This window comes from Epargyreus clarus, unplaced genomic scaffold, assembly GCF_041222505.1.
Source record: "Epargyreus clarus isolate Ecla_fem2 unplaced genomic scaffold, WU_Ecla_fem_2.2 ptg000035l, whole genome shotgun sequence".
NCBI classification, from domain to species: Eukaryota; Metazoa; Arthropoda; class Insecta; order Lepidoptera; family Hesperiidae; genus Epargyreus; species Epargyreus clarus.
In genome coordinates, this window is record NW_027332240.1 from 5220683 (window position 1) to 5330047 (window position 109365).

The 109365-nt window shown below is 36.0% G+C and overlaps 1 protein-coding gene across 1 annotated transcript; it reads left to right on the forward strand.

Annotated features, from left to right (window-relative positions):
* Nucleotides 1–11751: 11751 nt before the first annotated feature.
* On the forward strand, nucleotides 11752–100537 carry LOC140756374 (uncharacterized). The gene is made up of 41 exons (XM_073091848.1): nucleotides 11752–11824; nucleotides 46652–46754; nucleotides 50333–50394; nucleotides 51887–51991; nucleotides 52757–52919; nucleotides 58969–59016; nucleotides 59641–59721; nucleotides 60433–60555; nucleotides 60919–61050; nucleotides 61312–61374; nucleotides 61774–61951; nucleotides 62314–62447; nucleotides 62898–63037; nucleotides 64091–64194; nucleotides 64782–64906; nucleotides 65329–65441; nucleotides 65821–65958; nucleotides 66690–66789; nucleotides 66982–67082; nucleotides 67843–68010; nucleotides 68441–68533; nucleotides 69316–69324; nucleotides 75800–75980; nucleotides 80712–80928; nucleotides 82234–82319; nucleotides 82847–82998; nucleotides 83371–83479; nucleotides 84252–84418; nucleotides 85949–86076; nucleotides 86984–87087; nucleotides 87553–87644; nucleotides 87902–87940; nucleotides 88591–88703; nucleotides 89416–89596; nucleotides 90143–90243; nucleotides 92630–92718; nucleotides 93434–93496; nucleotides 93787–93882; nucleotides 96888–96944; nucleotides 98029–98111; nucleotides 99811–100537. Exons 2-41 carry the CDS (start codon nucleotides 46691–46693, stop codon nucleotides 99862–99864), a joined length of 4356 nt encoding a protein of 1451 aa, XP_072947949.1. The 5' UTR covers nucleotides 11752–11824; nucleotides 46652–46690; the 3' UTR covers nucleotides 99865–100537.
* Nucleotides 100538–109365: the final 8828 nt, after the last annotated feature.

Sequence of the window (109365 nt, forward strand, 5' to 3'; positions counted from 1 at the left end):
CTAAGTAATTAATAACTATGTGCCTACCTAAAATAACCTAAGCAATTAATTTGACTTTGAGTTAGAGAGTAGGTAAACTCATTAATATTTTTTTGATTTGGTAAAGAGGAAGTCTTTGTGCAGGCTGGGTGAGCATCTCTTCGGAACGGTGGAGCTATCTACTTAGTTTGAAGCTTACTAGTTGTATAGAAAACATCAAAAGCGTGGTTCAGAATGTGCGTGGTGCCATCTGTTGTCAAGTTGCGGAAAGTCACTTAAAATATTTCGTAGTTATAAGAAATTGACCTCTTACTGACCCCGTATTTTGTAATCTATGACTTAAAAACTAGACGTAACGCTATTCCATAATAATTTAAATTTCGATCTTTTTATTTTTTAAAAAGCACTAACCCCATTATACGTTTAATTAGAAATAGGTATGTGAAGTACAATTTGATATAGTCCTCGCCAAACTGCTCGATCGCTCTGAAGTTGTTGCGAGCAGGTAGTCATACAATTTGCTATGGCGACGCGATTCATTTCTATATTCAGAGCGGACTAGCAGTTTTACACGGACTATAACTAATTCATTTTTTTCATCTTATGTATTTTTTGTATTTTAAAAGGCCATGACACTTTAGGGAGTCACAACAAAGTGGTTGAGAAACACTGCCGCAGTTTACAAGAAACCGCTTAGTAATCTGCCCGTCATCAGCCTAATTTGATCGTCTCGACTCCATTACCCGGCCAATTAAAATTACCGTCACATTGCACCTGTTGATTGCGGTGCATATTGCAACGGAGAATGTCAGGGTTACCAGTAAGGTAGCCATCATATAAAACTTCTAAAGGATAATAAAAATCTCGGATATTTTGGGAGACATTGAGATTTTTTTCACACAATTATAGATGGTAGAATCTTCTGCAGTTGAGTCCGGCACCACCACCGGCATACCTGTTTTTGCCTAATAATAGCAGTGTTAAGCGCTGCTATTAGGCGTGTTTTGGTTAGAAGGGTGTGGTAAGGGAGATATACTTTTCCGAGGCGTTTCAGCTTAGTCCTCAGGACTGGGGCGGATTGCTGCATGCTAGTATGCTACTCCTATATTCGTTATCGTCCGTTACTGTCCCACTGCTAGGCACTGGTCTCCTCTCAGGGTGAAGGGTTTAGGCTACTTGACCGCCTAAGTGCGGATATACTATTACTGCCTTATCTATGCTTGATTGCGCTCAAAAAACCCATTTTATGATGAAATTTTGTTGTTATTGCTAAACTTTACTCTTGACTACAAAAAAATTCTAGGCTTTTACTAACATGCTTTACCCGTATACTCAGTATGAAATTTAATTATTTATATTTTGAACGTATGTCACCTTACAGCCAGGTATCCAGGAATTCTGGAGGAATGGAAGCCCTAATCGTAAGGCAGCAGGTCAATTAGAATATATTTATATATATATAAATACATACGATATACTAACCTCACCTAACCTAAGTACGTTTGGTAGTTAGAATATGATAGCATGTCATCCACATTATTTCGAAATTACAGGAGTGGCGCGTAGCGATACTAAGTTGTGCTAAGACTTTAAAATCCAATCTACTTTCCTTTTTCTTATATACTTAAGACTGATTATAGTTTAAAAACTAAAAATCACGCTAGAATCGTAAAGAGTCGTTAATCCTGACGATCCATATGAGAAAAAAATAGAATTGGAAAAAAATATTAAAATCATGTATTGTAATCGGTTCTTGATAAGTATTAAAAATTTTAAATTAATCGGACCTTACAAAGTGGGTAAAAATCTAGTTCCAAGATTCCGTTACGTACTTACAGGTCGAGCTAATAAAAGCGTGGTAAAAAGCAAACGAGCTCGCAGTATATCTGATGGTGTGTGGTCATTGCCCATTACATCAAAGTTATGTGATTAACTCCGTTTAGAAAAAGTTTTACATGAAGTCGATCACATCACCCACACGGCCACACGAGCAGAGGGTCCCGGGTTCGATCCCCGGCTAGACAGATATCTAAATTATAGATTTCTGTTTCTGGGTCTCGGTGTTTGTGTATTTGTCTATATGTGTGTCCATGGCACCCACGACACAGGGAATCCTAGTGTGGGGCTGTGAGTGTAGAAAGCGTAAAATAAAGAAAACGTAAACCATATACGTTGCAGCTCCTAATGACTGACATGACCCTTTTAATGTGAGTCAGTTGACATGAATCCATTCGCCGAAAGGCAAGGATACCGAACTGCATACAAGGATGCAGTAGCCACTTAAGGTTCATCACAAAAACATACTTATAAGTAGAATGGAGATTACGGAAGGTCTCGAGATATTTGTGTAGATTAAATATCTGTCATTATCTGTTGAGTAAAAATAATTCAAAATTAATTAAATAACGCCTGCCCATTTTCAACAAAACGTGCTAATATTCAAAATTATCGCCCAAAAATTCCCCCTCCCCCCACGCCACAACACTCCAGCCAAATAAAGAGCATTGTCTTACAAAAATTCCTCCCTTCAATATTTAAATCGATTTCCATACATATAATAAAAATCTAATAAATGAACCACCGATGAATAACTGGATAGACTCTTAATAGGTAAAGCTTATACGCCGAGACTTTGAGCTTGGCGCAGTAAGGAACAGAAGCCTGCATGCTGATTGATTTAAACTGCATTTTCAATTTATTTACAACTTAACTTCCAACTAAATGCATTTTTTGACAAGCGGTATCGCATAAACAACGTAACCAATAATATACCTAGGCCTAGTTTCACTTTACAAAATTAGTTCTACCAAAAAATATTATATACTAGTTTTTGCCCGCGACATCGCCCGCGTTTAAAAGAAAATAATATGACATACAAACATACATAAAACTGAAAATTCGTACCTTCATTGGAACGACAGTGGCGCCATTTGGCGAAAATTGGTGGTACTAACCCCGGAAACTACGTTGTCTCATGGACAACAACTTTGCTAAAGATCATCACTTGATCAAATGCATAATTTAAGATTAAATCCTTACTAATATCGATTAAAATAATCGATTTTATTGGTTCAAAAGATCGTTTCTCCGATTAATCGATCTTAGATCGCCATCCCTAGTTCCCGTGGGATTTTCGGGATAAATACTATCCTGTCCTTTTTCGGGTCTCAGACTCATCATCATCATCAACCCATTACTGTCCCACTGCTGGGCACGGGTCTCCTCTCATAATGAGAAGGATTAGGCCATAGTCCACCGCGCTGGCCAAGTGCGCATTGGTAGACTTCACATACCTTTAAGATTTTTTTTATATATCTCTTAGGTATGCAGGTTTCCTCACGATGTTTTCCTTCACCGTTTAGCAAGTGATAATTAATTTCTAATACGCACTTAACTTTGAAAAATCAGATGTGCGTGCCTGGGATTTGAACCTCGGACCTCTCGATCGAGAGGCCGAGTTTCTTAACCACTAGGCTATCACTGCTTTCCTATTTATAATATTAGTAAGGATTCGGAGTCTATTTATTGACTTTCTCCTAGCATTGAGCAGTCCTCCAATGAAGATCCCTGGACTGAATTTAAAACCTTGAGGCGCTATATCTGCCATTCTTCACGCTATCGCAACGCGCGTGAAGCACCTTAAACAACGGCCATTTTGATAGGCGGAGCGGAAGCGGAAAGGACGGAACCTTTTTTTAATTAGGGCTCAACTGGTATGTCTCCTTTACCCACCCACACCCTTACAACTTCTAGTTGTTCTACTTAATAACAGCAGCGCTTAACACTGCTGAGTAGAAATAGAAATTGGTGTGACGGTAGAGCCACAGGAGTTGAACCACAAAGTATACATTAATATCCCACGCCGGCTAGGATTCTTCTCTCAATGAGAATATGAAAGATTAGATTTTAGACTAGTTCAGATTTAGACCATATTCATACGGATTATTAAGTGGGATTGATAGACTTCATACACCTTATACTAAGAAAACTTATAATACGTATTAAGCTGTTTAAAATGAGGTTTTATTATTTGTACTGTGTGAATATTCTTGTTTCGTGGCAAATGGGCATTTAGTTTAAGACTTATTTAAAAAAAAATACATTTTAATTTTAACAAAAAAATAAATTAAAATACCTATTATATTTATTTACGTGGATGAATTGTAATAAAAAATATACTTACGTAATTTTTTATTTGGCCCACAAACAAGTACATAAAATCATTGAGGTATAACTATTAACCAATATAAATGCTTAAGTCGTTATGTTTCATGCAAAGTGAACAGTGCCCGTTTGTGTTAAATGTTGGTAATAGTTGCCATGCCAAGCAAAACAAATTGAAAAGCAAAACCGCTCCCGCTCCGCTCATCACCAAACACACAACGTATCAAAAATTCCGATCGCCTATCGCATCCCATCGATATTACGGGCATCCGCGAAACCGACACCCCACGAGACAACTATTTCATAAGACGTATAATTGGAATAGCCGAGCCGGGTCAACCCGCACCTAAGCTGGTGTGGGGTAAAGGCACTTGTTAACGCCTGAGCCTTTGTAGAATCGAAGTCCGATTTTACAAGACTTTATTTGAATTGCAGTGAGTAAACATGAGTTTATACTTGCAGCTCAACTTAAATTTAGTTATATTTAATTAATTGATCTAAGTTTTATAGCTCTTTGTATTATTGTTTATGTAACTTTGATGATATTATTGAGCTGCTCCAATATATTTGAGCTAATCTAATTTTAAGATGTATAATTGGGATAGCCAGGCCGGGTCAACCCACACCTAAGCTGGTGGGGGGTAAAGGCACTTGTTATTGCCTGAGCCTTCGTAGATTCGAAGTCTGTACCCTTACCATGAGTTTTCAAAACTTCCCACCATTTTACGTTACGTTTACTCAATCCATTACTCTGTTCCGTTTGCTTCAGTAGACTGAGTAAATGTAACAATAAGTGCTCAAGTCTTTTTGTCTGCCTCAGATGTTCGCAAAAAAGAGAGACAAAACATAAAGCGCCATTTTGTCAATTTAGACATTTAATGTTACGTTACTGACACTTTAGTTTTGATACAATTCGCTAAGGGCGCTGATTGGAAATTATATGGGCAAATACGTAAACAAATACCAAAACAGTCATATTTGTAAAAACGTAAAAACTCATGGTAAGGGTACTGCTTTTACAACACTTTATTTGAATTGCAGTGAGTAAATTTGCAGCTGAATTTTTAATAATTTGAGCTGAAATTTTAGTACTTACGTAACTTTTATGATATTATTCAGATTCTTTAGTAATAATTTAATTGAGCTAATCTGATGATAAGACGTATAATTGGAATAGCCGAAGCCGGGTCAAATCACACATAAGCTGGTGTGGGGTAAAGGCACTTGTTTATGCCTTATAAGCCTGTGTAGAATCGAAGTCTGATTTTACAAGACTTTATATGAGACTTTATATGAATTGCAGATTTTTCTAATACTCATGTAACTTTGATGATATTATTAAGTTGCTCTAGTAATAATTTGCATGGCATTTAATGGCAGTGATAGCCTAGTGATTAAGAAACTCGGACTCTTGATCGAGGGGTCCGAGGTTCAAATCCCAGGCTCCATCAACCTCTGATTTTTCAAAGTTATGTGCGTATTAGAAATTAATTATCACTTCCTAAACGGCGAAGGAAAATATCGTGAGGAAATATCCTGCATACCTGAGAGATTTATTAAAAAAAACAAAAAAATCTCAGAGGTATGAGAAGTCTACCAATACGCACTTGTCCAGCGCGGTAGACTATGGCCTAATCCTTCTCATTCTGAGAGGAGACCCGTGCCCAGCAGTGGGACGATAATGGGTTGATGATGATGAGTAATAATTTATTTTAGCTGATAAGATGATAAGATGTATAATGCTATTCCTAGCATGAATTTCCGCACCGGATGCAATTAACTACCTATTTTGCCGTTTTTAGAAAACCAACCCCTAAGGTAGTAAAATATTGACAGAAAGTTCATTTGAAAAACCATAACTTTTTAAGCAAACACTACGAAATACTTTATTTGGCGCTCCACATTAAAATATTGAAACGCCTATTTTACCATTTTTGAAAATTCTTCTCCGGCCTTAGCGCAGGTGCATTGTTGATTTTTTAATTATATTACTTGTTTGGAATACACATCTCATGTAATTACAAATTCCGTTGGCTTGATTAGGTAAAATGTAATAACTTAATAACTAAGTACATTTATTACGAACACACATACCTAATATGTACATATTTGTATGTGACGATTATCGAATATATGCGACGATTATCATCATTAGCAAAAATCCGTGAAAAGATTAGCCTAAACGAATGTCAGCCACGGCACTGTCAGGGTGTGATGAATTACACTCGAATTTGGTCGCAATGTCACCGACATGTGCTGTCGTTGACGGAGAAAAAGATAGACTGCTAACGAAATTAATAAACTTGGAAATACGGTGAAGGCGATAGAACCCTCTGTGGTTCGTCGCCGCAGGCACCGTCACATGTTTTTCGGCATAGTAACAGTATTCAGCGCTGCTGTGTTCCGGCTTAAGAGATGTGGTAGTCCGTAATGGAAACAAATATTTGAGGCCGACTTGAGGTAGGAATGTAATATCATATGGGGTTGATTACAGATGTCCATGGGGGGTGGTAGCTACTTACAATCTGGTGGTCTGCAGGCTCGTTTGCTACTGCTATATTATAAAAAAAAAATATGCCATTGAACAATTTCCTATCAGCCTCTTCCAGGTTCAAAGCGAGTAATAGATTAAATATAGAAAATAGGCAACTTCATCCTGCAAAATTAATTATTAACTACTTTACATATGGATACGGTAAATCTCGCTTCGTATTGCTTTACAGACGTATGTTGTTTGGAGTCTAAATGTTTCCTTCGTAGACGTCAGACATCAACACTTGAATGAACAGCGTTTTAAAGGTTAGACCACCTAGTCAGCAATTCGAAAATATGTTATCAGTTCAAATTTTAGGCGTAAAAATCGTTCAAAATCAAGGTTACTAAAACACCGCGTATTTTAAACTCTTTTAGTTATAAACATTAGTTTATTTGCATCAATAGTTTAAAGTTTCTAGAACTCTTTGTTTTACTTAAAGGTGGTAGAACCCTCTGTGGTTCGACTCCGGCGCCACCACGCCGCACATATTTTTGGCTAGTAAGAGCAGTGTTAAGCGCTGCTGCTTGCTTGTGTGTGGTTTAACTTATTCCTTAGGAGTATATGTAGCAGGGCATATGTTGTAAACCACAAGTATGTAGGAATCTAATCTTATCTGCGGTTGATTACAGATGTCCATGGGCGGCAGTAGCCACTTACCATCTATTCGACTGCATGCTCGTTCGCTATTCATACTATAAATATATAAATGTACGAGTATGTATGCCATTGTAGGTTTTTCTATCACCTTCCTCCAAGTTTAAACCCACAATCATCCTTTAGTCGTAATAATTTAGCGAAAACAAAGGGAACAGCACTCAGCAATGAAATTCTATAGAGATCATTCTTAACAAATTATTATAACGATTAAATTCGGAATCTTATCTTTATAGGCCTATCATTTATCTACTTGAATACGGTATTATTCATATTGGGTATTAAATAGCTTGCTGGAATTAAGTTTTACCATTTTTAGGTCTTAGGTATCTTAGATATCTTAGGTTCGCAAACTGCTACTCCGCTCTGAAGTTGCTGAGCAGGTGTAGTCATACAATTTGCTATGGCGACGCGATTCATTTCTATATTCAGAGCGGACTAGCAGTTTTATAGGACTATACGAGTATAACTTTGGCGACCCGCGCCGGAGCGGTCACCATACCGGTCTCATGCGCAGAGGGTCCCGGATTCGATCCCCGGCTAGACAGATATCTACATGATGAATTTAGATTTCTGATTCTAGGTCTGGGTGTTTGTGTATTTGTATGTATGGATGAATGAATTTTACTTTAATTAGTAATTATCTATAGCAATACCAGCAGATGGACTGCATGCTCGTCTGCTACTCCTAATTAAAATAATCTAAGATCAGGGCCGATGTGTTATTAATATAAATATTTACATAAACATTGTTTAAAAAGAGGCTTCAAGGCTAAAGGATACCTTCTCATATGGAGTACGGATATAGAAAATTCAATATTTTTGGATACATTGGATGGATTTGGATACATGGATACATTACACGGTTGAAAGGATTTACTTGCGTAGAGAAATTAAAATGTATCGGCAGCAATAACCCTTTGTAATATTATTCTTTTATACTGAACCGTAATCGTTCTTGTTAATAATAAGGTAATATAGAAAACATCTAGACTAATAAACTATTTAGTATTTACGCTATTCCAATAAAATTTGTTTTTAAAAACCATAATAACCATAGGTTGTGTGGAAACTAAGTTAGGAGTAGGAGAAAAATACTAAAATATTTTTTTTTCTGCGTCATTTCATACTGTTTTCTTTAGTTCTTTCGCGTACATTTAAAAATAATACAAGGTAATTTAAATTAAATCCAATTCAATTCATTTATTGCAAGATAATATGGAATACATATGTGAAATACATAATTTCTGTACTCCTATCCTAAACCAAATGTTCAAGAGATAGAGTCGTGTAGTAGACGGACAGATAGACCGACAGCGGGGGCTTAGTAATAGGGTATAGTCCCCGCCAAACTGCTAGTCCGCTCTGAAGCGAGCGTTGTTGCGAGCAGGTGTTGTCATACAATTTGCTATGGCGACGCAATTCATTTCTATATTCAGAGCAGACTAGGAATTTTATGAACTATACCCAAAGGGTCAAAATGATACCCATAAAATGGACATACCTTTTTTATTTTTTTTAATGAAGGGGAAACCTTCAAAAGGTACCTGACGACGTGGGAGCGACGTCGAGTTATGTGGGATTTTTACCGCACTAAAACCCCCCCGGTGGCCGTCCTCATCGCTTGTTGGAGAACTCCGGGATCTCTGACGGAACGCAACCGGAGTCCTCCAAGCGCGATGCCTCGATCGCGCTCTGCCCTGGGGGAATAGTTTTCGCTCCTCCCACCCCATCTGGTGTTCACGACGGTATGCGACCACACATACCGCCGTCCCTCCCGGGGTCGCTTACTGGACGGTTCGAGCTCCCACTCTTGCCGCCCGCAACCCCGGAAGCCCCCTTTTAGTTGCCTCTTACGACAGGCAAGGGATACCGTAGCCCTATTCTAGTCCGGGAACTACAGGGACAAAAAATGGATGTACCTACTGTACAACGCGCGCGGCGCCGCGAAGTAAATCTCGTAGTAACAACCAACAAAGCCGCAGCAAAAGCTTGTTCATGTATAAATGTGTACTTACCCATCCTTCTTAAACGTCTCAACGCTGTCTGCAGGAACAATACATCACTGAGTGCACTATACTCGTAAACGGTAAGTACGGTTTTATGACAGCCTTGCTAAACGATACAGACAGACGTGATGCAGATTATCTATATGTATGTACAAGTTAATAAAACTGAAGTGTTAAATTACCGTTTTATAAGCTCACAATCTTTAATTCTACAGAATTTACGATCTCCGCCACGGGGTCTGAGACGCAGAGGTTTCCGGGTTCGATCTCTGATCATAGACCCTCTTTTTTTGTTTACGAGGGGGAAACCTACAAAAGGTACCCGACGGCGTTGGAGTGAAGATGGGTTATGTGGTACTTTTACCGCACTAAAACCCCCCCGGTGACCATCCTCGCTACCTAAAAGGACTCCGGGATCTCCAAAGGAACGCAACCGGGATCCTCTAAGCGCGTTGCCCCGTCGGGTGCCCAGATGATCATGAAGCTCGCCACTCCTTGTGGAGCGTACGACGGTATGCGACCACACGTACCGTTCTTCCCAGGGTCGCTAGGCACTTAGAGCTAGACAATTTCTACGTATTGAAATTATTAAGTTTCAATCTTATGTAGGCAAAAATTGGATGGATTTAATATTAATAACGTGCATTTAAATGTCAAGGAATGCATTGATATTTCAATACCATGAAAATACACAAAAACTTTTATTTTATCTTTCTCTCTCTCCCTCTGTGGTATATCCTAAGTAAATCAATTTCTAAGATAGTTTTATAAAATAAAAACTTTATACGGGGCAAGCACTATGAAAAAAATAACTGAAATTTATTTTAAAACAGACAAAATTTCTGAATTTTGAAATTGAATTAGTTGGTACTGATAGTTGGTAGTGGTTGGTGTGGTAAGGGAGACAGACTTTTCCGAGGCGTTCCAGCTTAGTCCTCAGGGGTAGCGGCGCATCTGTGGCCGACGTCAGGTAGGAATATCTAATCCTATCTGGGTTGATTACAGATGTCAATGGGCGGCAGTAGCCACTTACCATCAGGTGGACTGTATGCTCGTCTGCTACCCCTAAAAAATACTAAATGCAAGGCACTATGCTTACAGCGTCATTATTTTTACACATTGCTACACGACCTACGAGCTACACGCCTACGAATTCTACACGTGGATGTGTAAACTTCGTAGCATTCAGTCAGTTCTACGAATCGTGCATATTTCGTAAATTAATCAAAGTGCTTTGCTTGGTAACTGATGAATCTTTCAAATAGTATTTATTATTCAAAATAGTGGTCAAGCCTAGTCGTTAAGTGGTTAACTTGGCCTCTTGATCGAGGGGTCCGAGGTTCAAATCCCAGGCTGCTCCCAATCGCACCTCTGATTTTTCAAAGTAATGTGTGTATTAGAAATTAATTATCATTTGCTTGCGGTAAAGGAAAACATAATGAAGAAAACTACACCTCCCTAAGAAATCTTAAAAAAATATATTTCAAAGGTATGTGTAGTACCAATTCGCACGTGGCCAGCGCGGTGGACTATGGCCTAATCCATTCTGAGAGAACACCCGTGCCCAGCAGTGGGACAGTAAACGGTTGATAATGATTTAAAATAAAATTGTAAGTAGTAATGTCAATGTAATTAATAAGTTAATTACACGACTTGTTGGAAAGGTTAAGATCCTTTCTGTTGAAGTAGAATTATTCGTATTGGTCAAAAACTAAAAGTGCTTATAGAAATCAAAATATTTAGTTACATTTAGGTACCTATCATGACGATCTATTTGACTAGACAACGTAATGAAAAGCGTGCACCTGAAAATGCAATGTAATTAATAGTTTTTACAAACTGTCTGCTAAACTATTTTTTTCAATATCCTTTCATCATCATCATCATCATCAACCCATTACTGTCCCAGCGCTGGGCTCAGGTCTCCTCTCATAAGAAGGATTAGGCCATAATCCACCGCGCTGGCCAAGTGCGTATTGGTAGACTTCACATACCTTTGAGATATTTTTTGTTTAAATCCCTCAGGTATGCAGGTTTCCTCACGATGTTTTCCTTCACCGTTTAGCAATTAATTTCTAATACGCACATAACTTGCCTTTCATTTCTTTTAATTCATTGATTTCCTTTCCACATACATTTATCTACATAAATATTCCACATGTAGTATTCTTGTGAACTATTTCCATTATCCATACGTATCAATCCATCAATATATAAAATGTTATTTTTCTTAACCTTAAAGCCAGCTACAAATCCAATCACTGAAAATCAAAAGCGCGTGATAATTAAATTCTAATGACGTAAAACGGTGCAATACCATTCCGATGGAACGTTGAAACCTGACATGCACCTAGTATACAGAACCCTTTACGAGCATGCAGTGAGAGGATCCCGCCAGTCGTTCCTAACCCGCGGTGGAGGTCGCACGCCACCATTGCTGCTCTCCTGCTACGTGAGAACTTCGACTTCGAGATTATGGAAGGTAAGTTTTAGTTTTTGGTTAATTATTTTGGATTAACGTTTGTTTCACGCGCTTTGAGAATTTTCTGTAAGATTTTTAATTTATAAATATGTACTTGGTAAACCTAGTATACGAAAGTCTAAAGGTTTCTCATTATACTAGGAGATCCAGGTCTAGCAGTAGAGTTACTGTTAATGTCTTAATTAAAGAAATATTTTCGTTTATATTGTCCCTCAAACAACATTCATTTGGTTAATTAAAAATCCCAGGCATTTTAATTAAACAAAGAAATTTATTTTGTAATTTCCTACATTTTCTACCTGTAATTATTTACGCACGTAGATTAAATTATAAAATTTATAAATCTGTAATAGGTACGTAATAAAATAACTAATATTTCTTTCAAAATACAGTATGGCCTCTAGATTTTTTTAATTGGAGGGGTATAAACATACTTTTAAAATTATCAATTACTCATGATAATTTAAATTAATTATCATGAGTAATTGATAATTTTAAACTGATTGATTAAATTATCAATTGAATCAATCAGTTGTTTAAACTTTAAAAGCTCGAAGTATTCCGCGCTCATTTCCGACATGCTATACTCCTGAAGTCCACAATAATTAAATCTATCGTCAGTTAATAATGTAAAAAATAAAAAATAAAACTTAAGCAGACTAAATGAAATAAGAATTGTTTATGTCACTTTAGTTAATTTGGATATTTCCGTTTTCTTTACAAAGGTGGTAAAATAAACAATTGATATATGTACAGTATGATCATAATGACTGAAAATTATGATGCGTTATATCTTTATTATGGCACATTACGACTGGAGTTCGTATTACAGCTATAAAATAGGGAAAAAATAAATAAGTAACATTTTGAATATCTTAAAAAAAACAATTCAAGGATTCTTTCTGCTAAAAATTGAGGGTTTAATAGGTAAATAAGTAAGCCACTTAAGATCCCGAATATCACGTATGTAAGTTCTGCATAAAGTCATTTATGAAATGCGGGTATGCCATGCGGCCATGCATAGCATGAGGTAACATGCTATGCATGGCGGTACATCGCCGCCCTCAAACGAATAATTCCTTTGAAGTGGCTGACAATATGCGCATTTATGCTAAATTAATTCACAAATATGCAAGCTCTGCTTTTGAAAGTTTCACACAATACTTAAAGGTCGTAGAACCCTCTAAGGTTTGACTCCAGCGGTACCACCGCCACACCTATCTCTGCCTCGTAACAGCAGTGTTAAGCGCTGATGTGTTCTGGTTTGAAGGGTGTGGCAAGAAAGACATACTTTTACGAGGCATTCCAGTTTTGCCCTTAGGGGTAGTGCCGTACCTGTGGCCGACCTCGAGTAGAAATCTAATCCTATCTGGGGTTGATTACAGATGTTCATAGGCGGCAGTAGCTAACTAGCTACCTACCATCAGGCGGTACATGCTCGTCTGCTAGTCTTATATTATAAAAAAGATATGTTTTACCTCTGAAAAGTTATAAGTTTTTTATTAAACTGAAAAAGCTCACATCACAGCGTACAGTTCCTATAAGTTGTATTTATTGTCCTTGGACATCTAAATCTTACCTGTAAACATTAAATAATATCTTTCCTATTTTAACACCGAAAATAGCCGCCGATAAACCTGATATCACGTATCGGTAAAATCGTGTGTACAGGGAAAATAAACAAGTGACTTTAAAGGTTAAGTTCATAGAAAGCGCACCCAATAAAGCCATAAAGCCCAGTTGCGTTTGGCGGTCCGCGGGAAACGCGCGCGTCATACTTCGTTAAAGAAGTAATAAAACGTATGATTACTAAACTTTGATAGTAACGTGTTTAAGTATCATATTTAACATTATTTTTGGTAAATAATTGCATTAATTTCCGTTAAACCAACAACGAAAATCAGAATATTCGAAGGTAAGATTTTTATTGCAATTAATTGGTTTGGTTTTACAAGCTTTTGTTGTTGTGTAAAATAGTTTAAGAACTATATTTTAAAGGTTTCTTACGTTTATACGCTGTTACAATCTACATTTGTTAAATACAAGTATTTAAAATCATTTCATTAAAAAAGGGCCCAGTAAAAGGTAAGAAAATTACAATAATTTAATATTATTTTGTTTGCATGCTTAATATATTTAAGTTTTAAATGTAAATCATAGATTAGTAAAGATTACTCACTCCTAACAAGAAAATGTACCCAGTTTTGAGATTTTAAATAGTTGCGTAAAAAATTGTTGCCACCTCTCCGTGCTAAAATATGTCCCTAAAATATTTGAATTAATTATTTATTTATTACGTAAATTACGCAGTATTAGTTATTTATTCGTAAATTTTCTCTAAAAATGTTTTTATTTTTCAAGAATTCAAAAAAAGAACTTAAAAATCTCAATTTCAAGGCGGCGAAGTATCTTTACTAATCTAATAAGAAATTGTTACGTGATATTTTATTCAGTACTTTTTTTTAAACTTGCTGTTGTTTTTGACCACCGAAAAAATTGAAATGTAGAGAGGCAAAAGTCTTATTGCAATTAATTCGATCTACAAGTTTTTGTTGCGCAATTCGTTTTGTTAAGACTGTCATCGTTGATTCCAAAGATTAAGTATAAGTATGTATTTTATTTTGAGAATACACTTTGTGTTTAAAAGTGGTATATTTTTATCGGACGCTTTACGGGGCTCTACCAACGTGTCTTCGCGTTCTTTTTTATACTGTGTTAGATATTTTTGGAAAAAATTGATTTAATTTTGGTAATTTCGCTCTTGGCCAGCGAGGTGGACTATGGTTAAAACTACCACTTTATTAGGAGGCCTGTGACTCCCAATGGAGAGCATTCGGTTGACAACCACCCTAATAGAATTGTTAAATTAGTAACGATTATTTTTCGATTTTAAAATTGTTACAATGTAACTATTTTTACAATTATTACAATGTAAAAAAATAAACTCAATACGGACTTGGCCAGCGCGGTAGACTATGGCCTAATCCTTCTCATTCTGAGAGGGGACCCGTACCCAACAGTGGGACAGTAATGGGTTGATGATGATGATGAACTATTTTTGCCATTATGGGTCTCTAATACTGTTAAACTTGGATTTCGTAAGTATAGTAAAACTAAATAATTAATTTAAAAAATCAAAAACCCGACTGCACCAAAAAGGCTGAAGTAAAATTTCCAAAAGCAGTGAAATAGGCATTTCATTATTTTTATCCAGAAAGCCAAATACAAAGTTTCATAGTAGGTGTCTGCTTCAAAAACAAAAGATGTTCAAACAATATTATCCTATTTTATCCTCGTAGTGTTCATTTACGCTAATAAAGAACCTATGTGTAAAATTCCAGCACGCTTAAGTTCAGCGGTTTCCCTTTGCGTTGATCTCTGGCACAGCAACTCACTCATTTAGTCAGACAGTCATCTCGATGTGTATATACAAGTATATATGTACTAGCTGACCCGGCAAACGTTGTGTTGCCATATAAATAAAAAAATGTTAAGGATGAACAACCCTTATCACTTAGGTGTAAAAAAAAATAGATAGTGGCCGATTCCTAGACCTACTGAATATGTATATAAAAATTGCCGAAAATCGGTGAAGCCGTTTCGGAGGAGTACGGTAACTAACACGAGAATTTTATATATAAGATATATTATATAATGTGTGTGTAATCTCCTCTTAATTTCCTTTATTTTGGCACCCTACTCGACAGGTTTGGTTAACTTTTTTAAAACGTGTTACTATTTCGCGAAAAAAATCACTATTTACGGTCTATAAAATATATAACTTCAGTAAATCAAAGTTTCGGTCATTATTTTACCTCGTTAGAGGTAGCATTTCATTATTTTTATCCAACAAGCCTGATACAAAATTTCATAGAGTTTGCTTCAAAATTGACGATTGTTCAAATTAATTTTTAACCCTTATTTTACCCTCTACGGGGTTGATTTTTCGGAGGGGGATAAATACGTGCGTCCTTGTTCCTATCCAGAAAGCCAAATACAAAATTTTATAGTAGTTGCTTCAAAATTAAAGGATTTCAAAAAAACTGTTTTCCCCTATTTTACCCTCTTAAGGGTAGAATTTCCAAAAGGCCTTTCTTAGTACTTATTCAAGCTATATAGAGAACCTGTGTGCAAAATTTCAGAACTGTAAGGTCCTTGGTTTAGGCTGTACTTTGATTTCTGAAAAATGAAAAAGTCATTTAGTTAGTCAGTCAGTCAGTCACCTTACTGTTTTATATATATACAAATATGTTTTTATAATCTCCGTTTAATTTCCTTTCAATTGATACCCTACTCGATAGGTTCGGTTAACTTTTTTTTTAAATGTGTTACTATTTCGCGCCAAAAATCCGCCATTTTGATTTTTTTTTACTAACACCTATCTAAGGACACTCGGGTCATTGAGACAAATATAGTGATACCTTAACTGTTGAAATTCATCCAGCCGTTTGTTAGATCGGATCAAATAAAGAAAGACAAACATACAAGATACGCGCGAAAAACATAACCCTTCCTTGGCAGTCGGGTAATAAACATAAATAATATTCACTAGATTAGGCAAAGCAATTCGGCGTAGTCTACCTGTCTCTACTTTATTTCCCAAAAGGCTAAGATGAACTAGAAGCAAGAAGTTAAGTCGTTGTTGTTCATTAGGGACGATTAAAACCAATTTTGTCGGGTGTTCAACTTTAAATGTCGTCTCAGAATACTTTGTGGTTTTTAGTACTAAAAACAAAGGTAGTTTAAAGGTGGTAGAACCCTTTGTGGTTCGACTCCGGCGGCACCACCACTACGCCTAGGTATTTCTGCCTCGTATCAGCAATGTTAAAAGCTGCTGTCTTCTGGTGTGAAGGGTGTGGTAAGGAACATACTTTTCTGAGGCGTTCCAGCTTAGTCCTTAGGGATAGCGGTGCATCTGTGGCTGATCAGGTAGGAATATCTTATCCTCTCGTCTGCTACTTTATAAAAAAAAGTAATATACAATACAATACAGTTTTTAAATACAATTAAAGACTATTTAAACTACTACAATAAATACTATTTTTTATAAATAAAATTAATGAGCCAAATCGCTGTCCTGAGGAAGTATACCCAAGATGCTAGCAGCATTACAAGTATACAAGTAAATATTTCTTTTTTTAGTTTTCGAATCATCAACATATTATTGTCTCATTGCTGGACACGGGTCTCATCTTAGACCAGATGCCCCGGTGACAGCCTAGTAATTGAATCTCCCTCGATCAAAGAGACCGAGGTTCAAAACCCAGGCACGCACATCTGATTTTTCAAAGTTAAGTACGTATTAGAAATTAATTATCACTTGTGACAACCTTATCTTTGGAAAAAAAACGATCTCAAAAGTATGTGAAGTCTACAAATATACACTTGGCCATCGCGGTGGACTATGGCCTAATCCTTCTCATTCTGAGTGGGAATATAATGAATTGACTATTACTGCTTATTTCTGAAAATTTTGATATAAAACCACTTACTACTAATTGTATATTTCGATAACAATAATATTGTACAATTTCGTAAATTGTTTTATGCAACCAAATATGGTTTGATTCTATTCATTACTTCGAAAATCAATTTTAGACAGATCTGTCTAACAAAAAAGAGCTTTGCTTTGTTTTATTGTTTCAGTAAAGCCTATTTCAATTGTTTACGATATAAATGATCTTTTCGGTGGCGTTGAATGAAACATGCTTCGAACTTGACTAGATACAGGCCAGTGTTTCTCAAAATATAGCTCCAAGTATCCCTATTCAAAACAAAATGGTGAACCTTTAAAAATTGACGATTGATAAAATAAGACAAGATTTTTATTAAAATACAGATAATATATTTAATCTAAGTAGGAGTTATTTCTTGTACGCAAAAATAGGTTCTAAAAGTTTCGATTGATTTTTATTTTATTTCAGTTCAGAGATAGGTCGTTTTATTTCAGTTCTGAAGGTGGTAGAACTCTTTGTGGTTCGACTCAGGCGGCACCACCGCTACACCTATTTCTGCTTAATAACAGCAGTGTTAGGCGCTGCTGTGTTCTGGTTTGAAAGGTGTGGTAAGGGAGACAGACTTTGTCGAGGCGTTCCAGCTTAGTTCTCAGGGGTAGCGGCGCTTTTGTGGCGAACCTCAGGTAGGAATATCTAATCCTATCTGGGATTGATTACAGATGTCCATGGTCGGCAGTAGCCACATACCATCAGGTGGACTGTATGCTCGTCTGCTACTCCTATATTATAAAAAAAATTAAAGGTAAACAATCAGCAATAGTCATTACATATTTTTTGATGCGTGCATTTACGACTAACTGACGTACCCCAATGTACGCGTACCCAACTTTGAGAAACTCTGATATTGACAAACGATGTACAGGTCAGAAATCAGTAGTACGAGTCCTTAATTTTGTTAAAAAATAAAAGATAAAAAAGACAACTTATCTTTACTGCTGTTTAAATGTTCATCAAAGATGGTGTAATACCAAAAAATATTATATCCCAAACATTTATATTATATAAATGATGATATACATAGATCACATTAAAAAAAAGCAAAAACACGATTTAAGTAGAGTTCTTACATCCCTACTTTATCATCAGAATCCCATAAATATAATAAAATTCAGATTCACCGAAAACAAATAGATCCCGAAGTATTCAAAAGTGTAACCTTAAAGTCTTAACTTATTATTATTAAAAATACCTGTTTTTTTAAATATGGCCCATGTTATTCAAACACTTTAGACTAATCCAACGACACCTCATATTTTAAAACATGACATGCATACATATGCAAGAAAAACATTACACTCCAAAGTTTGACCAAACTTTATCTTGTTTGTAATTAAATAAATAAGAAAACAACTCATGTTTCCATTAAAACATTAATGAAGATAAATAGCTAATAATTCTCATTAAAAACCATAGTATCAGTTTAAAAGCACTTAGCAATAAATTGTTTGTCGGAACTCGGATATTAGATTCATCTTAAGTAATGCGAGGAGAGTGCAGCCTTATTGAGTTGACTGCAACCATCTTTATCTTAATTATATCTTAAGGCCACGAGCCCAAGTATTGAGAATCTTAACATAAATATCTTATATATTTTTCTTATAATATAGAAGTAGCAGACGACCCGATGGTAAGTGGGCTACTGCCGTGGATATCTATAATCAACCCCAGATACGATTAGATATACATACCTGAGGTCGGCCACAGATGCCCCGCTACCCCTGAGGACTAAACTGGAACGTCTCGGAAAAGAACGTCTCCCTTACCACACCCTTCAAACCAGACTACAGCAGCGCTTAACTCTGCTGTTATGAGGCAGCGGTTAGCGGTCGCTGTAGCGGTCGGTAGCTGTTAGCGGTGGTGCCGCCGAAGTCGAACCACAAAGGGTTCTACTGCCTGTAAACTACCTTTGTTTTTAGTACTGAAAACCACAAAGCATTCTCAGGCTACATCAAAGTTGAACCCGACAAAGTTGGTTTTAACCTCCTGGGATCTTTCGTCATATATATATTACATAGAAAAGAAAAAAATGTAACAGCACCATCTGTCAATATTTACGAGATCTTTTAGTTTTATTCAATAGATAACATGTTGGTCCACCATTTAAAACTGTGATTAGCTGATAGGATGATACTATTTTATTGCATTGTGAATTTTAACCAAACGATGGCGTCACGGTCGGAAACAAGTAGTAAGTGAATTTGAGATTTTTGTTCAAATATCGATGTTTTTATAAAAAATATGTATTTTTATCGTTTATAATAAATCATTTTTACTAAATATGAGTCTGCAATGCTTGTAGGTTACATTAAAAATTATGAAATATCGGATGAAAGTTTTATGTCATACTGGTACCACATGAGTTCCCAATTACTACTGTGAATGAAAGAGTCCCAGTGTAATACTCATATGACATAAACATTTTTCTTTCTCGAACTTCATATTTTAATGTTATTCTTGTTTGTTATTACGAGCTTACGCAGTTACGAAATATCCGCTATGCTAGACGAATTTGGGTGAATCGGCAGTCCGCAAAATTTGCGAAATACTTATATCAGATTAACATTTTTATTGTGTTCATTATTTCACTAATACAAAATTGGAAGACTTTTTGAAAGGAGGTTTTCATATAACGATAACTATTCAACTAAAACAGATTTGCAAAGACCTGCGAGTTTTCTAATGAAAAAAGCGACGGGAATATCGAAATCATTAGCTAGGATAAATAGTTCTCACATGGTGGTTGGACAACAAACACACTGGACTGTGTCATTACACTGAATCTGACAGTAATTCGAGTTCGATTGGCAGTTCGAAGACGAAGACATATTAATAGAAGGCTAAAATAAAACCCATGTCAACTGAAAGTTTCCGTTATCATAAAGTACATAATTTAGTCCATTACTCCAACGTTCCAAATAAATGCAGAAAACCAAAATACAGCAACTACAAGAGCATATTGTATTAAATGCAATATATATTTCAATAAAACATAATTGTTTCTTATAATTCAACAAAAAAAAAAATTTTTTATTCACTAATTTATACTTTTTGTAACCATATTTTGTGTTCAGTTATCAATTGTGTCATAATAAGAACGTACCGCAAATTTATTAAATAGTTATTATTTTTACTTTAAAAAAATATTTATATAATCTGTGTACTGTGACTTTATAACGGAACATATTTTAAGTTTATTTGATGACTGTGATATATGTTAGAAAAAAATATACAAGACAACAGACAGTTAAGTTTACTGCTGAATGTGATTGTGAGAATCATTTTTTTAAATTGAGTGTGACTGTTTAAAATTATAGATTAAGATATAATTGTACACAACACAGACAGTATTTTTTTACAATACATTTCTCATATTACCAAAATTTTACATTAATATATATGATTAATGTTCTATGTCATATATATATGACACAAATAATAGTTGTAATTGGGAACTCACGTGTTATATATATGACATTGAGAAAATCCATATTTTCCGACTTACATTTTTTGTTATATTTTTTCCTGTAATTCTGTTACCTATTGTATTGGTCAGGATAAATTTAATTCAAATTCCTAACAACTTTTTTTCCTGGGTCCCAGGAGGTTAATCATCCCTAATGAACAACGACTTAACTTCTTGTATCTAGTTCATCTTAGCCTTCTGGGAAATTAAGTAGAGACAGATAGACTACGCCGAATTGCTTTGCCTAATCTAGTGAAGATTATTTACGTTTACTTAGTTTTACTATACATACGCGAAATAACCAAGTTCGAAAGTCGAAATAACGAAGTCGAAGAACCACAAAGGGTTCTACCACCTTTAAATTATTATAATAAAACTCATTGCAGGACATCTGGCAATAATTATCAATTTAAAACAAATAACTACATTGGAATATGTTCACTAATCACTAGTTTTGAAGTTGATGGTTCTGATACACAGACTTTAAATATAAATGTCGATATACACAGTCCTCTTTATTACAGTACTTTATTATTTGACGACCCGCGTGGCGGAGCGGTCACCATACAGGTCTGACGCGCAAAGGGTTCGATCCCCGGCCAGACAGATACCTTTTTATTTTTTTTCTGTTTTTGTTCAAGAGGGGGAAACCTTCAAAAGGTACCCGGCGCCGTGGGAGCGATGCAGGGTTATGTGGGATTTTTACCGCACTAAAACCCCCCCGGTGGCCGTCCTCAGCGCTGCGTTGAGGACTCCGGGATCTCCAAAGGAACTCAACCGGAGTCCTCTTAGCGCGTTGCCCCGTCGGGCTCTGCCCAGGTGAGCTTGACGCTCGCCACACCATCTGGTGTGTACGACGGTATGCGACCACACATACCGCCGCCCTCCCCGGGGTCGCTTACCGAGCGGTTCGAGCTCCCACACTTACCGCCCGCAGCCCCGGAAGCCCCCTTTTAGTCGCCTCTTACGACAGGCAGGGGATACCGTAGCCCTATTCTGGTCCCGAAACTACAGGGACAGGCCAGACAGATACCTAAATGATGAATTTAGATTTCTGTTTCTGGGTCTGGGTGTTTGTGTGTTCGTCTGGGTGTGTGTGGCACCCACGACACAGGGTTGTAGAAAGCGTTTGTTTGTTTGTTTCTTTATTACAGGGCTTTAAAAAGTAATTATTGAATTGTAAAGTTTTTGCTTATAGAAAAACCTTTTTTACTTAATAATAACAATACGTATAGCAGTGTACCATGGTTCTGGAAGCAATGTGTCACTTAAAATAAGTTTAACTGCAAAACAGTTTACATTTAAATATTTTTATAGTGTTCGTTATAACTAGAGTTAAAATGTTTTCTTTCATCGTTAAGGAAACATGCAGTAGCACATTATACTATACTTACTTTATCAGTATATAAAAAAATGCAACAGTTATTAGTAACACAGTTGGTTGACATCAACGATTTCTTCATTTGATTGCACAGTCGATCTCAGTATCCGCAGCATTTCCGTAGCGCTGCTACGATCGTAGATTGGCTACGTGGGCAGAATTCCCTGCCTGCCTGAATACCTGCATTATCATTCAATACTAAATTTGACATTTGTGTTTGTAGGCTAATTTTATTCAAAATTAAATATACATTTTTATTCAAAGACGAGCTTTTGCCCGCGGCTTCGCTCGCGTTGCGTAGTAATATTTTCATCCCCTATTTTATCCCCTTGGGGGTAGAATTGACCTAATTCTTTATTAGCGGATGCCTACGTCATAACATCTACCTGCATGCCAAATTTCAGCCCGATCCGTCCAGTGGTTTGGGCTGTGCGTTGATAGATCACTATGTCAGTCAGTGACCTTTGAGTTATATATATTTAGACTTATAAAGTTATACATACTCCGTAAAAAATCATGTGTCTATTACGGTTTAAGAGATAGAGCCCTGTGACAGACGGATAGACAGACAGCGGAAGCTTAGCAATAGGGTTCCGTTTATTTCTGTTTTTACCCTTTGGGTACTGAACTCTAAACACATATTAAAATCGTACATGCTCATGTTTCAAAGAGTTGTACGTTTAAAAGGCAAATGTCCTAACTGCATATATATTCATGCACTAGCGTGTATGCTCCTAATAGCTTTGATGATAACGGTTGAAGGCAACGAGTTTATCTTTGAAGTTGAAAGGGGTTCATATCACTGTGAAATGTATCTAATTCAATGTATTCTTTTACTATGCAAGCTAACCAAGAATGGCTACTTGTGCATTTTTCGTATAGACGTCGTTAACCGATTACTTGGCAAAGATGGTTCTACTCCAGCGGCACCACCACCACATCTATTTCTACCTAATAACAGCAGTGTTAAAAGCTGCTGTGTTATGGTCTGAAGGGTTTGGTAAGGGAGACATACTTTTCCGAGGCGTTCCAACTTAGACCTCAGGGGTAGTAGTGAATCTGTGGCCGACCTCAGGTAGGAATCTAATCCTATCTGGGGTTGATTACAGTTGTCCATAGGCGGCAGTACCACTTACCATCAGGTGGACTGCATGCTCCTCTGCTACTCCTATTATTAAAAAGGCAACTGATGGGCATGGGCCTCTTGAAGTATCTCCTCTAAGGAGCTTAGGTTATTGTCCACCGCGGTGGCCCAATGCGAATGAGCGCACTTCGCCCTTGAAAACTTTTTCATTTTATAACAGGCATAAAGACGCAGGATTACTAACATAAGCGTTCAGCAGTGCTTAATGCAACAGCCTAACTAATTACTAGCGATTTGATTTTCACCTCTTAGGGTTGCGAGGATCGAATCTATCTTTTTTCTTCGAAGTTAATTACGAATTAGAAATTTATTATCACCACTTGCGTTAATAGTAAAGTAAAACATCGTGAGGAAACCAACACGCTTAAAGTTATTTAAAAAACAATCTCAAATGTGTATAAAGCCTACAAATACGTCAGCCGGCGCGGAGGACTATGACCAAACTCTCTCACCCTTAGAGGAGACTGATGCCCAGCTGTGGGACTGTAACGGGTTGAAGAGAGCACATATCACATTCTAATTAGACCTGATAGTGTGCTTGTCAAACTGTGCAATTACCGCCAAGAACACAGTATCAGTAGTAAGGAGTTATTTGCATACACCTTACCCTTGACTCTGTTAGGGACCCGTCACATAGAGTGACTTAAAGCGAAAAGAAAGTGAAATCAGTACCCTTACCATGAGTTTTTACGTTTTGACAAATATGACTATTTTGGTATTTGTTTACGTATTTGCCCATACAATTTCCAAACAGCACCCCTAGCGGATTATATCATAACTTGGTAATTGTATGGGCCAATACGTAAACAAATACGAAAAGAGTCATATTTGTCGAAACGTAAAAACTCATGGTAAGGGTACTGCTCTGATTTTTTCCTAACTTTATGACAAATACCGTTTAAGATCAATAAAAGATAAAAAACTATCATAGGTACATACAAAAATACCACCTGATTTTTGATACAAAAAAAAACATACAAATAAGACCACATTTATAATCATCGGCTTTTTTGAGTTTTGATTATTTTTGGAGTTTAATGGAAGTAGTACCGAGTGTGCAAGCTGTTTTTAGTTGGCATCTAAATCAAATAAAACCTTATAGCAATGGAGGTCTACTAAACTGATTGTTTATAAATAATTTAAGATTATTTTAATTGATATCTGTATTTTTTTTTTCTTCAAGACCCGCGTGGCAGAGCGATCAACTTTCCGGTCTAAAGGGTTGCGGGTTCGATCCCCGGCTAGTCAAATATCTGAATGATGAATTTATTTCTGATGTGGGACACGGATGACAACCCATACTAAAAGTATAGACTCTACCATCTTAGATTAGCGATTATTCTTACCCTCGCTTCTCGCGGACGGTACAACATATGCCTTAAACGTGTGACGTTTAATTAAGAGTTCTTCAGACGAATGACTGGGTGATTAACGGATTAAATGACTAGATAGAGTCGCGAAGGGCGGGCGGGACTCATTGCCGTGCATTTGTTGTAACTTTCGCATTTGCATCGTGTTTTGTAGTGGCGGTTAAATTATTTGTTGTATGTTTTTAATTATCATTTGTACATTACGGACTTTAATATAGTGATCTAATAATTGAAATTTAAACAGTGATAACTTTGTGGTTGAGATTCGGCCTCTCGATCGGGGGCCAGAGGTTCGAATCCCAGACACGTACCTCTGACTTTTCAAATTTATATGCCTGTTACAAATTAATTATCAGTTATGTTAACAGTGAAGAAAACATAGTGAACAAAACCTGCACATCTGAGAGACCTGTAAAAAATCTTAAAGGTGTGTGAAGTCTACCAATACGCACATGAACAACGGAGTGGACTACCGCCCAATTCTTGTCATTCTAAAGGGAGACACGAGCAGTGGAACCGTATTAAGTTGACGACTACAACAGATAATATACTCTTACAAATCATTTAATATATGAGGTCCAATTCAGCTAACAAACTGTAATGTGATTCGATGTTAGTCCGTAAATAAAAGGCGTGTTGTCCGTACGATGCATCTTTTATGACTGTCCTCAATCTTAAAATGCATACACACTAAAATGTCTAGCACACAATACACAGTACTAAACAAACTAACAAAAACAATATAAATATAACTCGTAAACATTAAAGTGACTAAAAGCCAGAGTAATCGTACATGCCGTGAAGGGATCGTACATTAGCTCCACAAAGAAGTTTAATCTTGACGTGCGTCTAGTTACTTGAGCTGTCTTTTGTCGCTACACTACACTTCACTACAACTACAAACTACCACTACAATCTGTACGTCAAGGTTAGTTTTGATGCAACGTTTTTAGGGTTTCGTACCCAAAGGGTAAGATCGGAACCCTATTACTAAGACTCCGCTGTCGGTCCGTCTGTCCGTCTGTCACAGGACTCTATCTCTGGAACCGTAATAGATAGACACTTGGATTTTTTTACAGAGAATGTATTACGGTGGCCGCAACAACAACAAATACTTAAAATAAAAAAAATAAAAACGTTGAATATACAAAGGGATTCCCATACAACAAACTGGTATTTATTGATATTTTTCGAACTAAATGTTGAATCGTTATAGGTAGACAGTTCATATTTTCACAATGTATGTACTTCAATGGCTGCTATAATAAAAAATACTAAAAATCAAAAAATATATATTTGTGGTACGGAACCCTCCGCGATCAACTTGCACTTAGCCAATTATTTTTGTTAATTTCATATTATTTACTAGCTTTTGCTTGCGAATTCGTCAGCGTGATAACTTTAATGGTAGAGGCAACTTATTACTTGTCCTCCGCACAAGTCCTCTTTTTTAAACATAAAAAATACATTAACAAACATTAGGACAAACAAATTCATTTTGTATAATAACGAAATTGGAATCTTACAGTACATAATAGTTATAAGGTATTTTGTACCTATAAAATTAAATGTTTTATTAACATTTAACGGCCATCGTCTGAACGCGACTGACATGTCAAAGGACCGATAAATGAGATCGTAAAAGAAATTGTGGTCTCATTGACGGAAATTAAAACCGTCGGTCGGAAATTGAATCGTTTTAAACTGTAAACAAATTGTTTATTGCCGGTGCATGATCTGAAGGGCTGGTAGGGCTCGTAAATTTTTGAAGGGCACTTTTTTATACATTTATTTTGCTTGTTTTTTTTTCAAAAATATTCTAGTAAGTATTCTAATTATCCTTGTGTGTATGGTATCTTGCTACATTCATGACCCGACTACGTTTCATTATTTATATTTACAGAATTTTCCTTAAATGGAATTGAGAAATGACATATTGTTTATGAACTGATAAAAACTAAAAGAACCGATAAATTAGATCGTAATAGAAATTGTGGTCTCCTTAACTGAAATTAAAACTCCGTCGGAAATTAACTGAGTTTAAACTTTAAACAAACTATTTATTGCCGTAACATTTGCCGTTGCATTTGAGGCTGTCACAAGCATTTGGAGGCCACATGGTGCTACACTTATGTATTTTGTTTATTTCACAGGCCTATTAAGTGTATATTACTTGTAGGAATGCGATATAAAGTATATGCTTGGTAATTTATATTTTGGGGCAAATATACATATTTGTGCCCATTTCTAGTTGTTAGTTTTCTCAAACGATTCTCTGATTATGTTAGATACCGTCGAGAAATTAATATTACCTGATGATGTGTTATCAAAGGACCGATAAATGAGATCGTAAAAGAAATTGTGATCTCATTGACGGATATTAAACCTCCGTCTGAAATTGAGTGGTTTTAAACTGTAAACAAACTGTTTATTGCCGGTCTACGAACGGCAAGGCGCTGGGGAAGCTGTCACAAAAATTTTAAGGACACGTGTGTGTTGCCTACGTAATAAGTCTGTTTACGTCCGTCAGTAGTTTAAAGTTCTATTTGATTGATTTTCAAGTTTTATTATAGGCTAATATTAGTCAAACTATTACAATTGGATTTTCAGGTAATTATGTGCAAATAATTTCATGAGTTTTGTCAGACAATTATGAGGAAAGGTTGTAAGAATGTTTTATTTTATTTATTTCCTTAAAGAGTTGCCCAATGACATATTTTAAGAGCGCTGATAAACATAAAAAGAAGTAAATTATATCATGAAACTAATTATGTTCTCACTGACGGAAATTAAAACTTATCTGAAATTGAGTTGGCTTAAACTGTAAACAAACTGTTTATTGCCGGTGCACGAGCGGCAAAGCGCTGGGGAAGCTGTCACAAACATTTGAAGGTCACGTGTTACTACACGTGTGTGTTGTCTACGTAATAAGAACGTTTACGTTTATCAATAGTTTAGAGTTTGATTTTGGAGTTTTGTTATAGACTTATACATAGTCAAAATATTACAATAAGATTTTCAGGTACTTATCGTGTAAGTAATTTTATGAGATTGAAGGACAATTATTAGGAAATACTGAAAGATTTTTTTATTATACTTATTCTCCTAAAGCAGGTGAATAATGACATATTTTATAAGCACTGTTAAAAAAACGTAAATGATATCATGAAACAAATTAAAGTCTCATTGACGGAAATTAAAGCTCCGTCTGAAATTGAGTGGTTTTAAACTGTAAACAAACTGTTTATTGCCGGTGCACGAGCGGCAAAGCGCCGGGGAAGCTGTCACAAACATTTGAAGGCCACGTGATGCTACACACTTATTTATTGTGCTTTCTTATGTTTGTATAATGTTTATCGGTGGAGAAATGGCACTATTTGCATAAAAACAAGTGTTTATGATACTGATTAACAGATAATTTCTAATATAGGGTCGAATCTACACACCTTTTACCATACCATGATTTGCATTAATCTTATATGGTCTGTGTGATATTACATAATTTATATCGCAAAGCACTTTTTTTACTCACGGAAACATAAAATCACTTTTTGGGATAAAACTGAGTAGTAATATACACGATTGTTTCTAGCATGGAAAATTAATTTAAAATTAAAATCATGATCAAAGTAAGCAAACGTTACTTACTGATTAATTTCTTTGGTAGAGCAAAAGTATTTAAAAATTATTGTGTCCTAAAAATGGGAAGAAATGAGTTAATCAGAGGCTATGCTAGGCGAAACGTTGGATTGATTGATTATTTATAATAGGCGCTATTCAGTAGCGAAGCGTAATTATCGAGAAGTATAACAGTTTTTAAGTTATTAGAACTTATAACCTTATAGCTTCTCTTTTTAACACGCTTTTATTAGCTTGGGTTGTATGTATGTATGTATGTATGTACGTAACAGTAACGGAACCTTTGAACCCGATTTCTATCCACTTTGAACGTTAAGTTTAATTCAAAATTTTGAAAAAATATCAAAAACCGATGACAATACACGATTTTAATAATTTTGTACCATTGTCCTTATCAACATCCCCAGGGTTAACGATTTTCGAGGCGAGAGAAAGCGCCTTAGGGAAAGTTCAGGCAAAGTTACTAGATTGATTTTTAGTTTTGAAAAATAATAATGTTATTTCCCTATAACTCAAATGTACTGAAACATATCTATAATGCCATCTTGTAGAATGATTTTTAGGATTCCGTACTCAAAGGATAAAACGAAACCCTCCGCTGTCTGTTCGTTAGTCACAGGGCTTTATCTCTTAAACCGTAATAGATAGACACTTGATTTTTTACAGACGATGCATAATGATGGTCGCTATAACAACAAATACTAAAAATTAATAAAATAAATATAGTTAAAAGTAAATAAATATAGTTAGTTAGTAGTATATTTTATTTTTTATGTTATTACTAGTTTTTGCCCGCGGCTTCGCCCGCGTTTAAAAGAAAATAATATAACATACTAACATACATAAAACTGAAAATTCGTCCCTTCAACTTTGCATAAGATCATCACTTGATCAAATTCATAGTTTACGACTCAATCCTTACTAATGTGATTCAAATAATCGATATTTTGGGTCCAAAAGATCGATTTTCCGATGAATCGATCTTAGATCGCCATCCCTAGTTCCCGTAGGATTTTCGGGATAAGAACTATCCTATGTTCTTTCTCGGGTCTCAGACTATCTTCGTACAAAAATTTCATTAAAATCGGTTCAGTGGTTTAGGCGTGAAGAAGAGACAACCAGACAGACAGACAGACAGACAGACAGAGTTACTTTTGGATTTATAATATTAGTAAGGATTAGGATAAGGATTTAGAGCAATAGCGAAGTTACATTCACTTACAGCAGACTACTAACTAACTAACTAAACTAAAACGCTTTCTACACTCACAGCCCCACATTAGGATGTCGTGGTGGGTGCTATGGACACACACAGAGACAAATACACAAACACCCAGACCCAGAAACAGAAATCTAAATTCATCATTTAGAAATCTGTCTGGCCGGGGATCGAACCCGGGACCCTCTGCGTGTCAGACCGGCATGGTGACCGCTCCGCCACGCGGGTCGTCAAAATACTTTTACTAGCTTTTGCAGAATACTTTTAGTACCTTTAATTAAGTAATTCAAGCATCATAATTTATTTGCAAACCTTGACTTCTAAACTCGTAGTTCACTCTGTATAGTTGATAGCTTTATGTCGTCAACATAATTATTAAAACAATGTTTGGACACTAACACATTACTTTGTATGTTATGATTTTTGTCACGGAATTTTAACACGCGAACTTTCAAAGCTCAAGCTAAGTTCTAAGCTAAGTATAGTTCTAAGTTAAATAGTAAGTACATAAAGAAGTTTTTTTGTAATATTAAAATAGCAACGGGCATGCACTCCACCTGTTGGTAAGTAGCAATTGCAGCACTTGGACATGTGCTATTGACCCAAGGTAAGATTAGATTCCTACCTGACGTCGGACACAGATGCACCGCTATTCTTGAGGACTAAGCAGGAAAGTCTCAGAAAAGTATCTCCCTAACACCACCCGTCAAACCAAAACGCAGCGCTGAACTCTGCTGTTGTTAGGCAGAAATAGGAGTGGCGGTGGTGCCGTCGACATCGAATGACACAGGATTCTTGCTCCTTCAAAATCTTCTGCCATGGGACATGGAAGAATCAAAGTAAAACTCTGATATTCCTATATAAACCTCTTGTACACTATATAAGGTTAAGTTATATCAATGCATCTTTGATAAACGCTTAGCAATTTTAATGGATTAAAAAAATTTAAGTCTAAGAAAGTAGATAAGTATAAGCTCTAAAGCGGATTCCGCTTCTCTATAAACGCACCTACTTAATCCACGTCATTGATTTTAAATAGGACTAAAGAAGATATTTTAATTAAAGTAATAAAAAGATGACTTTGTCTTTTTCTCTCAGGATCGTGGAAATTAATTCCGCTACCTCCTATGCTAATATCTTAAATCTGAGAATTATTATCTATCCGTACTATTAAATAGGTATGAGTTTCAGTTTGTCTTAAACTTTTGACTGAATAAATGAGTGTAGACGTTATACCGGTATACTCCTGCCTTATAACAGAAGTATATAACATAACAGTTAAGCGCCGCTAATGTTCTACTTTGATAGTGGTGGTAGAACTATCTGTGGTTCGACTCCGGCGGCACCACCGCCACACCTATTTCAGCTTAATAACAGCAGTGTTAGGCGCTGCTGTGTTCTGGTTTAATGGGTGTGTTAAATGAGACATACGAGGCATTTCAGCTTTCGTCCTTAAGGATAGTGCATCTGTGGCCGACATCAGGTAGGATTCTAAACTTATCTGACTTGATTACAGATGTCCATGGGCGGCATTAGCCACTTACTATCACGTGGGCCAAATCGGATGCTAAGTGACTACTGCCGCCCATGGACATCTGTAATCAACCCCAGAAAAGAACACCGAGATTTCTGGGACTCAAATGCAAACGGGATTATGGGATTCTGAGATCCCGGAAAATCCTCTAAAACTCTAAAAGATCCTATTTAATTTACTTTTTTATTTTTGATATTTGTTGTTATTCGGCGAAGTAAAACACTTAAAAAATCGAGTGTCGATTACAAGCCAAGGGAGTAAAGTCGGGTTAGTAGACTAGTATAGATACAATAGTAAACACGCTTTGTTGAATGCGACAATCTGCCCTTTGTTCCAAACCAGCCGCTTCTCAGAGATAAGCAGAGCTGAGTTGTGGGCTAAATTATGTCTTTAATTAAATAGCCCTTAATTTCCATTTTCAATTTAATTTATTTAGGAAATACCACATTTTATGTTTATTTATACCTTTTAGTATATAAGAAAGAAGAAAGAAAGAAGAAACAACTTTATTACGTAATGCATTGTACACACACATGACAACGAAAATTATCTTAATTAATTACAAAATAGTGGGATATGGGTAAATCGAAAACTTAAGATACATAATAGTAACACAAACGAATAAAAAAAGAAAAAAATACAACAGTTAAATAGATGCGTTCCTGCATGTATACATTGCTTGTATGTATACATTGCATACGGAAAAGGCACTCATTCAGCATTGAGGCCATGTTGTGTTGCACCACGGCGCTGATTTTCAGTGAGCCCACAGAGTGACTCACGGATATATAAAGATCATTTCTTGATTTTTAAGATTTCCCAAAGGAAAAAAGTTATCTACTATCTAGTTAATAGATTAAGAAGTGCCGTACTTAAATAAATTTATGAAAACGAAATATGGACCCGAATGCTGTTCAATACTTAACCAAACAATATATCACAGTCTAATAGTCAGATAAACGCTTTCTACACTCACAGCCCCACAAAAGGATTCCCTGTGTCGTGGGTGCCATGGACACACACATAGACAAATACACAAACACCCAGACCCAGGAACAGATATCTAAATTCATCATTTAGATATTTGTCTGGCCGGGGATTGAACCCGGGACCCTTTGCGCGTCAGACCGGTATAGTGACCGCTCCGCCACGCGGGTCGTCATCTATCCTTGTCTCGTTATATATAGTTACGAAATGATATACTTAAGTATAGCGTTAGCATATACAGGATGAATCTCCATAATGTGCACATATTGAAACAGGCACAATTAAATCGCATTTTGTCGACAAAAAAAAAAAAAGATTTTTTTATTTTTATTTTTTTTTTGTCGACAAAATGCGATTTAATTTTGCCTGTTTCAATATGTGCACATTATGGAGATTCACCCTGTATAGATAAGATTAGAGTCTTAAGGTTAGCCACAGACACGTTGCTACTTTTGAGTACCTAAATAGGACCGTGTGGGATAAGTGTATGTTTCTTACCGCATCCTTAAAACCAGAACACGGCAGTGGTTAGCACTGTTGTCATTAGTCAGAATGAAGTGTGGCGGTGGTGCTTTCGGATTCGAACCAGGGGCTCTGCCAGTTTGAAAATGGTTGTTTAATTATTAATTTAATAAGATTATCTGTGTGGAGTATATGCTCTACTGTCTGTATTAGTAGGTAGCCTTTATGGTTTTAGGATTTTTAAATGTTCACGATCGGATGAAGGAATCGGAAGGTGTAATGAGGTCCTTTGCTATCCAAATGGTAATCCGATACCTAAAATGGTGCGGTTTTAACGATGGAATGTGGGAAATGGCAGTTGTCAGGAGAGATTCGTCTAGATAGATATTTTCGGGATAACTTGTCATAAATCAATAAAATGTACATACAAAGCCTAGATTACCACAAGACAATATGTATTACTTAAAAGTGGATTTCTTCTGGGTTCTAATATGGCAGAAATGTAGGGCAACAATGTTAGGTAATTCTGAGGGGCTTTTTAAGTACTTAGGTGTTAAGAAAATACAATATTTAATTTTATAGCATAGAACATAGTACTATCATAGATTATTATGATTTCCAAAAAAAGTTAAGGTATGCGTTAAAGGCTTAAGATTTAAGATCATTCAGGTAATCTTTAGAATTCATTACTCTAAACTCTTTCCTCAGCTATTAAATGAACATTAGAAAAGTTTATCACATAATCAAGTGTAGGAGAGCGTGCTTATCACAGCAATTAGCAACATTTGGCACATCGTAGTGCCTTATCGACTTCACACCAAGAGCGGGTGAATTTAGCTTCCCTGATAATGTAAGGTTGTCACTTTTCTTTTGAGTAAAGTTGGAAATTATATTTTACTAGTTTTTGCCCGCGGCTTCGCCCGCGTTTTAAAGAAATAATATGACATACATAAAACGGAAAATTTGTTCCTGCATTGGAATGACAGTGGTGCCATCTGTCGAAAATTGGTCTTACCAACTCCCAAACCCTCGTGGGCTCTTGTACAACAACTTTGCTAAAGATCATCACTTGATCAAATGTAAAGTTTACGATTCAATCCTTACTAATATCGATTAAAATAATCGATTTTTTTGGTCCAAAAGATCGATTTTCCGATTAATCGATCTTAGATCGCCATCCTTAGTTGCCGTGGGACTACCGGGATAAAAACTATCCTATGTCCTTTCTCGGGTCTCAGACTATCTTTGTACAAAATTTCATTAAAATCGGTTCAGTGCTTTAGGCGCGAAGAAAAGACAGACAGACAGACAGAGTTACTTTCGGATTTATAATATTAGTAAGGATGTTCATGTGATAAAATAGGTAGTCGGATTCTTTGTGGTTCGACATGGCACGGCACACTTTCTGCGTAATAACAGCAGTGTTAAGCGCTGCTGCGTTCTGGTTTGAAGGGTGTAAGGGAGACATACTTTTCCGAAACATTCCAGCTTAGTCCTCAGAAGTAGTGGCGCAGCTGTGGCTAAGCTCAAGTAGGAGTTTAATTTTATCTGCGGTTGATTAGGCGGCAGTAGCCGGTTACCATCAGGTGGACTAATTGCTCGTCTGCTATTGATGTTATAAAAAACCTTTGTGGTTCGTCCATCTTTGTGTCCACGGCTACACACATTTCTGCCTAATAACAACAGTGTTGGGTCAGCACCCTTACCATAAGTTTTTACGTTTTGACAAATATGACTGTTTTGGTATTGTTTACGTATTTGCCCATACAAATTCCAATCAGCGCATCTAGCGGATTGTATCAGAACTATAGTGTCAGTAATGTAACATTAAATATCTATATTGACAAAATAGCGCTTATGTATGGTCTCTCTTTTTTGCGAACATGTGAGGCAGATAAAAAGGCTTGAGCAGCTACTTATTGTTACGTTTACTCAGTCTACTGAAGCAAACGTAACAGAATATTGGATTGAGTAAACGTAACGTAAAATTGTGGGATGTATTGAAAACTCATGGTAAGGGTACAGGTGGCAACGCACCTGTGCGCGATCTTAGGTGCGACTCCTGTCTTATTCTCCGATTTCTAAACCAATTTAAATTTTTAATTCAACACAGTACGCTCGTACACTCAATTTGAGAAAAAGCAACAGAAAAATACACTTGAAGTAACATTTATTGATATGTTCATTTAAATTCGTTCTTCATACAACCCTACATACCATGCGGTTGGCTACGAAGTTATCGGTGGGAGACGCGTGAGTAAATTAGCACCACAGTACATTAAGCACGGGACATCCCTATCGTAGCTTAGGGATGTTCCGTTAGTGCTATTTTGTGGTTTAGAGTACATTTCGACGGTCCCTATATATGTGCTTTCAAACTTGAGTAGTTTTTAGTGGCATTTATTTATTTATATGTAACATTTGTTGTATTAATCATACAAAATTTGTTTACAGTACATAGGTATATTATAACTATACTTATTTATTTATTTATTTATTCTTCTTATACCTAGAATATGGTACAAAGGCAGACTTAATGCTATGAGCTACCAGTCAACCTTTGTTGACCAAAACCATTGATCAACCAAACCAAATATGTAAACTAAATAATATATTCAACATAATAATAATAATGTATATTGTACGTATATATGTATATATAAACGGTAACAAAATAAACACATAATTGCATATTTAGTACAAAATAAATGAAACAAATTTTAAAATATATACTTAAGTGTCTATATATTATAAAAATCATAATAATAAATACTGAGCATTACAATAAGTATTGGAATATTACGTTTATTATATAGTTTATTAAATATTTGTAATAATAAGCCCTATTTACAATGTTTGATTAAGACGCAAATATTTCGAAATTATGTATTGTTCAAAAATCTTTATATGCAACTTAATAATATGTGACTCGAGAAATTAAACTGTCAATAACTCCGTCAATTCAGCCAAAAGCTTTGATTTGCTAATAATGCTTTGAAAATTGCTAAGAAAAGTAAGCGCCTGTCGTGCAATAATAGCATTGTTACTTTTTAGATTTAATAATAATTAATAATTAAAGCGAAATATTTTATCGGCAACTAGCTGACTTGGCAAACGTTGTGTTCCCATATAAATAAAAAAATGTTAAGGGTGAACAACCCTTATCACTTAGGGGTATGAAAAATAGTGATTCTCAGACCTACTGAATGTACAAATAAAATTTGGTGAAAATCGGTAAAGCCATTTCGTAGGAGTACGGTAACTAACATTGTGACTCGAGAATTTATATATAAGATCTATTGAAGAGAATTATCCCAATTAATCACGTTTAAAAATATTGACTATTTTTCTCGATAACCTATTTCAAATACTAGAATATATGTGGTCTTTTCGTATTTTGTATGACGGCCTTTTTACGGACTTCACAAGGGTTAGAGGTTATCTATTCTTCGTTTTCGTCGAACATTGTAAAAAAAAACTTAGTTTTTATGTCGGTTAGCACAATGGTCCCCCTGTGGTTGTACCCTTAGCCGCTGGTCGGGACAAAAATGTACCCAGTTTTGAGAATTGAAATAGTTGCGTAAAAAAGTTTTGTCCACGTCTCCGCGCTAAAAAGTCCCTAAAATATTCGAAATAATAATTAATTTATCATGTAAATTACGCAGTATTACTTATTTATTCGTAAATTTTCTTTAAAAATGTTTTTATTTGTCAAGATTTCAAATAAAGAACTTACTAATAAGCCGTTTGTGGCTTCATTCAATTACAAGGCGGCGAAGTATCTTTACTAATGTATGCCCATAAACGACGCTACTAAGTACACATGTAGAGTTCTAAATCGCCAAGAGTCCTTATATCCCATTTAATATTGAATTGGTTGTTCATATGTGGATATATAATGATTATTTAATTCATATTAACCATTTGTAATTTCTAATTACACATTTAAAAAATACTTCGTATAAAAAATGTCCGATTGCGAAAATTTGTCTGTTTTAAATAAGTGTTTGCTACTTTTTAAAAGAAAAATAGTATTTTTAAACTATTACAAAAGAACTGGAAAATGATGAAAAAGTAGCACACACATAATATTTATTTATTGTCAACGACTCTATATAATATGATCCAAAACTTATTTTTCTTTTATATTTTATTCGCCGACGTATTATTAAACAAAATAGTAGTAAAGTACAAAATAGTTTTTTTTTAATTCTTAACAAATAAAAACATTTTTAGAGAAAATTTACGAATAAATAACTAATACTGCGTAATTTACAATTACAATGTACAATTTACATAATAAATAAATAATTATTTCAAATATTTAAGGGACATTTTAACACGGAGACGTGGCAAAACTTTTTTACGCAACTATTTCAATTCTCAAAACTGAGTACATTTTCTTGTTAGGAGTGAGTAAACTTTACTAATCTATGTGCATACCAAATTATTTTTCTTTATTATGTATAGTCGTGTAAATTATACCTTGATAATTATGTTATTATAGAGCGGATAACTCTATGGAACATAATGAATTGACAATATATAACGAAGTTATTCAAACATGTACATAATACGCATTAAGAGCAGCGGAATATATTTTTAAAGTCGATTATAAATTAGGGCAACAGATAAGTGACATGATAAATAATTTTTAGTAACTCTATGTCAAACTCTACTAATTAATAATAATATATTAATACTTATCGGTTATACACACAAGTGTCAATTCAGACAGATTAAAATATAGTACTAAAATTGCTTAGGCTTTCAAATTCGAATTCAAATTTCGAATCTTCAATACACCATTTAAAAATATTAGATAACCAATTAAAGGTCATTGCACTCTTGAATTACTAATTCTTTATTATGATTACAAATACATATTTTTAACACAAATTTTGTAACACAGGACATACTACTTATAGAGAGAATGTTACGGGCGTTATGTAAAGAAGTTTATAACTTCCGTAACTAGATGGCGCTGTATGGAAAGCGGAATCACGCTAACGATATGTTGTTATAAAAACTATAAGAGCGTGGTTATTTACTTGTAGGACAAACATACATACATACATTATTTTTTAGAAACGGGTTTAGCCGTGCCTCTAGCGTGGTCTAAGCCGTTTGAAATGAATTTGACGTAGGGAATAGGAAGGTGCTTGGCACTGCTTGGCAATTCTTTCCGAAAATATTCTTAAGTCGATTCGAAATTCGAATATTTTGAATCGATTTATTTCAAATTCGTAAAAATCGATTTTCTAGGATGAAATTCACTAAATTGATCATTACTTAAAAAACGTATTTTCATCAAATAAATCGATTAGGTAAAAATCCGAACAATTATTGATTGAAAATAGATTAAAACTGAATTTAATATAAGTTGGTGAAAAAAAGTTATCAATGAACTCCGAAATATGACGTCAAAAATAACTTCGTCATGAAATTTGCTTTTAAATTACAATAGGGCTTTGCCATAAACTCATTATTAAAATAATAATTAAAACAATCGAATTGTTAAAAATAATTGATCTACTCAAAAAATAGTTATAAGTATTGTTAAAATCGACTTTTACAAAAATAATCGATTACCATAAAAATCGATTATTTTTTCATATAGCCCTTGCCGCAAACTGCACAGATTCTTTAACTTACAAATACAAAATTTTGGTTTTATAAAAAGCTAAACTATAATACAAACCAAGTCAAATGCTCTATCCACACATTTAAATTTATTACGGTTTGGAAAACGTGCCGACACGGCAATATACTTAAATTCATGTAACTTACTACTTACTATTATTTGCCGCTCAGAGAATGCATTCCTGATAAGTCGTAAGTAACTTTGAAGTGGCGTCTAAATTACAATTATAATATTACTACAATAAATATTAAATTTAACCCATTTAATGACCTTTTAAGTTTATCATTAATAATAATGGAAATTTATAATGAACATAAGATATGTGTTATCTTTCTTTATCTATATAGGTACTCGTATATGTTACTGAAGTTTAGACCAAGAAAGAAAGAATGGCTCTATCTTTTGATCAATATAATAGATACAAACTTTTTACAGAGTACCTATGTATAAATGTATGTATGTATGTATGTATATTCAAATTTATTTATTTCTATGGCTGTTATGATTATAAATACTAAAAATAAACAATGTAAATTTGGTGGTACGGAACTCTATGGGTGCGAGTTTGACTTGCACTTGGCCAATCGTTTTCAGTGGATTGATATACTCCACTGAAAATATGTCCAGAAATTTTAAGATACGTGTTAAACTCGAGGGTTTCTGTACACGACGCGGTCAATGGGCAGCCGTCAAATTATCCCGTTTCAACCCGGTGCCTTTGTGACCAACCTTGACCAATTTATTCATTTTAAATTTAACCCTTCGAGTTCTTATATTTATAAATAATTACAATATATATCTTTACCTTTTACCTACATACTACAAATAAAGAACTATTCTTCTTTTAAAAATAATTTTTGGTCTTCTATATAGTTTTCGCCAAACTGCTAGTCCGTACTGAAGTTGTTGCGAGCGGGAGTAGTCATACAAATTATTATGGCGACGCGATTCATTTCTAAATTTAGCGGACTAGCAGTTTTACGCGGACTAAGAAGTTCGACTCCGGCGGCACCACCGCCACACCTATTTCTACCTAATAACGGAAGTGTTAGGCGCTGCTGTGTTCCGATTTGAAGGGTGTGGTACGGGAGACAGACTTTTACGAGGCGTTCTATCTTAGTCCTCAGGGGTAGCGGCGCATTTGTGGCCGACCTCAGGTAGGAATATCTAATCCTATCTGGGGTTGATTACAGTTGCCCATGTACGGCAGTAGCCACTTACCATCAGGTGGACTGCATGCTCGTCTGCTACTCTTATATTATAAAAAAAAAGATATTCATCATTCAGATATATCTGAATGATTAATATCTGAGATAAACAAACAGCAAGAAATTCACCTTTAATCATAACGGACTATTTAACAAGAATTTTTCTTACCATGGACATCATGGATACATTGTGTTGCTTGAAAATGTACTGTTTGGTAAATTAAAACTTGTTTCACTGGTCATTGAAAGTGACGATTTTGTGTGACGGTAAGCACGTAACGCACATTTAGATTTCTTAAATAAAATGGAGTGATTTGATAACTTTATTATTAAAAGTAATAAATATTCTCAAAACTGATATTAAATGTCTTCGATACAGGCGTAATTTTTAAGCCAATGTTTTCGATAGCATTACTTTTCCTAATACCTAAAATAACACTAACAAGTGTCTTAGTAGATAGTTTATTGGGCTTTTAGTCTTACCCTACTTGTCTATTAATAAATCGAGAAACTGAAATATGACGTCACAGCGTGGGTGGTCAGTTATCTGACGTCAGCACATTCGTCAGACTCGTTACATTCCGGATATTACCGGAATAAGTTCAATGTCTATTAAAGTTATTCACATACATTGAATGTCGAACATACGTATTGTAATTACCGTATTGTATTCGTAGTATTTATTAGTAATTCTAATGAAAGAATTAGAAGAATGGATGAACGCGTTATTATGTTTGTGTGTGCGTATATGCATGTGCATATTGTATTGGCTCTATGATTGTGTGCGTATATGCGCGTAGGTGTGCGTACGTGCGAGCGCGGGTGCTTGTGTGTGTGTGTGTATTTTTGTATACAATATAGAAGTAGCATCCAAGTTTGTCCACCGGTTAAATAGCTTCTGCCGCCCACGAACATTTGTAATCAACCCCGGACAAAACCAGATTGCTGCTACCCCTGAGGACTAAACTGATACGCCTCGGAAAAGTATGCCTACCATACCACATCCAACAAATCGGAACAGCGGCGCTGCTTAACACTGCTGTTATTAAGCAGATAGGTGTGACGGTGGTGCTGCCGAAGTTGAATTTACAGTGTGTATTTGTGACATTTTTTTTTTATTTATTTAATACCATTTAGTGTGGTAAGAGAGACAGACTTTTCCGAGGCGTTCCAGCTTAGTCCTCAGGGGTAGGGGCGCATCTGTGGCCGACTTCAGGTAGGAATATCTAATCCTATCTGGTGTTTATTACAGATGTCCATGGGCGGCAGGAGCCACTTACCATCAGGTGGACTGCATGCTCGTCTGCTACTCCTATATTATAAAAAACCCTATGTAGGTTTGTCTTGGATACTGGGTTACCCTCGAACTGTTGCTAAAATACAAATACAATGTACGAGTATCAAAAAAGATATGAGATAGAATCCAATCCAAGACTACATGACAGTCTTGAATCGTTCCTTATGCCAAAGGAGTGTTATTTGTTTCACAATTTTCATCATAAACTTCGCTACTTCGCTTCAAACGAATGAACACGATTTGCTAACTTAGATTATATTCGCATTTCGTTGTTTGTTGCAAAAGTTTCTACACAATTTCCAGAATGTTAGAAACCTAACGGTGTTTAATGATGAGATCCAGAATCGTTGAGGTCATATTTAGATATTATTTTATCTTAAATGAAATTCTTAACACAGTTTTGAAATAATTTTGCTATTGGCATTTACTGCTGGTTATAAGCATAGCATGATTCTATGTCATTACCAAATATGGATAAGTAGACTACACATACCTTTGATACTAGGTAAAAATTCCGGGGTTGTAGGTTCATGATGTTTTTTTTTGATGCCGGTAAAAGAAATTAAACTCATGTTAATTTGTTAAAACTTAAACTATATAAGCTGTATCACTGGTTTAAAAATCATTTGTGGAAATTAACAGCTCCATTTTAATACAAATATAGTAATAAACACTTAACCAAAAATTTCAAAACATGAAGTCATTACATTTTTTATATTTTATAAGTTGTCTATTTTATGAAAAAGAATCAGCTCAGCGATCGCCATAACATACTCGTACACATAGGAACATGTTTTCCTTTGAAATTAAATTAAAATAATAAAATTAATATTCTCAACTTTAATTAGGGCAGAAAAAACAAAAAAATATATAAAGTGTTTTAACCACGATCAATACTATGTTCAATCTTGTCCCAAAGATCAGTAATAAGTATTATTTGAAATCGATCGGTCATCTCAGTAGAGATCGTATCTCCAATGACAGTTAGTTTACGATTCAGAATCAATCTTACATTTTATGCGAACTCCATCTGTCGTGAGATGACCAATAAAATTGCCTATCATAAATGAATCCTTTATGATTTCTGACATTAAAATATACTTGAATAAGATAGAAATGAAGGGATAGTTCAGTACCCAATTTTTGTCTTCATTTTGATCAGAGTACCTACTTGTGTCCGGGTTCGAAGGTTTTGTGTAACATAAGAGAAGCAGACAAGCATGCAGTCCACCTAATGATAAGTGGCTACTGCCTTTTATGGACAACTACAATTAACCCCAGAAAAATTTTAGATTCCTTCCTGAGGACTAGAGGGAGGACCTGAGGAGGAGAACTAAGCTGGAATACCTCGGAAAAGTATGTCTCTCTTATCATACCCACTTTTACAGAAGTAAATACTTACCGAAATAAAAGTAATTTTAAATATAAAGATATATAAAAATAATGCAAAATAATAAATAATGTATTAGCATTCGGTTTACGTGCATGCATAATTTTAGTTCAAATGGATACCGCTAAATATATATAAATAATATAAAAGCTTTTAAAAGGTAATAATAACATTCAATTTACAAAAAAATGAAAAAAAAAACATGTTAGAATTTCACAAGGAAAATCGTTAATCTTGAGTATCTTGACGAGCCTGATGAGGAAAATGGGACAAAATTATTAAAATCGTGTAATATCATCGTTTCTGATTCAAAATCTTTAATTAATCTGCCCGCTCAAGGATAAAAATCGAGTTTAAAGATTCCGTTACATACATACAGGTCCAGTTAATAAAAACGTTATAAAAAAAGGAATAAAGCAAAAAAAGTAAACAAAATTTAAAAGTAATAAAATAATTATACATAGTTTAAAAACTAAAAACCAAGGTAAAATCCCACAAGGAAAATCGTTAATCTTGATTCCTGACAATCCTGATGAGGCGAAAGGGATAAAAATAAAGGGATAAGATAAATACAAAAATCGTGTATTGTCATCGGTTCTTGATAATTGTTCAAAATTTTAAATTAATCGGACCGTTCAAAGTGGGTAAAATAGAGTTCAAAGATTCAGTTACATACATAAATACATACATAGATACAACCCAAGCTAATAAAAACGTGCTAATAATAAAAAAAGAAACACAACATAGGCACGGTCGTGGATGGGTGACGGCTAGTGGCTTGATTTGGCTACATACGCCAATAGATACTCTGGCCTATACCTATATAGGTATATAAAGACTGATATAACTGACACCTGTATTAAGTGAAATTGATAAAGCGACCTTACTTAATCTAATTTTGTAAGTAACATGTAAGGTCAGGTGATAATTTTAATAGCATAGCTGGAAGTAATATGTAAATGGAAATTATAATTGTGTTTGATGTCCCTTGGGAACTTTAGTGTGACATTGACTCCTAATTTCCTGTAATTGGGTCTCTCTGTGATTTTAATACATCATACTATTTTGCCTGAATGTGGAGAGTAATGTTCTTCGAGCGTACCAATTTGTTTGAAGGTGGTAGTATCCATTGTGGTTCGATTCCGGCGGCACCACAGCGCCTATTTCTGTCCAATAACAGCAGTGTTAAGCGCTGCTGCGTTCTGTTTTGAAAGGTGTGGTAAGGGGGACATACTTTTCCGAGGTATTCCAGCTTAAACAGGGGCAGCTTAGGCGCATCCATGGCCAACCTCAGGTGAGAATCTGGTCTTGTTTGGGGTTAATAACAGATGTCCATAGGAGTCTTCTCTAAGTCTACTTAAAGTCCGTCTGGTAAATATTCATTACCTATAGACCTCTGTAATCAATAACAGATAGAATTACAGTTTTACCTGCGATCAGCAAGAGATACGTTGCTACCCCCTCAACTAAATTAAAAGTGTCTCTCCTATACTACACCCTTTATATTAAAACATAGCAACGCTTAACACTGCTGTTATTTCGCAGAGACATGTGTGGACAACACCCTTTATATCAAAACACGGCAGTCTTTAACACTGCTGTTATTTGGTAGAGTCAGGTGTGGACAACACCCTTTATAGCAAAACACAGCAGTCTTTAACACTGCTTTTATTTGGTAGAGTCAGGCGTGGACAACACCCTTTATAGCAAAACACAGCAGTCTTTAACACTGCTGTTATTTGGTAGAGTCAGGTGGACAACACCCTTTATATCAAAACACGGCAGTCTTTAACACTGCTGTTATTTGGTAGAGTCAGGTGTGGACAACACCCTTTATATCAAAACACGGCAGTCTTTAACACTGCTGTTATTTGGTAGAGTCAGGTGTGGACAACACCCTTTATATCAAAACACAGCCGTCTTTAACACTGCTGTTATTTGGTAGAGTCAGGTGTGGACAACACCCTTTATATCAAAACACGGCAGTCTTTAACACTGCTGTTATTTGGTAGAGTCAGGTGTGGACAACATCCTTTATATCAAAACACAGCAGTCTTTAACACTGTTGTTATTTGGTAGAGTCAGGTGTGGACAACACCCTTTATATCAAAACACAGCAGTCTTTAACACTGCTGTTATTTGGTAGAGTCAGGTGTGGACAACACCCTTTATATCAAAACACGGCAGTCTTTAACACTGCTGTTATTTGGTAGAGTCAGGTGTGGACAACACCCTTTATATCAAAACACGGCAGTCTTTAACACTGCTGTTATTTGGTAGAGTCAGGTGTGGACAACACCCTTTATATCAAAACACGGCAGTCTTTAACACTGCTGTTATTTGGTAGAGTCAGGTGTGGACGACACCCTTTATATCAAAACACAGCAGTCTTTAACACTGTTGTTATTTGGTAGAGTCAGGTGTGGCACTGATGCCGATAGAGTCGAATTACGAAGGGCTTTATGTCTGTTTGTCGTCAAGAAATAATCGCAGGTTATAAATAACATTGTAAAGAGTTTTTCTGAATACCGGCCCACGTACAAAATATTATAATAGATTCATAATAAAAGATTGGTTGTTTTTTGATTTATTTTCGTATATGTGGGCGTCCTCGTTGTTTTTTCCATTAAACACAAATTGGTAGTTATTACTTTGAAGTATTTGAATCAGGAATAACATTTTTTGAATAAAAAGTATGTCTGTGTAAAGGGTAGGATGTATGTATCTATGTAAGATCTACGTAAATAATTTAAGAAAAAACATGTTATTATTGTTAAAAGGGTGTCTTATTATTTGAAGTTATGAAGGTAGAACCCTTTGTGGTTCGACTCCGGCGGCACCACCGCCACACCTATTTCTACCTAATAACAGCAGTGTTAGGCGCTGCTGTGTTCCGGTTTGAAGGGTGTGGTAAGGGAGACAGACTTTTCTGAGGCGTTCCAGCTTAGTCCTCAGGGGTAGCATCTGTGGCCGACCTTAAGTAGGAATATCTAATCCTATCTGAGGTTGATTACAGATGTCCATGGGCGGCAATAGCCACTTACCATCAGGTGGACTGCATGCTCGTCTGCTACTCCTATATTATATAAAAAAGCCAATACATTAACTTACGAATAAAATTTCCGTTCAACATTTATTAATAGAATTGTTAATCTTTCATCAAAATAGATATTTGATGACTTTCTCGGTGGTCGGGCTTTAGTTTTTCATTAAACTTTCTACTCATGCAGGTCCCCGTCTTGTGTGTAAAGGGGCCCCCAAATCCTTGACCCTTGGGCCCTGCATACGGATTCACAAAACTCAAATCACCAATCATTAACCAAGTTCTAATGAATATACATGCCCACGAATCGTACTAGGGATCATTAAATTGAGTACCTTATTGAGTTCAAGCCAAAAGCAATTAAAGGCTGAATTGTTATGTTAAAGTGAGGTCTGGTTTATTGTAGGTTTAATTGGGCTAACTGGACTTAGAACGAGATCATCATAAACCTATTTTTGGACCCACAGCTGGGCACGTAACTCTCATAATGAGTACGAGAGTAGGCCATGGTACATCACGCAAAAGATACATTTTAAGTATACATAAATAATTACATTTTACAGCCCTCAAAATCATACAGCTATATCAAACAGGTAACGTAGGAATGAAATGCCACCATTTTCTGTTTGAAAAGATCAAGTAAGGTAGACTGACCCATGTTGTGAGGCATGCCAAGTTATTTCTCAGGGATCCACATATAAAATTCAGTTCACGATATGGTAAATCTTATTTGATTTATAACAGTTTATTCCACTTTGATCATCTGGATGATATCACAGTGGAATAGACCACTTAAATTAGGTGTATTGTAAACAGAACGGCGAAAAAAAGATCAGCTATTCTCTGAATCCAGGGGTTCTCCAAAAAGTCTATGAAGATTGTTCAAAAAAAGGTTTTCCTCTTAGAATTATTTTCTTTTTCCCCTATGCAAAAGAGTGGGGGACCAGACGCAAACCCTTTCCCCCTTATATACCCCATGATTGTAAGCCCATTAACAAGTTCTATTATATAAAAAATATTGCGAATACAATCGCTTATTCTTTTCAGAAAGCTCATTTGTAATCTGATGGCACGTATGTCAAGGGCCAAGTCTTGTGTAAGATCCCTTACAGACATTGAAAGAACAATATTTCTCAATAAATTGTGTAATGGGTATCCAACTATTACACAATGCATATTTATTTACATTCTGCACCTAAATAATATAGTGTTCATCTGGCATTTAGTATTGTCATCAATCCATTACAGTCCCACTGCTGGGCACGGGTCTCCTATCATAATGAGAAGGATTAGGCCATAGTCCACCGCGCTGGCTAAATGCGAATTGCTTTACTTAATATACCTTTGAAAACTCTTTTTATCCCTGATATCCTTAAGATATCCCTGTTATGCAGGTTTCCTCATGATGGTTTCTCACTTCACTTTTGAAACAAGTGATCATCAATCTTTAATATCTATATAACTTTGAAATTAGAGGTGCCTTGGCTTTGAACCTCGGACCAGATAATGTAGGAAAAATATTTGTTTCAGGTGTAGCACAATGAAGGAGACACGCGTGTAGCGGGCGGCATGGCGGGCATGCCCACTCTGGGCAACAGCGTGGGCGCGGGCGAGCTGCGTGATACGAGCCGAGGTACCTTATAATATAGTAGACGAGCATGCAGTCCACCTGATAGTAAGCTACTACCGTCCATGGACCTCAGTGCCGTAAATACTGCATTGGTTACGATTTGATCGACTTCCAATTAACAAAAACATTTTTTTCTTCCTATCATAGTCTTCTGATGTCATTTATGCAAAAAACTGAATCGCGCCTGTCGATTACTGAGTTCTTTATTACGAGGGCATTCTGTAATCAACTCCAGATAAGATTAAATTCCTACCTGAGGTCGTCCACAGATGTACCGCTACTCCTGAGGACTATGGAATGCCTCGGAAAAGTGTATTTATTAGGCAGAAATAAGTGAAGCAGTGTGCCGTGTGCCGGAATCGAACTACAGAAGGTTTGGGAGGGAGGCATACGCGGTATCGTGTCAGACAAGTTCTGTTATAAATGACGACACAGCACTAAGTGTACAAATACGCACCTGCGTATTTGTAGACTTCACATACATTTAAGAACTTTTTCTCACGATGATTTTCTTCAGTGTTTAAGCAAGTGATATTTTCTAATACACGTGTTCGTAACTTAAAAACAAATTAAATAACCAACTGATTTTACACAACGTATAGTTAAATCATAAATTTGATTACTAGTATTTGATTCCCGCTGTATACTTCATAATAAACCATACGTGCGATATCGAATTACTCAAATTAATATGTTCAGCGAATAAAACAAATAGCGTACGGTGGCATTGAAATGTTTGCAAAATGAAATTGTGAATTTTATTCGCAACGGAAAATATTTGTTGATTGTATTGATCTACTACGGTTTGTCCGTGACTTTTACTCTGTATTGAATATTGTTACTTTTTTATAATATTGAGGTTGAGCATGCAGTCCACCTGATTAGTGGCTACTGACCATGGACATCTGTAATCAACCCCAGATAAGGTAAAGGAAGGTGGTAGAACCCTTTTGTGGTTCGACTCCGGCGGCACCGCCGCCACGCCTATTTCTACCTAATAACAGCAGTGTTAGGTGCTGCTGTGTTCCGGTTTGAAGGGTGTGGTAAGGGAGACAGACTTTTCCGAGGCGTTCCAGCTTAGTCCTCAGGGGTAGCGGCGCATCTGTGGCCGACCTCAGGTAGGAAACCTATATCTATCATGGTCATATATCTAATCCTATCTGGGTTTGATTACAGATGTCCATGGGCGGCAGTAGCCACTTACCTTCAGGTGGACTGCATGCTCGTCTGCTACTCTTAAATTATAAAAAAAAACCTGTGGTTGGCAATATGCGTTGTAACCCTACCGGTGATAAGTCTGTCTCCCTAACCACACCTTTCAAATCAGTTCAGCAGCGCTTAACACATAGATATAGGATGTGAAAAAAATTGAAGTCTATGGCTTAACATTGCTGTTATTAGGCAGAAATAGGTGTAGCTGTGGAGTTGAACCACACAGGGTTCGACCACCGCGCACCGCCACACGTTTCAAACCAGAATACAGCAGCACTTAACACTGCTGTTATTAGGCAGAAATAAGTGTAGACGTGGAGTTGAACCTAAGAGGGTTCAACCACCGCGCACCGCCACACGTTTCAAACCAGAATACAGCAGCACTTAACACTGCTGTTATTAGGCAGAAATAAGTGTAGACGTGGAGTTGAACCTAAGAGGGTTCAACCACCGCGCACCGCCACACGTTTCAAACCAGAATACAGCAGCACTTAACACTGCTGTTATTAGGCAGAAATAAGTGTAGACGTGGAGTTGAACCTAAGAGGGTTCAACCACCGCGCACCGCCACACGTTTCAAACCAGAATACAGCAGCACTTAACACTGCTGTTATTAGGCAGAAATAAGTGTAGACGTGGAGTTGAACCTAAGAGGGTTCAACCACCGCGCACCGCCACACGTTTCAAACCAGAATACAGCAGCACTTAACACTGCTGTTATTAGGCAGAAACAGGTGCAGCTGTGGAGTTGAACCACAGAGGGTTCGACTACCGCGCACCGCCACATCTATTTCTGCCTAATAACAACAGTTTTCACCGCTGCTGTGTTCCACTTTGTTGAGTGTGGTGAGGAAAACACTTATCTGAGGTATTCAACCTTAATTTTCAGGGATAGTAACGTATGTGTCCGACCTCACGTGCACCTATTGGTTTGTTTGTGTTTAAAACATCCACGATATACGAATCGACGTGCGTGGCGGAACGGTTACCATACCGGTCTGACGCGCAAAGGGTCCCGGGTTCGATCCCCGGCCAGACAGATATCTAAATGATGAATTTAGATTTCTGTTTCTGGGTCTATGTTTGCGTATTTGTCTTTGTGTGTGTCCATGGCACCCACGATACAGGGAATCCTAGTGTGGGGCTTTGAGTGTATATTAGAAATCGTTTAAATTCTTATCTAGAAGGCTTTAACTACTGACCTTCAGTATACTTTACACACCATACGCTTAATTTGATTGATAACATTAAAAATAAGTCGTAAATTAAAAAAAATATGTTCCCTCTTGTCAATCGACATTTCGACCGACTTCTACGTAAATTGTTAACAGTTTATACATCTTTAATCAAAAAGGTATTTCCCTTCATTTAAAGAGAATATACTTTTAAAAGAATTTATACTTTACCAGGGATGTTTTTGTGAAGTAAGTTTGTTTATTAGCTTAGGATAGCGCAGAACCTTTGTGGAAATTAATTGTTTTCTAGTAACTATGACGTGGATATCTGTTGAGACGGTTACGAAAATTCTGTAGACAATATTTTTCTAATTAAATTGCAATAGCAAAGAGTATGCAGTTAAGCTAGTGGTAGGGATCTAGGGATCATGGTTGCCGTTCGAGATCTATAATCAACTTTAGATAAGATTGAAGGATAAGATAGGACTTGAAGTTGAACAAATTCGAGCTTACCTAAGTACTAAGTTTGAATACTTCAGATAAGACTAAAATATTAATAATTTGGTGGATTTATTATCATGTACCTACTTACTACTTATTACTATTACTTCTACAACATTTTTGAAAGGGAAAAGAACCAATATGGTGTGACTGCGATAATACGTACCTATTTCTAGCATGAAACAATCCTATCCTTTCGTTGGAAGGTCGTGGATGCTAGCTGAGTTACATATGAAGTTACATAAAATAGTTTTATGAGTTACTAGCTGATCCGACAAACTTTGTACCGCCTCAAAGTCTATTTATCAAATATATTTCATATAAAATATAGCCTATGCTACTCGTGGATAATGTAGCTTGCGAATGGTGAAAGATTTTTTAAAATCGGTCCAGTAGTTTTTGAGCCTATTCATTACAATCAAACAAACAAACAAAGTTTTCCTCTTTATAATATTAGTGTAGAAGAGTGGGAATTAATTTGTAATCGTTTTTACATTTAACACCTTTTCTGTATATCGTTATATGCGTCCATAGTTTGCTACTAAAATCTTATATGAAATGTTACCTATACTTAGACATCTCTTACTAACCGTTCGAAAGACGTACCTACTTTAGCTGTCATTTATTTTATGGTCCTAAGGCTTTTATCACCATTGAAAAGATTACCCGTTTACAACCTTTGTGTTGTTTCAGACGCGAGCAACAGGTCCTCGAGTAGCGGCTCGCGGAGGGACTCGTCACCTCACAGAGTACAGGTATCATCATCATCATTATCATCAACAACATTATCTTGATGCGAGCAACAGGCCCTCTGGTAGCGGTCCTCGTGTAGCGGCTCGCGGAGGGGCTCGTCACCTCACAGAGTACAGGTATCATCATCATCATTATCATCATCATCATCAACATTATCTTGATGCGAGCAACAGGCCCTCTGGTAGCGGTCCTCGTGTAGCGGCTCGCGGAGGGACTCGTCACCTCACAGAGTACAGGTATCATCATCATCATCAACATTGACTTTATGCGAACTACATGTCCTCTAGTAGCGGTTCGCGGAGGGGCTCGTCACCTGACAGAGTACAGGTACCACAGACCTTTTAGATATAGGTCTGTGACAGGTACCATCATCATTATCATCATCATCATCATCAACATAGTTTTGATCAGCATAATCGTCCCCATAATCATCATAAATGTTTATTGCCGCTATGGCGTTCATTATTTGTTTTCTACTCCAAATAGTTTTATAGTCATCATACAGATCATGATCATTATACCATAATTATTATAAGTAAGATATAAAAAGTTTTTGACTAATTAAAGTATAGAATAATGTACTTACTTATCTAGTTAATAAAATAGTATCGTCTATGTAAAAACAATGTAAACAAAATTTAATAAGTACTTACCTATTGTTTATTTATTTATTTATTTATTTTTGTACACCTTAAACTAAGGGTTACAAAGGGTAAACTTAATGCCTAATGGCATTCTCTGCCAGTCGACCCTGGGTGATGGCGATAGCATGTGGTAGGCATAAACATAAGCAGTAATAAAATATCAATAAATACAACTATGGAAAAAACATACAATATCTACATATAATAATTATAAATAAATATAAATAATATATAAATATATAATAAAAATATAATATATACAAATAAATATATACAACACAGTGAATTAAGGAGAGTTGAAAGACTCAAGTATTGGAGGACATACGTAAGTAATGCTCCCGAACCATTCTCTTGAAGGTATTCCTACAAGTGGCTTTCCTAATGTTTTCGGAAACATTAGGAATTGTTAATTGTCATTAGCATCTATTATCCTATTTGATTGAGTGTTTGTCGATGAGCTTGAGTCGAAGATAAGATTAATTATTGCTGACTTAACCGGGAGAAAGTTTCGAAACATTGACATTTTCAGAACTTTTTTAAAACCCTCAGTCATGAATGTAGGTTTTGACGACCTGTCGTGGCGGAGCGGTCACCATACCGGTCTGAGGCGCAAAGGGTCCCGGGTTCGATCCCCGGCCAGACAGATATCTAAATCATGAATTAAGATTTCTGTTTCTGGGTCTGGGTGTTTGTGTATTTGTCTATGTGTGTGTCCATAAATCAGACATGACTATAATCAGACCAGAGATTTGAACCCTGGACCTTCAGCGCCTCACGCTGTGTATACGCTTGACAATATGTTTATATTTTCTATGCATATATCCAGTTAACTCCGAAGGTGTTCTGACAGGAAAATGAGGTGGACGTCAGACCGGACCTCACCAGCGCTCTTCCCACCAGAACCAGACCTACCAGTTATGACCGGGAGACTTTCGACACCAAAGTACCTACAATGGTAAATATACATAACAAATAATATTATATATTGCGACTCTTATAGGTATAATGTTTCCACCAGAAACCACGCGCACTTCAATATACGGATTTTTTCAAATTTGAAATTCTATATATTTTTTTGTGAATAGTAGCGTCCACTTATAAGAAGAGATCCTAGTCGTTTCGTTTTCATTTTTTAAATAATCTGTTTTTGATGTGTCAGCGGAGGGTAATGTTTCTCATTTATATCTCATTATTTGCCACGCCCTGCTGCTCAAAACATATTAACGGAATTTAACATGAGCTGTCATTGGATTTAACGTCATTATTTTCATTTAATTATTTTAAGCAGCATTTTTATCATCATAATAATTATTCACATGGCCTTAAGAATGTTATGAACTGCTCTTAAATACTATCCATGTAATATTTTCGTTTTCAGTCAAAACAAGCGACACTTAATTTCTCTAACATTTGGTCTGCGTAAACCCGTATGACACTATAAATAAATTAATGATATTTGTAGGGGTTCGGTTTAACAAAAATGGTTTTATTTGAAAATCGAGATTAAAATGTGACCGCACACTTGCTAGTCACCGAGAGAGAGCGGGGGTGAGGCGCGAGACGCGGATGGAAGGCCAGCGCGTGGGCAGGGAGCGCTCTCATTGGTCGTTATTACGCGCGAAGTTTAAAAATACGGAAGGAAGCACAGATTATACAAGAAAAATAGGGAAGGGCGCGCTACATATTTAATTATAACTATACTATTTTATTATTATAACAGGCTACATTAAGCGGCGCAGCAGTGGTGACCCACACGGCGCCGTCGTACGAAGAGCAGCGGGCCAGCCCGGCGCTGCTCAGCCGGAACGCTGGCGGCACGCCCGGCGGCCGGAGCGTGCGGGACGACGGCTACTGTTCCGCTGGGAGCACGCCTCGGGCTTTTGGTAAGGTTTTTTTGTAACATTGTATAGTCTACTTGAACGTAAGTTTACTGCCGCAAGTGGTCAATGGTAAGTGGTCGGTAGAACCCTCTCTCTGTAGTTCGACTCGCTGCACCAACGCCACATCTGTTTTTGTCTAATAACAGCAGTGTTAGGTACTGCTGTGTTCTGGTTTAAAGGGTGTGGTAAGGGATAATCTTCCGAAGCATTCCAGCTGAGTTCTTAGAAGCGGCAGCGCATCTGTGGCCGACCTCAGGTGAGATGTCCTGTTCATGAGCGGCAAGCCTATTTACCATCAGGTGGACAGTATGCTCGTTTGCTACATCTATATTATATAAAAAACAAGTTCCTGTAGACAATGACAAATGCATTCCCACTTCAAAAGTGGTAGAACCACAAAGGGTTCTACCACTTTTGAAGGTGGTAGAACCCTTTGTGGTTCGACTCCGGCGGCACCACCGCCACACCTATTTCAACCTAATAACAGCAGTGTTAAGCGCTGCTGTGTTCCGGTTTGAAGGGTGTGGTAAGGGAGACAGACTTTTCCGAGGCGTTCCAGCTTAGTCCTCAGGGGTAGCGGCGCATCTGTAGCCGACCTCAGGTAGGAATATCTAATCCTATCTGGGGTTGATTACAGATGTCCATGGGCGGCAGTAGCCACTTACCATCAGGTGGACTGCATGCTCGTCTGCTACTCTTATATTATAAAAAAAAAAAAAAAAAAAAAAAAAAAACTTCAAAGGACTAAGATGTCCTTATGAGTAAGTGAGTCCGAATCCACGCCCTTTTACCAAAACGCAGGAACTGCTTAATGCTAGATGAAGGTTAACTGGTTAAATATATCGTTTGGCTGTCCGAGGATTACACCCGGAACGCTCAGTACAGCAGATCGGTATTCTGATTTGAACGCTGTACTGATATGGAAACATTAATACGAGCCTTCCTAATTTAGGTCACAGGTGTAGGAACTATGATTTATTTTATGCATCATCATTACTGTCCCACTGCTGGGCATGGGTCTCCTCTCAGACTGAGACGGATTAGGCCATAGTCCACCGCGCTGGCCAAGTGCGAATTTGCAGACTTTACATACCTTTTGAAAATATTTTTTTAAGATTTCTCAGTTATGCAGGTTTCCTCACGATGTTTTCCTTCGCCCTTTAAGCAAGTGATAATAAATTTCTAATAAATATATAACTTTAAAAAATCAGAGGTGCGTGCCTGGGATTTGAAACTTGGACTCTTCGATCAAGAGGCCGAGTTTCTTAACCATTAGGCTATCACTGCTTTTTATGCATATTTATTTGAAAGGTGACTATCAAATTAAAAGGTACTCGCAATTTAATAAAATCTAATTAGTGCTGAGGAAAGCATCCCTAGAGATTGAGATTAGCAATGCAGTGGTCAGCGCGAGAGCGAGAAGATAAGAATCTAATTAAGTTCAATCATTAGCTTTAAGTCGAATCTATTATTTTTTTATTTTTGTTTTAATATTTTATTCTCACAATGCAATTTAATATTGTTAATTGCTTCTTGAATCTTATTACCTAATTATGTACTTTCAACTTATTTTACGAACTTCTAACTTATTTTAATTCGCCGTACTTATATATTGTTGTTCCGTTTTATTATGTAGATTTTTTTCAAGAGCTTATAAATATAAATTATTGAATAACCAATCTAATATCAGCACGTCTACTAAAAAAAAATCCGAGGCGTTCCAACTTAGCCCATAGGTAGCAAGGTAGCAAAGAATCCCTCCCTGGCTTCAGGTAGGAACCTAATCTTATCTTGGGTTAAATACGGATATCCACTAGTGGCAGCAGCCACTTACCATAAATTGGATTGCATGTTCGTTTCCCAATTCTAAATTACAAAGAAAAACTTTTAGTTTTTTTTTAATCCAATTATGGTAAGTATTTTGTACTCCGAGTACGAGTAGTTTTGACTTCTGAAATTTTGCAAACTCGGTCTACTTGTTTAACTTCGCCCTTCAAAGCTCGATACAGTGATTGAGTAACAGTGTCCTAGGTTAGTACAAAGGAACCCTTGAAGAGAGGACGGCCTTATTGCCTCTTCAAAGTCTCATTTCTTTAACACTCGACTTTGTTTGCTTATGAACTGTCCATAACTTATTGAATTTTCTGTTCCGTTACACAAGATGGTTTTCTTTGTTGTATTCTTGTGTGTCGCGTTTTTTGTGTGTTTATAAGAACAAAGTTGGATTGCGATATATAATCTCCTGTTGCTATTAGACAAACGTCTATACTTATTTCAATTTAGGATAAAATTGGCTGTTAAATATAAAAAAAACTTTTAAATAACTGCAAAAATTAATCGTTTGTGAGTTGTGACTGTCTGTAATTTCAAAATAACTTCAATTTTGTTTCTATATAGGTACATGAGGTAATCTTGGAAAATACTGAAACGTTTAGACGTAACTTGCACTTTTAGATAATTATGATACATTGACATTACCTAAGAGGATTTAACTTAGTCTTTACTAATTAGTTACATAGATTAGTAAAGATTACGCACTCCTAACAAGAAAATGTACCCTGTTTTGAGAATTGAAATAGTTGCATAAAAAAAGTTTTGCCACGTCTCCGTGCTAAAATGTCCCTAAAATATTTGAAATAATTATTTATTTATTATGTAAATTACGCAGTATTAGTTATTTATTCGTAAATTTTCTGTAAAAATGTTTTCTTTTGTCAAGAATTCAAAAAAAGATCTTACCAATAAGTCGTTTGTGGCTTCATTCAATTTCAAGGCGGCGAAGTATCTCTACTAATCTATGATTAGTTAATAGAGATTATGCATTTAAAGATACACCGAAAGTATCTTGGTATAATACAATCACTAAATATGTTTGTGTTATACTTCCGTGGATGTGTAAATACGTGTGTGTATGAATTCCTTTCAATGATTCGTTAAAAAAAATGATATTTTTGTGTAACACCATATTTTTGTACAACCTAGACTGATTGATTCATAAACGCTGAAACCGCCGGAGCTAACGTGAAATGAAGATAATAGATTATTTTCATGGCTCGCAAATCCCTTAGTTGGCGAAATTCGAGCTCAGGGGCAGTGAAATTTGGTATCAAAACTCGTTAGGACATAAATAAAGTTTAAGAGATTAGTTTATAGCATACTACTTAAGATTTTTTTAATAAGATTGAAGTAGCCATCAAGAATGCAGTCCATTTTATTATTAGGGTTGCCACCTCTTTTTTTACAGGTATATTGGTTGTTATAGGTAAGAAAAATAAGTACATAGTATCAAAATAAAGTACTTTATTTTGATACTATTAAATATATCATAGTATTAAATATATCATAATATATCATAGTTGATACTAATAAATATATCATAGTATCAAAATAAAGTAATTAAAATTATTAAAATAAAGTACTTTATTTTGATACTATTTACATGTTTAAGTTAAGGGATGTGGCGATGGCGAATAGCGTCATTGACTCAGCACCAACCGTTATATTTCGTTTAAAGAAAAAATACGTACGACTAAGCTTTTAAACCAAATCATGCGAAATAAAGTATTATCGTGTTGGTACTTTATTGTTCTCATAAAGTATAGGGTACACCTTGTGTTTACTTGAAATAACGTCATTTATTGTAAAGTACGGGTGGCAATCCTACTTATAGTAGATACGAACAGCTCTTTTCTACCTGAAGCCGATCGCAAACGCCTTATATGTAAATTAATCGATATTTGAAGCAGTATTAATCACTTTATTGTTCGATTCCGGAAGCCTCTATTTTTGCCTAAAAACAGCAGTGTTCAGCGCAGCCCTGTTCCGGTTTGAAGGGTATACCTATTAAGGGAGGCATACCTATTTATCCGAGACTTAATTGTCAAGGGTTACAACGCATCTGTGTTCGATTACAGGTAGGACTCCAATCTTACGTGAAGTTGATTACAGATGTCCAATTGTACCATCAGGCGGACATTATGTCATTGTTACTCCTATATAAAAATAACATAGTATATAACAAAAACACCTATGGCAATCGTAAAAACATTACAGTTAGCTATTATAAAGAGTAACTAAGTAAGTAGAGTACCATTAAATCCTTGAAAATTGCAGCCATATTAATAGCGACTCGACAAACACTACATTATGCGTGCAACGAGTGCCTGGCAGCGATGAAATTATGAGTTGTGAACTTAATTAAAAAACAAGCGGTAGTGAAGTCCCACAAACTCCAAGTTGTGGAAATGCAAGGATTCTCGTACAAACGAACTTGAACTTAGTTGTTTGAGAATTTTATTGCTTGTATTTACTGTTGGGAAGTGAAGGACAAATGCTTTTAATGTTGGTTAAATAATATCAAGGTTTGTTATTGTTATGAAAATAATTATGGGTGATGCTAATTTTTTGCATATGGAACGCGTCAAAGATAGTAAACATCACTATTTTGATTGAAATTTTTTTATGATAGTATTTTATTTTTGTAATAAGTGTTTTAAATTAAGCACAATATTATTTATTTCTTACAGTTAAATTCGCGTTCGAAGAAATTTTATTCACTTAACTAATTTATACATTTTAATAATCGTAATTAAAGTTATTTATTATTTATTTAAAACATAATATGTTGCTTCGTCTTCGTATGTCTTCGAATGTATGAATCTTAATGAAAAGTAGTATCAAGTAGAATAATAGAGTCACATAAGAACATGTAAATATTCCATAAAACTTTACTTATAATACGCTTTTCCTTAATATTTTATTTTCCTAACTGTTTATTCGTATTTATATACTTAAAATATACCAAACACTTCAAAACAAATTAAATTGTAGACAAATAAAAACCCCGTAATCGAAAAAACCGTCTCTATCGAACGAATTATCCGTGAATTCCAGTGGATTCCATTTTTGCATTCCAATTTCGCACCTTGCCTCGGATTATTGTGGAATTCTGCCTCGGCATCCAATAGGACCCATAATAATGGAGGTCGTTGGGAGTTATTAAATGTGGTGGCGTGTTTGAATGCGCGGCATTCGGCATTGAGGCGGTCAGGTGCGAGGCATAAAAGACAAGGGGAAAATCATTAATCTTTGGTCTTAAGTTATGTTTGGTTATGACGTGTTTACGATAAGTTTTTTTTATTATTGCTTGATTGGTAATGAATAAATCAACTTTACACGGTCATTATCACTGATACTGATTCTCGAATGTTGTTGATGACCCTGTCCCAATGCTGGGCATACGTCTCCGTTCGGAGTGAGTTTAGGTCATAGTCGAGCGCGCTGGCGAAGTTCGAATTAGACTTCACACGCCTTTAGATATTTTTTTTCATGATGTAGCTCTTCGGCGTTAAGGCAATTGTTAAATTAATAATTTATGATATGCAGAAACTAAACATTAGAGGTGTGCTTCTAGGATTCGAACCTCGGAATGAAAAATGTATATACTTAAAATTGAGTATTCAAAAATAAATGCTATAACACAGTGTAGGTAAAACCCGCTATTTTTTTGTTTAAATGATGAACTTTCAGTTTTTACAGATTTCAGCTTTAATCTTGAAAAAACACGGTACCTATATCGCCCGTCCAATAGGAAGCATTTTTTGCAATTCATATTATTATCACTTATGCATATGGATTTTCTAGTGAACTCTAACCTATGCGTTTAAGGCGTGTTTTGAATTTGTTTGAAGTCAAGGGTTAAGGTCAAAAACATGGGGTGGTAAGGTGTAACCCTAATCGACAGAATTATGTAATAACTTTCTTGTTTATATTACACCCATTGCCAATATTCCTTTTTTTCTTATTAAAAATGTTAGATCCTTTTTTGGTTCGACTCAAGGTCCACCGCCACACCTACGTCTGCCTTATAATACCAGTGTTAAGCGCTGCTCAGTTCCGCTTTGAAGGGTGTGGTAAGGGAGACATACTCATACGAGTATTTATATCGGTCTTAATGTTTAGAAAACTTATATTTGCCTTACTATAGGTTAAGTTAATTTTGTTTCGTTTCTTTAAATAATTAGTTTATTAAATAATAATATTATTGTTTCAGATCACAAATCGACGAAGGGCTCTGTGGTGACACTATCATGCTACAAAAGTGAGTATCGCGACAAGTTTCAATTAATTGGATTGGTATCCCATTAACTGAGGCCGCCTGGGGCCAGATTCAAACTGGGTACTGACAAATTAATTGTAATATCGTTTTAATTGTTTTTGCAGGTTTATTAGTTTAGCGCCTGGAGCGTTAGATTTATTTAATGATAATGATTTTGTTAGTATTTGGTAAAACTATAGAAAGTTTTTTCACAGTTTTAAAATAACTTTGAAAAACCGGAGGTGTGCGCCAGGTATTTGAACCTAAGACCTTCCGATTGAAAGGGCGAGTTTTAACCACTGGTTTATTATAACATTGACATGCGGAAGTTAGTAGGTACTTCTGTTTTACGGAACAAAATGTTGTCAGAAGACAAAATTGTAATAAATATAGATACCGTTGAATTACTTTAGAAACTATATAGGATATGTATTACATGTGTTTTGCATTATCACAAAACAATTTTGAGATTAAGGGCTGATTATTTACAAATTAAAACTTAAATTACCTGTACAAAACGATTTAAATCTGTTTATCTATTCTGTTAAAAATTGGAAAGAAAATCCAACTATTTTTCTAACTTAATCTTATTGGAGAGTAAATTGCAATAAATATTGAATCCCGCAGAGGAACCGAAGATCCAAATAGAAGAAGAGGGGTATTATACCGAGTCGACGAAACGAGTTAGAGCGAACAGCATCAAGGCAGGTGAGCTGGTAAATCGTATTATTGAGAAACGAAGCCTGATTCATTTATTGCTGAGATAGATGGTGTATATTTTTATTGTAATGAATGCGAAATGGGAAGCTTTACTGCAACAGTTAAACTTTATATTTAAAATATATGATCGGTATTTCATGTCAACGCATTACCAATAGCTACCGTCGTCGGCTAGCGTCGCCTGTCGTCAGCGACCGTCGCCGACTGTCGTTGACTGTTGTTGTTGTCATTAAATGTTTGAAGGTGGTAGAACCCTTTGGTTCGACTCCGGTGTCACCACCACCGCACCTACTTCTGCCTCATAACAGCAGTGTTAAACGCTGCGTTCTGGTTTGAAGGGTGTGGTAAGGGAGACATACTTTCCCGAGGCGTTCCAGCTTAGTCCTCAGGGGTAGCGGCGCATCTGTGGCCGACCTGAGCACTGATGTACTCATAGGAATATCTAATCCTATCCAGGGTTGATTGCAGATGTTTATAGGGGGCAATAGCCACTTACCATCAAATGGACTGCTTGCCCGTCTACTACTCCTATATTATAAACAAAAAAATCAGCCATGGATGGCCCCACCGACCACAATCAAATTAAAAACGTTGTCGACTTTCGGAGAACCCACGGCTTTTAACTCTTAGCAGAAACTCTTAGCATTAAAATATAACATTCTTCTAAACAATAATTGATTTTAAATTATGTTTTGATAGAACCGAATGACGGCAGAGAGACATGGGGTACGGGAGCAGACTTTCTGCTCTCAATCATTGGCTTTGCAGTGGACCTGGCGAATGTATGGCGCTTCCCGTATCTTTGCTACAGGAATGGTGGAGGTGAGACCTAAATTTCATTGTCGTTAACCCATAATTATTCCATTACTGGGCTTGAAGTACTTAGGCCATAGTCTACAGCGCTGGCTCAGTGCGGATTAGTATACTTCAAGACATTTTGTTTAAAGGAGTAGGTACTTAAAGGATTTCTCAAGATCATTTCCTTCATACTTTAACAAAGCGGTTGATTAATTGATTTTAATACGCGTATGACTTCGAAATATATTGAAATTGGTCTCGGACCTTCAGATTGAGGCTAAGTTTCAGTAACCTGTATGATTTTTTAAATTACTATCGTCAATTTATTAGTCCTTGTCATACATTTTCAGTAATAATCTAGCGGTTAAACATAATAAAACTTTTTAGGAGCATTCCTGATCCCATACATGTTGATGCTAATATTCGGTGCGGTTCCACTGTTCTACATGGAGCTGATTTTGGGTCAATACAATCGACAAGGACCCATCACGTTATGGAAAATATGTCCTCTATTCAAAGGTAAGTTTACAGGTCAATAAACTGGCCTTTTATGAATATACTATTTTTTTCACAATAATTAAATAATACTTACTTATAGCAATATACATTTTTAAATAACTTGACTGAGCATTATTTCTCCACCTATCGAATTCTTTAATAGCAATGAATTTTGTTACTATATTTTCCGTTGATATGATACGATCACTAATACTTACATGCAAAAGGATTATGTAATTATATTTATGAACAATTATTAAATGTTAAGTTATTTTTATCCAGGTGTCGGCTTCTGTGCTGTAATGGTGGCCTTCTACGTATCATTTTATTATAACGTCATTATCGGTAAGTAAACTCTACTCTATAATTGACAGCAATCGATAATTATCTGATGAACTACAGTACTTTATATAAGTTTTTTTTATAATATATGAGTAGCAGACGAGCATGCAGTCCACCTGATGGTAAGTGGCTACTGCCGCCCATGGACATGTGTAATCAACCTAGATAGGATTAGATATTTCCTACCTGCGGTCGGCCCTAGATGTGCCCCTGAGGACTAAGCTGGAACGCCTGAAAAGTGTAACCTTGAAACGAGAAAACAGCAGTGCTTGACACTATTGTTAATAAGCAGAAATAAGTGTGGCGGTGGTGCCGCCGGAGTCGAAGCACAAAAGGTTCTACCACCTTCAATACAAGTTTAAATAAGATTATAATAAACATAAGTGACCTTGCCTTCACCAGGCTGGGCGTTCTACTTCCTGGTATCATCAGCTCGCTCCGAGCTGCCCTGGGTGCACTGCGATAATTCATGGAACACGGAACAGTGCTGGGATGCCGCAAGACTCAACGCCACTAACAGAACCGATGTGCCCTACCAGGGTCCCTTGTCGCACTTTACGCCAGCTTCGGAGTTCTTCCAGTAAGTTCTCGAACAATCTAGTAGATCCTAGTGATATGGTCTACTTCCTGGTATCATCAGCTCGCTCCGAGCTGCCCTGGGTGTAATGCGACAACGCGTGGAACACAGAACAGTGCTGGGATGCCGCGAGACTCAACGACACTAACAGGACTGACGTACCGTACCAGGGACCCTTGTCGCACTTCACGCCGGCTTCGGAGTACTTCCAGTAAGTTCTCGAACAATCTAGTAGATCCTCGTCATCTGGTCTAGTTTCTGGTGTCACTTTTGATTTACTGCAGTCTAAGTGGAATTTATCCTTACTTTTATTAAACTGTACTAAATAAATATACGAGGGTTTTCACATTAAAATCATATTTCAGCCGCGCAGTTCTGGAGATGCAACACTCTGAAGGCCTCAATGACCTGGGACTACCAAAATGGCAACTGGTTGTCTGCTTGGGGGTTGTTTACTTCACCCTGTACCTTTCGTTGTTCAAGGGGGTTAAGAGTTCAGGTAATTTGTTGTATCAACTACACACACATTTACGATTGTTATAATTAAGATATCTTTAATATTTCCAAGGTAAAATACAACATCTCTCTCATATAACTTTGAGTACTCAATTGTTAAAATTAATTTTGCCGTTATCTAGATAGTAATAATAATTATTATAACAATAGTAGTACATAGTAATGATAGTAGTTAATATATGTACATTGAAAAACGTAGACGGATTATGGAGTGACGAAAAAGTGTTTTTATGGTGTGGTATCATAAAAATGTTATTGTAAGCTTTATTAAGAAGCTTACAAAATGTCATTTATTTTGAAATACCAAACAGACACATAGTTGCAATTTCTTTGGAGCATAGAACGTTTCTCCAATGTGTATTTATGGGCAACCCAAAACCATATTTATTTCTTGCAAACTAAATACGGTTCTAACAAAGAGCTCGTTACACAGGTAAAGTGGTTTGGATGACGGCCACAATGCCGTACGTGGTGTTGTCCATACTGCTCGCGAGAGGTCTTCTCTTACCCGGCGCCACACGCGGCATCGCATACTACTTGCATCCGGAACTCACACGTTTGAAGGATACCCAGGTGAGTCTTCATATGTCTCTGCATGTTATGCAGACTTTACAATGATAATGGTGTCTACATCACCCTTCCTCCACCGCACCTTTCATCGAATGACAAAGTTACATTCACATCAAATGGAATCGTGGGAGTCCACCACACTTCGGCCGCCACATACTGCGGTTAAACGCAGACTGAATAAATATAGCTGTAAACGCCAAAACACATACGATCATTTTCTTTTGGCTTAATTTTATTTCAGTCTCATCATGGATTTCAGGCGAACAGCACGTGTTGTTTCATCAGCAGGGGTTAGTTTCATCGCTCGCCCATCGAGACTGAATCGAGTGCGTGCACTTGTATAGAAAGCAATATGTTTTATATTTTTGCGGTTTCAGTCTTGCGGTTAATCGCAGTGTGTTTTCAGCCTAATAGAGGTCGGCGAAAAAATGGTGATTTGTCTCTGAATTTTTACTTATCCTCGCTAAGAGAATAATAAATTCTGAAATTTGTCAGCGAAGAACAAAAACGGTCTTCCATTTTGAAGATTTTTAATTTTATCGTCTATGCCAAGGGTGTGTCTGGACCCCTCTAACTCGCCAGTGTTGCTGACTTTGCACTTTTTTAAAAAGGTTAGTCATAACATTTAGGTCATGGTAGCCATAGATTAGTAAAGATTACTCACTCCTAACAAGAAAATGTACCCAGTTTTGAGAATTGAAATAGTTGCGTAAAAAAGTTTTGCCACGTCTCCGTCCTAAAATGTACCTAAAATATTTGAAACTATTATTATAAATTATTTATTTATTATGTATATTAAGCAGTATTAGTTATTTATTCGTAAATTTTGTCTAAAAATGTTTTTATTTGTCAAGAATTCAAAAAAAGAACTTACTATAATAAGCTGTTTGTGGCTTCATCCAATTTCAAGGCGGGGAAGTATCTTTACTAATCTATGATGGTAGCACATTCGTAGTAAAAAAGCCTAGCTATGTTGACTAAATCATTGTATAGCTTTAAAAAGTATTTTTAGGCGTTCTCTATATTATGAGTCTCTGAATTGTGTTATGTTTTCAGGTTTGGGTGGACGCAGCAGTTCAGATATTCTACTCAGTTGGCGCTGGATTCGGTGTGCATCTGTCCTACGCGAGCTACAATACCTTCCATAACAATTGTTACAGGTGAAAATATTACCGTGTAAATTCGTTTAAAATGTACAAAATCTAAGCGACCCGGATTCGTTCCCCGGTCAGACAGATATTTGAAGACTTTAGATATAATTTCTGGGTGTGAGTGTTTGTGTATTCGTCGACGACCCGCGTGGCGGAGCGGCCACCATACCGGTCTGACGCGCAAAGGGTTCCGGGTTCGATTCTCGGCCAGACAGATATCTAAGTGATGAATTTAGATTTCTGTTTCTGGGTCTTGGTGTTTGTGTATTTGTCTATGTGTCCATGGCACCCACGACACAGGGAATCCTAGTGTGGGGCTGTGAGTGTAGAAAGCGTTTATTTATTTATGTGTCACCACGGCACCCACGTGACCCACGACCCTAGTGGATCTGTGAGTGTAGAAAGCGTCTCCTAATCAGTCAAAAAATAGCGTAAAGATTATGACTTTCAAAAGTTAACTAAAATCTAAAGTTAATAAAATTTTGCGATTAGTACTACACAACTGCTGAAACATCATGTAAAAGACACATAAATACACTCCAATTTAATAATAAATTAAATTAACATTTCAATTAACTAAATTTATTTCTTTTCAGGGACTGCCTCGTCACCACTCTGGTCAACTGCTTCACGTCATTCTTCTCTGGATTCGTGATCTTTACGTATCTTGGATTCATGTCCCACAAGCAAGGCGTTCCTATTTCCTCCGTAGCTACTGAAGGTAATGTATTGATTAGTCAACTATATTTCAATTGTTTTTGTCGTAAATATTTGGACAAAGGCCTTCTATATTTTTTTTGGCATTGACATTGTGATTTTTGGTGACTTCAGGTATTGTATCAGGTATGGTCAAGAATTAGTATTTCTGAAAGTCTAAGCCTTTCCTTTCCATCTTTGTGACAATTTCTTTTTTACTTTTATGTTCTAACCATGGACTTAATTCGGACAATGTTTATTCATCATCATCATCATCATCATGATCAACCCTTTACTGTCCCACTGCTGGGCACGGGTCTCAGAATGAGAAGGATTAGGCTATAGTCCACCGCGCTGGCCAAGTGCGAATTGGCCGACTTCACATACCTTGGAACACATTTTTTTTAATTCCTCAGGTTTGAAAAAAAACTTTTTTTTATATTTCAGGCCCTGGTTTGGTATTTCAAGTGTATCCCGAAGCGGTCGCCACTCTGCCGGGAGCCAGCTTATGGGCAATGCTCTTCTTCTTCATGCTTATAATGCTTGGATTGGATTCTGGGGTAAGTCTGTATGATTACGTGGTTGATGATTGTTAATTATTTAACTACCAGGTGTTCTTTTTAAAGAAAACATATGGCTATAGTCCATCATGGGCTAGAACAGATCTTTAACACAGTTTTGGCGAACTGTATGCCATATATTTACTTAAATTTCCTCTTTTTATCAAGTTACAACATTTTTCGTAGTTCTGTTTTCTTGCGTTTAAATCGCTTTGATGAAAATGCCTAAATCTCCCACGTCAATTAGCGTATTATAACTACTGACCATATTCCGAATTTAAGCGTTCTTGTCTTAGCATATAGTTCTAATGATTTAAAGAATTCTTTAGTTCAGAATTCCACAGAGGAGTATAAGTAAAATGTATCACATTGGTCACAGATGGGTGGTCTGGAGTGCGTGATCACCGGCCTGCTGGACGAGGCGCGTGCGTGCGGCGCGCACTGGCTCCGCCGCGAGCACTTCACGCTGCTCGTCGTGTGTGTCTCCTTCTGTGTCGCCTGCGTTAACGTTACCCCGGTAAGGAGTTTGAAGGTGTGTGTTCCGTTTTGAAGGGTGTGGTAAGGGAGACAAGCTTTTCGGAGGCGTTCCAGCTTAGTCCTTAGGTAGCGGTGCATCTGTGGCCGACCTCAGGTAGGAATATCTAATCCTATCTGGGGTTGATTACAAATGTCCATGGGCGGCAGTAGCCACTTACCATCAAGTGGACTGCTCGTCTGCTACTCCTATACTATAAAAAAAGGTAGAACCCTTGTATTTCGACTTCTCTACCGGCCCATCTATTTGCATCCAATAGCAGCAGTATTATGCGTCGTTGGGTGTTCACATTGTAGGATGTGTTAGGGAGATATACTTTTCCGAGGCTTTCCTACTTTGTCCTCAAAGGTAGCGACACATCCGACTGCAATCTTATCTGTTTTGAGTTTTAGAGTACGTTTAGCACACTACCCGCTGTATTAATAACTAGCTGACCCGGCAAACTTTGTACCGCCTCAAAATCTATTTATGAAATATATTTCATATAAAATATAGCCTATGCTACTCGTGGATAATGTAGCTTTCGAATGGTGGAAGAATTTTTAAAATCGGTCCAGTAGTTTTTGAGCCTATTCATTACAACCAAACAAACAAACAAAGTTTTCCTCTTTATAATATAAAGAAGATACGGGAGTTTGTTACCGCTGTTCCAATCGTGTCAATATATCAGTCTTACTGCGATAGCGGTGATTTATAATTATAGTTTCTTTCAGGGTGGTATTTACATGTTTCATCTACTGGATACGTATGCTGCCGGGATATCCCTACTGTGTTCGGCCCTTTTTGAGGCCCTTGCAGTATCTTGGTTTTATGGTAAGAATTGTAGAAATTCTTTAATACTATATGTATCACACCATTTCTGCCTTATACGAATGGGAGAGGTATAAAGGTGCGATTTTAAGATGCACTATAGAATGTTTTGCTTCCTGTAATTCTAAAAAATATTAATTTTGCTTAGGTATGTATGAATATGAATATATAAGCATACTTTTTTGTATTTTACAGGCCTAAAAAGATTTTCTGATGACGTTGAAGAAATGCTTGGATTCAGACCCGGCATTTATTGGAGGATATGCTGGAAATTCGTCAGCCCAGTCTTTATAATCGTAAGTTTGGAATACATTCTAGATTATAAAAGTCAGTATTAAAGATAAAAAGCAAAACATAAAAGGAAAAATAACGTGGACCAAATCAAAATCAATAAATGATTCTTCAGTCTTGATTTGAAACCATAAATCAGACCATTTTGAAGGTGGTAGAACCCTTTGTGGTTCGACTCCGGCGGCACCACCGCCACACCTATTTCTACCTAATAACAGCAGTGCTAGGCGCTGCTGTGTTCCGGTTTGAAGGGTGTGGTAAGGGAGACAGACTTTTCCGAGGCGTTCCAGCTTAGTCCTCAGGGGTAGCGGCGCATCTGTGGCCGACCTCAGGTAGGAATATCTAATCCTATCTGGGGTTGATTACAGATGTCCATGAGCGGCAGTAGCCACTTACCATCAGGTGGACTGCATGCTCGTCTGCTACTCTTATATTATAAAAAAAAAGACCGCAACAGAAGACTTTATCTAACTTGGTTGTGAGATGTTGTCAGACACAGGTAGGTGAAATATGATATTTAGATGATTTTGATCTAATCAAAGTCATATATTCCAACTTTTTATTAAACTAAGTATATTTTGTGCAAGTCACATAAAATAGTACATTCTAATTTATCAATTAATTTCTTTTTCTATCAGCAACAGGCTACATCGACTAGTTACATCAAAAAGAATTGCTATAAAACTAAGAAGTAAATAGAACCAATACTGCTTCTAGGAATGGAAACTTGTAGAATAAGTTCGAAATTATTTAAAATTTTTTCAGGGTGTTGTGGTATTCGGCCTAATCTACCAGCAACCACTCCAGTACCAACAATACACGTATCCGCAATGGGCAGTGGTTTTGGGCTGGGGGCTAGCATGCTCTTCTATTCTGATGATACCCATCGTGGCTATCTACAAGCTGGCTACTACTCCTGGAACCTGTCGTCAGGTAGGTTATTTTTGGAATTAATTTACTAATATTGGATCATTGAACCTTTAATTATTTGGTATTTAAATCTCCTGATTCTGCAAGAAAACTCGCGTTTAGAATTAGAACCCGTTGCAGTTCTACTCTGGAGACACGACAATCACATAAGCATATGTTTTCCTAATAAGAACAGTAAAGAACTGTTGTGATCTGGTTTGTAGTGTGTGGTGAGCGAGATACATTTCAAAATTAGTTAAAAAATGCATTTCAACTTAGTCTTCGGGGATAGCAACACTACTGTCGACCTCGGGTAGAACTCCAAGATAGGTTTGCAATTCTGGATAGATTAAAAATTTCAGTGATTGACAAGAGCAATGAGAGACATTCAATCAGATGGACTGTATACACTTTTGCGACTTTTATATAATAAAACATCTTTATAAAATTCCAGCGTATCGCGTGCTGCATTTCACCAGAATCGGAGCACGAGGCGATTCGCGGTGGAGCTCCCGTCACCAGATTTACTTGGCGGCACTGGTTCTACGTGTAAACGTCTCTTGATTATAGCGGCATAAGAATATGTTGTATTATAACAGAGAATGTCAGCATTTTATGATAAGAATCTTAAAGGTAGGTATTCTAATAAAGGAAGGGAAGATGAAGCGTTAGCGTACTGGGGGATGAAAGTTATAATGAAAATTCTTCAAACTAAGAGTGTTTGTCGTATTTTTTTGCTAAGAAACCATAAGCGTAGTTATTACTTTGTAAAAGGGAGTCCTAAAGCGGTGACGTAACTCGGAATTGGCGAAAAAAATATCGCCAATATTAAAGTAGATGCAGAAATGTTCGGGGATAAAAATTTACCTCTTCGAAATTTCTGTTGCACCCTAAAAATGTATTTCTAAAATTTTTTTTCTTTGTCAATATACGCCTGTAAGTTGATAACCGCACTGATTTATTTATAAATTGATTATTAAAGATTTATAATAATCCAGATTTTTGGCAACCAATTGTTTTCTATCTATACGTACACGGATGGTTACGGTTAAAGGCCAACAGTATTTAATATATTTAAATGATGTGAGTTTAAACGTTAAATAATGGAAATAGAGTAGTCTACCGAATTAATGTGATGACGGTGAAATGAAATGAACGAAGGAGTAAAATATTTAGATGAGTAGTGAAAATATTTAGAATTCTAGTTTAAAGTCAATATAATCATTGTTATCATAATATGGATAAATATTTAAAAGTATGTTATTGTCTATGTTATATCACAGTATAAGGATTATACAGTAATTTAACTCGGCCCTGTCCTTGAATTAGATACCTACGGTTGCGCTGGGCACGGTAACGCGTTAGGGCTGCCTGCCTACAGTTTTTTAATTACATCTGCATACTTGACTTTCTTTTTAATTTTTTGATTGTAAATGTTGTATTTTTTTATTTATACAAATGAATGCTATAGTTAATTATATAGAAAGTGTTGAATGAAAATGCATGTTATGTTTTTTAATATGTATATATTACGTAATAAAAACTATTCTTATAATTGGGTACTTGACAGTTACAACAATAAAATATGAAATATGTTCGACATGATAGCTTATAAATTAACATAAATTATGCAAAATTTAGTTTAAATATTTAATACAATATTTAATAATAATTTTAATTAGAGATGCGCCGAATAGTGGTTTCACCGAATAACCGAATACCGAATATTATTCGGTTTAACTTTCACCGAACTGGATATTCGGCCGAATGATTCGGTTTACCAATTCATTGTTTTGCCGCGTAAACAGGTTCTAATATTTCTTTTATAGTGTCCATTATTGTCAATTTGCCAGTTACCTGTGTTCATTAAAACTTTGATTTAAGTTGTAAAAAGAAATACTGATTTGAGGTTTAAAATAAATGTTAACTATACTAACTTTAGAATCTATACAAATAATTAAAATTTAAGTGTCTGTTTGTAATGTCAAAATAACAACATTTTACTAAGACCATATAACATAAAAGGAAAATATAAAATATACGGTACATACGGTACTTTTAACGAAAAAAAAAATTATTTCAAATTTGGTTTGTTCCGGCTAATCTTTAAAATGGCTGTACTGATTTTGATGGGACTTTCACTGGCAATTAGCTGATGTTATAGACAGTAACATAGGCTACATTAATTTTGGAAAAAGAATTAGGGATAAGCGCAAAAAAGTTAAATCCCATGAAAACTTCAGAGTATTTACACTTTTAACGCGGGTGAAACCGCGGGGCACAGCTCGTAAGTAATAAATATGTTATTTTAAGGTTTCAAAATAAATGTTGATTTGAAGTTTAATTGCTTTATGTTATTAAATTATCATAGGATTTCTTTGACTTAAAATATAACATAAATCTTACATAAGAAGTTTTGTGTTTTAGTTATGTACCGTGTCGTGTATACACGAAAGTAGACATACCTACTCGAACCGAATATATTCGGCACCAAAACCGAATAATTCGGCCGAATACAAATACCAAAAAAGATGCCGAATACGCCGAAAACCGAATACCAAACGAATATTCGGCGCATCTCTAATTATAATCTATACTCCGATTCATAATTGGGTGTCCAAAATGTAAACAAAGGTGTTGACCTATCAAGAAAATACCTTTCAAATGGTAGTTTCTTATTTTTGACGATCTTAAAATAATACAACAATAATAAAATATTGATCTAAATAAATTAAGATCAATTCTCATTTTCTAATATTTATATTACCTCATTCAGAATAGTCCCTCGGCGGCATATCGCGCGAACAAACGGGTGCCGAAAGGCCGCTAAGCCACGCCCTCAGCCTTTGTTGCGCCGCGCGACGACGAATAAATACGACGCGTGCGTTGTGCAAGCAAGCCCTTCGTTTATCAACAGTTTCGAGTTTTATTTTGCGCGGGAATAATAAAAGTTGTAAATTGGTCGAAGAAATAGTTTTATTCTATTAATTCAGAAGAGGGATAACCTCAAATAACAAGCTCTGACACCTGTCTACTGAACCAAAATTACAACAATCATACGTATTTTTTTAAAATATCAAATTGTATTAATTAAAAACTAATCTAATTTAGTAGTAGTAGTACCTAGTAGATTAAGTATCTAGTATTAACATAAAAATCATTGTAATTGTCTTACCTTTCGGAGTTTCCAGGCAGTTTAAAAAATGTTATATCTGGATGTGTTATTGACGAATTGAAGCAACCAAAAACAACACAATATAATCTATAACTTTTCTTCGCCATATTATTCTTGAAACAACAAAATATCTTACAAAACCGTCACATAACCCGCTCGTCACCGTGGCACATTCACGACACTGCGTGTACCGAGTGTTTACTTACCTCGAGGCGAGTAGGCGTGGCTTGCGTTTCGTGCGTTTGTATGAAGATAAAATACTGTATATCCTTATACTGTGGTTATATCCTCTAGAATTTACGTAGTGCTAGCTATTTTAAAAAAATGAATTTTATTGAAACATTTGTCTGAAATATGCTAAAATATTATAAAATATTTATGTTGCAACTTCAATACGTTAACTACTAATCTATGACGTTAACGAAGCATTATTGTGATTGGAATATTTACAGTTATCTTATTATTGTAGTAAAACCATATTACATTTATATTGTATAGCAGTTAATATCAGTAGATTGAGTAGAATTTTAGGTAATTATAAAATGATATTAAATTTAGTATTTAGCGACTCATACAACCACCCTACGATACGTTGGGTTATGTTTTCCCGCGCTTTTTCACAATGAGCAATCCGTTGTTGGTATCGTAATTGTACATTGCAGAATAATTATCACCTTGTTCTGCTTTGTCTATGGATCAGATCAGACCTAATCAATCGACTTGCCAACCAACTGTAGACATAATCGTGGTCGGACTTTTGATATTCGACTTTGCTGTTATTTTTTTTTATTTGAAATAAGTAATATCACCACAAGACGGTGCATTTATATTTAAAAAAAAATATGTATTGTAGAAAATAAAAATGTTCAATGTAGTTTGTAGAGTAGAAAGATATACTAGGTACTTAACAGTAAGTTGATCTCATAGAAAAAATCGATATTGCTGTAAAATATAGACATTTAAATTATATTATAACGATAATTGTCTTACTTCAGTGATTTTTTATATTTTAAACGTATTATTTCAAAATGCATATCTCAATCAATATTTTAATTTAAGTATTATAAAATATTACTTATTATTTTGTTCATGTTGTTGTTTATTATAATTTATGTTGTTACTGGTGGACGCTGAACATGGGATTTGGGCAAATAGATAAATAGAATCGAAGTTTTAGAGGAGTTATATCAGTTAAAAAATATAAATTATTTAAGCAAATATTAATAATTTAAAAGATATTTAAGTGTAATTTAATATTATCTATTATTTAGTAAGTGGAATATACTACATAGGCCTCTTTATATGAATTTCATTGTGTAGCGTTGCGTAAATATCGTAGTTATATATTGTAGAAGCAAAATACTATGTAAAATAATACGTATGCGAGCTGAGAGCAGATAGATTCGCAATTCGCTTGTCTTTATATTTATGTAAAATTTTATTGTAATTGTAAAGTATTTTATTAAAATATATACATTTCACATGTAACCGCATATTATTAAGTAATTATATCGTCCTATTTTGGACCAACTGGCAAACAAATCTGTGACAAACACAATAATTTTGTATATAATGTTGTCTTTGTATAACTATATCTATACCTGAATAATGTACACATTGTATTCTATACTATTTACCCGCGTATATCTTCTTAAAAATATGCATATTTTGTAGAAAAGCTTTCCTAAAATATACCTATCGCTATTCAAATTAAAACGTCAGAAATTCATAATTACAATCATGTATTTTACTAAGTAATACAGTTCTCGTCTACGAAATTCATATGCAGGTAGACTTGACCTTATCATAGAGCCAGCGGCAGACCTATTTTAATTTTGTTGTATGACTGTCTCCTTATAAAAGTTACGTCATATAAAAATCATTACCAAAGTTTGATAGAGCAACTTAGAGCATCATATAACTGCGTGTTTGATGTAATATAATCTTTATAATATTTAGAGAGCTTTACTTATATTTCAAATCATTCTATCTTTATGTGTAATCAACTAATCTAATCGTAAATGGTAACATTGCTCCAGGAGAGTTAAAAATTGAATAGTTTATGATAATTATTATAGAATCGTAGAATGCTTTGTATCGAAATTAATGTTGTTGTAAATAAAACTGATCTGTGTAAAAAAGTAGAATCGCAAATAAATGTGAACTGTGTTCATTTATTTATAAATAAATGTGTTAGTTGACTGTATTTACGCCTTTTTATTTTAACCTGTTTCTAATGGAATAGTCTCAACTAGAAAGAGACAAAAAAGAACGAAGGGTCTAGGCCTAGGCCTGCTTGATTTTTAGAAGAAGCATAAATATTATTTACGCATTTAAAATTACACTGCACTTCAATGGCGAAAAAAATACACTTGAACAGCCGACAGCCAATAATAATAAAAGCTCGATGATAATGGTGGACAAAACATGTAACGCAACTAAAATAGTACAAAATCGGTCGGTGAAATTCATACAGTATACCACAAAGATTGCCCCTAAGCATTTTTGCCCCTTATTGTTTATTATTTGTGAAGTAATAAATAAGGACTGTTCAATCCATCTGATTCACTAGCCATCCTACAAGGACCCTACAGGGCCTACCCAGTCCCATATAGCGTGATTTAGATATGGATGTTGATCCCTGTAGTAGGTGAATAAGGGATTTGTTTCTATGTTATTTCGGAATTTAAAGAGTTAAAAAGCTAATGATGATAGTGATAACCGCTTTATAAATATTTATATTATGTAATGTACACAAATAAATAATGTGCCTGTTTGTAATGCCAAAATATTTTTTGTAAATACTAATTTATGTTTGACTTTATAAGGAGTATAGTCCGAACTGTCCAGCCAAACTGTCCGCTCCGAATATAGAAATGAGTCGCGTCGTAATAGCAAATTGCAGATATTAGCGGGACTAAGACAGCGCAGGATCCTCCCAGCACCCGTCCGCTGCCCGCTTTCGCCCACGGGTACATAGCTGCGTTAGTGTGCCCTTACGTTACGGAGTATATGCAAACTAAACCAGCGCGCAACAACTTCAGAGCGGACTATAAGTTCGGCGCGGACTATAATTAAAAAAATAATTGGCGCAAAATATTAAAACCCACTATATCTTAGATACACTTTAAATGCCAATGAAACTGTGGGGTATAGTTTGTTAAAAATAAACTGACATAGATTTGTTATAAGTAAGTACTCTCATAATTCTTTTTCTAATAAATAATTTAGCTCTACACTACAACAAACAACTATTAATTCTCTTTCAGATGTTGAAAATATATGTAGCTACAATAATGAGGTTGTTGCCTTTGATGACCTTATTATTTACGATGTATAAAAAATGTCTATGAATATCTATGTGCGTTCCGTACTACGCATGTGCAGAGTATTACGCTTTGTACAAAAAGGAAGAATTAAAATAACAAAAGGAACATTTACAAATATTTTTATAAATCATGGCTATTATTTATTACGTTAAATATATATTTTACTAAATTATTGATAGTATTCTAGTGTTTTTTTTATTTATTTGTGAAACTAGACTATAAAACGACCAAAACTCTAGTCATGAATAGAAACGTTAGTTCAATGGCAGACTTACTTGTCATGTAGTATTCGAGATTTTCTAATTTCATTGAAATGCATTAAAAATACATAATTTCATTAAAACAGTGTATGTAATGGTGTTATTGTTTTGTACACAGTATGTTGTGGATTTGTAATTCATCCGGTGTACAGAATAAGTGTTAATTGTGTATAAAATAAGTGAATTGTTACCTTCATTATCTTCGAATCGATATAAATACGAAAGTATTGTTTTGCGGTGAATATATTATCGCTGTGTCAACAAAGTTATGAGATAACTAAAGGTGGGAATACAGTGTTAGTTGCTTAGTTTTTAGTGTTCTAATAACTTGTATTTTATTAGTAAACATATGTAATAACATATAAAATAAGATATAAAATGTCAATAGACATTTTATATGTTTTCTAAAGTAATTCGTTAATTAATTACAGAACTACATGAAAAATTAAAAATATTTACGCAGTTAATTCGAAACTTTGATATTGTAGTAACATCTTTAATCTTTTAGGGTTATTTTAGAGTGTGTGTGGTTAACAATACTTCTAAAATTAGATCCGCCTTTTATTCTACTTCTTAAGGAGGTAAAAAGTTCTAAATAAAAATATATACGCAAGGTAAATAACCTCTATCTTTTGTTAATATTTTCTATGAATACAAGCAATTTTACAACTTACAACTGAATAAAAATTGTTTTGCTGCTCCATTGGATCTGTACTGGGTAATTTAGTTATTAAAGCCTATGGAAGAGTGTAACAAGAATTCATTATTTAAAAATGATATTATTTATTGAGTATTAAGAGTGAATTTTTACAGTATTACTAAAAATATAAATGATTAATGACTTACAAAAGTCTTACTTATATAAAACATTTACATTCGATTCTAATAAAATATTCCAATTCGGCCTTCCATGGGCATTCAATTTTTTTTTTAATACCTGTGTAATCTTTATTAAGCTTGAATTATATTAATGAAAGCTTTTGATAGAGAGGCATATCTTAAGGTTTAAAATAGAATTCAAAATTTTTAGGTCACTTTGTCTTACTTAGGTCAAAATGTCCCTGGAACGCGAGACCGTGGGCATGATGCCCCCTGCGGTGAGCGGCACGGGGTCTGTGGACCCTCGCTCGCTGCTGCTGCAAGAGATGAGGGACCAGAACTTTGACCTCATCAGGTTCGCCTCCTACCGAACCGCCTGCAAGCTCCGCTATGTGCAGAAGAAATGCAATTGTGAGTTATGTAATGTTGTTTATTTATGGTGGTAGGTTTAGTTTGTAAAGAGAACCCTTTAAGGTTCGGCAGCATAACTCACACACACGTGCACACATAACAGCAATGTTAAGTGCTGCTGTGTTCTGGTTTAAAGGGTGTGGTAAGGGAGACATACTTATTCGAGGCATTCCAACTTGGTCCGCAGAGGTAGTAACACGTTTGTGGCTAACCTCACCTTACCCGGGGTTGATTACATATGTTCATGGGCGGCAGTAGTCATATATAGGTGGATACAATTTATTTTTTTTGCTACTTCAGTAATAAAAAAATATATTCTACCTATGGACCCAATATGATTTCCAATCTTGGGGGGATTACGGTTCTTACGGCGCCAAGATTTGAATGCGAATCCGTATAGATTTCGATGAGACAAGACGAAAAGTAAGAATATTTTTTTTTGATATCTCGCTTAGTTTTCGAGATATCGATACTCAAAAATTTCGATTTTTTGCGTTTTAAAAGTGAAATTGCCGAGGAACGGCGCGGCGGAAACGGGTGCGACTGGTATCTCCGGATAGGGGAGGACGTGCAGAATACGGTAGAAGAAAAATGAAGAGAATTCGTTAAGAAACGGCGGAGGAACATGAGAAAAACCAAAAATTGATTTTTGAAAAACGGAGAAAATTATATTTAAAAATTTAGAAAACGGAGAGAAACGGAAGTAGTATGTGCGAAAAGGTATCGTTGAGACGAGTACGATGGTATAAAATAATTAGAAATCGGGCAAGGGACAACGAAGTTAGAGGTGATTGAAATTTGAGTTGGTATTGGTTAGGTTAGGTTAGCCTGTAGTTCCGGGACCAGAATAGGGCTACGGTATCCTCTGCCTGTCGTAAGAGGCGACTAAAAGGGGGCTTCCGGGGTTGCGGACGGCAAGAGTGGGAGCTCAAACCGCCCGGCCAGTGACCCCGGGAAGGACGGCGGTATGTGTGGTCGCATACCGTCGTGCACACCAGACGGTGTGGTGAGCATCAAGCTCACCTGGGCGGAGCCCGACGGGGCACAGCGCTAAGAGGGCTCCGGTTGCGTTCCGTTGGAGATCCCGGAGTCCTCTACGCAGCGCCGAGGACGGCCACCGGGGGGGTTTTAGTGCGGTAAGAGTCCCACATAACCCCGTGTCGCTCCCACGGCACCGGGTACCTTTTGAAGGTTTCCCCCTCGTTAAAAAAAAAAAAAAAAAAAAAAAAAAAAAAAAAGGTTCCGGGGAAAGAATAAGGCCCCGGGGCCGGATGGAATACCTGGTCGCGCCTGGGTTATAGCTCTTGAGGAGCTTGGGGACCGGTTTCGCAGGCTATGTGATGCCTGTCTGGAGTCGGGATCGGTCCCAAGACAGTGGAAAACAGGCGGCCTAATTCTTCTTAAGAAGGAAGGACGCCCCGCAGAGTGTCCTTCGTCGTATAGACCCCTAGTAATGCTTGATGAGGCAGACAAACTTTTTGAGCGTATTGTGGCAGGTCGCCTCATCAGGCATCTAGGAGAGGTAGGGCCGAACCTATCCGGCAATCAGTTTGGTTTCCGAGAGGGCAGATCGACCATCGATGCTATTATGCACGTAAAGGCCCTCTCGGATGAGGCGGTGGCCCGACGCGGGGTGATGTTGGCTATTTCGCTCGACATAGCAAATGCCTTCAACACCCTGCCGTGGGCCAGCGTTAGAGAGGCACTAAAGTATCATAAGGTGCCTCTCTACCTCAGCCGGATCGTTGGAGCCTATCTCTCCGATAGGTACATAACGTACCCGGGGCACGGAGGACACACACTCAGTCGGCAGATGACGTGCGGTGTTCCACAAGGGTCGGTTCTTGGTCCGCTTCTGTGGAACATCGGATACGACTGGGTGCTGCGGGGTAACCTACCCCCGGGGGCTACTGTGACCTGCTATGCGGATGACACGCTGGTCACTGCCCGGGGGTCTAACTACGAGGAGGCTGCCCGTCTTGCCACTGAAGCGGTGGCACTGGTGGTTGACAGGATAGAGATGTTGGGGCTCCAACTGGCGTGCGCCAAAACCGAGGCCCTGTGTTTTCACGGGCCAAGGAAGGCACCGCCGCGGGGGTCCCACATACTCATTGGTGGAACCCGTGTCGAGGTTGGGTCAAATATGAAATATCTGGGACTCATCCTCGACAGCCGCTGGAACTTCCGCGAGCACTTCACTCGCTTAGCCCCCCGGTTAATGGGAGCGGCAGCTGCGTTGAAACGGCTGCTGCCCAATCTCGGGGGGCCTAGTATGAGTAGCCGCCGCCTATACTTAGGGGTGGTGCGGTCCATGGCCTTATACGGGTCACCCGTATGGGCGAAGGCCCTGACAAGGCAGAATATCACCCTCTTAAAAAGACCGCAGAGGGTGATGGCCGTCGGGGTCATTCGTGGATACCGCACCATCTCCTTCGAGGCAGCGTGCTTATTGGCGGGGTGCCCTCCTTGGGATCTGGAGGCGGAGGTCTGTGCTGCGATGTATAGATGGCGCGCAGACCTCCGGCTCCGGGAGGAACACCCCACGCCCAAGGAGGAGGAAGAGCGGAAGTTCCGCGCTCTACAGTCCATGACTGTAAAGTGGAAAGAGAGGCTGGCTGAACCTACGGCTGGCCTCAGGACTGTGGAGGCTGTCCGTCCGGTGCTAGAAGCCTGGATGGACAGGCGGCATGGATCGCTGACCTTCCGGATGGCACAGGTGCTCTCGGGACATGGGTGTTTCGGAAAGTACCTGTGCCGCATAGCCGGAAGGGAGCCAACCACCCAGTGCCACCATTGTAGCTGCGACGAGGACACGGCGCAGCATACACTGGAGGAGTGTCCTGCATGGGACAGCCAGCGCCGTGTACTCGTCGCTGCAGTGGGGCCAGACCTCTCGCTCCCTGCCGTGGTAAAAGCTATGGTCGGGAGCGACAGGTCTTGGAAAGGAGTAAAATCCTTCTGCGAGGAAGTCATCTCGCAGAAGGAGGCTGCGGAGAGGGAGAGAGAGAAATCCTCAGACCTCCCTATCCGCAGCCGGAAAACCGGGCGTAGGAGGAGGGCTCCCCACGCCCATCTCCTACCCCCATAACGGAGGCATTGGCGTAGGACACGGGGGTGTCCTACGTCAAATACATCATTAGCCTCGAGGTGGCGCGCGCGGTGTTCCCGCGCGCTCCTCAAAGACGAGGGGATGGAGTAGCTCCAGCTCCATCCCACACAGAGACGTGCCCTGTGGTGGGCAGACGCCGTCAGGACCGCGGACGAATGCATAGCGTACCCGCAGTCCCGACAAAGGGCGTACAGAGGAACACCGTGGGGTTTTAGCCGGTAGGAGTCCGGCATATCCTCTCCGCTGCCCCCGCGGCTGAGAGGAACCCATGAAGGGATTCCCCACGAAAAAAAAAAAAAAAAAAAAAAAAAAAAAAAAAAAAAAAAAAAAAAAAGGTTAGGTTTAGGTTAGGTTAGGTTAGGTTAGGTTTTTTTATTATTATCATAATAATAGTGATAATCATAATAAAGGATAAAATATATCTTCAAAAAAATTTTTCAATAAAATTCCAACATTTTTAATAATGTATTTATTAATATCTTGAAAACTAAGCAAGATATCGAAAAAAATTATTCTTTGTTTTCGTTTTCTTTTCCAAAAATCTATCGAAATACATCATTAAAAGAATATTTTTTTTTTATTTTTCGATTTTTAAATATCGATATCTCGAAAACTAAGCGAGATATCAAAAAATTTTATTCTTACTTTTCGTCTTGTCTCGTCGAGATCTATAAGGATCCGCATTCAAATTTTGGCGCCGTAAGAATCGTAATCGTGCCCCAATCTTACACATAAAATTCTCGTGTCACAATGTTAGTTACCGTGCTCCTCCAAAACGACTTTACCGATTTTCACCAAATTTTATATGCATATTCAGTAGGTTTGAGAATCGGATACTATCTATTTTTCATACCCCTAAGTGATAAGGGTTGTTCACCCTTAACATTTTTTTATTTATATGGCAACACAACGTTTACCATGTTCGCTAGTATTAGTATATTATTTACAATTAAATAAGGTTCTGTTCCACACTCACATCAAATCAAAGTATTTGATCCAAATAAGATTTGTTATAGAATTCATTTATCGACATAAATAACTTACAATAGATTCACACCATGTTAAATTTATGGGAAGTAGTGTTGAAAGAAACTCATTAATAGACAATTAAAACGTATTAATGAGATAACGTGATAAAGAGTGACTTAATTACAATGTATATTAATGTTAAATATAATGAGATCACTTCAATAAGGAATAATTTTTCTCACATAGCAGGACGGTTTCAAATTCAAGAGGTCTTGTCGATTTAAATTTAAAAATCCCTCATTGACATCTCAGTAATCCTGACTCAGTCACGGATTGACTCATCAGCCCTTTGACAAAAAGAGCTGAAATTGGGGTTTTTTATAGAAACATGAAAGTTGAATAAGAAAGGATTTTTTTAATTCAATCTCTAAGGGGGTGAAACCAGAGGTTGTTATGGAAGTCTGTCAATTATGAAGCAAGCTCAATTAAAATTAAAATTTGGCATGCTGTTTAGAAATAATGGGTCACCTATTTCACTGTTATTAGAAAATCAACCCTTAATATTTGCATTATATTGTGCGTAACGCAAACAAAATTGCTGGCAAATCTAGTATAGAATAAAACATTAAATAAACGCAATTATTTTTTCTCAGTACACGCAATAGACATATGGAACGTCATAGAAGCATTCCGGGAGAACGCTTTGAACACCCTGGAGCCGACTGCGTGCGTGAACGTGACCAGGCTGGAGACGCTGGTGTCGTCGCTGTACCACAACCTGAATAAGAGGTTGCCGCCCGCGCACCAAGTGTCTGTCGAGTCTTGTTCTGCTCTGCTACTGAACTGGCTGCTAGCGGCGTATAGCACTGGGTAAGGTATTTTATTGGATTCATCATCATCATCATCAACCCCCCACCATCCCACTGCTGGGCACGGGTCTCCTCCCAGAATGAGAAGGATTAGGCCATAGTCCACCGTGCTGGCCAAGTGCGTATTGGTAGACTTCACATACCTTTAAGATTTTTTTGATGTGAAACATCTATAGCCGCACGTAAAACCGATTTCTGGCGTGGCGACGCATGCCGTGGCTACGCTATACGATGGTATATATATACAGTCTATATGCAGTAGTGTGTACGGTGTGGCGATGTGGTCGCCATGCGCAATCGAATTCAATAAATAGTCATCGTTATCTGGAAAAAAATCGTAATATTTTATTTTACAATTATGACATATTTAGTTCCTATCACAATATGTTATTTTCTGCATATTACTTTTACAAAATAATGTCGATGTTTCACATCTGCCAGGCGTCCCGTGACGGCTCAGATTTTTTTTTTATATAAATCTCTGAGGTTCCTCACGATGTTTTCCTTCACCGTTTAAGCAAGTGATAATTAATTTCTAATACGCACATAAATTTGAAAATCAGAGGTGCGTGCCTGGGATTTGAACCTCGGACCCCTCGATCGAGAGGCCGCGTTTCTTAACCACTAGGCTATCACTGCTTTTTATTGGATTATAGGATTAGTATTATGTAGGTTCCTCTAGCTCCTGGGTGCCTCTAAACACAGTTGCTAAAAAAAACTGTCATCAGAACCACTCAGCGAAAAACAAATAAAAAAGGTCACCAAATCCCAGGCGAATACTTCCATGACACATTTGTCATTTTGTAAAATAAAATAAACTTTTTACACTTTTGGGGGCCTCCATTTAAGTTTCCGGCCCCGGCCTCCAACGACCCCAGGCCGCCATCGGTAGGTTCATATATATTAGTTACAATTTGTCGAGTTCTAATAAACCACCACTTGCAGTACACTTGTTTCTGCTTCATAATATTTGTCTGATAAGTAAAAATACCCTCATGTGGGCCATTCTTTTAGTACTCATGGGTAGTAGCGAAATTTTGTTGTGGTTGATGTCTGGTAGGATTGTAATCCTAACTGGGGCTTATAGATGTCCAAGATTGTCAGAGGCCACTTAGAAACAGATGGATTGTATGCTCATTTCCTACTCCTATACTATAAAAAAAACAATAATATTATGCTGTGTTTGGTATAAGGCAGAGAAATTTGCTGAACAATTTAATCAACACGTCCTAAAGCAAATAAAGCTTTCTTGATCATTTTTAGGTGGAACAATATAAGGTAACAATTGTAATTATTTTGTTTTCAGAGAAAATGTGGGTAAAATCAGAGTGTTCTCAATCAAAGTGGCGCTCGCGACGATGTGCGCGGGGAAGCTAATGGACAAGTTAAGATGTAAGTATTAATTTTTAATTGAGTTTCCTTACAGTCCTCTAATAAATTACTTGCATAAACTGTTAGTCACTCCCTTCTAATTTTAACCACAGTATGACTATATGATGAGCAAATGTAATGAAGGTTAGCCGTTAAACGTTGTCATAGTGACACACGCATGCAACATTTGTTAAAATGTGTTTTTATAGTAATTACAGCTGACATGTAAAGGTTATAATAACTTAAGTCATATTTTGCAAATCCTTATTCACTGAGATTTTAAGCTGCTTAATGTTAATAGAATAATTGACTCCATGGTCTTTGATAACAATAAATCAAAAGTGGTCATAATTGTGATGGCTTTAGTGGCTGAAAAGCCAAAAATTTTAAACTTTGTCCTTATAAGGATTCTTTCACAATATTTTTCTACAAAATAATATTTTTTTATACTTTTGGTTACAGAACCCTAAAAATATTATGACTTATAATTTGTAAGTGCTCTCATAGGACCATTATAAACTATATATAAATAATTTATTCTCCGACAGATATATTCTCCCAGCTGTCGGATGGTAATGGCCACTTGCTGATGAAGAGGCTGTCAGACTATCTCCGAGAAGTCCTGGCTTTACCAGCTGCTGTGTACGAGTCGCCTTCGTTCAGCTACAATGACTCGCTGGCATTGTCAATATTTAATCAGGTAAAGTGCTAGACATTAAAGATACTTCCTATAAACATCTTGTTCATGAATTCCAATCGATTACAATAACATCATCCCAATAGCTCTTGTTATGGAATTAAAATTGGATTGGATTGGATTGGATCTTGTGAGGTTTGTGAGCATAATCAATATTTTATGAGGTAAAATATTAAGCGCTAAAGAGAGTATTCAAGCTTTTAAGCATTTTGCTTACGAATTCTAATCAATTATGATAAATACCATTAGCACGTCCTATACACTAAATATGGTTGGTGTGGTTGTCTCACCATTGCAGGCAAACAGTAAATAATACTAAAATATGCCTTTAAATTATGTTACACATATATAAAGTGTAAATATTCTTTGTTTCAGAACGGCAAAATTACTGTCAACGATTTTCTAGACACATTGATGTCAGACCCTGGGCCACCTTGTCTCGTGTGGCTACCCTTACTGCACAGGCTTGCTAGTGTTGAGAACGGTAAGAAAAATATATAAAAGTAATCTAAGTGTAGTAAAGCATTTATTGCCAATTTAAGCTACGACTTGTAATTGAGCTTTGATTAAGCTCAGAGGTATGCTATTGCAGTACCTATTTCTTTGTGAAACACCTTACCTTGAATATTTTTGAGCACCAACCCAAAATCCATTACTTATTATATTAATGTGTTTGTATTTTTTTTTTTATATTTATTACTCTTTATTGATACATTTTTAATTACTAACATACATTAAATGTTAAATATAAACTAAAAATGGACTTATTTACAAAATATATATACAAGATATGTCGACCAAACTTGTCACTGCTTCCGGTGACCAAAAAGCTGGCGGCTATTTTGCACAAAGATTAAGTCTTGCCGTGCAGCAAGGAAACGCCGCCAGCGTTTTGGGAACCATGCCTCACACGGTAATTTTAGATGGCTTATTTTATTTATAATTTTCTTGTATATATTTTGTAAATAAGTCCATTTTTAGTTTATATGTGTTTGTATGTGAGTGGAGAATAGTTAAATATGTATATGGTTGCGTTTGGAAACTACAGTTTTAGCGTGTTGTGTGTGTGTTTGTGTTTTTTTGTTGGTGTAGAGTCCGCGTCAAACTTCTGGTTCGCTCTGTATATAGAAATGAATCCTCCGCTGCCCGCTCTCGCGCACTGGGACACAGCGCAGTTAGTGTGCCCTTACCTTACGGAGTATATGCTGTATATGGCGCGGACTATACATAATGAAATATATATTTGTGTGTCACAGTGGTCCACCCGCTGGCGTGCAGCGCCTGCCGCCGCAGCTCGCTGACCGGCTTCCGGTACCGCTGCACCCGCTGCGCCGCCTACACGCTGTGCCAGGACTGCTTCTGGCGCGGCCGCGTGTCCGCCGCGCACACCAACGACCACGAGGTCAAGGAGTACTCGGCCTACGTGAGTACCGCCCGGCTGCCGGTACCGCTGCACCCGCTGCGCCGCCTACACGCTGTGCCAGGACTGCTTCTGGCGCGGCCGCGTGTCCGCCGCGCACACCAACGACCACGAGGTCAAGGAGTACTCGGCCTACGTGAGTACCGCCCGGCTGCCGGTACCGCTGCACCCGCTGCGCCGCCTACACGCTGTGCCAGGACTGCTTCTGGCGCGGCCGCGTGTCCGCCGCGCACACCAACGACCACGAGGTCAAGGAGTACTCGGCCTACGTGAGTACCGCCCGGCTGCCGGTACCGCTGCACCCGCTGCGCCGCCTACACGCTGTGCCAGGACTGCTTCTGGCGCGGCCGCGTGTCCGCCGCGCACACCAACGACCACGAGGTCAAGGAGTACTCGGCCTACGTGAGTACCGCCCGGCTGCCGGTACCGCTGCACCCGCTGCGCCGCCTACACGCTGTGCCAGGACTGCTTCTGGCGCGGCCGCGTGTCCGCCGCGCACACCAACGACCACGAGGTCAAGGAGTACTCGGCCTACGTGAGTACCGCCCGGCTGCCGCTACCGCTGCACCCGCTGTCATAATACTTTCTATGCTCTTAATATCACACTAGAATTGCCTGTGATGTGAGGCAGCCATGAAAACACACATTTCCTTCAAACAAATGTTCGAAGGTGGTAGAACCCCCTGTGGTTCGACTCCGGCGGCACCACTTATTTCTGTCTAATAACAGCAGTGTCAAGCGCTGCTGAGTTATGGTTTGAAGGTAAGGGGACATAGTTTTCGAAGCGTTCCAGCTTAGACCTCAGAGGTAGCGGAGCATCTGTAGAATCATCCGACGTCAGGTAGATATCTAATCTTAACTTGATTACAGATGTTTATGGTCTAAAGTAGCCACTTAGAATTATGTGGATTGCATGTTCATTTGCTCAAACCACAACAGAATAAACTTCCAAAATAACTGTCTCACCAAAATAGGTAAACTTAATGATTATAATAATTAAAATGTATGGTGCACATATTAACCACAATAATGTATTATGTAAATGAAAGCAACATGATAGGGCAACTTGTCTTAACCACATCTACTGAATAACTACAGCCAGTGTAAGGAATCGATTTGTATTACTACAATGTTAATTATATAAATTTAACTAATGTAAAGTAAATATAATATTATAGTCGTAAATTATATGTATTATAACAGTTATATTGAATTAAATTTTAAATTCTGTATTTTAATTTAAATATCAATAATATATTTATGTTTCTACCATTCCCACAACTTTTCCCTTCCCCCCCCCCCTTCCTTTCCCTTTACCCACAATTTTAAAAAAAAAAAATGTGTATTAATACAAACACATACATCCAAGTATGGATAAAACATTATATTATTATGCAATAACTTTGGTAATGTATATATCACGTGATTTGTTTTCATCCGTTTTTATTAATATTTTCGTGCGTAGAGTAAGTTTGATAAAGAAACTTTTAAATAAACATGTAGTGCATTTCCTAATTAGAATATCCCTTCCAGAAATCTCCGTCGAAGCAAATCGGCGCGACTCTCCGCAAGTCGTTCCGGTGCGTGCCGGAGCGAGCGCGGCCGCAGCTGCCCCGCTACCCCGACCAACCGGAGCGCACGCTCAACCTTAGCCATATCGTGTGAGTGTTTTTATTCTCTATTTATTTATACTTATGAACCAAAGAAGTGTTTCAATAGGCGAGCTTAATGCTAAGTATAGTCCGCACCAAACTTCCAGTCCGCTTTGAAGTTGTTGCGAGCAGGTGTAGTCATACAAATCGCTATGGCGACGCGATTCATTTCTATATTCAGAGCGGACTAGCACTATACTATACTAAACAACAAAAAAGAAAATTAACAAACAAAAGGGAAAAATATTTATATCTACTTAAATGCGACTGCCATATAACCAACTCGTAGAGTCCGCGCTAAATTTCTAGTCCGCTCTGAAGTTGTTACAGGTGTAGTCAGTGAGCCATCCGGTCGAACACAACTACAAGCATATAGTCCGTAGCAACGTAAGGGCACACTAACGCAGCTATGTCCCCGTGGGCGAAGATTTAGGGCTGTAGTGTGTGTGGGACTCATAATTTTATATAAGTTAGGTTAAGCTTAGTATTAGAACAGTCAGAATAAAGACATCATTAAAGTAACACGCCTCTCAATACCATACGAACCTGCTTTAACTCTACATGGCGAGCGTGCCAGGATGCCAGGAGTCCTGCACACACTACAGGGCGTACGCATAAATGCGGTTAATCTTAGTCTCATACGCCCTTATGATTATAATTGAATTTCGACCACTACGTGAACTGCTTGTCACATATTATGCCATTTTTCATGAGGATTTTTGTATACTAGATCAATTAGTGAAGATCGGAATATATTAGCATTTTAAAGCTAAAGTAAAAATATCTATTTAATACAACATTGTTGAAATTTATAAAAGGATCAACTATATAATAGATGTATTTATTAACATTTATTATTAATATTATTTTTGGATGGGGTTAATCAGCCAGAATTTATGAAATTATTTATTTTCAGTCCGCCGTCGCCCGTGCCCGCTCACAACGGTTTCCCGGAGTACGCGGGCGGTTATGTCAACACCGGTTCGCTCGACTCACGCTCATCCCGCTCTACGCATCGCAGTACGTATATTTTTATTATTTTACTTTTTAAATTTACATCAATACACTCTTATAACAAATAAAAAATATTCAGTTAAATTACTTTTAAATGTAAATGTGATTAAAATGTTTACTGTATGTGTAGATACTTGAATAAATTATTAACATAATATAATTGTAATATATAATTAATTTGAGGTTGTAATTCTTATTCATTATTATCTATTATTAAAAATTTGTGATCAGTGGTTAAGAAAGTCAGCCTCTTGATCGAGGGGTTCGAGGTTCAAATACCAAGCATTTCATGAGTATGTGAAGTCTACCAATACGCACTTGGCCAGCGCGGTGGACTATGGCCTAATCCTTCTCATCATGAGAGAAAACCCGTTCCCAGCAGTGGAACAGCAATGGCTTGATGATGTTTATCCATTAGGTCAAGACCTCTGTTTGTTAAGTGTTTTTAAAAATACATTCTGTCTTTACTAGGTATAGCGGAACATTTATCTCGAGGTGTGGATGATGAACACAGGCTAATCGCGAGATACGCTGCACGACTCGCCCACGAGAACCGCACTATGGTGAGATTATTCTTTACAAATATATTTCATACTTCTTTTAATTCTTAAACTCAATAATATTTTCCGGTTGGGATTTTTTTGTTTATTATGCAAGTAATTTAAATATTTTTAGAGAAGCCTTTGTCACTATTTATCAAACTCTTTTCCTTCTAGCAAAGTTTCATTAATTTATTTATTTTAGTGTAGTGTATTTCCCACTGGGAAATAACATTATTAAAATAAAGTAAATATTGTTTAACAATAGTTGTTGCTTGCAGCCTCGGGCCGGCAGATCGGCGTCGCTCACACCAGAATTGGTAAGGAAAACATTATCGGAGTATGGAAAATTGCTTTGTAGTTCGACTCCGGCGGCACCACCGCCACACCTATTTCTGTCTAATAACAGCAGTGTTAGACGCTGCTGTATTCTGGCTTGAAGGATATGGTAAGGGAGACATACTTTTCCGAGGCGTTCCAGCTTCGCCCTCAGGGGTAGCGGCGCTGTGGCCGACCTCAGGTAGGAATATCTAATCCTATCTGGGATTGATTACAGATGTCCATGGGCGGCCCTTACCATCAGTTGGACTGCATGCTCGTCTGATACTCCTATATTAAAATGATTATAATCATTATAGTTAAAAAAACTAAAACACACTAAAATCGCACAAGGAAAATCGTTAATCCTGATTCCTGACTATCCTGATGAGGATAATAATGGGATAAAATTATTAAAATCATGTATTGTATTGTGTATTGGTTCTTTATAATTGTTCAAAATTTCAAATTAATCGGACCGTTCAAAGTGGGTAATAATTGAGTTCAAAGATTACGTTACATACATACATACATACAGGTCAAGCTAATAAAAGCGTGATAAAGAGACGGTATCGTAAGTGAACTTATTAATTATTTATAATCGTTAGTGACCTTATCGTTAATCTATAATTTTGTTTGTTTATTTGTGTAGGGTCGGTCTTCATCAGAGGGTTCGGAAGTCGACGCCGCCCGGCAGCAGCGCGAGCTGATATCGCAGCTCGAGGCCAAGAATAGAGAGATCATGAGGGAGATCGCTAGATTGAGGTATATAAATAAATATTTTCTTTCATTGCAAATTATAATAATTTTGATTTGATTCTGATGGGAACATGGTTACATCAAACTTGTTTATTTTTTCTTTTTCGAATTGAAACATAATGAATAGCGACATAATTATTGGAAATTCTACTTGACTAATTTATAGGCTGACTTATATTATACTTCAATTTTGTATTTTTTGTTATCTTTTGTATTATAAATAATTATTAGAATACTTGTATGTCATAACAACATGACTAGATATAATGGAACTGGCATTAATATGTAAACCACCATGTATACCTATATCTATAAACAAATAAACTATTTGAATTTGAAATGAACTTAAAATTGAAGAATACAATGCGTTTAGAATTTCTTTACTATATAATAATATGTGTGTTAGACTTTCAAGTTACATGAATGTTTTGCTTTATTGACAATTTTTATACGTAGTTCCTGTTTATTTGTTTTTGGTCTTTTTAAATATACCATTTTTTACTTTTACTGAGATTTTAACTACTTTATATTTCCAGTTATTTTAAGGTGCCGTTAAAGCATAATAACGTAGAGGGTAAATAATGAATTTAGATTTCTGTTCTGGGTCTGGGTGTTTTGGTATTCATCTATGTATGTGGTACCGACGTCACAGAGCATCCTAGTGTAAGGCATCGTCTAACAATACTTAACGAAGTAAAAACCCTTTATCTGTTATCAGACGGCAACAAGAGGCGGAGGCGAGCGCCAGCGCGGGGTCGTCGGGCTCCGCGCCGCCGCTGGTGTCGGAGCTGCGCGCGCTGCGCCAGCGCAAGGACGAGCTGGAGGGCCACCTCGCCGCGCTGCAGGACTCCCGCAAGCACCTCATGCAGCAGCTCGAGGGGCTCATGCGCATGCTCAAGGTGAGGAGCACACGAGCAGTCCACCTGATGGTAAGTGGCTACTGCCGCTCATGGACATCTGTAATAAACCTCAGATAGGATTCGATTCCTACCTGTGGGCGGTCGCAGATGCGCAGCGAATCCTGAGGACTAAGCTGGAATGCCACGGAAAAGTATGTGTCCTTTATTAAATCCTTCAAACCAGAACACAGCAGCACTTAACACTGCTGTTATTAGGTAGAAATAAGTGTACCGGTGGTGCCGCCGGAGTCGAACTACAAAGGGTTCTACCACCTTCAATATGGTGTGGACATACGCATTGCGCCGGCGCAACGACCAGCTGAAATTTAACATAATGTGCCTTATAATATTTTATTATATTCATTTGGTTATCCATTGGCAAAATAAGTGACTATATAACAAAAATGTTTAACAAGTAATAAGAACTCATTCATCGTTCTTCGCGTTGATTTCATTTGATTTGAATCATTTATGATATTGGCTACATTTTGAGGAGACCTATGTCCAGCAGTGGGACAGTGGGTTAATATTTATAACTTATTTCAGACTCAACAATCGTCCCCCCGGTCGACACCCAACTCGTCTCCCCGCTCCACCAAGAGTCCGCCGCTACCGGGCTCACAACCACAGCCTTCTGCCCCCGAAAGGTACTAAAAAAAAAGAGTTATTGCATCAAAATTGGTACGTTGTTTTACAATATTGTTCAGTACCCTCTTTAAAGTACCTTAATATGTGAATTAGAGGGTCCTGCTCTTCCCTTATACAATACTAAGTACTACGAAATACTACGATTCGAACGAATAATTGTATTATTACGGTCTTATTCATAAAAAGTTATAGCACACTTATAACGTTGCTATAGTACGATTGTCAAAAAGTGTTATTCATAAACGCATTTTAGGTACTAAACCGTTCTATAAACCTTCTATAACTTATAGAGGCCAGAACCCTACTATAACAGTGCTATAAGGCAAAGATGGCCGACTCTCAACAGCTGATTCGTGATTACTAACCTTATTTGACAATACGTTTTTAATAAATTATGTCAATGTCCATTTTGTATACTAACTTGAAATAATTTATTTTAATATCCGATAAATAACATAATTATATCACTATTTTAAATTACAATGCAAATTTTACAAAGCTTAGATTATTAAAAATCTAGAAAACCGTCCACTTCGAAGAAAATTGCACCAAAGAGTGATCTGTTTTCATTAGACTATAGGAAGCGTTATCGCTTTAATAAATCGACAGTAAATTTTATAATTGATCTCGTACGTAATGATCGTAAATTAGATCGCAGAGGTCCTGGTACACCTTCTGAAATACAGGGTTTACTGCCATAAGATATTGCGAATGTTTACAAAATGAAACTTAATTGAATTTAACTTTATATAATTATATCAATATTACATAAAACATTAATATCCAACCAATTTTCACTCCTTTATCTTTTAACAACTTTTGCTTCACATCCCATTTTAACAAATAAAATATTTTTAAATTCGCGGTATTTACAAATACAATGACACTGACATGTGATTTGGTTTTATCGACAACCCATTGACAAGAATGTCAAGACAGAATATTTTTAGCACGAAATAATGTCATTTAATGATGTTTATCTATGGATATTCGTCAATTTGTTCGCCGAACTTCATTATAATGGCAACATTTTCATTTATAGTTGACTTTAGCGACACATTAGTTATAGAAGGTTTATGGAACGTTTATGAATAAGCAATTTTATAGAACGTTTTATAAGCTTATCGAACACTTTAACTAATGAGTGCTTAAAACCTTCTATAAGCATTTTTTATGAATAAGACCGTTATAGTATTACGTTATATTTATGATTATTGATATAGATATATTATAGATGGTGTTGACTTCGGTTATAAACATCTGTAATCGGTTTAAACAATATTGGAGTTCTTATTGAAGTCGGCCACCAATGCACTGATGCAAAATTTAGGCATGAGGAGCTGATGACTAAGTGTGAATTCTATGATTCAGTGACTCTATTTTTAGGGTTCCATACCAAAAGGGTCAGAAAAGGTTCTTATGGCATTTATCACACTCTGCTAATATTTCAAAAAGAATGCGCACATACTCTGAAAAACTTGAACACTTTAATATGTCTTCTTTGAATAAGCGAAGAATACTTCTGGACTTGACATTCCTTTACAAAATTCATAATAACGTTATAGATTGTCCCCAACTACTTAGCAACTTTAAATTTAGAATACCCCGAACCGCCCCGCGCCATCCAACTTCACTTTTTGTTCCGCCGCTAAGATTAACAGTCTTAGGTAGCAATTCTCCAATACCTCGTTTAAGTAAAACCTTTAATGATTGGTCCATTGATGGACAAATTGATTTATTCTCACTCGAGCTTCACCAGTTTCGACATCATTTGCTCAAGAAAATCCCAAATTAAATTCCACCATTACTATTAAAATCAGAATTACCCTACATTAATATAGTTATTAAATTAGTAAAACATTGTTTTAAGTCAAGCGCCTCTGTTACTTAGATATTATGTTCATTGCATGCAGTGTTTACCTATAAGTGATTGTGCATTTAGCTATATTATAGGTTATGTAGTAAGAAGTTATTGTAAGAATGTAACAATTGTTGGTAAACCAAATAAATAAATAAATAAAAATCATATCAAATATTTTTTTAAATCAAAATAGGTTCTTTACAGAGCACTTTTTGAATGTCAATACCCACCACTTCACATGGTGTTTCGTTATATAGAAGAAACGGCGAAAGAAACTCCATAACACACATCTTTAAAAAAAAAACATTTTTACGATGAAAAAAATAGAACACATTTTTACAATGGTAAAAACGGAACCCTTTTACTTGCTACATGTACGTCAATGGCTGCTATAATAACAAATACTAAAAATAAAAAATAAAATTTTATGGGTATGGAACTCTCCGGGTGCGAGTTCGACTTGCACTTGATCAATTATTAAGTTTCTTAGTAATATGTATTTAACAAATGTCCGTACCTCGCAGGGAGTCGAACCCGCGCGGCACGGTGCGCAGCGCGCCGCAGACGCCGTCGCTCGGCGAGCGCGAGCGCATCGACATGACGCACAGCCTCGGTAAGTACTTATTTTAGAAATCTTCAAAAGGTATAATCCACGCCAAACTTCAAGTCCGCTCTGAAGTTACTGCGCGCAGGTGTCAGTCAGAGAGCCATACAACTACAAGCATACTACCAACTACAAGCATATACTCCGTAGCAACGTGAGGGCACACTAACGTAGTTATGTCCCCGTGGGGTTGCGATGAGACCCGTTTCTATATTCGGAGTGGACTAGCTGTTTGTGCGCGGGCTATACTCGATACCGTGGGAATGGTACGGGGTTATATGGGATTCTTAACGCACTAAACAATACCTTTCGCCTCCCCCTCACCCCCCGGTGGCCGTCTCGACGCTGTGTAGAGGATTCCGGCATCTCCAAAGGAACGCAACCGGAATCCTCTTAACACATTGTCCCGTGAGGCTCCGTCCCGAAGAGCATGACGCTCGCCACATCATCTGGTGTGCACGATGATATGCGATAACACACGCCGCTGTCATTCGCAGGGTTACTAGCCTATCGGCTCAAGCCCTCTTTTGCCGACCGCAACCCCAGAAGCCCCCTTTAATTTCCTCATACGACAGACAAAGGATACCGTATACCAGAATAGGGCTATTCTGGTCCCGGAACTACAGGGACAAAGTGCTAGGACGTGATCTAGTTCACATCAAATTAAATGAAAGTGCGAAGTAATGGTCTCATTAAATAACTTTATGTTTCAACTTTCTTTCAGGAGGCATGGATAGTATGAGTAACGACACCAGAAACTTTCATCAGAATCAACGACCAACCACAAGTGAGTAACTAAAATATTTTTTTCTATTTATGGAGTAAAAAATTTTACACTTATTGTACACTTACTTACTGTAGTACTGTACTTACTTATTGTAGCACCAATAAATCAAATTTATTTAACAAAAAAAAATTGTTAATGTTTGTTCTGATATTTGCTGTGACTATGAAATAGTGATAATATTTCAGAAATGGAAATTTCTATTACAGAAATGTTTTATCAAATAATCTCTTAAGAATATTACTAAACGGAATAAAAAAGTTTAACTCTCGACATATATTTTTATTTTCTAGTGGGCATAGACAACAGAAGTCTCAGAAGTGACCTGCTCTACGCCGCGGATTCGGTCACGAATGCGATGTCTACACTCGTGAGGGAGCTCAATTCTGGTCAGTATTATACTCTATGTAAAATTAAATGAAATATGTAAAATTGAGTATGAATAGGAGTTAGAGCGACTCGCATACATGCAATTTTAAATGAATATTAGGTTCCTCAAAATTATTTTTGCTCGAAACTTACTAACACTCAGACAAACATAAGAGATCACACTTTTCCAACGAAACGCAGGATCCCTTCACGCTTATGGGAGTGATTATACTACACTCATTCTAAAAATGACAAAAGAAACACTAAACACTTACCATCAGGTGGAATATATGTATGATTGCTACTAAGTTTAATTAACAAAAAACTTTTAAAACACTAAACAATAACAATATTGATATTTATTTTTTTATTGACATAAAATACGGTCTAATCTACAATTTTCTCTGAATATATTATTAATTTGAAATAAAATGTCAGTTAAATGAGGGTATATCCCAATTTTATATTTTAATTAATAATACTTTGTTTAGGTGATAAACTTGAGTAACGGCAATTCTTAATTATAAAAGCAGTAATAGCCTAGTGGTTAAGAAAATCGGCCTTTTGATCTAGGGGTCCAAGCACGCGCCTCTAATTTTTGAAAGTTATGTGCGTATTAGAAATTAATTATAACTTTGATAAATAGTGACGGAAAACATCGTGGAGACTTCTGCATACCTGAGAATTCTTTGAACAAAAAAAAGTTTTCAAAGGGATGCGAAGTCTACCAACACGCACTTGGTTAGCGAGGTGAACTATGGCCTAATCATTCTCATTCTGAGAATAAACCCGTGCCCAGCCCAGTGGGACAGTGATGGGTTGATGATGATGATGATTATATTTTCATTCGTATTTATTTTAGCTCATTAATTTGATTCATATCAGTTCAATTTAATAAAAAGCTGTAGATATCCTTTCTGTAATATGTTTAATGTGTCGACTATACGCAGCTTACGGAGACTATAGTTGCAGTCCGAAGAAGTAATATTAATCAAGACGTTTGGAAGAGATAAAGAATTTACACACGGTGCTAAAAGTTAAAAGCGGTAAAATATAGAAAATATAGTACTGAATACACAAAAAGCTAGATGCCTAGATGTCATCATTAGGTAAAGGCGCTGTGAGTTTCGAAAAATGTGTAAACTTATATTTAAATTCAAATTTAAATCCTATTTATTCAAAATTAATTCATATAGATTTTTTTTCAACGTCAACAAAGTATAGTTCGTGTCAAACTGCTAGTCCGCTCTGAATTCTTGTTTAGAGCGGACTAGCAGTTTTACACGGACTGTATCACCGCTTCGGAGGGTGTTTCGCTATAGAGAAGAAGCGGCTAAAGAAACTCCATACGTGTGCAAATTTGAATCTTTTAAAAAGCAAATATTATATGATTTTACATAGTAGTACATATAATTTAATGATTTATTGTAGAGCTGAAGTTGTAACAACATGCGGATTGTTAGGCTAGGAGTTTTTAGATATATTAAATCCCATGTGATTAAATATAATGGAGAAAAAAATGTGAGAAATAGGAGAAAAAAAGAAATCAATACGAAATTTAAAAAAATGGAATAATAAATAAATAAAACTAATACTTTATATATCTATTTTAAAAAATCTCTTGAATTTACTCATAGCGCCTTTGAACAAGAACCTTGATTAAATCATATTTTATAAATTATTCGAACACAAGTACATCAATAGTTGTCATACAAAATGTGATTAGATTCATAAAAATTCTGATTAATCATGATTAGTCTCAGATTACTCAGTAGTTCCAGACCGAACCATACATTTTTAAATTTTGGTCATTTCATCACAATATCTGTCTTATTTGTGGAACAAATCTTTCACGAGCGCTAACTTAATAGATATACCAAAAACATACCACATTTATCACAGTTACCTATTTCTGCCTCATAACAGCAGTGCTAAGCTTTGCTGTGTTCTGGTTTGAAGGGTGTGGTAAGGGAGACATACTTTTCCAAGGCGTTCCAGCTTAGTCCTCAGGGGTAGCGGCGCGTCTGAGGCCGACCTCAGGTAGGAATATCTAATCCTATCTGGGGTTGATTACACATGTCAATGGGCGGCAGTAGCCACTTACCATCAGGTTGACTGCGTGCTCGTGTGCTACTTCTATATTATATAAAAAAGCATACTACAATTATATTTATACATATACATGTCTATTACATTCATAAAACCATTTAAAGTTGTATGTATGCGCTAGCTCTCATAATAATCACTAGATTTTCCAATCGACATACTTATCAACTACAATTTTTCTATAGAACGAAATAGGGTTTTCGATTTTGCATGTTTTATTAAGTAATATTAATTGTTAGCACGTATCGTATTTGATCAATTTTTGCATGCATTTTATGTGTTCATGTGAAATTTTTAACATTATTCCCTTGATTTTCATGGTAATATTTTAAATAGTTTAGTTCAATTATAATACATACGTACATACTCTCAACATTAAAGAAATAATATGCAATTATTCATTTTAATATATTTGACAAAATTTCGCAGATATAACAATGTATGAACAGCAATACAAAAATTAGATGCAATTTGTATTAATATTGGTATACTTAATTTTAAATATAATTTCATATGTGCACATTTATAATAGAGGATAATGCAAAAATGTTGATTTAGTAAAAACAAAGAAAAATTCGAGGCAGAGTCGTTATTTTAAATTATTTTTAATATTAAGGGTTGCTATATTTTTTTATTAAATTTTGAATTTCACCATACTTTTTATACTTATGAAAATTCTTAATTGGCCACTAACACTACACATTATACGTGTCTCGTCTCAATAAAAAATGTTATCCGAAATGACGTCATTTCTCTGGTCCTCTATAATTGTAAAAGAGAAATACATGAAAAAGACGCAATTTGTGATTTCATTTTTTATTGAGACAACTTATACACACATACATACCTACACATACACATATACAAATTTGTCCCATGTGTGCGTGTAGTGGTTTTTATGTCGATCAATGTTTTGCAGAGGGCTCCGATACTGAGGACACAGTGAAAAGCGGCATGAACGTTAGGAAACAAAGAGGTTAGTTGTTTTAGCATTACTTTATAAATATTTATTTATAAAAGTAAGTGTATTGGCCGGTAATATGGCGCGTTACGCTTTATAAAAAAGTAAAAGAAGACCATCTTGTGTGGTCTAAAAAAATATTGTAATATGGCCTTTGAGTACATTACTCAAAAATGTTGAATGTTTATACACTACCATCATGATCAATATTTCCTGATTTTATAAGGAAATAACTTATATAAATGAAAAAAGCAAATTAGTGCCAGTGAATATATAAAATACTTTACCACCAAGATGAGTATGTCTTGGATATATTTTTAAATATTTTATGCATGACGTTCAAACGCATGTTTCTTGCACAATCTTTGTCATAGTTTAAAATCATAAATAAGACTACATTATTCAACATTTATAATTGAAAATTAGGCTTTTATACATAGCTGTATATTTATTAAACAAATATTGAATTAACTAATGAATAATAGAAATAAAACTATATCCAGATATTTGAAAGTATATTAGTGTTGCCAAGTTTTTAAAGTATGTAGTAAACGCTATACAAAATTTATTTCTAGAATGTGGTAATAATAAAAAAATCGTGTTTTGTCTTCCAAAAAGGTGGCGCAAAAATGCTAGATTTTACTTGTTTATGTGACCGCGACATTTACTATGTTCTTCCAGTTCATCTGTGCTGCCACCAATAAGAGTTATCACCAATAGAATAATGTTTACAGCTGAAAAAACAGACAAAAAATTGATTTCTCGTCGACTCAACGACCGTTTTTCAGACATTTTCTTGGGCTAATGTACTTTTTTATTCTTTATTTGTCTATGATACGTTGTCGCGACGCCTTAGTAGCGTATATGCTCGATGAACGAAAGTTTTAGAGCTCTTACAGCGTATACGTTATACGAAAATGTATCTTTATATAGTCCGCGCCAAACTCCTAGTCCGCTCTGAATACATATACAATTTTTTATGGCGACGCGATTCATTTCTCTATTCTGAGCGGACTACCAGTTTTACGCGGACTATACCTACAAATGTATCAAATTTGTTCACAAAAACTAATGAAGAATATTCTTATTCAAATTTAAGATTTCGAGGAAGACGACGACAGCGACGAACCGATGCCTCGCCCGCAGCTTCCCCGGCACTATCTTCACGACAACAATATTCAGGTGAGTTTGTATTTTTTTAGTGCTCTTAATGTTTGTGTGTGTTTTCGTGTTCGCTTGTTCGTAACTGTGTTGCCATCTGGTGATAAATTGTGGCAACTTGCTATAGACTTTTTAAATTTGTTTTTTATTTATATTTTATTGAAGCTAGGTTTAAGTTCTCCGACCACAATTGTCATACAAAATTGACGTGATGTAGTAGGCTGTTACTGAACTCATACATGACATATGAGGCTCCTAAGTCCTCCCTGAATAGGTGAAGGAGCTTCTTGTGGTTAAATGTTGAACATGACTGTCATCTATATTTCTTCGAAAGTAAAAAAAATACATACAAAAACTATTTTTGTAACGTGTTACAATGATATCGCTTTGTCACATGTAGATATTAGTAGTCACCCCTTTAAACCCTTAAATAAAATATAACATAGAAATTAGGAGATTCTTACTGTGTATTATTAGTCTTTGTAATAGATATTAAATACAGAAATGAAGAAATTACTGTAGTTTTTTTTTAATTTATTTATTTTATTTTATTAGTTCGTTTTTGCAAACCGTACATGATTTTATTTGCAGAGCATGGCTCCTAGTGTTACCACGCAGACATAAATTTTGCTTGCAAGTTTAGTTAAAGGTTTGTTTTTTATGTTTTTATATTTTTTTATTTTATATTTAAAGTGGTAAGTTTTAGAGCGTATTTTTTGGTTTATTTTAATACAATAGTTGCATGATTGTATGATTTTTTTATAATGATGATACAGATTTATAAGTGGGATTGAGTTTGATATAGCCTAGAGGGCTGCTAGTCTACCCCTCCCGTACACTGTCTCTGAATATTCCTACATTACCTTAGATCTAGATATTCCTAATTTTTTAATTCATTAGGCCAAAAATTTGGTACGCATGACATGTTTAAATATGAGCAATTAATTATTTAACTAACAAGCATTTAACAAATAACTTAGTTTTCTCAAATGTTTATATACCATTTAACTTGTTAACAAATCGCTTTTTATGAAATACTTATAACAAAAAACTTCATTTTATATAATTCATAGAGACAATGAGTTTGATATAAACTCACGACCTGAAATTGTATATGGTATTTGGTATACATACTTATAGTCTGATTCATAATTTGGTGTCCAAAATGTAAAAAAAGAAATGTCATTGTCAAAATACGATTACACATATTGTAAACCTTAACAAATAAACAAAACCTTTAACAACTACAAACAATTTAACAAACACGCTATGAAAACGCGAAAACATTCGAGTTCGATCACGATCACGAAAATTAACGTTACAAAACTTAAAAATACGGCGACACAAAAAATGTTTTGGATCCCGACTGTGTTACTATTATCACATTTTAATTTTCTACCATAAACCTTGTTTTTTTATTATTATTACCGTATGGAACGAAATTGAGGTAATATAAATATTAGAAAATGTGAATTGATTTTAATTTATTTAGATAATAAAATATTTTATATGGTCAAAAATAAGAAACTATCATTTGAGACGTATTTCCTTGATAGATCATACCTTTGTTTACATTTTGGACATCTAATTATGAATCGGACTATACAATATCTAACTACATTTCTAACGTAGAAATCATTTGGGTACACTATAACAATTTTAAATAAAAATACCTTAAAAATAACTATATATTCTAAATTTTTTATAACACTGTTTCCAGGACACCCCGCCGCCGTTGCCCGCGCGTACTGGCCACTACTACCCTCGCACATAGCTTTACACACACCTATATACCTATCATTATGTAATTACCATGAACCATAGCACCCCTAGCTTAGGGGAGGTGACACTACTGTCTTGACCAGATTGCCTTAGAGATATATATCAACCCCTACTTAATATACATATATAAATATATATCATTATTTTTGTTTATGTATCTGATGATTTCCATTCGCTAATATGAATAAAGAGTGGGCATAGATGTCTTACAGCTGAGCACGGGGTTTCCCCATAACTGAAGGATGCCTGAAGGCATGCCATGCTCCAGTAAATTAGAGCTCGAAAATGGCAAATTTGAAACTAGTATTATATACTGAAGTGTTGTTAAAGTAATTGGAATAACTCTACCGAACATTATATTGTTTTTTCTGGTCAAGTGCGTTATAGTAGAGTTCGCACACTTTTGGGAACGTTATAGAACTCTTAGGCTGACCACTCATTGGTTACTACTTGAACAACGCAGTTGCTCAAGCTTTAGCGATTGTGTAATGGTTAACGTGACGGCAAAAGTTGCTCGGTGAGTAAAGTTAGTTGCTCATGCATTTATGCAGATGTGTAGACAATTGTCTGTAAACAGACTTTCCTAATAAAATCAAATAACAAATCGTTAATGTAACTTTTAACAGTTGCTTGGTGAGTAAAGTTAGTAGCTCATTCATTTATATAATTGCCCGGTAAGTGTTAACAGATTTTCGAATAAAATAAAAAAAAATTGCTCGTCGGTCCCCCAAATAACAAGTTGAATGCCTGAGTGGCAATGGATTAAGCCAATATTCAGTAACTTAAGCAACAAGGTAGCCTACGAAACTATCGCTCATTCAATAGTAGCCAATGAGTAGTCATCCTTAGACATATATCCTCTTTTAACTATTATTTATTAAATTATATAAATTTCCAATAGAATCGTATCTATAAAAAACTAGTATTGTTTCGTTGGTTCGAATCTGAGCTAAAGACCGGATTGAATGAATGACAGAAACTCATAATTACTGCTCATTCTCTATAACAAATTCGTTTTAAATATAACTCCATTTCTTCATACTAAAGTAATGAAAATTGCTTATTTTCACCCCTATATTTTGTTAATATTTTACCCTAAATTAAGGGATTATTCGATGTATGTAGTAAATGTACTCGATAAAGACGTAATAAAAGGCAGTTATAATTATAAAAAGTGATAATTAATAATTATATAACTATTACTTTGATAGTGTAAGTGATTTCCTTTTAAAGTATAGGTCTTGATAGTCTTAAATATATATGTATAATATGATATTGTATTTCGTATGTGTGATTACAAAGAGAACGTCAATTTTTAAGTTTCGGTTCTTCCTGTTGAAGGATGAATTTGTAGAGCATTTTTAGAACTACAGTGACGTTTGTAAAATATGACAAATTCTGACAATATCTACGAGAAATTCTTTACTAGAATTATAGAAATTTGTACTAGAATTGTCTTGCCTGCTAGGAATATCGATTTGGACAAAAAATTGATAAAATGGTAGTAGATAACGGACAAAAGTCAAAGTCAAAAATATTTTATTCAAAGTAGATTCTTTACAGAACTCTCTTTGACATGTACCGTCACTTTGCAAGGTGTTTCGTTATGGAGCAGAAGCGGCGAAAGAAACTCCATAAGTAGGTTTGTAAGTTTCAATTTCTGCTCAATTAAACATGGACACTACCTCCGTCTAGGGGTATTTACAGTGATTTACAATGCTCTCAGGCAGTGATAGCCTAGTGGTTAAGAAACTCGGCCTCTCGATCGAGGGGTCCGAGGTTCAAATCCCAGGCACGCACCTCGGATTTTTTTAAAGTTATGTGCGTATTGGAAATTAATTATCACTTGCTAGACGGTGAAGGAAAACATCGTGAAGAAACCTGCATACCTGACAGATTTATATAAAAAAATCTCAGTTACACAATTATACAAAAAAGGTATGTGAAGTCTACCAATACGCACTTGGCCAGCGCGGTGGACTGTGACCTAATCCTTCTCATTCTGAGAGGAGACCCGTGCCCAGCAGTGGGACAGTAATGGGTTGATGATGATGATGATGATGACAATGCTCTCGAGAAAAAACATTTTAATTAAGTTTGTTGTCTTCTATTCGCGCATAAAACCACATCGATATTACTACCATCTGGCGGATTTTACGGTAATTACATGAGAGTCGATGTTGCATCTAATTTAGGTTTTTTTATGTGATGTATATAATCGACAATTTCCATTTACGTCATTGTAATTCTAAATGTGCGATTATTCGATTAATTAATCGCATGAGATACTAGAATATAAAAATATATTCGATTTGTGTATTTATTCCGATTGTGTTGCATCCAACATTTCTATACATACGTCATTATGTTAAAGTCGTCGTTATGTTAAAGTAAAACGGCGTGTGTGTACTTATTTTCGCATTTAAGAAGTTATTTTTCTTTTGCGTAATGATTAAAATATGTATTCTGACAAATTTTAAATGAGCTACGACCAATAGACGAAAGTAACATTATGTGTTACATCACCGCGCGCAATTCCGACCCACGCGTAGAATACACTCTTGATCTGTTTTCGCTCCAAAAGAAGTATAACTTTGAAAATAGTTATATAGCAGCTAAATTGATATTTCTATTATATCATATAAGTAATTATTGTTTCCATACAAAATGTTATTGTAAGTTATATACATTTTTATTTATATCAATTGGAACCGAAAAATATTTATAAAATATCATGTGTCGTTTATGTTAACCATAATGTTAGTAACTTAATATTTTAAGGCTTGAGTTGCGTTCTGCAGTCATACGGCAAAATGCATAATAAAGTGTACGTTATACACGGCAAAAATAAAAAGTTACTTGTGTCATATTGAAAGTATATATGGACACGACATCTGTTTTTGAATGTGTAAACTATAAGATGTTTTCAACCAATATTAGATATTAAGTTTTTCGGTTTTCAAGTACTTATGTGTATATAGAGAAACGTAATAATTTAATCGCCTAATTATCTAGTCCCTATATGTACTTGTTTTTGCAAAAAAAAAATGCTTTAAAAACGTATGCGCTAAAGAACGAAAAACGCAACTAAAATGGTTATCTCCATCTCTTTCCTTCGATTGTATTCCTTTTCTGTCTTCCATTTGTCAATTCCTTCCAAATGTACAAAAATGTCAATTGATTCTTCCCACGTCATATCTTTTAAACTACTCGATTCAATTCTTGGTCATATTTTCATACGTTTTACTTATAAAATTTTAACACGTTTTCATTTTAAATTAAAAACATAATATATGTCATAGAGTTAAATCGTTAGATATATGCCCTGATTATTACTACGCTTTTATTAGCTTGACTTGTATGTATTACATTCACATACATACCTATGTATGTATGTAACGGAATCTTTGAACTTGATTTTTACCCACTTTGAAAGGTCAGTTTATTTCAAATTTTATAACAATTACCAAGAACCGATGCAATACACGATTTTAATAATTTTGTCCCATCGTCCTTATCAGAATCATCAGCATTAATGATTTTCGATGCGATTTTCGTGGTAGGTGGCGCCGCAGCTATGTGGTGCGGACTAAATCAGAACTAATTAGATTTGATGACATATGATTCTGTCATAATAGCAAGGCATATCCTTTGATTTAACTTTACGATGTGTTAGAAAGCAAAGAATTATTTCGCAAAATAAATTTTACTTATATCATGTTTTAAAAATTTTAAACTAGAAAATATGACATTCATGTAAGTATTTTTTTTTAATGATTATCGTCATAATAATTTTCATAATATATTATATGTTGATTTCCATTTTTCGTTTAGATGTATTGCAAGGTTAAAGTTATTTTAGCATGAAAAATGTACAAAAAAAGAAACTTTTGTAAACTTATATGTTAAATATCTTTCTTTCTTTCAATCAGTTTGCTTGAATATAAATTACTTGGCACAGAATAAACTACAATATTGTATCGATTTAAACTGAGTTTAAATTGAAATTCTTTCCATAATTATACCTCATATCACTACGTAATTATCTCATTTTAAAATGAAAAGTTTTATAACCTAAAAATAAGGTTTTAAATATTTGCGAAAGAAGTATGATATATATTATGTACAAAATGTACAATTTTTCTTTTATAATTAATTATTTTCTTATTTCTATTATTATTTATTATCACTAGAATCTCTTATATGCACGTACAATATTATTAAACACTTTAATAAAATAATATCTGATTGTTATCAATTTCAAAAATCTTTTACGAAACTTAAAAATAAAATTTATTATCAAAATTCAATTTTGCTCACATAAACGCGCCGTTAAAGACTGATTTTAATTTATTTTTATTATAATTAATAAAATGTGTCTACCACCGTTCGTGAATGGAAACGCCAAATTGTTAAAAACCAAATTGAAAATTAACTTTAGTTTTACTATCCTCTTACTTCTGTGGTAACTATTGTCCAAATAGAGATGAAATATGTCATAAAGTGCATAATATTGTCACATCTAGACACCTATAGCTTTTTATTTTTTGCAATAGGAAGTTATATTCAAATTGAAATTATGACAAACACCGACGCAAAAAAGGTATTGATTATTAGTTATTTTGTCTTCATTGTATTTCTAAGCGAACCGATTTCAATGTCTTCAAGTTAACTCATAGGATAGTATAACTGTTTTATCAGCTATAAAATCCTATAATATATCCTATCCCATAACTTAAATAATAATAGGGCCAATTGCCACTGGTAAAACCAAAATTGTTAACTGATTTACATTGCATAATTATAATAGTAGCTGATTAGAAAAACGTTGTGTTGCCATATAAATAAAAGAATGTTAAGGGTGAACAACCCTTATCACTTAGGGGTATGAAAAATAGATAGTAGCCGATTCTCAGACCTACTGGCTATGCATATAAAATTTGGTGAAAATCAGTAAAGTCGTTTCGGAGGAGTACGGTAACTAACATTGTGACACGAGAATTTTATATATAAGATATTCTACATAAATGTAATGAATGATTCAAATACCTTTTTTGCGTTGGTTTTTTTTTTTATCTAAAATTCAGTTTTATACCAATCATATTTCCCGTCAATTCCGGTATTTAGTGTTTTTTTTTTTTTTTTCATTTTTCCCCTCTTACTAGGCTAAGTATTTGCATATCATTTATTTTTAGAAGCTTAAGTGCAATACAGCTGCGGTCGATTCACCACGTCTTGCCGTGATATGTGATGGATGTACTTTATTATTTATATATTATATATTATATTTATATATTATATATTATAATCGATTACATTTAAATAAAATTCGGATAGGTTCGAATAAGAGTCATTGATAACCTGTCAAATTTTAAATGAAGTTCTCCCCCTCCTTCTGTCACGAGTCACGTGACACCCCCTCTTTTTGTGTCCTTATGTCATTAGAAATTGTAATGATATGTCATTTATTTTAGGGGAGGGGCTTAACTTAACGTTTAATCTAAGGTTAATCCTTAATATTGTTTAAAATTGAATCCAAAGCATATTATAGTCTTAATATCAGTAGTATGTAAGTCATTTCGTACTTAATCGAGCATCCCCCATAGCTAAATACCATATTTTTTTAAGTAGAAAAATATACCCCCTAAAACTGGACACGTGTCCCGTACATTTGTATGAAACAGTGCGTTAAATTGAAATAAAAATTGTATTTGAATACATAATCTTTTATACCGTGAAGATATATAATAGATTTCATAATTATAATATAGTGTAGTTTGTAGTTATTATAATGTTTAAGCGATTACTATATTATTATATGTACTATGTTACTATAGATGAAGCACAAACACTCAGTTTCTACTGTTATATCGTCGTTTTTATATGAACAGCGATTTTTTATCAGTGTTGTATACATTAGGGTCGAGTAATTGTATTAAATGTATCTTAATCGACTATTTTACGCAGTGTTTTTTGTATTTGTGTAAAAATGCTTCAGACTGTGATCGGGAAGGTGGTCTTGCTTTGTGCTTTTACAGTGGCATTTCCCTTTCGGTGTGGCCTATTGTATTTTGGAAATGTATTTGTTGTTTTTTTGAATTTTGAGGGAAATATAAAGGCCCGTTCGCACGCTTGGCGCAATTTCAATCTAAAAATTTTGAAGGTGTTAGTACCCTTTGTGGTTCGACTCCGGCGGCACCACAACGACACCTATTTCTACCTCTAACAGCAGTGTTAAGCGCTGTTGTGCTCTGGTAAGGGAGGCATACTTTTCCGAGGCATTGCAGCTTGCCTCAGGGGTAGCGACGCATCTGTTACCGACCTCAGGTAGGAATTTAATCTTATCTAAGGTTGATTACAGATGTCCAGTAGTAGGAGTCACTTACTATAAAGTGGACTGCATGCTCGTCTGTTACTCCTATAAAATATGAAAACAAAACAAACCAAGTCAAATGCTCTATCCACTCATTCTTTGTATCGGTTTGGCAAGCGTGTGGACGCGGCGTCGTTAGAAGAGCGTGCACATTTAAAATATGCTATATTAATTTAAAAAAAAATCGATATTTTGTTTGCAAAACTTTTGTTTTTCAATTCCTGTTTCGTTTTAAAAGTATCTGTTATTTCATTGATTATTTAGTGTTCTTAGTTATTTAAGGGATTTGTGTATTCTATTTCTTTTATAATAAACATTATTTTAGCAGATCTTTAATGTGAACGCATCGCTATGACGTAATATTTCCTTTAGGCTGGGTACAGATGAACGATTTGTAGGCGAATGAAATTAATCTAGCATTAAGATTCAAATATATGGAGGCCAACTTGCATGACATTTATAGAAACTACGTTTATTTCTCCTTCTTTCTGGTGGCATTACCGAAACACCTATTTCTGTTTAAAATTGTGTTTTCTAGAAAAAAATAATTTCAGGGGTCGGTGGTATTAAGCATCCCAACTTAGTTCTTATTTTTAGTTTTAGTCAGTTTTCCCAACTATTTCATTTTAGCTTTTTTGTGTTACAATTTATAGACAAGTTTAGTATAATGGCATTACAGCAATCGTTCGTCTAGTCCCGGCCTTATATTACCTAGCCAGGAAGCGATTTGTATAAGGGTTGTGATCACAACGAACGGAAGACATGAGAGGATTATAAAAAAGAGAAATTACCTTCAAATATATATTATTTATATTGCAACTATGGAACAAAGTAAGACTGTCTTTCTTGACGAGGCTTTACTATAAACATCTATGTATTGTAAGGACTGTGTCATTGCAATTATAAACATTCCATTGCTTGTGTTTTTGTGTTTTATTTTCAAAACTACCCATAATTTCTTTCAGTCGAATCGAATAACGGAATAGTTTTTTCCGTTGACTTGTGCTTACCTGGTAAATTACAAGTTACTTAACGCTTAGGTATTTTTGTCTAATAATAGTAGTGTTAAAGGGTTTTGTTCACGAGGGGGAAACCTACGAAAGGTACCCGGTGCCGTGGGAGCGACAGAGTTATGTGGGATTCCTACCGCACCAAAACCCCCCGGTGGCCGTCCTCAGCGCTGCGTTAAGGACTCCGGGATCTCTAAAAGAACGCAACCGGAGTCCTCTTAACGCGTTTCCCCATCGGGCTCCGCCCAGGTGAGCATGACGCTCGCCACACCGTCTGGTGTACACGACGGTATGCGACCACACATACCACCGTCCTTTCCGGGGTCGCTGAGTGTTAAAGGATGCTGCGTTCCGGTTTGAAAGGTGTGATAAGAGAGACATACTTATCCGTAGCGGTCCAACTTAGTCTTCAGAGGAAGCAACGCATCTGGGGCTGATCTCATGGAAGAATCTAATCGTATCTGAGATTTATTATAGATATTCACAGCAAAAGGCTCCTACCAGGTGGACTTAAGATCTGCTTTGTATATTTGAGGCTGCTAGAACCAGAGTGGCGTCACTGCATTTTAATGATTTTTGACCTATCTGTTTTTTCTTTTTTTAAAATGTTGTATAGTCCGCGTAAAACTGCTAGTCCGCTCTGAATATAGAAATGAATCGCGTCGTCATTGTAAATTGTATGACTACACCTCCTCGCAGCAACTTCAGAGCGGACTATACACTTTTACTTTCTCCATATTCTAAATAATATGTTTGTAGTTAGGCTACTCTGGTTCTAACAGCCTCATTTAAAGAGAATAAAATTACTGAATATACATAAATAAAATTCTTTATTTCTGCTTACATTTTTCAGTCTGAAATATAAAGCATGTTTTACGTACATAAAATAGCAACAACCAGTGTAGTTGTATAACCAGAAAACGTATAGAAACTTATCACATAAAACAAAATAGCCTTTCTTTTCTAAATTGACGATGATCGATCACAGACTAACCAAATTGTGTTTTCATAATTGCGTACTTTGAAAAAGAGTTCTTTGAAGAATAAACATTGAATGAAGTTGATTTGATTTACTTTATTTCTAAATATATTACTAAATATATCTATATATTTCTAAAGCTCTGTCAGTAAAAAATAATATTGAACGAATGAATGAATGAGTATTGCAAGAGTAAAAAAGAAGTTATTTCTCCATAACAAAACGATCTAACTTATGGTTCGTAAATAATAATTATTTAAAATTATTAATAAATGCGTGAAATAAAAAAAAATGTGCATTCATTAAGTATACAAATTAAAGTATTTATCCTATATGGCGATAACTTAAATTGTAAACGACATAAAAATATGTTTTGATATTTACTTTACTAATATTGACGTCTTAAACAAAATCTTAAATTTAATAATGTACAATTGCATGTATTTTTTTAAATGCGTTTGCGTGTACTTATAATTATTAAATGATTTTTATTATTATTAAGTATAATTTGTTTGTTCATTGCCGTCGTCTAACTTCTAGTACATAATTTGCAAAATTGCAAATGTTTAAGTAAAATGAAATCTAGAAAAGAATGCTACGGCCGAGCCGCTTTTTCATTGTTTTTGTTCGACTTGCAGAGGCACTACCGTGCCTACAAATATAGATATAAAATCTTTATATAGACCTATTTTCTTAAAAAATATGCATATTTAATAATCTTGTCTTTTTGCGGCAAGCGATTTTGACCTAAAGAGCTGACATAAATAATAATAATAATAGACCTAATAGAAAATCTAATAATGTCTAATGGTAGGTATTGATCATTGGACATAACTTTCTCAATTTTCACAGGTAATTAGAATACTAAAATGAATTTACATGAAATTTCATGTCTTTAAGTGCAACAATAACGAAGTTATTGAGGGAAAAACACGCTGAAACCTTTCGTGTAGTAGGTATACAGTACGGCGGTTTGTCCACCACCACCGTCATTGAGCCGATACCTGAGAACGATATTAAGACGTGACGGCGATAGTTTGTCCACCGCGACGGTTTATTTTGTTCCAGCTGTCACGCATGTGACGGCAGTGTATGGACAAATTCCAACGTATTTTATATTGCCGATCTAGC

Coding starts and splice junctions, on each gene's coding strand:
- LOC140756374 (XM_073091848.1), top strand. CDS start 46,691: ATGGCGGGCATGCCCACTCTGGGCAACAGCGTGGGCGCGGGCGAGCTG. Junction 93,497..93,786: donor GAATCAACGACCAACCACAA/GTGAGTAACTAA, acceptor TTTATTTTCTAG/TGGGCATAGACAACAGAAGT. Junction 98,112..99,810: donor TTCACGACAACAATATTCAG/GTGAGTTTGTAT, acceptor CACTGTTTCCAG/GACACCCCGCCGCCGTTGCC.